General features: G+C 46.5%; 6 protein-coding genes, 1 long non-coding RNA gene and 1 other non-coding gene across 11 annotated transcripts; 4 read left to right on the top strand and 4 right to left on the bottom strand.

Annotated features, from left to right (window-relative positions):
* The first annotated feature begins 721 nt into the window (after positions 1 to 721).
* Positions 722 to 2,643, top strand: LOC117862572 (7-deoxyloganetin glucosyltransferase). The gene has a single exon (XM_034746064.2). It carries the CDS (start codon positions 836 to 838, stop codon positions 2,339 to 2,341), a length of 1,506 nt encoding a protein of 501 aa, XP_034601955.1. The 5' UTR covers positions 722 to 835; the 3' UTR covers positions 2,342 to 2,643.
* Positions 2,644 to 23,684: 21,041 nt separating this feature from the next.
* Positions 23,685 to 26,606, top strand: LOC140223442 (uncharacterized). The gene is made up of 3 exons (XM_072295284.1): positions 23,685 to 23,959; positions 24,599 to 25,393; positions 25,946 to 26,606. Exons 1-3 carry the CDS (start codon positions 23,685 to 23,687, stop codon positions 26,604 to 26,606), a joined length of 1,731 nt encoding a protein of 576 aa, XP_072151385.1.
* An 18,405-nt stretch (positions 26,607 to 45,011) lies between these two features.
* On the bottom strand, positions 45,012 to 50,956 carry LOC117864621 (ribonuclease TUDOR 2). Its single transcript, XM_034748748.2, has 16 exons — positions 50,560 to 50,956; positions 50,384 to 50,458; positions 50,161 to 50,277; positions 49,982 to 50,083; positions 49,677 to 49,883; positions 49,381 to 49,605; positions 49,174 to 49,281; positions 48,908 to 49,078; positions 47,743 to 47,943; positions 47,315 to 47,644; positions 46,993 to 47,223; positions 46,735 to 46,920; positions 46,580 to 46,657; positions 46,061 to 46,492; positions 45,533 to 45,907; positions 45,012 to 45,387 (listed from the first exon to the last, which is right to left on the bottom strand). The coding sequence occupies exons 1-16, from the start codon at positions 50,698 to 50,700 to the stop codon at positions 45,073 to 45,075; spliced, it is 3,294 nt and encodes a 1,097-aa protein (XP_034604639.2). The 5' UTR covers positions 50,701 to 50,956; the 3' UTR covers positions 45,012 to 45,072.
* Positions 45,115 to 49,239, top strand: LOC140223338 (uncharacterized). The gene is made up of 2 exons (XR_011898733.1): positions 45,115 to 45,823; positions 48,955 to 49,239. It is a non-coding gene; the product is annotated as an uncharacterized lncRNA (long non-coding RNA).
* Positions 50,957 to 72,226: 21,270 nt separating the features above from the next.
* LOC140223340 (uncharacterized) lies at positions 72,227 to 76,742 on the bottom strand. Of its 4 annotated transcripts, XR_011898735.1 has the most exons (9): positions 76,563 to 76,742; positions 76,099 to 76,355; positions 75,923 to 75,983; positions 75,758 to 75,829; positions 74,742 to 75,655; positions 73,621 to 73,668; positions 72,804 to 73,179; positions 72,519 to 72,722; positions 72,227 to 72,428 (listed from the first exon to the last, which is right to left on the bottom strand). XR_011898735.1 is itself a non-coding variant. In XM_072295016.1 (8 exons), exons 1-7 carry the CDS (start codon positions 76,562 to 76,564, stop codon positions 72,631 to 72,633), a joined length of 927 nt encoding a protein of 308 aa, XP_072151117.1. In that variant the 5' UTR covers positions 76,565 to 76,742; the 3' UTR covers positions 72,227 to 72,428; positions 72,519 to 72,630. The 4 variants fall into 4 exon arrangements, 3 of the variants coding, with proteins under 3 accessions (XP_072151117.1, XP_072151115.1, XP_072151116.1); XM_072295016.1 differs by lacking the exon at positions 74,742 to 75,655 and having other exon boundaries at positions 76,544 to 76,742; XM_072295014.1 differs by lacking the exon at positions 74,742 to 75,655 and having other exon boundaries at positions 75,758 to 75,983; positions 76,544 to 76,742.
* Positions 76,743 to 93,794: 17,052 nt separating this feature from the next.
* Positions 93,795 to 95,702, bottom strand: LOC117863104 (7-deoxyloganetin glucosyltransferase). The gene has a single exon (XM_034746697.2). It carries the CDS (start codon positions 95,488 to 95,490, stop codon positions 94,006 to 94,008), a length of 1,485 nt encoding a protein of 494 aa, XP_034602588.1. The 5' UTR covers positions 95,491 to 95,702; the 3' UTR covers positions 93,795 to 94,005.
* Positions 95,703 to 97,156: 1,454 nt separating this feature from the next.
* On the top strand, positions 97,157 to 97,298 carry LOC117866082 (small nucleolar RNA Z247). Its single transcript, XR_004642775.1, has one exon. It is a non-coding gene; the product is annotated as a small nucleolar RNA Z247 (small nucleolar RNA).
* Positions 97,299 to 114,338: 17,040 nt separating this feature from the next.
* LOC117862459 (uncharacterized) lies at positions 114,339 to 120,755 on the bottom strand. The gene is made up of 3 exons (XM_034745940.2): positions 120,106 to 120,755; positions 118,742 to 118,986; positions 114,339 to 114,908 (listed from the first exon to the last, which is right to left on the bottom strand). The coding sequence occupies exons 1-3, from the start codon at positions 120,612 to 120,614 to the stop codon at positions 114,658 to 114,660; spliced, it is 1,005 nt and encodes a 334-aa protein (XP_034601831.1). The 5' UTR covers positions 120,615 to 120,755; the 3' UTR covers positions 114,339 to 114,657.
* Between the last annotated feature and the right edge of the window lie 23,074 nt (positions 120,756 to 143,829).

Genomic DNA, 143,829 nt, shown 5'->3' with positions numbered 1-143,829 from the left:
GGAGGAGTGTTACAAAAACATTGAGATCAATGGTGATCTCATCCATCAAGCGGTTCCCACGAACCGACATCACCGGCGCTCGGGAATTGACGCACATGTCCGTTCTTGACGCTCCCTCTCTATGTATATATTGTACAAACTCCAGTTGAATAAATACAGATCTTTCCCTCTCGCTTGTCCCTCTCGCTTGTCTCTCCAGTTGAATAAATACAGATCTTTCCCTCTCGCTTGTCCCTCTCGCTTGTCTCTCAACACTACCAACTTGCGAGATTACCACTAATAACCTGTACCATGAAGTGTACTTGGCCGGCCATGATATGGGATCAAATTAAAGCGAAGAATCCCAACGCACCCTGGTTTTTGTTTTACGTGCAAATAGAAAAAGGAAGAGCAACAAGCATGGACCACACCATGCCCTGCCCAACCTTTGATTGAAGATCCCAGATGTACGAATCGATCGCGATCCCAACAAATCACACGCCGTACGCCAACAATAAAAAAATCGTCGCAGCTGCGCGGCGTGCGTGCACCACCGCACGGCCACGAATCTCTCGCGCGCCGCGTGCTCTGCTCACTGATTGATGAGATATGGTTCGTACAGTAATGCACGGATCACCATCGATCTCGCCGCGCAGACCGCATCGGCGCCACCCGATCCCCGGCGATCCACCACGCCCACCAACACCTCTCTCGCCAACACAAGATATATATACATACTCCGTGTATAGCAAACGGCGGCAGGAGCTCAAGTGCAAGTGGAACACGACCAACGTAGCCACTCCACCAGTTCCAGCAACAGCTTCCGCGCGCGCCACCGTACCGGTCCGAGCAAGCCATGGGGTCGTTGCCGCCGGCGGAGGGGGAGGGGCGCCAGCTCCAGCCGCCACACGCGGTGATGATCCCGTACCCGGCGCAGGGCCACGTGACGCCGATGCTGCAGCTGGCCAAGCTCCTCCACGCGCGGGGCTTCCACGTCACCTTCGTCAACAACGAGTTCAACCACCGCCGCCACCTGCGCGCGCGGGGTCCGGCCGCGCTCGACGGCGCGCCGGGGTTCCGCTTCGCCGCCATCGACGACGGCCTCCCGCCCTGCGACGCCGACGCCACCCAGGACGTCCCGGCGCTCTGCCACTCCACCATGACCACCTGCTTCCCGCGGTTCAAGGACCTCGTCGCCAGGCTCAACGACGAGGCCGAGCGCGACGGCCGCCCCGCCGTCACCTGCGTCGTCGCCGACAGCACCATGACGTTCGCGCTCCGCGCCGCGCGGGAGCTGGGGCTCCGCTGCGCCACGCTCTGGACCGCCAGCGCCTGCGGCTTCATCACCTACTACCACTACCGCCATCTCGTCGACCGCGGCCTCGTCCCGCTCCGGGACGAGGCCCAGCTAACCGACGGCTACCTCGACACCGTCATCGACTGGGTCCCCGCCGCGCCGGCCGACCTGCGCCTCCGCGACTTCCCAAGCTTCGTCCGCACCACCGACCCGGACGACGTCATGCTCAACTTCTTCATCCACGAGACCGCCGGCATGTCGCAGGCGTCGGCGGTGGTCATCAACACCTTCGACGAGCTCGACGCGCCGCTGCTTGACGCCATGTCAAAACTCCTCCCGCCCGTCTACACCGTGGGCCCGCTCCCGCTTGCAGCGCGGAACACCGTGCCACGGGACAGCCCCGTCGCCGCCATGGGCTCCAACCTGTGGAAGGAGCAGGACGCGCCGCTCCGGTGGCTCGACGGCCGCCCGCCGCGCTCCGTCGTGTACGTCAACTTCGGGAGCATCACGGTGATGTCCGCCGAGCAGCTGGCGGAGTTCGCGTGGGGCCTCGCCAACACCGGCTATGCCTTCCTCTGGAACGTGCGCCCGGACCTCGTCAAGGGCGGCGGCGACTCCGGCGGCGCCGGGCTGCCGGCGGGGTTCGCGGCGGCGACGGAGGGCCGGAGCATGCTGTCGACGTGGTGCCCGCAGGCGGCGGTGCTGGAGCACGAGGCGGTGGGGGTGTTCCTGACGCACTCGGGGTGGAACTCCACGCTGGAGAGCATCTGCGGCGGCGTGCCCATGGTGTGCTGGCCATTCTTCGCGGAGCAGCAGACCAACTGCCGGTTCAAGCGCACCGAGTGGGGCATCGGGATGGAGATCGGCGACGACGTCAGGCGCGGCGAGGTGGAGGCGCTCATACGGGAGGCCATGGAGGGGGAGAAGGGGAAGGAGATGCACCGCCGCGTGACGGAGCTCAGGGAGAGCGCCGTGGCCGCGGCGAGGCCGGGCGGAAGGTCCATCCGCAACCTGGACAGGCTCATCGACGAGGTGCTCGCTCCTGGCTTGAACACCCAACACTAGCTAAACGTCGCCCTGTCTTGATGGCCTCTTGTTGCTTGGCGGCTGGCGCTGGCAAGATATCAAATCTTTGTGATTTGAATTGGATATATAGCGCTTTTGATCATTACAATATGTACTGAAGACGAGATTTGTGGTGTATACATCCCTTGGATGCAGTTCGAGTGATGATGTAAAAGCACTTCAGTTAAGTTTGGGTTCTTTTGGGCTCAAAGTTACCGAGTTAATGTGCTTGTGCTGTTAATGCAAATATCTCTAGTTTATTGTATAATAATTGTATAATAAAAAGAAAGTGTTTTGCATCATATATTGGATTCATTCGTACTGATGATTTTGGGTCTGTCTATCCATCACTCGAGTAATTTGAGGGCTCTCATCGCCTGAGTGATTTGGGTAGACAAATCACCCAAATCTATGTAGAATAAAAAATCTAGGTGATTTGTTGGCTGCCTTCACACCGGTGATTTCGGCAGCCAAATCACCCACAAAATCTGGGTACTAAAATTTGAGTGAAACAAGGATTGCTCACCCAAATTTAATATAAACAGCAACAAGATTTAATACATAAAGAATTAAATACAAAAAAGTATTGACATATAAAAACAAATCAAACAAGACACATCAGATCTAGCAGAAAAATACCATATTCGGAACCCATAAAAATTACATATGCATTATGAAAAAATTACATATGCAGTTCGAAGGAGTTACATCCCACTGTTTAAAGTAAGAATACTAAGAAAGTAATGTAAAATATTCTTAGTAATGTAAAATATAAATGAGCAACTTCATATGTGCAAGATCATCAATGAAACTTTGTAGGCTAGATAGTGATGGTCAGACACAATGAAAAATTGAATAAAACACAAAGCATGATCAATGCCCTATATTAAATCAAAGAGTAAGACAAAACATAGTACAAACATATATCATATAGATAATAAACTATATTGAAGTCATTTTCTAATAACAGAATGAAATCCAGTTGCTAAATATCTGAAGAATAATGATTGTTGAAGCTACTAACAAAGAAGAAAATAGGGTAGGTATAGAGCAAACAAAACAGAGACAATTTTAACAGGAATCAGTAGAAAAAGACAATTCAACTTGCTACTGTTGCTATTTTAAACCTATCAAAGACGGTCAATACGAAAATATACAACCAGATCCATTCATGAAACAGAACAATAACAATCTACAACTGAACTGAAACAAGATATAAATGAGCAACTTCATATGTGAAAAGAATAGGATTAAGGTTAAAGAGCAAGTTTACAAGGAATCCTAAATTGATGATCCAAAACAGGACAATTAAATGATGGAGTCAAGATCTTACCTGGTCGGCCGGCCTCTTGAGGAAATAGGCTTTGGGGTAGCGTTTGTTCTTGATGACGCCGTAAAAGAATTCGGACACCCGACTGGCGACCTCCCCCTGGGTAACCTTCCGTTGTACCTACCAGCTTCGATCCAATGGACCCGAGTACTCGTACGCCGAGTGGACCCTATCCTTGATAGGTTGCGTTAACCTTCGGTAAAAATAGATGCTCATAGCCCACATGCCTTCAGGTCGGCGATCTCCTTCAGCAGCTGTTTCACCTGGACCATCTCCTTGGAGGTCGGCTGGTTCAACCCCTCCAGCCTTGTCACGAGTGTGAATTCGAGGAGGGGTGGCAGCACATGTTTCTGGTTGGTGAGGATGGACCACTCCTTGTACCACCCCTTGTTCGTATCCTTCTGTTGCATATCAAAATATTCGGTGACGCTTTTTGGTTGCAGCGAAAATCCACAGCCGCTAATTACTCTTGTTTTCCCCTTCATTGTCACCACTTTCAATTGATACAAGTAGAGCTAGAGATTGGGGGGGGGGGTTCTGAGAAATGCTTCGCAGAAATGGACAAAAATGACAATGTCCAAGATGGAGTTAGGGTTGAGATGCACTAACTCGATCTTGTAGTAGTTAAGCAACCCACGGAAGAAATCTCCAGCTGGGATCCTAAATCCCCGCTTGAAGAACGCTTTGAAGATGATAGCCTCGGTCTTACCCTCGCTGGGGAATTCCTGGCCCGCGGTCGCCTTCCAGTCCAGGAGGGCCTTGGGTCCAAGCAGGCCGCGGTTGACCAGAGCTTGGATCCACTCCTCAGTCATCACAGACTTCACCCAGTAGGTGGACACGTCTGGTGCCTGCATTCCCTGAGACGCAGATCGGATGTAGGCGGGCATCTTGGTTCGCAAAAAGCGGGAAATGGCAGCGTGGTGGCGGTGGCTACTGCCACCGGGCGAGAGGTGATGGATGCAGCTCGAGGGCACGACGGCGCAACCTAGGGTTCTCAGGCGCGGTGGCAATAGCGTTGGCGGCCGCGGCGTTTCAGGGTGAGAGGAATGGAAATGAAAAGGAAACCACGCCCCTTCGGCTTTTGAAGGTGTTGACAGCGTAAACCTAGCCATGGAATCCATGGGCCTCATGTTACGGCACACGCAGTGGACGAAATCTACGAGTTTTCCATTAAGTCTCACGGCGTGCCTCCTTGGCTCTGCCAGTCCTTGTGCTCGGGGGTTATGCACCTATTTCAGGTCGGCATGACTCCTTGGCTTTGCTAGTCCTAGTGCTTGGGGGCTGGGTGCCTATTTGAGGTCGTTGTGCCTCGTTGGCTCTATCAGTCCTCGCGCTTAGAGGCTGGGCGCTTATTTCAGGTCGGCGTGCCTCCTTGACCCTGCCAGTCCTTGCGCTCGGGCACTGGGAACCATATTTTGAAATATTACAATACAACTACTGCATAAATTTTCGATCATTGAACTGATTACTTGAATCGCTTAAATTCTTGGGGGCTACTCCATATGAAGTGCATCTTACGACACCCTCCACGTGCTTCCCTTTGATCTACAGGATGCCAGACATCCCAAAGCTCGGTAGTTGCATAGCCACGCGTATTTGATCATACGCTAGTGGACGCTTCAATATCTCTTTATTTTTTGAGCACTGCGTAGCCTCTCCATCCCTATGATGAAACCACAACTTTAGCCGAGTACATTACAAGCTTCGTTGTGCATCTGTCAGGATCCTGTTCGACTCCACATTACTCGGGGGCTTGAGAGATAAGGGTACCCACGGGTCCCTACAGGATAATGGCCGGCCTGACAACTGGGTCCTGCCCGACCATGGCGGGCGGGCAAGGTATAAAGACGTGTAGAACACAAGCTTGGAGCCGAGCAAAACAGATTCCACTCGGATATTGCGGGATACATATTGTAAACCGACTTAGATTGATTTCCTTGTAACAACCGACTAGGATTAGGTCCTATCTGTTTGTAACCCTAGGTCGTCAGTCTATATAAGGTGGCCAGGGGCATCCCCCGAGGGCACGTTAACTCTTTGCACTTGCGATCAGCAATACAATCCACCAAAATACAGGACATAGGGTATTACTCTCCGAAGGCCCGAACCTATCTAAACCTTGCGTCCCTGTGTTATCATTCGAGTTCTTGATCTTACGATCTTTGCCGCCTACAAATCTACCACTTGGGTAACCTCCTGGTGGACTGCCGGTCACTAAATCTGACACTTTCATTTATTTACACCACATGATTATATTGAGAACCTATCTGCTGTGGTGTTTATTCCAAGAACGCATACGCATGAGTTCGAAAGGCTTCGCCGCCGATCGGCTCAAGAATTTAATGTTAACCCTATCAATTTTCAAGTTAAATTGACTGGCATGCCTTGCACCACTCGCGAGCCGATTTGGAGCCTGTGGTGGAGTTAAGCAGATCTCACATATCCTCCGTGTTGTTCAACGCAGAAGTCTGAAGTTCTAATTTTACGTCAACACTTGTAAATACCAAAGTTTTCCCATGATCAGGACATTTAGGTGTCGGATGCTCTTCTTACGAAAGCGCCGGTCTTCTGGATACATGTGTTTTTCCTGGTGATATACATGGCTTGCATTTTATCGTAGTTGGGATCAAAACCTTGTGTTAATTGATATATACACAATCCTTCTCAAGTTAAGTTTCTCTAGTTTTAACCAAATATTTAAAGGAGTGCATCACTTTGTATTTATTTAGTATTGTAGATATTAATATATCTTCTCTAAACTCAGCCAAAATTTAATAAATTTGATTTAGAATGAAATTAGAACCACCTATTTTTTAAAAGAGTGCAAGTACTAGGTAGTATATGAAAACGAACTAGAGGATCTAGCGTGTCTTTGTACAATTGGTCAAAGAATCGTCCAAAGTCCAAATGCTTTTGACTGATTCCGTGGCCGTGACATGTGCGGCAACTAAAACAAATCCGCACAATTCGAGGTCTTCTTGTGCCATATGATGACTCATGAACCTTACGCCTCGGAGTCCAAGACTTTTGGGTGCTCACGCTCTCGGCATGCAGACATATCTGGTGACGCAGCAGAGATGCCAACTTTGACTGCAACCTCATCAGCCCAACAGCAACTCTCGGTAGCGATGGGTGAGCTAATAAGCTATCGGTGACACGCGATCGACTGCTATTTGTTTTTAATTTGCCAAAGTAATTAAAGGGTCTAAGACAGATTAAAAAAGGAGATACATATATGTATATTTGGGTTCGAGTTTCTTGTATATTTAAAGAATGTTTGTTGCATCGTATTTGGAATCATTCATACTGATTTTTTTAGCATTCATTGGTTAGTACTATATTTTTGCAACTGGCTTGACGACGAAACTGCATGTGGCACCTTTTTGCAGTTCATGGTACGAGGTAGTGAATTCAATTATTCAAAGGTGGAAAGAGAAATGTAACCAAATGCATATATACCCTTAGCATATACTCCCTCCATCTCCAATTACTATTGGTATTTTGGGACAGAGGAAGTACATGTCCTGAGTTCTCTCGGTGGATCGTTTAAACATCCAACCTGGTAACAATTTGCGTCCTGTGCAGTGGAAGAGCGGCAGTTGAGGAAGACATTAGCCACTTGTTCTTTGTTTGGCCGTAGCTTGCTGGCAAAAGCTTTGGATCTACTGGGCCAATGGGCATGAGCAAATTGTGTTAGCAAAGGCAAGCGGCTTCCTGACCATTCTTTATGGAGATTTTCATCATTGCAGCAAGGAAAATTTGGAATACCACGAATAACAAGATTTTTAAAGGTGTCACAACCAGGCTTTGGATTGCGAGGTTCAAGTTATCCTCCAGCTACATAGAGTTAGAGATAACTTTCGACCGGTTGTTTCTCAGTGGCTAGAGTCGATAGTTTTATTCTTTCGTCTACCTCTACCTCCGTGTAATTATTGCAAGTCTTCTGTAAATATCACTTTGTTTAATTTATAAAAGCCAAACAGTTTTTCTTGAAAAAAAGTTACTTTTGACTCAAACTTTAATTTCTCTTGGATTCATCTTTAAAAATTAAAATGAATCGCTGCGACTCACTGTAATAATATGGTTTAAAATAGAACGATGTTGGCACAACTTTGTTGGTTTCCACAAGAAAAGTTGTATTTCCACAACTCAATATTTTTTATGACGTATTCCGATCCTTCCATCCCATATTCGTTTTAATTTTTCTATGTACCTAGACATAATATATATATATATCTAAGTGCGTAGCAACAATTATGTATCTAGAAAAGTCAAAAGGACAGATGGAGTATAAACCATATTGGTTCCCATCCACAAAATGCCAATAAACACATAACTCTTTATACATTTCCAATGGCTATAAAAGTTCTTACTCCGACGAAATGTACGGGGCACCAGCACTCGTAAATAGGTGGCCAAAGTACTCTTCCAATGCACTGGGATCCACCTTTGAGATTATTGGATCTTTAATTATCAAATGTAGGGCATGTTTGGATGTGCTATTACTAAAGTTTAGCAAGTGCTAAAATTTAGCCTATTTAAAGTAGCACTTTTGTTTGGAGATATAGGTTGCCTGGCTAAGTCCCTGACCAGGCTAGTCTAATGCAGCTTGTGATTGTTTGGTTGCCTGTCTAGAGTACATAGCCAGGCCAGCGCAATGCAAAAAAGCACCTAAGCCAGGCTACACTAGTACGCCCGAATCAGGCGTACTAGCTGAGCCAGGCTAGATCTTAACCAGGCTAGATCTAAACCATGTAACCAAACACACTCTAGCTAATGGATAGAGCTAAAATTTATGAAATATAATTTTTGCCCTTTATCTCCTCGTCTCCTCCCTTTTTTCTCTCTCTCCTTTTATCTTTTCACAAGCATTAGCACCCATTAGCTTCTTCCCACCAGCTAATGCTTTTGCACCTTTTTAAGGGTGGGCTAAAGTTTAGCCCTCCATTACATAAAGGTGCTAAACTTTAGCACTTTCATCCATTAGCTATGGGATCCAAATAGACCCGAACTTGTATAAAGGAATGCTATTCTACATAGTAATACGGAAATATATATGTGTCCAAACTTTTTTTCATGGATCACGACATTTAGTTGTCGGATGCTCTACTTGCAAAAGGACCGGTCTTCTTGTCGGATGTTCTACTTGCAAAAGGACCAGTCTTCTTTATAAATTTGTTTTACCTGGTGATGTACGTGGCTTGTATTTTTTTTTTGTCACGATTGGGATTAAAACCTTGATTAATCTACACACGCCTTCCGCTTAAAATATAGGCCATTTTAATTTCGCAATAAGTTAATTTTTCTTAGCTCTTTAATCAAATTTACCCAAAAAGGCACCAACATGCATATATGCGGTCAAATCCATTGTAGAATATGTTTTCAGTAGTTTATTTATTTAGTATTCTCTATAAATTTAGTCGAGGTTATAGAAGTTATTAACTTCAAATAAAACTAAGATAGCCTTATATTTTGGAGCAGTGTAAACGAGCGAGTGGATCTAGAGTGTCGTTGTACAATTGATCATACAGAATCGTCCCAACGCTTTGGATTGTCTCCGTGCCAGTGACGTCTGCAGCAACTAATAAAACAATAACACGCGAACCTGGTTACTCCTCGGAGTCCAACTTTTGATCGCACATGCTCTGGGCATGCAGTGATGCAGACACACATCGATCTGGTGATGCATCAGATCGAGTTGCCAACTTTGACTGCAACCTCAGTCCCATGAGCTGCAAGCTACTACTCTAGCGATGTGCGATGAATGGTATCAGTGGTGACGCGATTGATGGCCATTGTTTTCGCCAAAGTTATTGAAGGGTCTAAAAATAAGGCGGGTTTAAACGAGGTAGGTTAGGTAGTGACAAACACGTGGCTTCGAACTCTCGATTATGGCAGCTGCAGTCTGCAGATAGATGGTAAGAGCCAAGCAGGCCCGGTCCTGAGGTTTTCGTGGCCCTGATCGAGATTAAAAAACGAGGCCCTTAATATGAATATACAAATAATGGTTATCAGCAACAATATACACATGAAATGCACTTATAATCTAAAAATTATAAACACTTAAAGTGGATCCAAAACTAACATCATAAACTCAGCAAGTTCGTCAGCATCGGGAAAACGAAGTTTTCCACCGTTTCGGCGCGTCGCTCGTGCGATCGGATCAGGGCATCACGCCGCGAGGAGAAGAGGAGTCCGACTCGACAAGTCGCACGCGCGCAGCTCGGGCAGAGAGGGCAAGCGAATTGGCGATTCGCTTTGCTGGTTCAGCAGGGGGACTTGCGTTACGTGGCTTGTGGCTTGCTCTGCGGCGCTCGTTCTTTAGGCCTTGCCCAAATACAATCTACATACAGTCCCCTGCCTACTGGAGTATACTACTTATTGGGATGGGCCCCTTTGTTTTGGAGGCCCAGGGCGTCCGCACAGCTCGGCCCCTTTGCTGAACCTGATCACATCTAACAGTGAACAAGTCTATCGGAAGAAAAGGGTGAGGTACCTCAATATGGTGCCCATGGAGTAGGCATTGGACTTGAATCAATGACTTGAACAATTGGTTGTCTCTCTGTCCAGTAGTCGCCGCCATGGTTCTTCACTCAAGCATTAGAATTTCCAGAAATGCAATGGCAACTGGAGCTGGCTGGAGAGGTGGAAGGCAGTATGTTCATGAGAGAATAGGTTGACATAGGAGCACAACCAGAACAACACTGACTTGCCTATGTGTTCCTTGAGTATTCCTATCACTAGTAGAGATTTGGGCTTTAGTCCCGGTTGGTAGGGTGCAAAGATCCCAAAAATCCATCCGGGATAAACCAACCGGGACAAAAAGGGGGTCTTTTATCCCGGGTCACTCAACCGGGACAAAAGGCCCCCTTTTATCACGCGAGATATGCGCGTGCGCGGTTCGTGGGATTCGAACCCACAACCTCCAGCCTCGCGCGTAGCTTCCTTGCCAACCCACCTACACACCACATCTGACTATGTAGGGGATGCTATCCTTTTGTATTAACTCGTGGGGGACCCTTTTATCCCGGTTGGAAACACCAACCGGGATAACCGGGATAAAAGACCCCCTTTTATCCCGGTTGGTGTTTCCAACCGGGATAAAAGGGTTCGAGGATTTAATCCCCTTCTAGTCACCTCCCAGTCACCTCCCAGTCACCTCGTTGGGGACCCTTTTATCCCGGTTTGAAAGACCAACCGGGATAAATGACCCCCTTTTATCCCGGTTGGTATTACAAACCGGGATAAAAGGCTCTTGACCCTTTTATCCCGGTTGGTGTTACCAACCGGGATAAAAGGGGGGGTCTTTTATCCCGGTTGGTCTTTCAAACCGGGATAAAAAGCCTCTCAGAGTCTTTTTCCCCACTAGCCTTTGCAACCGGGATAAAAGGTCCCGGTTGGTGAGTCCCCCACCAGTGACCGAGTTTTAGTCCCGGTTGGTGAACCTTTTGTCCCGGGCCAACTTTAAACCGGGATAAAAGGGGGCGCGGAACAAGAAGCCGTCGACAAAGAAGAAATTCGAGCTCCAACGACGACACTGTTGCATCCAAACTTGCCTTCAATGAACCAGTGGCCTGGCAAGGGTGGAACTGAGCGGCGAGAGAGCCTCGCTATGGAAGGGCGATGGCCGGGCGGCGGAGCGTCCTCGCCGGTGATCTTCTGATCACTGGTGCTCTCCTTCACCTCTGCTGATTCTCTCCTGCTCTCTGGTGTTCTTCTGCCTCCTCTGCCTTTGTGGCCACTCTCTGGGTGACCTTCTCCATGGATTTTTCGTCAGTGGACTTGCGTCCTGGCCTACAATTTTCATCAAAGGTACGATCACTCCTTGGATCACAAGTGTCGGTCACCTCCTCTTCAGGTTCTTTCTTTTGGCTTTTGGCAACCTTCACAAGATCAAAGATTAAGTTGACCGAGGAGAATGTTAGCTTCCTTTTGCAATCGGTCCTGGGTGGTTCTTCTTCTCTCTTTGAAGTTTCTGAGCTGGAGGATTGGATTTACAAGTTTTGTGTTTCCTCCAAGGATGTTGGCCTCTTGGTCTATCAATTGGGTGTTTATCAGTGTGGCATTTTTAAAGTGGCTTTTCACCTTTGCAACGATCGGGGGATTTCTTTTGCAAGGAATGTTCTTTCAACAGCTCAAGGTTCTTCATCAGAATGGACGACTGTGGCTCCAAAGAAATCCAGATTTCCTGGCTTTCCTCCTTTGTCTGGATCAAATTCAATCCCTATTAGCTCATCTTCGATGGCTGCTGGTTCTTCTCGATTCACTCAGCGAAGGCATCAATCAGTGTTTACTCGCCTGGAGCCTTCCTGGATCAGGGATCAACAACGTTCAGTGAAGAACACGGTTTTTTCAAATCGTTTAACGAAGAACACGGTTGTTTCAAATCCCGTCAATTCAGGCCTTGATTTGGGGCTCAATTTAGGAGCATCAATGCCAACTTCATCTCAGCGCTCAGGAGGCCCAAGTTTTCTGCCGCATCCACAGGCCACTTCATGTCCTTTGCCTTCTTTGGTGGGCCGGATGTCTTGCTCAAGGTGTTTTTCTAATCAACATTCACGGGCCCTATGCCACAGGTCTGTGAGGTGCAGCCTTTGTTTTCGCTTGGGCCATGTTGCCCACTCATGCAGATACCCGCCGCGCTTCCTTGGGCTCTCGGGTGCTATGGCTTTCTCCTCTCAAGTGCTTTCAACCGATTGGGACAAAGTTAATCCTCACAGGTGGTTTCATTCTTCCTCCACCATGACAAGTGGACCTTCGACAGGGAAGGGGCCAGTCGTTGGAAGCTTTCAACAACTGGGTAAGTCTCTGCTTGGTGCATCTGGCTTTAACCAAGATGAAACAATTTTTTGGCAACTCTCTCCCCCGAGCGTACTCTCCGGTGCTGTCGCTCCAACTTCCATGCTTCGCTCGCCGTCATCGCACCTGCCTAGTGCTTCTCCGCCACAAGAACCTGGTAGCAGCAGCGATCCGCATCACCCCTCGGTTTCTCCTCTTCCTGGCTGCTCCAAGCTTTCCGGCATCTCCCTCCCCTCGAGTGATCCGGCATTGTGCCAGGAGGAGCTGCTGAAGCATCCGCCTTTGCCTCTCATGGCGTATAGATTTGTGGATCCCACCCCCTTCCTCCCTCGGGGATGTCAGCGACAGTTGGTAGGCTTCCGCAAGCCAATGTCCAGGGTTATTCTTGGAGGGCCACGGAGGAATCAAAGTGATGTGGCGATAGCAACCATCGAGCCTCTACCTCAACAGCAGGTATCTTTTCAATCTATAAGGGAAATGCTGGATGATTTTTTGAGGAATCGCTGTCGTATGGGGGTTCATTCTATCCAACCATGTCCATATGGTCAAGCATATGTTCGTTTTCACTTTGTTCATGAAAAAGATTTTCTGATTGGAGGAGGGCCTCATGAATATGGTCATTATAGAATCTCTTTTTCGGATCATAATAAGGGTTGGAACAATCGGCTTATCACTATGAACTGTGAAGTCTGGATCATGATTCTTGGGTTTAATATTGATTACTGGACAAAAGCAGATTTAGAGAAAGCTGTGGCTGAATTTGGGAGGCTCCTGGTTTGGGAAGAGGATCCGAATAATTTAGCTAGAATTGTTGCTAAAATTCGGGTTGTTGATTTATCTGAAATTCCATGGTTTCTAGTCTGTTCAGAGGGGGAGGACTTTGAAGGGAATTCATGGACTGCTCAGTGTGAAATCTTACAGTACAGGATGTTAGGTGGGGGACCTGCGGATGAGGGACAGCCGCCAGATGATGTGGAGCCGACCTTATTTGACTTCTTCGGCTATGGTCAGCCCTCAGCTAATGCAGCTCCTAATCCTAATGTGCATATTCAGCCAGTTAATCAGGAGCAGGCTCCACAATGGGGCCTCTGGCCAGTTGGGCCAGAAGCAGAAGGGGATGGGCCTTTCATTGGTCCTCAAGAAGCCCAGGAAGTCCCAGATGTCCCTATTATTCAGGCCCTTCCTGCACCCATTCCTGTCAACAATGCACCTGATGATAATGCTCCAGGCCTCCTTAATATTGATTTGAATATGGCTATTGATGATGATTTGGGGGGCATTGAGAATAATGAGCAGCCACATGATGCTCCAGTGGAAGACCCTCAGGCAGAGGATGATATCAGGTTATTGATGGCTCAGACAACTCTGATAATGAGATAGTTCCAATTCAGCAGGTGGCTGCACAGATTGCACATGTGGAGCCTGCACAAGTAGAAGTGTTTATTCCTCAGGCTAATGGTCAACCCATACATATGGTGCAAGATGAGATAAATGAAAATGATCTCATGGACATTAATCAGGATCATGATGTTCATCAAGAGGAAGGCCACAATGATGTCATGCAGCTTGGTTATGTGGAATTTATTCAGCCTGATCAGGATCCTGTTTTTGCCCAGATGGAAGCTCTTTTACAGCCTAATCTGGGTGCTGATTTTTATAGGCAGTGGGCAAAAAATTTCTCTTCTGGATCAGATGAACCCAAGGTAGAGATACCTATATCCTGGGCATCCTTCTTTATGGCACAGTTGATGAATCCCAGTAATTTTGGGTGGGCCAAGGAGTTTTTATCTTCCCCAGCTCTGAAGTATCTTGAGTATGATCAGGTTCTACAATTCTCCATCCCACCCAAATGCCCCAACACAGAAGTGCCTGATTGCTCAGCTTCAATGACAGAGCACAAGACAAAAGATGATAAAGGAAAAGAAATTTTATTTGAAGGGGTTGAAAATTCAAATCTGCCAAGTTCTTCGGCTATTTCATTAACTTCGGTGGAAAATAATGCTGCAGTTTCTCCCAACACCACACAGTCAGCTTCACCTGCTACACCTGTCCAGGGGTTAATCAAGAAGGTGGCATCTTCTGCTGGCCCATGGTCTAAGTCTTTGTTGCAGCAGGCCAATATAATGGCCAAATTAACACAGGATGAAGCAGGTACCAATCTGTCTGATGAAGACCTGAGGAGGAGTACAAGAACAGCAAAGCACAATAATGGCTTCAAAAATTCTGGGTGCAAGGATAAGAGTTGCATTGGATGCTCTGCTCAACCCCCTTTCTTATCCCAATCAGTCATTCGCAACCTTGGAGAGTCATTCTGCCGGATTGAGCCCTCAAAGCTTTCAGTAGCAGGCCTCAATAAAAAGAAGAAGACTATAGCCCCCCCTGGTGGAAGGAAGGCTTTGAAGAAAAAATCTGACAAAAGTGCAGAAGATGATGGTGCTACAAAAGATCAGAAGAAAAAGCCTAAAAAATAGTGCTTCTCATCAGATGGCTATGTCTTTCATTTTGTTAGGAAGAAACAAACTTCATATACTATGTTATCTGTGGGGGACCCATTTGTTATTGGTCCAGTTTCACTTTTTGTGTCCTTGTACTGATGATACCTTTGCAGTACTGGGGATGTTTCTCTATCTCTATATATTTTGATGAACTTTTCTCATAACAAACGAGATTGCAAGATTTTGTGTTGGAATGTAAGGGGTATAAATTCAGATAAGAAGTGGTATTCGGTCAAAGATAAAATTTCTGACAGCAATTGTGATATCATTTGCATCCAAGAAACAAAGAGGGAATCGCTAGATTTGTTATTTATTAAGAAGTTCTATCCACGAGCCTTTGATAGTACGAGTTTTTACCGTCCCAAGGGGCCTCTGGTGGAATTGCAATTATCTGGAAATCATCGGTCTTTTATGGGGAACTTATTTTCATGAACCAATTTGCTATCTCAGTTAAGCTTTTTTCACACTTTTCTGATTGGGAATGGGTCCTTACAAACATTTATGGCCCATGTACTGGTGAAGGGAGACTAGATTTCATTCATTGGTTCAAACACATTCAAATGCCTGATGACTATGACTGGTTAGTACTGGGGGATTTTAATCTCATTCGGGATCCATCTAATAGGAATAAACCAGGTGGTAATTACAATGACATGTTCATGTTCAATGACGCCATTAACACTTTGGGGCTAGTGGAAATTCCTCTAAAATCCAAACAATACACCTGGACCAACAAGCAACAGGTACCTCTGTTAGAGCGGTTAGACTGGTTCTTTACTTCTGCCTCTTGGACTCTTACTCACCCAAACACAATGGCCTATTCCTTGGTGATGGAAACGTCAGATCATTCACCTTGTGTCATTCATGTCAGGACAGATATTCCAAAGGGTAATATTTTCAGGTTTGAGAATTATTGGCTAGAACATGATCAATTCATGGATGTTGTCTCACATGGATGGTCAGTGCCGGTTCAAGAATCTGATAAAGCTAAAGTAATCACCCAAAAATTCAAAAACCTCAGAAGGGTTCTAAGAGCATGGAATTCTCAACTGTCAAGCCTCAAGGGTCTGATCTCAAATGTGAAGCTGGCCTTATTTTTCATGGAACTGATTGAAGAATGCAGGGATTTAACTCTCATGGAATGGAATTTCAAAGTTCTTCTACAGGAACATTTGCAAGCCCTACTGAAACAGCAAAATATATACTGGAAACAGAGAGGATCCATTAAGTGGGTTAAGTTTGGGGATGAGTCTACAAAATTTTTCCATGCTAATGCAACCATCAGGCATCGAAAAAGCTATATTAGGTCCCTAGAGGACACATCTGGAATCCCACAGTACCATCATCAAGTAAAGGAGTCCATTCTATGGGAAGCTTTAAAGGAAAGATTAGGAACCTCTGAATATAGTTCCATGACCTTTGACTTGCATGAGCTCATAGAACCCTCTGCCAATTTGAGCCATCTTGAGGAACCTTTTTCTCATGACGAGATTGACTTTGTAATCAATAATCTACCAAATGACAAGGCACCTGGTCCGGATGGGTTTAATACCAATTTCATAAAGAGCTGCTGGCCCATAATAAAACAGGATTTCTATTCTCTGTGTGATGCATTTTATTCTGGCCATGTTTGTTTACGAAGCATAAATGGATCATATATCACTCTACTAGCTAAAACTGATGGAGCAGCAAAAGTCACAGATTACAGGCCAATTTCTCTCCTGAATACATCCATGAAGATTATAACAAAGCTTTTGGCTAACAGGCTACAAAAGGTTTTACAATCACTTGTTCATGCCAATCAATATGGTTTCATTAAAACAAGAACCATACAAGACTGCCTAGCCTGGGCCTTTGAGTACCTTCACCTATGCCATCAATCCAGAAGGGAGATCATCATACTTAAACTTGACTTTGAGAAGGCCTTTGACAAAATCGAACATAAAGCTATGCTCTCAATCATGCAACAGAAAAGTTTTGGAAGCAAATGGATTCACTGGATGGAGCAGATATTTGGTTCAGGCACATCTTCCATCCTACTTAATGGTGTTCCTGGCAAAAGATTCAGTTGTAAACGAGAAGTTCGTCAGGGGGATCCCTTATCTCCTCTTCTGTTTGTATTGGGAGCAGATCTTCTGCAGTCTATTCTGAATTTTTCAAAAGAGCAAGGTCACTTACAACTCCCTATCCCTTTGACATACAGTCAGGATTTCCCCATCCTCCAGTATGCTGATGATACTCTAATTGTTATGGAGGGCTGTCTCATTTAGATCCTACACTTGAAACAGCTTCTGCAAAATTTTGCAGTGTCCACTGGCCTTAAAGTAAATTTCTCTAAATCCATGATGGTGCCTATAAATGTTCCAGAAGATAGATTGCAGCTCTTATCACAAACATTTGGCTGTGCTACAGGTGGTTTGCCTTTTACTTACCTTGGGTTACCTTTGGGTCTCACTAAACCTAGGATTGAAAAATTTCTTCCAATGGTATCCAGATGTGAGAGACGATTAGTAGCCACATCCAATTTCTTATCAGATGCAGGAAGACTTCAGTTAACAAACTCGATTTTTACAGCTATGCCCATGTTTCATATGTGCACTTTCTTGTTGCATAAGACGGTGTACAAACAGGTGGATAAATATAGAAAGTGTTGTCTATGGCAAAAATCTGATATCAATAATAGGCAACCACCTAAAGCTGCCTGGGACTTGGTCTGTCGGCCAAAGAAAGTGGGTGGTCTTGGTGTTTTGAATCTGAGAACACAAAATGAAGCTCTACTTTTGAAATATCTACACAAATTCTTCAATCATGCAGATATTCCATGGGTTCATCTGATTTGGGAGAAATACTATGCTACTGGCAGGCTTCCAGGACGAATAAGAAAAGGTTCTTTTTGGTGGCGTGACATTGTCAAACTTATTGATAAATTCAAAGGTTTAGCGACAGTAACAGTGGGCAATGGGTCAACATGTTTACTTTGGCATGACCTGTGGAACAATAAGATTCCTGCACAAGAATACCCTCAACTATACTCTTTTACTAGAAAAGATGATATATCTGTCAGGCAGGCATATGTGCTAACAAATTTACAACATCTCTTCACCCTGCCCCTCACTCCACTGGCCATGAATCAATTGCTACAATTGGCTTATGATTTGGATCTTACCTCCACAAATGATGGATGGACATATATTTGGGGCAATCAGCACTTCTCCTCTTCCAAAGCATATCGGACACTAATGGGCCAACAGTATGTTCATCCAGTCTTTCAGTGGCTTTGGAAATCAAAATGCCAAAGCAAACACAAGTTCTTTTTCTGGTTACTACTTAAAGACAGATTGAGTACTCGGAATGTTCTTCGAAGGAAGCATATGGAGTTGCCTTCTTACTCCTGTGTCTTATGCATGCATGACATAGAAGAAACTTTATTTCACCTTATCTTGGAATGTCCCTTTGCGCAAGAATGTTGGATTAATATTAGTCTGTTTACAGATTTGTCACAAGAGCCCTATAGTATCCTAAATAGCTTCAGAATTCAACTGCAAGTAAAATTCTTCATGGAGGTCATTATTCTCATGTGCTGGTGTATTTGGATGGAAAGGAATGATTACATTTTTCAGGGCATCAATCCATCGGTTCATAGTGCTATGTCAAGATTCAAAGTTGTGTTTACGCAGGTTATGCTCCGCGTAAAAGAGGATTGGAAGCAATTGATGATAGAATGGCTAGACCGTACTCTGTAATCTATATGATCTTTTTTCTTTCTTTCTTTGTTTCTTGAACCGATTGTCACCTTTCTTGCTTGTTCTTTTTAATATATAATATATAACCAGCAGGGGTCACTCCTCTCCTGTTTCATCAAAAAAAATAAATAAATAAAAGGGGGCGCATGGAAAGCCAATTCTCTACTAGTGTATGAGTATTAAAAGTGTACAAGAACAATGCCAGCAAACAACGAGAGCTATGCATCTCATCACTACGGGAAAGCTACAAATTGCCGAGTGTATTTTTTTTGCCGAGTGTTTTTTTTCGAGCACTCGGCAAACAAGCTCTTCGCCGAGTGCCAAGCTAAAAACACTCGGCAAAAAAAATACACTCGGCAAATCGGGGCTTTGCCGAGTGTCAAACAAAAAACACTCGGCAAACTACCCTCTTTGCCGAGTGTCAAAAAAGACACCCGGCAAAGAGGGTAGTTTGCCGAGTGTTTTTTTGACACTCGGCAAAAAAATAATTTTTTTTCCTCTTTTCACCTTGAAATTTTTTCTACTCCCCATATACAACACGTGGTACTCCATGTTAAAATTTGGTATATTTTTGGATTTATTTGCTATATTTATTTAATTAATTGCATTTCAAGGAAATTTTTTGTATAAGTCAAATTTGAACTGCAAGTGATTCAAATTATGGAAAAAAATGAGTAGAAAAATGATATTCATGTTATTTGGCTCAATTTGAGACCTGACCCATGAAATGAAAAGAAATTTCGAACATCTTGTTCAGGAAACATGACAATGAACGTGTGGCGGTAGTATTTTTAAATTGTAAAAAAAACAAGCAAAGTCTGAAAATCATGAGATTTGTAGTTATGTGATGATATAATACGTGGAAGCTGTGGAAAAAAATTGGGAAGGATTTGCACATTTCATCATGTACGATGATTACAAACCGAAGCATATCAGAAGAAGAATAGTAACTTTGAGAAGGATTCGATAAAATTTAGAGTCGAAGTGACGGTCGAGTTCGGTTTGACTACAAAATTTTTTGTATAGTCAGTAGAGAACATATCTTATTTCGTGTGAAAATTTGGTATTTTTTTAAAACGGTTGGATATTTTTAAATTTTTTTTTAAAAAACTTTGCCGAGTGTCCTACGGTGGACACTCGGCAAAGAAAAACTTTACCGAGTGCCCACCTAGGACACTCGGCGAACCTTTCCGGCCCGGCCCACAAACACCACCCACCCGGCCACGCCCCCCGCCCCCCCCCCCCCCCCCGCGCTTCTTCCTCACGCCGCCCCCGCCCCTCCACCCGTGCCCCCCTCCTCCCCCTGGCCTCCCCTCACGCCGCCCCCTCCTCCTCCCCTAGCTCCCTCCCCCGGCGGCCCTCCCTCCCCCGGCGCACATCCTCCACTCCTCCTCCCCTTCCCTTCCCTCCCCTCCCCTCCCCTCCCCTCTCCCTCCCCCGGCTGGATCTGGCGCCCCTAGCTCCCCTTTCTTCCGCGGCCAGATCCGGTGCCCTCTCGGCGGCGGGTCGTGGCGACCGGGGCGGCGGCGCGGCGTGGCGACCGAGGCGGCGGCTTTGGATCTGGCCGCGGGGCGGCGGCGGCGGCGGCGTCCGTCACGGGCCACCTCATCCACGCCTGCCTCTTCCACGTCCCCAGGTAAGCCGCAGCAGATCTGGCGCTCTCCTTTCTTCCCCGGCTGCTGGGCGGCGGCGGTGGCAGCGGCGGGTCGAGGCGGCGGCGGCGGCGGGTCGAGGCGGCGGCGGCGGGTTGAGGCGGCGGGTCAAGGCGGCGTCGCCGGGTCGAGGTGGTGGCGGCGGCGGGTCGAGGCGGCGGCGGCGGGTTGAGGCGGCGGGTCAAGGCGGCGGCGGCGGCGGGTCGAGGCGGCGGCGGTGCGTAGCGGCCGGCCGGTGGTGGTGGCTGGCCGGAGGTTATTTTTTTTTTAATTTTTCGCAAAAAATGTTGCCGAGTGTTTTGTGGCCACTCGGCAAAGTCTTTGCCGAGTGCGCGACACAAAACACTCGGCAAATCGGTGTTTGCCGACTCAGAATTTGCCGTGTGCCGTTTGTCGAGTGTTACACTCGGCAAACGGTTCACCGAGTGTTTTTAGCCCTTCGCCGAGTGCCCCTGGCACTCGGCCATGTTTCTGTTTCCCGTAGTGCATCTTCTTGTTAGATTCCTCATCTTGGGGCCGTCATTGTCGTTTACAGTGGCACAACCTTTGTAAGATAGTTCTATGAAACATGTTACAATTTATACATTATCTATGAGCTCGCAAACTTGTATATTATGAGGCAATAAACTTTTGCACCTTGCTCTACTTGTACTGCATTTTTGCTCAAACACTGAAAAAAAATGAAAACTGAGTTTATATTCAAGTTTACTCAAAATTTAAAAAGTTAATATTAATTCTAACATATAGCAGCACACAGTCTCGACAACGCATAATATGAGCTTTGCATGTTGTGCGAGTTCATTGTTTTTCTGAGTCCACTCTCTGTTCACATGGGTTACAATATATCTCAATAAATGTTGTGCCACTTCCTAGAATTCAATGATGAGAAAGTCACTAGTCAGTTGGCTTCCATGCATATGTAATATCGATCACACTATAGTTCTTGTCAAATAACTAGTGCTCTCATATGACCATAGCTAAACTACATACACAATCATTTTTATGTAGCAATGTAAATGTCTTTTATGTATAAAATCTTTGTCTAGAAACATATTTGAAACTAAAGTTTTATATGATATCTATATTATCTTCTAGGAATTGTATATCTATTTGATTCAGTAACATTCTAGAAGTTCTCTTTGAGTTAAAGATATTTAGAGATGTTAATCGGCAATCGGCGTGCTATGTTAAGGTAGTACATTGATATCAATTTTTTGGAGCTGTTTGGTTTCCAATCCTTAAAGCCTTACCGTTCATTTGACAACCATTTTGGAAGGGGTATGAGAATTAGCAATGGAAGTTGAGGGACTTAAGGTAGTGGAATTTTGGTTCCTTAGGATGGAAGAGGCATGAGAATCGTCATGGCCGGAACCTATAGCTACCACAACGGAGCCCTCACCGATCTTGGTGGCAGTGGTATACATAGTGGTCAAGGATCCAAGCGGGATCCTGCTGTCGATCCACCGGTAGGCTGCCATGTCGGTGTTGTCGCCAGCAGCCGCCCCTCCACAGCCGTCATCGCCGACAACAACGCATCGGTTGACTTCGTACCTCCTCTATGCATCCGAATAAGGTCTTCATGATGGGATCAATTGTTGTTGATTGCTTCCCGTGGGTTCCTTAGGCCAACGCAGATCCAGTTTGCGTAATAGGAACTAGGAAATCTCGTGCCCATATGATCATTTGGTAAGCCAGGCACGGAATGTCGCGACCGGGTTCCTGTGTACGTGGTGGGTAAGCAGGTTGGTGTGGTGATGATTACAAAACAAAAACAGCGGAATGCCGATGGATGTTTTTTGCTCTAATCTTTCCTGCTTTCACACCCTCTAATCTACGCAATAATGGGCCAGGTGCAGGTGGTTATCTCTTGCATTGGTGGAAAACATTATCTAAGACACTCATGCTTTTATAGTATGTAATAATATGTTATAGAAAACTCATGCTCTATTGTATATATAGATAATACTTGTCATGCGGCAATGTTATATAAATTAAAATGGGCCGAGTTTAGTTCTTAGCTCTGACTAAGAGTATTGATGAAATAAAAGGATGGAGATATCGGTTTCAAGAAAAAAGATGTAATAGAATGTTGATCTATTATATTGGAACCATTATCTATATGACCTGATTTTTAGCCATAAAGTTCAATTTAGTTACGATAGCTTTTGCCATAAGACAATGCGGTGCAAGATTCTAGCTCTGCCACTGGAAAGAAATGTGCACTCAGGGAGGGACTCGAATACCTTCTATAAGGATAAAGCTAGCAGGCACGTGAATTTCATCCATTGGGAATAAAGAGGGAAAGGGCTCGTGATAATCAAGAATCAAGGTATCATGCTTTGGCGGAAAGGCCAAAACCCAGCGGCAAGGGAAAACCATATTCTTAGGTCCATCTCACAGTTCTTCTCTACTTTGGTTTAGTACGAATACCTACTAGTCCCAGATAGGAGTGCTCCTTCAGAAGTTTCAGGTTCGAGTCTTCGAGATCTGCTTTGATCTCGGTTGCTCTTAGCTCCTTGTTGGTCGACATTTATCAACCTGGTATGTAGCACTACTTACTAGAAAAAAACAATATTGCTTGCTTACAGCAATACAGGCTACAGCGTTGTCGCCCCCTTCTGTTATTTTGTTCTCTGCAGAAAAAAAAGATTGCTGTGCACTGTTGATTGTCTTAATGTGGTTGTTGTGCTACTATATATGCTCATAGGTGGTGGCGAAACTGATCATGGGTTAGGCCAGTTAATTTGCTGCTGCTTTCTTGCTTGGTCTTGTGCGTACAGAGAATATATATTGGTCACCATGAGGCCGCGGCCATGGGTACTATTCTTTCACATTTTACTTCTTTCTTTCAGACTATTCTTTTCATACTTCACTATTGAAAGCTGTAGCATACAGGGCATATATATAAACACATATTGTGCAATTTAAGTTTCACCAGTTAAACAATAATAGGAATTGAAACAACATTTGTATTCGAACATCCGTATCCGATTGACAAATGGACGCAGATATATCTTAATTCATTTTCATAAAACAAGCTGCGACAAAACGAGACGACCTCCATTCATTTGCTTACTATATATACTAATTCTTCTACTTTAGGTAACGCTCGAGTCTGAAGCAAGGGGCGACCTACTTTCTAAAATTTGTAGAAATTCAAGTATAAAAGTCATTTATTTTCATGGCTGGGATGGATTCGGGACGGCACCAGTCCTTCGATCTGTTGCCCAGAATGTCCTTGATGGTCTGAAGGCTCCTCCTGAAGAAACATGGTTTGACCGAATAGTTCATTTGGATTGCTCAGCATGGAATGGTAGAAGAGCCATGCAGAGAGACATTGCTGAGGAGATAAAACTTGGCAATGAAACAATGGCATTGCTGGATAAGCAGGACGAGGAGGATGACTTTGATGGAGTGGACCAAAGATCTAGGGATGTGGTACGAGGTGTTGCTACAATGATTTATGAAACCCTGAAGGATAGCAAATTCTTGATCCTTTTTCTTAATGGTAGTGATGAGGAGATTGACGTGGCCACCATGGGTGTTCCTCCATTTTCAGAATTCCGAAACCATGCAATGATATGGACCTTTAGGAGAAGGTCTCTGACCATAAACTCTAGGAGGAGCATGTCTATGAGAGACAAATTTAGATACACCCAACATTTCTACGGTTGCAGGCACGGACTCTGGCAAATGTTTAACAGTGTGCTGGATGGTGAGGTTGCTGCCATAGTAGCTCGTTACCCATTTCTGCGAAGCATCAACGCAGCAAATACAATGGTCAAAGATTGCTGCCTCTACGAATTCTTCCTACACTACAATTTTCATAGAATCACCAAATACGATTGGGTTGCTCAAGCTTCAAACTATTGGATATGCGATGGAATCATAAAAGAGGACACTGCAAAGGAAATCAGTGACTCATTGCGTCGTGAGATAACATGGGAGTGTGATGATGCTTTGCTTGATGAGGTGCTACCAAGGGTCATGTTGGGAAGTAGACCGCCATTTTTGCGGGCTGTGAAAGAGGGCGGTTGGGGCTATGAGGAGGGACCCTACCGCTGGATTTCAGTCACCTCAAGGAATCTAGAAGCACACGGTGTGCGAGAAATACCTGCAGTGACATCATCCTTCTTCCTGGCATTTGAAACACCAAATTCCCCAACAAATTTACCAGCTAGCTTGTTCACGAATGCCAGATACCTTGGTGTGCTTGTTCTCTGTCATTGTGCCTTCAGTTTTGCATCACCTCCTTTCTTTGTGTGCCAAGCCCTAAGGTTCCTCGGATTGGATCACTGCACAGATGATACCACCAGTCATAGCAGTGAGGAATGGGCGACTTTATGTGGTCTATATGTGTTGGATCTACGTTACACAGTCTGGAATGAGATATTCTCTCAAGAGAAGTTGGAGCTCATGATTAACCTTAGGGAGCTACATGTAGAAGGAAGCAGATGCTGGCCGGACAATACTCACCTGCAGGGACGGTTACTGAACCTTGAGAAGCTCAGAATAATCAAATCACAAGGTGAGACATTAACAGATATTAGCACGTCCTTTATGGACAAGACAAAGTTGGAAATACTTGACTTGTCTGGAAGTCTTTGGGTGACAGTTCTACCAGCCAGTCTATCAAAGGCTTGTAGTCTTAAGGTGCTTGTTCTTGATGGTTGTGAAGAATTGGAAACTGTTGTTATCCCTGATGCTCTTCCTTCCTCTCTCATATCTTTCAGCTTTGATAGTTATGGGCCAGCATCCAGGAAATGGATACCATGTGTTGAGTTACCCCCCAGCAATTTGCGTCCATCTTCTGCAGATGAGAAGCAAGCCAAAACCTCCAAGATCTCCTTGGAAGGCTGCACCCTACTAGAAAATTTGTTCTTGCGTGGCCTTCCCAACCTTGTGGAACTGGACCTCTCTGGAACTGCAATCAAGATGCTCAACTTTGAAACTATGGTGGTGCAGGTCCCAGGGCTCAAGCGACTGTTTCTACTAGGTTGTGAGAATCTTCGTGCAATAATATGGAACAAGAGGTGTTTTAACTTAGAGTTGCTGTGCATTGATACACGAGCTGGAATCCGACATCCTTGGCCATCCCTTGGCCTTGACCAGAAGAAATCCTTTAGACTGCATGCTGTTCTAGTGGATGCAAGGCTTGTCCGTTCCCTTTACTTCCCAATAGAAAACCGAATGACAGCCCCGAGTGAGGATTTTCAGTTTAGCATCCATTTTACCTCTTCATCCATCAACAGTGGTGGTGCCCTACAATTTGAAGGACCCTGTAAGGAGAAGATCAAACCCAGCCACCACTTGAGGCCTCAGGTAGTCCCAACAATCCCATACGTGGATGTCCCTGATGTGGGGGGAGACGTCCCAATGCAAGATTTCCCGCAGCTTCTCCCTCCAGCATCAGCAGTGAATCGCTACATTGAGGTCGCTCAAGGGAGCCACAGTCTGGAGAGTGAACTAGCAGTAGCACAAAAGAAACTTCATGATATTATGGCATCCCATGCTGAGTTCCTTCATGTCCATGATGTCTCCATGAGTGCTAGTTTGCATTTTATTTTCTATTATTCCCGCGTTAGGTGGTGCCGTGTAGAACGGTGCAGTAACATGGAAACCATCTTCTCTGCGGACTCGACCAGTTTCAGTCAAATGGAGACTTTCTGGGCATCGGATCTGCCCAAGGCCCGCTACATCTGGTGCAAGAGCAGTAAGCCTGACTGGATGGATAGAGGTGACTATCGCTCCTTTGTTAATCTTCGGCACTTGCACCTGCGCTCCTGCCCCAGACTAGAGTTCGTGCTACATGCTGATGGAACCTACTCCTTCCCGAGCTTGGAGACCCTGAACATCATCCACTGCAGCGAGTTGAGGCACGTCTTCGTACTGAAGATGACATATAGCAGACGGAGGAGGGACATAGCCACCTACGGTGCAACGTTCCCGAAGCTTACCACCATCCGCCTGCATGACCTACCGCTGCTGCAGCAGATATGTGTGGTCAAGATGGTGACGCCCATGCTGCACACCGTCAAGGTCAGCGGTTGCTGGGCCATGCACCGGCTATCAACCGTCATCGCCACTGGTGGCCAAGAGAAGAAGCCGACCGTGGAGATGGAGAAGGAGGTGTGGGATGCGCTGGAGTGGGATGGCCCGGAGGCAGGCCACCACCACTCCCTCTTCGAGGTGCGCCACTCTCATTACTACAAGAAGAAACTGGTCAGGGGCGCACTTCTTAGGTAAGTGCTGTATTCTGCGCCGCGAATCGCTTGCTGCGCTATCCATTAATTTTGCTTTATCGCTGCTGACCCATCCATGGCTCGGTCATGTCTGTCTCGTTGTTGAATGCACAGGTGAGTTGCCGAGGCTCGCTTATTTTCCGGCATTTGGGTTGGACTGCTGCTACTCCCTCGCCATCGATCTTGGTGTTCTCCTTTAATTTGCTATCTCTTTGTGTTGTCGGCCATCGATCTTGGTGGAGTTGGCAAAAATTGATCAGTAAGTGTAATTATTTGCTAAGAAGTTAAAAGAAGAAGCCTCCTGGCTAATGGCTGTTCTATTTACGACAGCATTTGTTAAGTATCTCAAATAATTATCTCAGACATTGAATTTGGGTGTATGTTGGAGCTGACTGTATGTGTGATTCAGTTACAACGGGGGATAAACTTCCAGCTTGCTATGTAATTTGACTATATGTGGGACCATGTGTTTGCAGCTAAAAGAAGTTTGCTATCGTTGCCGCTGCTCCCATGCTCCTGAAATGTTTTTTTAGTCTAGTATATGTTTTATTTGAAAGTACCTATCTTGAAATTCTGTTTTGAGGTTATCTAGTCCGTTCACTTAATTAGGCCTTTGATTTTTACTCATTTACGTGGCTTGTGTCAATTGGGTGCTCTTGTGTTCTTTGATTTAATTATGTTTTGCAGCTAAATTATGTTTTATGAAAAAGTTTTATTGGGTGCCTCAGGTTCTACCTTACCCTTTTTTTTTAACGAGAGTAATGTGAGAACACAGGTTGATATGTGTTCTTGTGTCAATTGTGATGAGCGATCCACACATGTGTTGGTTTGGAGCTTTAGTTGCGTAAGCATGCTACGCATGATTGTGCTAGCTTATGGCTAACTGAAGATCGCTACATGAATTGAACACTAATGATCTAATAGTGACAGGTAGCATTATAAGCTGCCTCTTATATATGGTGCCTTTGGGTCGGGACCTGACAAAGGCTATAGTCAGTAATGACAGCTAAATCGTGTCATGTGATTATATTAGGTTGTACCAAGTTTGATAGTCTATCAAAATGTTCTATGTGTTCTTGACAGATTATTTAGAGCATTTCATATCCCCAATATTGATCACAATGCTAAAAGGAATTCTTATTATGTCACCATTTAAAAGACTACCATTATAGCCCCCAGTACATAATGGAAAAGTAGGACACAAGAATTAACTTTAGAAACAATAACCTTGGCGTGTGCACGGGGGCAAGCAACTGCATCTCTAAGCCTTGAACTTCGCAACCATAGCCTATTACGTTAGAATGCTTTATGGGAAGACGCAGCTCAATTCACATAGGAGATGCGAGTTTTTCACGTGTCCAAATTTGCATCTCTGATATGAAACATGTTGGAGATGTGTTTTAGCAAATCTGCGTCTCCTATGAGGGTTATTGCAGATGCAGATTTGAGAACCCACGTCTTCAATAACCTCATAGAAGATGCGGATTGGAAAAACGCGTCTCCAATGACTTTCTCACCAGAGACACGTTTTGCAAACCCGCGTCTCCAATCATGAATTAAAAAAAATATCATGGTCTAGAGACCCAGATCTAGGGACATCTTTGATTTGCATTGCCTGCAACCAATTCATATAAACGAGATACATCGGATCATCAATATAGTACTCACATGCGTGTGCATCTGTACAAGAAGAACTGAAAGTAGAAGTAATTGTGATAGTACTACGTCCATCTTTTTCTCGTTAGAACGATCCTGGCACTTTCGGTAAGAAAAAGCAATTGAGACCTGCTAGCTATACGAACGAGTACTGCACTACGGGTCTATATCAATATATATGTCCAGAGATCTGTTCAACCAAGGTTACTAGCACACGAAGGACATATAGAACTTAGATCTTACTAGGAGCAAATACTTCTAGGTTTTAGAACTTAGAACTGAAGCTGTACACTCAATATAAGAAAGAACACTATAACGGGTAGATTATACTGGTCGACCAAGGTAATGGCCTCTCGTGTCTGGGCATCCATTTAGCAATCAAGTTCTTGTTTAATTGTACATGATTAGATAGAGCAACTAGGAAAATATAATAAACAGTACTATCATGCTGTCAAATTACAGCCAACTGCAACTACCTCCTCAATAATCCTAAGACAACAGCCAAACAACATTCAACAGTAATTGCAATGGATTACAGTTCCAAGTACTGGTAATTGTATTCAGAATGGTGCAATGGATCTTACCCCAAAAGAACTTAGCCAATCCAGATCAAAGTGAACACGCAATGGAAGGGTAATTTATTCTGAAGTATTTTTGGCAACCAAGTAAAAGAAAGCAATATGAAATATAACAGTGCATATTTACAGGCATATGCGTGTTGAGTAGAAACATTAAGGTGGAATATAAGGGTAGCAGATGGAAAACACAAGAATAGTTCATGTTATTTTTTTAGACAATGGAAATACAAGATACTTGCCTTGTGAAAGTTGTCTTCTTCCATATTTCTTCAAGATCAATACTGCGATGGATATCGGAAATTCTTAGCATGCCTTCTTTTTCCTTGGCAGAACTGAGGAGTTTCAGTACAGAGATTCTGCTTCAAACAAGCACGTACTTAGAAATTATGTTAAATCATGGACTGTGCCTGCGGCTCACCGATCCACTTGAAAGGCTTGGAAGAGAGGGCAACCATCTGGGGTGTGTGTGCTCTTGTGGTACCAGTCGCTGAGCAGCGGTTGCAGGTTCAGCTCGCTGTCGTACTTTCCAGTCGTACCCTGCCTGTATCACAAACGTGCATTAGATATAAAAAATTCTACTGCCTAGTAAGACTGAGTTAAATCAGTAATGGCAAAAGTGATGAGACAATTTCAGTCAAGTAACAACATGCTGCATCAGACAATAGCATGGTGTTATTAGGTAAAATTCAGGAACCGGTGTTTACATATATGAATATATATACAGGAGTAGCAATAACGTCTTCAAAAGGCATCAATGGCAGAAGCAGAAATTTCCCCAATTGCATAATCAATCATGAAAGTTCTGCAGAAAACGTAGAGGGGATCAAAGAAGTGAAACAAATTAACTTGTGCCAGTTAATTTGTTCTCTTTCTATCACAGTACAATGAAAATAGTTCTATTTCTATCACAATAAAAAAAATAGCTATTGCTGATCAGAACAAGACTAGCAGCTACCTACAGATAAATGCCAGTAGAGTCTTGACGATCAAGAAGAACAAAAGCCCGATTACCACGGCTTGAAAAAATTCCAAAGCAGCGATCCATGACTTAAGCATCATGGTTCGTAGATGCGGATGAGGAAGAGAAAGGGAGACAGCAGAGAGAGGACGCGAATTCCGGTTTCAACCAGATTTGAGAAAAAAAACGGGTCCGGACACTACTCCCATATGTGAGACGTGGGTTAAGACGCAGGTGAAGACGCATCAGCGATGGAAGACCTGGAATTATCGGTGACACGTTTCGTGGAACCGCGTTATCTATGTACGAACATTGGAGATGCGTTTTTCTAAAAACAAATATATTGGAGACGCGTTCAGTATACACGCGTCTCTTATATATTATTGGAGACGCGTTTTAATTCCGTACCTCCGATGATGATGTGATCTTTGTGACTTTCTTACATAGTAGCTGCTCCTACACCCTTTATTCCTAGATAAGAAGTGGATCTGTGCTCACACGCTACCTGGCGCAGGGGGCAAGCGTCGGCAGCCGGTAAGGCGGCGCAAGCGAGATTGTTCCCAGCCACGACTGGGGTGGGGATCAATTCTTTTTTTCCCATGCGGTTTGATGGGGTTTGGACGAGATCCACAACCTTCCAAATGCATTTGCGACGCACCTCCACCCTGTTCCACAGCTTGCCAAAGAATGTGGGACGGGAACCGAGATATACGGGTTGAACAAATATGGACGGGAGTACAACAAAAATAACCGGGAATCAGGAACTTAAGCCTTGTCACACTATACAAAGTCTGACTCAAAACAATGACGCATCAACATGCTAAGATGCTAAGAGACCATCAGTGAACTGAAGGGAGGATCGGAACACAAGGGCATTATCCTCTTTCTCTTTTTTTTTAAAGAAATTACATCTTGCTTCACGCTACAATGCTATTGCTAAGCTAGCTATTGTATGTCTGCACCTGCAGTCATGCGTGCATGATGCCACATTCCAAAGCCGAGCCGCCCGCAACCATGCAAAAAAGCAGTGCAGCACTACAACTAGAACAGGTGACATGATGATTTCTACAGCAGCCACCGCCCAGCACCGCTAGAAAGCTAGCAAAGTATAGCAACGCTAAGCGACAAGCGAGTAGTGATAGTGGCAGCAAGGTGCAAGCGAGCCTGCTCCAGTGCGCGGTCGACTCCTCTAAGGCTCTAACGCACGCTGCTCAGGCCTGCTGCCTCGTGGGCCGGGAAGTTAGGAGGTGTTTGGGAGCACTCCACTCCATAAAAAATTGCTCCACTCCACCAACTCCAAAAATTTCGCAGCCAAACGCGTCTAGCTCCAGCAACTCCGGCTCCAAGAAAAAGGTGGAGCAGGGGGGTAGATCCACGTTTTCTGTGGAGTACCTCAAGAGGTGCTCCAAAAACCCCCTGTACAGATCTCCTCGTGGAGTTGGTGGGTATTTACCCGCCATTGCCACTCGTTACACAGTACCGGTTCGCGAAACATAAAACTCTCGTTGCCCGTTCCACCCGCGCGCCGGCGGCTGCCCGTTCCACCCGCGCGCCGGCCGCCGCCCGCCGCGCCCCGACGCGCCGCCCGCCGCCCGACGCACCGCCCCGTCCTACCCGCGCGCCGGCCGGCCGCCGCCCGCCAGGCCGCCCGCGCGCCGGCCGCCGCCCCGTCCCGCCCGGCGCGCCGCCTGACCGCCGCCCACCGCCCGACGCGCCGCCCCGTCCCACCCGCGCGCCAGCCGCCGGCCGCCGTGCCGCCCGCGCGCCGACCACCGCCTGCCGCCCGACGCGTTGCCTGCCCGACGCCCGACGCGCCGCCGTCGCCCGCCCGCCGCGCCGCCCGGGGCGAGCTCCCGTGTCCATGTCCATGTCCATGTCCATCTTCTTCTGGTAGGTGCCCATAGAAGAGAAGAGGAGAGGAGAGTGAGGAAGAAGAGAGGAGAAAACACAAGAGTATGACATGTGGGTCCGTTAACAAAGGGTAAAATAGACCATTCACAACAAGTGTTCACGTTTTTGGAGCTGGAGCACTGCCATCAGCCAAACACGTGCAGGAGCTCCATGTTTTTTTTGAAGTCGGTGGAGTGGAGCTAGGAAAGTGTGGAGCTGGTGGAGTGGAGCTGGTTTTTCTGAAGTGGAGTGCTCCCAAACAGGCCCTTAGTATACTTGGATCCATCCCGGATAAATCCAAAACGGGATCATCCCGGTTCTTTTTCCGTGTCGTTACCGATCTATACCGCCTCGTTTTTATATAGCTCAAAATATAGGGTAAATATGGGAAAACGGGTGGCGGGAACGGGATATTTTCTGTCCGCTTTCATTCTTACCCACGGTAGCTTAGATCCTGTTTGGTAGGACTGTGGCTATGGTTGAAACGGGACGGCTGCGGCGGCTCCGGTGAAGTAGCTTCTCTGGTGAAGCTGAAGTTTGGCAAAACAGTCTCTCCTGTGTCTTTAGGAATGGCTGTGATAAATCAAATGTTGTCCTTTACTATAGGGATTGTTTGAATAGATGAATGGCATACTTAACATTTGTTTATAAATTTGAGTTTATTAGAAATTTAAAAAATAAAAGGATTATTATTTAAGAAATAATAAAAGGATTATTTTTACTCTTTAATTTTTCTTTTTCCTTAATCCGGTCCACATCCTTCCATTCATTTTTCTCCCTCTCCCGGTCTCCCTTTTTCCCTTTTCTTTCTTCCTCTCTTTCTTCTTCCTTCTCCTTTCTTCTTCTTCTTTCCTCCCTGGTGCACGCCTGCTGCCTCCTAGCCCCTGCGCGCCTAACTCCCAGCGCCACCGGCCCTTGGCTCCCCTGGCGCCTGACCCCCTGCCCCCCAGCACCACTCCCGGCGCCCCGAGCCCCCTCCCTGGCCGCTCCTTAGCACCGTTCAGCACCACGACCCGGACACCCCGCGCGCGCCTCTGCCCAGGCCCCTGCACGCCGCTGTCCGCCCGTTCGCCACCACCTCGCCACCGCGCCCGGCCCCCCTGCGCCGTGCCGCTCGCCGACCACCCACTGCGCGCCTGCTTGCCACCCCGACCCCCTCCGGTGCCGTGACACCGCGTCTAGGCCCCGGTCGTGCCGCACACCACCGGCCACTGTCCGCCCCCGCGGTTGCTGCGGCTCCAGGCGCACCGGGGAGTCCGGACCATGCGCCCGCCACCACGCCGGGAGGCACTATCGTGGCGGCCAGGAGGGCATCCTAGCCACAGGAACGGGGCGCCGCCAGCCCCTCCGCCGGACACAAACAGCGCACTGCTGGCCCTCCGCTGGCTGCATCCTGAAGCCCACCACCGAATCTGCCTCTTTCAGCCGCCGGAGCCCATTTTCTAGCCACTGGAGCCGCATCCCCCTCATCCATTCCGCCGCCACCGCCGCCGCCACGAGAGCGTGAGATCCTAAGACTGAACGAGAGAGAGGAGCGGTTCGGGAAGGAGTGGTGGCAATTTGGCTGTTATTTTGGCGAAGTTCAGGGGTAGTTTCGTAACATGGGGGGCGCGGATGGAGGGGAAGCCGTGGGGAGCTGGTTTTTCTGGCTTCTACTCCCCAATACAAATTGGAAAACAGCTTCACGGGTTCTTCACGAGAAAAGCCATTTTTTGGAAGGGCGTTTGGTACGGCTTCTCCAGAAGCCGTTCGAGAAGCCGTCCAATAAGCCCTACCAAACAGGCCCTAAGATCAGAAGAGGCACATATGCGTAAGAGGGTGATAACTACCATGGAGAAAAACTATGGGTTAGTCATGACGATGTTTAGCCGGATAGTAGAATATGGAGAACAAATGTGTAATCAGAAGATAGAAAAGAAGAGTTACAGAGCTAAGACGCGATTACAATCTAGAAAGCCATGAGCTTCAGTCCAAAATTTGGGACACAACAACGACAACATGCCAACATGGCGGTGCTGTCGTGTCATAGCCACACAATTCGATCCTAGCCCAGCCACCATGTTTAAGTATCCCCCTAATGCGGCCACAGAGGCATAGTGATTAACACTAGCGACAATGAGAATTAGAGAGATGGTGATTTCTTGCTGTGTAGCATTGTGATCAGTGGACCACCGAGAATAGAAAAATGTAGGAGAGAAGAAAGGATAGATGGTACAGTAACGTGGAGTTCCGACATGATCCAGACCAAAGCAATTTGAAAATTGATGCAATTTGGAAATCGATGTTTGACGTGCATGTCCGTCCTTAGCAAGTTGTAGGTAGTATTCAACAATCGGAAATGACCCGCACCGTCAAGGGTGTGTCTTCAATGACCACGGTATGGTGAAGAAAACTCCATGGGAGCAGAACCAGGAGAGAGAGGGGATGAGCATAAGGGTCTATTTGGCAGAACTCCAGCTCGGAAAAAATAGCTCCAAATCCATAGATCCAGCTAGCTCCACCATAGAGCTGCTCCACCGTGGATCTGAGATCTCAGGAAACGTTTGGTATAGCTCCACTCTTGTCTTTGTCTTACTGTCAATTTGGGCCCATGCATTAGAATAAAAAAAGAAAAAAAATATCTTCTTCCTCACGTGGCGAGTGCGACCTCACGCACGCTGGCGAGGCAGGGCGAGGCCACAATGGTGGGGCAGGGTGGCGCTCCGGCGGGTGGGGCCTCGCCGCGCGCTAGCGACGCGTGCGAGACGGCGATGTAGCCCACGCCACACGTCAACTGCCTCCACCTCCGCGGGAAGCTCCTGCTCCTCTTCCTCTGCTACCACCACGCCGGTGCTCATGGCGCGGCAGTTGGCCCGGCACCAGGCGGCGGCGCGCTGGTGGCAACGCCGGCAGGTAGGAGGCGGCGGCGGAGGCGTAGATGGCTGCTCCTGCTGCTGCACCACGGGCTCGTCGCGGTCGGAGTCCAAGCTCCACATCATCGCGCCGGCGGCTGCTCTCTCTCTCTCTCTCTAATCCGTGAGCATCTCCTCGTCGTCGTAGAGGCACTGCGTCGTAGAGGATCTCCGGCACTTCGGCGGCAGGTGCGAGCGGGGCTCCGGCGGGCAGAGCGAGCGGGGCGGGCGGGGCGAGCAGGGCTCCCGCGGGCGGAGCGAGCGGAGCGGGCGGGGCGAGCGGGGGCGGGCGAGGCTCCGGCGGGCGGGGCGGGCGGGGCTCCGGTGGGCAGGGCGAGCGGGGCTCCAGGGGGCAGGGGCGAGCAGGGGCGGGCGGCACTCTGGCGGGGCAGAGAAGAACGATGGCATAGCAGAGGAAGAGAAGGATGGCAGCGTTTCGCACGAAGAAGAAGAAAGAAGAAATAGAACGAACCAGTCATTTTCCACTAATGAGTGGTAGTGGTGGGTAATTTTCTCCAACTCCACCACATTTGATTTCGTTGAGCCACCCCTGAGGTGCTCCACCAAATCCATGGATCTGGGGGTAGATCCACCATCTTCGTGGAGCAGATCTGTGGTGGAGTTGCTAGATCTAAAACCTTTTGGCTGAAAAAATCTAGAGCGGAGCTGTTTTTGAGGATTTGGAGCTACGTGAAGCTCTGCCAAACAGGCTCTAAATGAGAAGGTTTGGCCTTGTGAGCTGCAGAGGAGAGGCATAGATATCACATTGTTGAATTCTGGCAGATGATGCCCACAAAAAAGACTCTGGGATCTAGTAATTCCAGATTTGAGAACCCTGAACATGTGTATTTTACTATTTTAGCTTCGTGGATCCACATATATCACCTCCATAAAAATGTCCTTTGGGATCTAATTGTTCAGAAAAAATATAGAAATGAACATCCCAACTTCTTTTGCTGCCCTATGCGAAATGTCTCTCCTTTTTTGGAAAGGAGTCATGTTGGTAGCATAGGCAGCCTCTATAGGTTAGCAGTGGAAAATCGGGAGCAGGGTTAGATTCTGGGAGGACCATTGGTTTGGGAATTCCAATCTTGCTGTCCAATATTGGCACCTCTATGTTATTGTGAATGAGAAAGGAGAAACTATTAACCAAATTTGGGCTAGTGTCGATTTAAAGCTGACCTTTAGAGCATCTCCAACAGATCCCTTTCCTCTTTCCTCCTTTTAGCCATAAAAGATATTTAAGGGAGAAAAACCAGCTCCAGCAGATCCCCTTTCTCTTTTGTTTTTTTCTCCATCTCCTTCCCCCCTCCCTCTCCCCTTTACAAAGACGAATTCACACGTCCCCCTTTCCTTCTCCTCGCTCACTTCTCCTTTCTAACCGCATGATCTACAGGCGCGCGAGGAACGTTGGCCGCCTGACCTGCCTGCTGGTCGCCTCGTCATTTGCACGCGCCCCTGTCGTTCATTGCCAGCCACCTCACCATCCCCCGTCCGCGCTGGCCACCTCTTCGTCCACTGTCCACACGCGCCCCCGCCGTCCACAGCCCCGTCTGCCATCCGTGCACTGCTAGCCACCCTCGACGTCCGCCACCGCCAGCCACCTAGTCGTCCGCTAGCCACCACCAACCGCAGTGGCATCCGCATGCCATCCGTGCCCAGCTAGTTGCTACCGTTGTCCTAGGCGTCCTCGTGCCATGCGCACTACCGGCCTACCCTGCCGCGGAAGGGCTGGCCTCCTCCATCCTGGCTGCGCCGCCCTTTGCCCTATCCTCTGCACCCGTTTGGCCCTTCATGCTGCCCCGCAAGTGCCGCCGGCCTACCTTATGCAGACGGGCTAGCTTGCTCCATGCTGCCTACCGCTGCTCCACCCCGACCATGGCCGGATTGTAGGCCGTCGCTGGCGTTCATCACCTAGGGGTAGGGCCCAAGCTGCCATAGGAAGGAGATGAGAGGATGGGTGAGGAAAAAATCAATTAGCCCCCTGACAGGCAGGCCCCACGTGTAAGGAGATGGAAAGGGGAAAGCGAGAAGGGAATCTGCTGTAGCAACTCCAACAGATTGAGAAAACTAATCCCCTTTCCTTGTAAACTATAAATAGCCATAAAGAGGATTGAGGTAGAAAAAACCTTCTCCAACAGATTGAGAAAACAATCCCCTTTTCCTATATTTTTTTTTTCAATTAAGGAAAACCATCTCCTAATCCCCTTTAGAAAGGTGAATCAATACCCTCTCCCCTTTCCTCCTTTTCTCCCTGCTACGTCATTTCTTGCCCGCGCGCCACTGCTCGTCCCCAGCGAATCCTCTTCTCGCGCTGCTGAAGCCACCCCCACGCCTCTGCTAAGCCACCCCTGCACCGTCGCTGGTAGCCATGCGTGCCTGCCCTGTCGCTAGGCCACCCCCGCGCCACCTGCGCGGTGAAGCCAGTGGCGCTGCACTGCCCGTGGCGTGCTCCGTCCTCCCTTGTCCCTTCTGCTGGTCGTATGGTAGTGCATCCTGCGGGCGACGTGGTTGCTATTTCTGCAGAAAGAAATTTGGTGGTGGTGTTGTTCTTCTTGGGGCTATTGGGCTTTGTGGTAGTGTCAATCTTTAGAGAAAAGGAGCAGGAGTTCTATGGTCATATGATGGGGAAGCAGAGATGCAACCATGCCGGTTGCTTGCAAGTGGAGATTATTGATTGCTGTAAATGAGTAAGATAGTTCATGGAGATTATTGCTTGCTCGTTCACGGGAGAAGAAGCGATTTTTTTTTATTTTTAACCTTTTTTAAATTTATTTTTAAAAATAACCTCAGCCGAAGTTTATTTGCGGCAGGTAACAGTTTTGCTCACGCTTGACCGCCAGGCGTGGCAGGAAGCCTCTGCCGCGCCACATGCATTGGCGCGGCGGACCACTACCACGCGGGCGCGGCACCGGGCCAGACAGGCGCTGACGTGGGCGGGCGCTTGACGCGCCAGCCCGCCTGGCGCGGCAGCGCCCCACCTAGACATGCGTGCTGGCTCCTTCTTCCTCCCTCCCTCCTTCCTTCTTCCTCCAAAACACCCATGCCCGAGCTCCTTGCCACCGCCGCCCGCCACCCCACCCCCAAATTCACCCAAAATCTGGCGATTTCGGTGGGGGAAAGTTGAGGAAATCGATCCCTGCTTCATGTGGAAGGTATCCCTCTACTTTTTCTCGTGTTTTACCATTGCATTTGGTAGATCGGAGGATGTTTAGGTGACTTAGGGTTAGGTTGATAATTTCAATTTTGAATGAAATGCAATGGTATTTTGTGTTAGATGATGCGTAGTTCAGACGCAATTGAGTCTCTGCCCGCGATATTGACGTGTAGAACTTGTTGAATGTTTTGATTTAGGTATATATTCATCCAATTGTGTAGTGTACATGATATGTATATTTTTTGTTTGCAATTTGTCCAATATGTGGAATGTGTCGAGTTGATATGTCGAATATGTGCAATGTGTAGTGTATATGACATGGTGAAATGTTTGTATTTTGTAGATGGATCATTTAGTTCAATTTTTTGATGGTGGTATTGTGAAACAAAATGGGGAGTTAGAGAATATGAATGAGTCAATTGAATTCTTCGAGGGTCCTCCAAGTTTTACTAATTTAGTTGATTGTGCAATGAGAAAGTATGGATGTAGAGTGGATGAGATGAGTTTGAGAGGTCGTTTTAATTGTGGGAAAGCTAGAGCTCATTATGTTCTCATGAACTTGGCATCCAATTCAAATTGGAAGCATTATAAGGATGTAGTTCACGAAGCAAATGTTGCATGTTTGGAGGTTATAGTTGAAATTGTTCGTATGCCTGGCCCAAATGTTATCTTGAGGAAGGAAGTGGTGGTAGTGAATCGTAATGGTACCTAGGAGTCAGAAATGTTGCATCACATGTTAGGTGAAATAGAATGTGCTTTTGACTTGGCTATTGCCAATGATGATTTTCCCAATAACATTTTTAAGAGGGATGAAGCAAATATAGATGATGATAATGTCTCTATGGGTTCCATGGTAGTGAATTCGAGGAAGATGGGGTAGTAGGTATCGAGGCAGAGGAGGAGTCACTATCTCAGAGTGGTGGGCATGAAAATGAGGACGAGGAGATAGAATATGAAGAGGATGGACCGCAGTTCGACACCGCAACCGTGCATGATGTAGAAGGAATTGGTCGTATGGACGAATGTTTCTCTTACACCCAGAACGAGTTGCGGTTGTTAAAAGAACGTTATGTCGAACTGCCACCCGTTCCCAATGATAAGGACATCAGTATGGTCCACAAAGCCATATGTGAATCTAGTATGGTGAATTTCGAAGGATGCTCTTTAGTGAGAGTCCAGTGATTAAGAAGGGAATGAAGTTCAATAGTCTTGAGGAGCTGAAGTTTTTCTTGGCTGACTACGCAGTGAGGTTATATAGACCTTTTAGCGTAGTTCACTCTAACAAGAACTTAAGGTACAATGTGATGTGCAAGCAAGGATGCCATTGGCGTGTATGTTCTCGGCTAATATCAAGCACCGGACAATGGAGAATTTTAAATGTTGTGCAACCACATACTTGTCATTCGTCACAGCCGAAGCGAGTGCACGTCCAGTGCACAGCAAAGTACCTTGGGTGGCGTATCTTAGGCAGTATCCGTAAAGACAACGAGACTTCGGTGCCATCCCTCATGGAGTCCATCTTCGCCTTTAGTGGGTACCGTGTCAAGTATTCAAAGGCTTGGCGGGCGAAGCAACACGCCATTGCCCTGCTTTGGGGGGACCGGAAGGAGTCTTATGGCATGGTTCCTAGGGTACTCACAGTTATAGCCTACTACAATCCTGAGGTTAAATGGTTCGTTGACTCATGTGGCATGATGCATCCTGACAATGGAGTTTTGAAGCATATACTCCAAAGGTAATTTTGGTGCTTCCCTCAATGTAGTGAGGCATTTCAACATTGTCATCCTGTGATACTTGTGGACGGTACATTCTTGACTACAAAGTATAAGGGTACACTAATGATGGTAGTTGGTGTAGATCCAGAACAGCAACTTGTGCCTCTTTCTTTTGCCTTGGCCGAGAGTGAGAATAATGAGAGTTGGTCATGGTTTATGAAACTTGTTCGGTGACATGTACTTGGACCTTCATGGAAAGTGTGTATGATATCAGATAGGCACCATGGGCTCCTAAATTGTGCGAAGGACCACATGGATGGTTTTCCACTGCTTGTGCATAGGTGGTGCACGAGGTACTTTGCTGCCAACATGTCGCGTCGGCAGAAGAGCGACCGCGTGATTGAAAAATTGAAGACTTTATGCAAGGTTCATGCGGAGAGAGAATTTAGTGAGAAGTTAGAAGATCTAGTGAAGGACTTGAACGATGACGCAAAAGAATGGTTGAAGGGTGAAATAGAGGATAAGGATAAATGGGCGCAGGCTTTCAAAAGTTGGCCTGATTTGGCGCGGCAGCAAGCTCCTGCCGCGCCAGACGGAGTGGCGCGGCAACACCCAACCCCACGAAACCTACTGAAAGTTCTACGCAGTTGGCGTGGCACCTCACCCCTGCCGCGCCACTGCGCCTGGCGCGGCAGGAGTGATCTGCTGCGCCGCTACACCTGGCGCGGCCGCCCCCCCACAAGCCGAAAACCTACTGAAAGTGCTATGTAGTTGGCTTGGCAGCTCACCCCTGCCGCGTCACTGCTTTTGGCGCAGCAGGAGTGATCTGTCGCGTCGCTACTCCTGGCGTGGCAGCCCCCACCCACACGCCGGAAACCTACTGAAAGTGCTATGCAGTTGGCGCGGCAGATCACCCCTGCCGCGCCAGGCGGCTGACGCACGATAGTCCCTTCCACCCGTTGAAACCTACCGGAAGTTATGTGCAGTTGGCGCGAACGCTAACTACTGCCGCGCCAGGCGGAGTGGCGCGGCAGCCCCCATCCACATGCCCAAAACCTACTGAAAGTTTTATACCGTTGGCGTGGCAGCTAACTACTCACGCGCCAGGCGGAGTGGCGCCGCAGCCCTCCCACCACCACTCTCCCAATTAACTCTTTTTTTGTATGGTCGATCTTTTAGGGAAAGCTATATGTTGCTCCGGTGTTTTAGGAGCACCCAACACCCGATTTTGTGGGCGTTAGATGGTCTATTGATTTCGTTTCTATCAGTTGGATATGGCTTGGTTAGTCCCTGTTGTTTTCTCTCGACTTTTCTAGGGGACCTAGCTATCTGTGTCCAGGTATTCAATTTTTGGGAACGCGCCCATTATTATATTTGAATCTCGGTTGGGTAGGCAAGGTTTGGTTCATTTCATCTTCAGTTCGTAGTGTGCAGGCGAGGGGATTCGACTTAGCATTTACAGTTTGAATTTCATTAATTTGCAGTAATTTAGTGCATGTAATTTGTTTAATCTTATCATGTAAATGAGTTGCAATTTTTTAATTTTGAAATCTTATTTGTATGTTTGCATTTGAGTAGTTTCTCACATTTAGAACATGGTGATAGAAATATTTGCAGCACCTGCATTTGAGGGATTTTTTAAATTTTTAATTTTCAGGTGACAGAAATATTTGCAGCACCTAAATTTTCTCTCTCCACAAAACAGGGTGTTCTCCACGTTCAAATTACCTAGTTGATTGTGGACACAGTAATACCCGGGTTAGCAGTAGACACTCCCATCTTTTATTCCCAATTGACGGGAGGGGTCGGATCATTCACATTTGATTTGTAACCCATTACGAAATTGGAAATTTTGAATTTAATCCATTTTCTAATCTATTGTATTCTTTTTCGAGAATGCCGCCCCTCGGACTCCAACCGAGAATAGCGAGTCTTGTAATAGTATATCCAAGTAACATACTATCAAAATGCAAACATTGACCGCAACCATGCACGCACACTCAATGCAAATAACATAGTACATGTTTTGTTAACAAATAATCATAATTGTCACAATAAACATAGTTCTCTCACAAATGAAAATAATTTTTCACAAGTAATCGTAGTTCTCACAATAAACATAAATATAGTTGTCTCATAAATGAACATAGTTTTGACAACTAAAGAGAAACATGATCCAGTTAAATCAGCACGTTCATCTACTCCGAGTCACCTTCATATAGTAACTCATCATCATCATCATCATCCCCGGCAATAACAACTCCCTTCCCTTTCTTATCGACATTAACCTTACCAACAGGTAAATCGGCAACAAGAGCCTTTATCGTCTCCATCTGTGTCCCTTCCGCTTTTCTTGTAACTCTTCCATTTCAATCCTTCTCTTCCTTGCCCTAACCTACTGCAAATATTCTTCCCATGAACCCTTAGAGTATTTCGCATTCGGATCAACCACATAACCTAAGCGATCTCTCTCCTCCCTCAACGTTTGTTTCTCCAACTCTCTCTCCTCCTGCAACTTCCTCCTATTTTCTCTCTTCTCATTTTCAGTTAGAGGTGGATACTTGGTTCTGTTCTGCCTCTAATACTTAATAATAGTTTTCCTCGCATAAAGTCCTTCAGGCTCCACTCCAGTCTCATGAATCAGATTTTTGGTATATTTCCCCCCAAAGCAAGTCGCCGTCAGGGATAGGCACATCATACTCCTTCCTATTCTTTTCTATCAGTTCTTGTTGTTTTCTTGACTTCCATGGTTCCGATGTATTACCCAACTTTAATAACAAATCACAACGACCAGAAAATTTTTCCCAATCACATATCCTTCCCTCCTGCAATAACAATTTCATATTCTTACAAATTTGAAACAAGTTTCAACCTCAATAACACAAAAGAGACAAGTAGTTACTCACCCAGTAATCGCCATGTGCATTTCCAAAAAAAAACATATCCAAGTTCAGAAGGCACCACACCTTCTGTTGCCAATATACCACACTTGCATTTACAACTAGGAGAGGACACACATGGCCATGGTGACTTTCCACTCTCGAACTTCCGCACTTGCTCCTCCATTGGCCACATCGTCTTTGGACCATATATATACTCATTGAAAGCACACAACGACCACCCATCCTGCAAAAAACCGGTGACGACATATATCAATTAAAAGTGACCATATATCAATTAAACTATCACTGCTAGCTACATGTCATACTAACATTCTCATAATAAACTTACGTGAGTCTTTAGCGAGCATCGAAAGAATGGAGTGAACTTAGATGGAACCCCTAAGTTAGGATGCATAAGCTTAGCACGACCACACTTGCACATGGGAGGATCCCTCACACACCTACAAGCAGCCTCCTGCTTCTCCTCCTCGGTCATGCTAGGTGGGTTTGGTAGAGGAGGAGCCCAACGCCTAAACTGATGGTATGGTTTAAACTCTGTGCTATGATATGGGAATAGGCGAATCCTAGGATCATATTTGTCGGGTCCATTGATCCACTAAAAGAAATCACAAGGTGCGGCAGACATTGGATCAAAAGTCCACTTGCACACATAGAAGGCTCTTCCGGCTATCTTTGGATGCCTTGATTGTTTCACCTCTGCTTCCACGCCACATCTACAAAGAGGTACCGGAAGGGCAGGAGGTACGGGACCAGCAGCATTGGACTCGCCCACGTAACGCACATACCACCTACGCCGCTTGTATTCACAACCAAACAACGTCATATCACCTATACATCAAGTGCCAATAAATTAATACACAAATAAACTTTACGCACGTAAAAAATATAAACACTCCATCTACAAAATACAAACACTTAACCATATCAACTATAGCAACTATATTAAGGAATAAAAACATGAGATAAATTAATTGAACATATTGCAATAAAATGTCATGTACACCATGTCATTCACTACACAATTGCATACCAACAAAATACAATCCCACCATCAAACATACAAATTAAACAATCCATCTGCAAAATACAAACACTTCACCATATAAACTATATTGTAAACTAAACGTATTGGACATATTTATTGGACATATTGCAAACAAAAAATACACATGTCATTTACACTACACAATTGGATGAACATATGCCTAAATCGAAGCATTCAACAAGTTCTACACGTCAATATCGCGGGCAGAGACTCAATTGCGTCTGAACTACGCATCATCTAATACATAACAACATTGCATTTCATTCAAAAATTGAAACCATCAACCTAACCCTAAGTCACCTAAACATCCTCCGATTTACCAAATGCAACCCTAAACCAAGGGAAAAAGTAGGGGATACCTTCCACACAAAGCGATCACCAATTCTCAACTTTCCCCCACCGAAATCGTCGGATTTTGGGTGGATTTGGGGTGGGGTGGCAGGCGGCGGCGGCGGCAAGGAGCGCGGGCACGGGTGTTTTGGAGGAAGAAGGAAGGAGGGAGGGAGGAAGGAGTCGGCGCGCGTGTCTAGGCGCGGCAGCCCTGCCGCGCCAGGTGGGCTGGCGCGTCAAGCGCCGCCCACGTCAGCGCCCGCCTGGCTCGGCGCCGCGCCGCGCCAGCGTGGCAGGGGTTCGCCACTCCAGTGCATGTGGCGTGGTGGAGGCTTCCTGCTGCGCCTCACGGTCTGGCGCGGGTAAAAGGGTTACCCGCCGCAAATAAACCTCGATGAGATTATTTTTAAAATTAAATTTAGAAAAGTTAAAAATAAAAAAAAATCCCTTCTCTTGGCCTCTCCTCCCTCCCGCCGCCCTCTCCTCCCTCGTTCTCTCTCTCCCTCTCCCGCCGCCCTGTCCTCCCTCTCTCTCGCTGCCCTCTCCTCTCCCCTTCGCTCGCCCCTCACTGGAATAGATCCGCTGGTGAGGGGCGACGGCGGGGCGGGGAGCGGCGGCTGTGGCCAGCAGGGCTAGGAGGCGCGATGCCCCACGAGGCACGGGGAGCAACGGCGCGTCGGCGTCCGGCGAAGGGGAGCGGCGGCGAGTGGCGACACGGGCGCGCGGGGATCTGGCGGTGCGCGGCGAGGTAAGCCTCGGTCCTCCTCTCCCCTTCCCTCTTCATCTCCTTCCTCTCCCTTCCGGACGAGGCGCGGCCTGCAGGATGCCGCCGGAATTTTTTTATTTTTTTAATAGGCGTCACCGCCGTTCTTAGTCCGGCGGTGATGCCGGATTTGAGGCCGGCGGTGATGAGGGATCGTGTAGTAGTGTGTCGATCCGGCCTCTTTGCAGGCCTAGATAGTGTCGCCAGCGAGTGGCAATCTCTGGCTAGTGTCGCTCCGATCGGATGTCATTCCGGCCCCTCTACACAAACAGCAGTGAAATCGGCCGGATGTTGCTTCAGATGGCCTGATGGCTGTTCTCCTAAGCAATCGGTCCAGGCGTGTTCAGATTGATCAAGTCTTCAGCTCTAGCTGGCTCATGACCAGTCTCTCGTTGCCGATAGTTTGCTTCTAGTTCTAGGAACATTTATTCATCATATATCGTTCTAGCATTGCATTGAGCAAAAGTATATTGACAATTTATACATGTATCTTAAAACGTTGAAAGCTCCATATTAATAAGCGAGCATAAATAAGAAAAGCCACGCATAAAACCATTACAAATCTCATTGTACATTGTCGTACATTAAGGCAATGAATCGCCCATGACGTGTTCCCTACTAGGTTTCGGAGTTCCGGTGGACTTGGAAGCAATGAGATCGATGAGGTCAAAGCCCCTGCTAGGAGGCTGAGCTCGAGCTGGCGCTAGCAGATCCTCATCATCATTGATGTCACATGCATTGCTGTCTTTTGCAGATTTATCTGGCACACCCACACCCTCAAGACGCCAAATGCCACGACGCTCCTTCTTTGCATGCTCCTGGAACTCTTCTAGATTTTTCACAGCAGCCCTACGCTCCCGTGAGATCAATCTATGTGTCTCGATTTGAGCCAAGCCATTCTGTAGATAAGCAAATAGGTAACGGTTAGTATTAGTAAAGAATTACATAGTAGGCTAGTATATTGTAAATTCATTATATATGCAGAGATAGCTAATAGTTGGAGGTGATATGTTGTTCCGACCATTGTGGTAGTTAAATGCATACCTCCAGCATTGCAGCATTGATGCTGCTCTCAGCATCCTCATCAAACAAAGTCACAACAAGTACTTCTCCAGTACCTTGTCCTTCTTGCTTAGATTCCACAGTGGCACGCTCTTCAATTGTTGCTTTGAACTCTTTCCCATTATCAAGCAAAACCATGCTTAGATACCTTGCAGCTTGTTCACCAAGGTTATCTTTTAGGTTAGGAACTGCGATGAATGCAAGACGGAATAACTTCGCAAGTGGTGGAATCAAGGAAGTAGATTGATTTGCATGTGCAGGTCTCAAGCGACTGTAAGTAACTATTTCTTGGTTTCCATAGTCTATATAAAATACTAGAAACTCCCTCTCCATGGGTCCTTGATGTTCACTCACAATCTACAAAAACAAGAATACATGAGTATGATTATTAGGGGGAAATAAAAATAACAGATATTTTGTTAATGTTTTGCTATTCGTGTAAAACAAAAGGATATAAGAATTATTTTTTTCTATTCTTATAAATGTAAAAAAAGATTGATTTCACCATACCATAGCTCTATTCCATGAATTGTCGAGAGTGAATTGGGCTAGTACCACATCTCCCTTGGTTGGATTAAATGGAACAGCATCAGATGGACCATTAGATGACAAATCTTCAGCTTTCGAAGTATCTAATGGAACTTCATCTTTCAAAGTATCTACTTTGTCTTTAAACAAACTAGACCACCTAGAAGGAAGAGGAACCACATGATTCTTTGGCTCAGCTTGAACTTCTGATGTGTTCGATGGACAATGCCTTGGTCGATCTTGAACTTCCAAGGTATTTGATAAAGTATCTGGGAAATCTTTAGCAACCATCAAAGTTTCTGGTATATCATTAAATTTCATAGAAGCAAGCTGTTGTTGAATGCTGTCCAAGCGACGATCACCAACTATATGGGCATAGAACTTTCCACCACCAATGACTTCAGTTACGACAATCTTAAAAAGTGAACAAAATTAATTACAACATTTTGTATTGTGTGTGCCTCAAAGTTTAACAACAGACATTTTCTAGAGTAGACAAACCTTGAAAGATTCTTTTCCATTTTGTCCCATCAACGATCCATGGGGAATCACTTTTGCTTCATTGTAGTTCTCCCACACCTAGAAAATAGAAATAGAATTGTTATAATTATCTTAACATTTTCCTTATTTTCTACTATAAAGAAAAAATAAATCACCTTCAATTTCTTCTGTTGTGCGGATTTTTCTGCCCTTATGAGGGTTTGAGCATCTGAGATTCTATCAAGTCCAAATGAACTAAGCTTGGCTAGGCCGGCTTCAAGAAGAACATAAGCCATATTGTTTTTGGACTCCCATAAGGAACCTAAGAATGTCCCGGTCCTATCCACAGCTTCAATCTCAATCTACATAAACATTAATCTTTTAGAAAAATGTAAAGAGCTTAAAATTGAAAAAATGAATAGAAAACAGCAAACCTCAACATCATGTTGGAGTATCGTTCTCCTCATTAGAGCAATGGCATCATCCGAGTAGGGCTCATTTTTACCAGGGCACCGAACACAGGAGAATGAAAAGGTAATGGTGCTTGTCTCATTAGGTATTGTTAGTTTGAAGCGATGCCCACTAAAAATGTACTCAACAACAGCGGAATGCCTTTTGTTTCGTTGTAACAAGTGGAAAAAATCTCTAGCCTTCTTTGCAGGAACCTAAAAGTATGATAAGTTGAAATAAAAAATTAAATAGGGGAAAGAAAGAATGGCTACACAAATGACTTCTTGAGTGAAAATAAATTCTTACTGTTGTCAAATCATTCATATGAGTCGCAGGATAATACTTTTTAGCATGATATCCTTTCTTTGCTTTTTCAGCACGCGAATATGCTGCCAATAGTGCATCATAGTGGTGTGACCTCTCCTCATAGTCTCGATGTCTTGTGATATCAGCAAATCCTCGTGAAAGCAAGAGCTCAGCGACATTGGCTCCAAATAGGTTGCCGGGGCTACCACTCTGGGAGGGTAGAAAAACGGATCCATAATCCAAAACTCTGGTGTCAACTATGTTGGTTTTATCTGCAGCATGTCCATTTGAAATATTGATTCTCCTAGAATACTCCATTGAGACATGAACCTGAACATTGTAAAAAATCAAATGCTAAGATCAATTGAATTTCTATGTTCTTTATCAATTTATGAACAGAAACTATAGTATAATAATTCACTAAGAACCTGTTTGCCAATTAGCCGTGTACGCAAGAATTCCTTAGCTGCACGAGCAAAATGTTCAATAGTTTTGCTTTCTCCAGAAGAATCAACCAACTTAGGAGGTCTGATGCTCGAAATATTTACACGGCGCTCTGCCAAAGGACTTCCAACAAGCACCATATCATCAGCAATAACTATACAGTAACCATTCACCACCTCTATGACCTGAAATGATATCAATTAGTTAAAACCATGTGTATAGATGATATGCATAGTTGTATTGCATGGCTAACTAAACAGATGCTATCTGCAATTAAACATGTATAACAACTAACATGAGTCTTAGAAAAAGATTATATAATCTGTTAACCACAATTGTTGATAATAGAGACAAATTAAATCTTCGATTCATTTGTACCACCAGAAGTTAAAATGCCAATAAAAACTCACTGTTTTGGTTACACATTACACCCCGTACTGTTACAAATTGATGCACTAGACCAAGGTTACAGCAGTCAGTCAGTAGGATCAATTTTCCACACATGCAACATAACATAAATGACACGGCTGACACTGCTAGCTTCTCAGTGCTCAATTAGTAAAATTACCCAGCACTAAATCGATCTATTAACATACAAATCTTGGTGCCCAAATTGTTGTGCAGTCATCATCAGTGACTTCTCAACAGCTTTCACAAGCATCATCCAGTCACCTAGACCATGATAATATGTGATAGAAGGCCAAAGATTGGAATTTGCTTCTTTATGCATACATGAAATCTTTCAGAGATATTAAACTAGAAAAAACACTCCTTTACTCCCTTCATGTGTATTTTCACAAAAGAAAAGTCTTGATGAGTATATTTTGACCTTTAATTTCTCTTACGATATAGTCAATTGTTACAAAATATTAAAATATTCAGACTGCAGATCTATTAATGAAATGTCTCACACTAAAAACATATAGAATTTTGACTTATTGTTTGTCAAACTTATAATGTCGAGTATATTGTATCAAAGTACGCTTTATATTATTGGATGGTATTCTTGTTTCTAAGTGCATAAACCTTGTATGGAACCAATGTTCCAATTCTGATGGAAATATGTTAATGCTACCTTTAATTTAAAAATACAAAAAGAACTGAATACTCCAGTGCTACTTTTTATAAAACATGGCAAACGGAACTAACTTTTCCTGTGAATTTCTGATTGTGTATTGGTGTTGTATTTGTAACAGGTGGCTGAAATCCCGTCCATATCCTTAGCTGTTCCTTCTTAGCCTGAAGTTCGGCATTCTTAAGCTTTCTTTTGGTTTCAGCTCCAAGCATGTTTGCGCTCCATTCCATATACTTTGCCAACCCCTATAAGAAAGATGACAATAACTGCTCATGAGTAAAAATTCAGAAATATTGCTGTAATTTAATTGTTCAAAGGACATGTTATCTGTATTCTGTACATTTTCTACAAGCTCAAGCGCCAAGTCCTTGGCAGTATTTCCATCAGAATAATACACTGAAGCAAACATGTTATCAAAACTGTCTGTTCCCTCCAGTATAACCCGCACCTACAAAAATTATAATAGAAAATTATTATTAGAAAAATATTACTAAACTCTGGAAATCGTATCGTATGTAATAACTCAATGTAAACAGGCCAAACTTACTTCTCTATTTAGAACTTTTGTCTCAGTGAAGTGCTTGGCCTCCTTACCAAACCTATCTGGTGGAATTTCAGAATAAGTAACTGCAGATGCTACAGCCTTCTGTAATGTACCCAGTAGTGGTGCTTGAGCTTCTTCAGATGCTTTACCGTTCACATCAACATTGTTAGTTACTTCTGTTTGAGCAACTGCACTTGGAATAGATGTTCGTCTTCCCATGGATGGAGCCTATGATTTGAGTCGAATCAATATTTTGTCGTACAAAAAAGGCACAAAGGGAAGGGGTATATATATGTTACCTGAACACCAGCAACGTAAACCTGAAAAAAATGAAAGCTAGGGATCAAGCAGACACGGATAGTGCTACCATCACGCACTTGCTCAACAATGGCCTCCAAAGCTTTCCCTTTCATCTCAGAAATAAAACCCTTCACATCAGAAGGGCCGGCTTCTCCCATGGTCGATGATGGAAGAATTCTTACTGAAGCCTCCGCAGCGCCATGTTCCTAAATGGATAAAAAATAAGAGATACATTTTGAACACAACAACAAGTATTTTCTAATCACGCAACTATAATTTGGAAACCATGGAGATTAATACTAACCTTACTCCAACGACCTAAACCTTGGTCTTTAGCAACCTCCTCCAATCTTAGCAAATCAGTGACATATGGACTCACATGACCCTTATGACCTTGTTCTTTTACCTGATCAACGACCAAAGAAATTTAGAATTAATATGACACATGAAACAAAATATGGCAACCTCACCAAAGTAACAGACCTTGGCGAACCCCTGGGCAACTACCAGGCCTGCGATATTTTTGTCACCACCAAGATAGACCGTGCCAAATTCACGGCTTGATCCAGGAAGTACATAGTCGATCTTAAATTTAATTTCCTGCTTCCAATTTGAACTCATATTAGTTGTTAAAAATGTTGGATGCTGTAGGGAAACCCATGAGAGTATGTATGTACTATTCACTAATAAAATAACGTAAGGGGACCTGTCCAATGCAAAGCTTTCTCAGAAATTCTCTACTTTCCCAGGCAAACGGCTCGTCCGTTCCATGACGCCGTGCCTATATGTACAAAGAAAGCATCTCATCAAATCAATGTAATAACTAGTAAGGGCAAACATGCATGAAATCTGACTATGGGACGTACAGGCCGGAGATCTTACCAGCCTCGGAGCGATGATGCATGACAAGGTGATCGACTTTTCCAGTGGGATCGTATCAGCCTTTGCGATCGACATGATTACCAGGGTGTCGCCGGAGGGCACGGCCTTAACCTTCCCCCTCAGCCAGCCCGACGCTGCCATGGCTGAAGCAGCAGGTCACTGCAAAACCATTATTTGAGACACAAAAATACCATTAGCTTCCAAACAGACACCATAGTCCAATTCAAGACCGAGCTCTCCCTCACTGCACGAGGGAACCTACAGTCGCTTCCTTTTTCCCAACAAGAAAACGAAAAAGAGAAAGCATGCATGCGGTACATGCAACGTGTCCACGTTGTGATGTGCTCTATCAGATCATTAGAGAGTTCAGTTGTCTACGACTTGCACGAGTGCATAGATCAAGACATAGAAACCATCTGCTAGCTCCCGTGTCAAAATTTCTGGTTGAACTTTGCCATATTTTTTTTCTCTTTCTCTTTTTATACTGACCAAATAAATCCGACCGTGCCATGACCGGATATAAAACCTAACACATACTGCACATGAGAATCGAAGTCCTAACGAACTTGTCCTGAAACCTGTTCTCATAGGGACGACGCAAACCCCAGCATCGTGCAGCTGGAGAAAAGGAAAAACACGTGTGCACTGTACCGAATCTAAGAAGAAGTAAATCCAGCGAGTCGATAAAAAGAACACTAAGTTGCAGAGCGAGTATTATTCCACGTCAAAATCTACGGATCTAACACCCAGGAACCTAACGATCCAACCGGAGAAACAATATCTGTGTCTTGATCGCGAGGCAGATTCATCCGAGAAACGATCGAACCGGAGTAACAGCATCCGCGCCCTGATCGCAAGGCAGATTCATCCGGGAAACGATCGATCCGGAGAAACAGCACCCGCGTCCTGATCGCGAGGCAGATTCATCTGGGAAGAAGCTAATTACCTAGCTTGGCGCGAGAAACACCTTGGAGAACGAACCTGCTGTGAGGACTCGCCAGCTGGGGCGGACGACGAAACGGACGGGCTAGAGCCGAGAGAAGTTTTGGGGGACGGAGGTGGCCAGCTAAAACCCGAGCGGAGGTAGCGAAAGAGAGAGACCGGGGCAGGAGCAATAGCTGTATTGGTCTATTTGTAGGGCGGGCGGGTTCAAGTGTTCGTTAGGATTGCGGCCAGGTCGTTTATTTTCGGGATACTTCGTTTCCCTTTCCTTCAAGGAGAAGGACTGTAGTTCAATCTGCTGGTGCCTAATTAAAGATTGTACGTTAGTACGTATCACTACGGGATTCAGGAACTTTACCGAGCGGCCCTGGCACATTGCGACTTTGCCTAGTCGGCAAACATTTTTTGGGAAAAAATAAAAAAACACCGCCGACGCCCACCACCACGCCACCACCGGCCGCCGCCACCCTTGCCTCCCGCCGACGCTTGCTCGACGCTCTGGTCCTCGGCGGCTTCGGCGGCCGCGGTCGTCTCGGCGACGACGTTGGTGGCGTCGATGGAGCTGTCCTCCTCCTTGGCGTCGGTTTTGACGGCGGCCTTCATGCCCGAGCTTTGCCGAAATGGCCCCCGGAACGGTCTCCGGCGAGGACGCCGCCGCCGCCACCCTTGCCTCCCGCCGACGCCACCACCACCGCCGCCGCCACCACCACCGCCGCCGCCACCACCACCAGCCCGCCGACGCCACCACGCCCGACGCCACCAACAGCCCGCCGCCGCCGGATCCGGGGAGGGGGCGGCGGCGGAGAGGGAGGGGAGGTGGGCGGCGCCGCCGGTGAGGGAGGGGAGGGGTGGGGCGCCGCCGGTGAGGGAGGGAGGGGAGGGGGCCGGGGCGGCTCTGGCGTGAGGGTGGGGGGTGCGGATCGTTGGAGGCCTGAGGGCGTGAGGGAGGGGAAGGGGGGCGGCTCTGCATGAGCTGAGGCCTGGGGCCGTCCGTGTAGATATTTAGTAAAATACCTTTGTGTCTAATATGGAATACTCGGCAAATCAAACTTTACCTAGGAGGCTCGGCAAAGCAACAGTTTGCTGAAGACAGACACTCAGCAAATTTATTTTGCCGAGTGTAATTATTTTACCGAGTGTATTTTTGATAGAATTCGACAACAAGGTTCCTTACCGAGTGCTCAAGGTAAAACACTCAGCAAATATAAAAATACACGGCAAAGTGCCGGGTAGTGTATAACACGCAAGAAATACTATTCCCGGATAAGAAAAAGGCTACATTCGGTATCTTTCAATTCACATAGCTAAGACGTAGAACATGCGTTAGTAATATTAAGTGTAAAGTGCACCGCCGATTCACAAAATTGGCATGGAGAGCCATCCAGCTCCCAAACTCCCAAATACACATTATTGGATCCCCAAACTTGCAAATAGGCTCACATGAGATTCAAATCATTGTTACTCGCATTAAAGACTGTGCGTACGTCAGGTCCACCTATCTTCTTCGTGCCTCCTCTCTCTTACATCCACCCAAGCAGCTGAGCGCCATTGAGCCACACCGCGCCCCAAGCCTAGCGCCGCCCACCTCTACCACACTGTCATTGCTCCCACAAGCCCGTTAGGGGCACCAAGGTTGTTGATGTCTTGGCTAGCGGACTTGAGCCTGTCAGAGGTGGAGGACACCCCAACTTCTATCGCACCAAGGATCACCGAGGTGTGGCGCGTGGTAGTGTCTTGCAACGTGTCTTTAGTCTAAGCTCAAACCCAAGGTCCCAAGACACCACCAGCACCCCAAACCCTCTCCCACCTCATCTATCAGCCATTCAGCCTCACCACCACATCATTCTTGGCTCCCTGCTCACGCTTGCCCTCTTCTATTAGGCATCAATCTCCCCTGCCGAAGATCCACCCGCCGCTAGAGCAAGCCTCATCATTAGTCACAAAAGATCCACGTGGCCTAACCTAGCACTGCCCGAGGTTGCGTCAGCTAAGCCTCCCCGCCTAACGCCTCCTCTGCTTGAAGCCTCCTTACTCGAGACCTTCGTGTTGACACCGGATTTTAGCCGATAAAATCCCACAAAACCTAGAATAAAGAAAGTGCATGCAGAAGGTGTGCGCAGTGTAATTGATGACGATGTCACCATGAGGCAACCGGAATGCGAGAACGGCACCAAGATAACGACAGCACTGTAGGCTGCCAGGGTTTGCATTGGAGCCTATATATTGAGGAAGATGGGGCTTTACGCGGGCACGGCACGACGAGATTGTCTTCATGGCCAACGGCAAGGGCGAAACCATGGTGCTACTGGGGACGGCTAGACGGCGCTCCCGTCGCCGCCGATACTACGATGCTCCCGGAACACCGCAGGCTGCCAAGGTGATGGTGATGTCGTGGGGTGGGCGGCCATGGTGCTAGAATGAAGGGTCAGTATGTGCATGCAAGGTGATTAAAATAAAGAAGATTACTAAGATTATCATGCATGCGGATCAGTCTCTTTGCGGATGAGTCAGATAAGGAAGCTTCATCAGCGAGGATTCCACGTAAGGGAGAATAGAGTCCATGTATCTTAATATTTCCATTGTTTAGTTAAGATTTTTATAGTTAGCTAGTCAAGTTTGGTTCGAACTCTGTTAGTTTCAGAGTATAAATATGTACCTATAGAGCTTGTAAAGGATTATGTCTTGATCAATACACAAACACACTTATCCTTTTCAGCCTAGCGCCACCCTTAGGAGGAGTAATGTAGCTTCTTGACGAGTTTCTTCTAGCAAGTGGGGCAACATCGACTTCGATCTCTGGCAAGCTCTAAGATCCGTCTCTACCGGTGACTTCTTCAACAAACATGGTTGCATCGCATCGATCTCCAGTTCGCTTGCAAGCATCACCATTGTTGACGGTTGTACGGGAGGACACGAGGATTTAGCCCTACGTCCAGTGTGGGTGGCTGCTCGTGTTACTCGTACCGAGTTTGCAGTAGGGGCTACAAACAGGCGAGAGAGGGAAGCTGGTTCCCAGGTCTCTTTGAGTGTTTGCCGATGCTCAAAGTGTCTTGAGCGCTAGGATTCTACGAGAGTTGTTGTGTGCGTTTGATGTTTTTCCATCGTTCGGCCCCCTTCCCTCGGGCCCCCTGGTCCCCCTGTTATAGTGTAAGGAGGACACAGGGGTTACAAAATGAGCCGGGGGTGGGCCCTGGCCCTTACGACCGTTGATTAGGGAGCGTAAGGAGGTCATTAATATTTCTCCCTGACAGTAGCCCCCGAGCCTCTGGTGGAGCGAGGTGCTCCTCCAGAGGCTGTGATTGGCTTTGGGCAGAGTGTTTCTTTGGAGTCTTTGTCTAACCCGTAGCTAGGTTTGGTCAGGGAAAATGTTTCGCTGTTGGCCTGATCGGGGAGTTTCAGGCAGATTCCCATCGTTCCGCTTATCACTCCTGCCTGATGACCGAACGTGACCACATGCATGGCCGTTTCTTTGCTATTCCAGCCCCTGAGCCCCCGCGCGCTGCAGAAGACTGATCGAGAGGTCGGATCGTCTTTTAATTGTTGCCCCTCAAGTGTCTGTTCGGTTGGACGGAGGGGTTGAGCCGTGCCATGTTATCCTCGTCGGACGAACCATGGTGCTCGGTGAGCTGCTAACGGGTCAGTTCGAGTGGAGCCCCGGTCCCCGTTATGGGGGGATCCGACCTGGGCCAAGCTAGTGGCGTACTTCTGGTTCCGGACAACCAGTTCATATAGTTCCCGGGTCCGTTCGACTGGATCCGGGGGCTCGTTGCCTTTCTTCGGGGAAAAACCATGAACTTAATTGCCAGTCGGGACTCGAACGTGAGGTTGGGACGCCCTTGGCTTTCGTTCACCAGGGTAGAGGCTGCTAGCGGACCCGTCCCGTCTTACCCCTTACTCGGGAAGTGTCCTGGGGCGGCTGTCGAACCCTTGGGAGGGCCAGCCTTCGAACCCCTGGACCGTAATGGGCCGTAAGAGCATTTTCAGCTATGTATCCCTTTTTTACCTGAAGCGGGCCTTGTGCCGCTTGTGGGCGACGTTTGTGCGCATGACCTCCATGATGCGAAGCAGCAGATAATGCCGGGCGCGTGGGGTGAGGAGGCACGGCGTTCCCTACGGTTAGAACGGGATCGTGCGCACGGTTTTTGAAAAAATATGGGGGTGATGGGATGTACTCGACGTCGCAATAAATGCAATCGGTTCGTCTCTCGTCCGTTGCGCGCCCCTTATAAAGCGAAAGAGCTTTCCTTGCTGGTTTCACCTCGCGCTTGCCTTTAGCTTTCTCGCTTCCTTGCCTACTCTGTCTCCTTTCGAGCCGAAGCAGTTGTTCTTTCACCGCCGCCGATGAAACTTCCCCATTCTCGGCGATGGATTTGTGGTCTCCGTCAAGCTTCAACACCGTGCGCGCGACCAGCCTCGTGAAGAAGGGTCTTCTTTGGGATAGGACTGCCACGAATGAGTGGCGGTTTCCCAGGAATGAGGCCGAGCTGCACCCGGCGGACGGGTACGTGGTCTCCTTCGCGCACTTCCATGAGAGGGGGTTTGCGATTCCCCCAAGCCGCTTCTTTCGATGGCTGCTGCACTACTACGACATGGAGCTGCAGCACCTCAACCCCAACAGCGTCCAGCACATCACGGCGTTTGTCGCGATGTGCGAGGGATATTTGGGGATCGAGCCCAACTTCTCCCTCTGGGTCCCATAGATGATTCGGCGGTTGGCTACTGTAGCCGAGCACGCGAGTCGCATATGGCGGCTGACCACTGTAGCCGTGCAAGTTGGTGGTGACGACCGGTCACTGTAGCCGTGTAAGTGGCAGGAGGCGACCGACCACTGTAGCCATATGTTCTGACAGGGCGGTACGGTTGATGGGCACTTCTTGCCAGGCTGCGCAGGAAACCAGACGGTTTGCCCTCCTTTGGTAGACGGCATAGGCGATGAGTGCCCTATGACAGGTGTCGCAAAGGGATAAGGCGGTGCAGTCGTAGTCCTGTGCTGTCGTGGTAGCAATGTGCAGCCCATCATTCCGACAGGTCACATCGAAGAATGCGATGCCTCTCCATGTGTTAGAACCGTATCTTGGAGCGTGCGCGTCCCATCGGTTATGTTTTGGCGAGATCATGGGGACCCACAGGACCTGTGCCTCCGTTTGATGCCCGCACATGCCTTTGGGCGAGGTGGAAACTTGCTTTGAGGGGTCGGGCGTGTCCGACCCCTTGCGCCCGGGGTCGGGCGAGGTGGAATCTTGCTTTGAGGGGTCCGGCGCGTCCAACCCCTTGCCCTTGGGGTCGGGCAAGACGGAGCGAGGTACCTCTGGGGTGTGTTTTTGTCAGTGGAGATTACGGGTGCTGGGGGTGGGCCCATGACCTTACGACCGTTGATTAGGGAGCGTAAGGAGGTCATTAATATTTCTCCCCGTAGTAGCAGAAGAAGAAGCCGCCAGGTTGTCAGCCTGCTGCTTGAGTTCTTTAACCCTTTGACGACCGGTTTCAAGTTGGAGCATAGCTTGTTGATTAGCCTGCCTGTCGGCTATGCGCTTCTGAGCTGCATGAACTTTGAGGAAGTTTGACTCAATAAAAGCTGCTGGGGTTAGCACTGCTGCTAAGTCTGGGGCCAGATGGTTTCTAATTTGCCTATACAGCTTCTAAATCGGCTTTGAGTGTTCCAACAAAACTGAAGCATCTTGTGTATAGCCGATAGTTGGTTCTGGACATCCGACGACAATTGGGTGTTCTTTTGGCTTGAACTAACCTCTTCATCGTCAACATACTCATCAATGCTGGAGGAAAAGAGGGCTGATGTTGATAGCTTGTCAACTTGGCAGATTGATCAGGATGAGTAGCTGTTTGTTGAAAAAGTGTTGCTGTTAAGGGCAAAAAATTCATACCTAGGTAGGGATTTGTTACTGCAAGAGGACATTGGCTTGAGATTTTTTTTCATCGGGCTGCAAACCTTGGGGAGTTGGGAGGATTCCTAGGTGATATCGAAGCCAACGGAATGGCCTCTAGATGGCTGGTAGATTCTTGGTGGTCTGTCTCTTCCCGCAAAAAAGGTTATGAATTGACATAAGATAAAATGGTGAATGTTGATTATTTCAATATGGATTTTTACATGAATTGGTTCCTCTTGGACTGGATCGTGTTGTCCCTTCAAGATTTCATCTTCTACGGGGGAGGCCGATGCTGGGTCCATAAGTTTCTAGAGCAAAAGAAGATTTAGCAAGAATGACATTTAAAGGAATAAGGAGAATATAAAGGACATACCCCTGATGCTGATCCAATGGGCAGACTCTTCTTCCTTTAATCTCTATCCTTGGGGCAATTTGTGTTTGCTGAAAGAAGAGGTGCCTTTGAGGAGAGTAGACACAGGTGGGGCATCGGCTCCCAGGATCGGCGTACGAGTCGGCGGACCAAAATCAATTGGACGGCCGGTATTACTCACAATTGGGATTTCATCATCAGTTTCTTCCTGGGCAGCATAATGGGTTAAAAAAGTGAGGAGGAAAAATTAAGTGATTGAATTTACTTGAGAAGAAGCTTGAAGAGGAACATTAGCTATGAAAGAGCAGCAATAGAAAAGTCTTGGTATCAAGTCCATGGAGCGATAAAACAGATTTTATCGGCCAAAAGATTCAAGATGTTGGACTTACAAAGTTTGAAGCATGAACGTTCATACTCCAAACTAGGGGGACCTATGCTGACACCAGATTTTAGCTGATAAAATCCCATAAAACCTAGAATAAAGAAAGTGCATGCAGAAGGTGTACGCAGTGTAACTGATGACGACATCACCATGAGGCCGCCGGAATGCGAGAACGGCACCAAGAGAACAACGACACCATAGGCTGCTAGGGTTTGAGTTGGAGCCGATATATTGAGGAAGATGGGGCTTTGCGCGGGCATGACACGACGAGATTGTCTTCATGGCTAACGGCAAGGGCGAAATCGTGGTGTTGTTGAGGATGGCAAGACGGCGCTCCCGTCGCCGCTGATACTATGATACTTCCGGAACACCGCAGGCTGCCAAGGTGATGGTGATGTCGTGGGTTGGCTGGCCACGGTGCTAGAATGAAGGGTCAGTACATGCATGCAAGGTGATTAAAATAAATAAGATTACTAAGATTATCATGCATGTGGATCAGTCTCTTTGCGGATGAGTCGGATAAGGAAGCTTCATCAGCGAGGATTCTACGTAAGCGAATAGAGTGCATGTATCTGAATATTTCCTTTGTTTAGTTAAGATTTCTATAGTTAGCTAGTCATGTTTGGTTCTGACTCTGTTAGTTTCACGGTATAAATATGTATCTGTAGACCTTGTAAAGTGTTATCTCTCGATCAATACACAAATACACTTATCCTTTTCGGCCTAGCGCCACCTTTAGGAGTAGGAGTAATGTAGCTTCTCGATAAATTTCTTCTAGCAAGCGGGGCTGCATCGACTTTGATCTCCAGCAAGCTCTAAGATCCATTTCTACCGGTGACTTCTTCGACAAACATGGTTGCATTGCATTGATCTACGGTTCGCTTGCAAGCATAACCATTGTTGACGGTTGTTTGCATGATAATTTGTGAACCGCAAGCGTACGGATCAGTTGTAGCTGTTCCCTCAGAGTATTCCCCCAAGGTTTATCAATCCGTGGAACTTATAGCACAAGATCTATTTCAACTAGCATTGTTAGTTTTAACTTGGTGTTTATGAAAGATTCAGATCCAATCTACTAAGCATGTACAGATAGATAATAGATAGAGCAAAGGTAACCAATCTATAACAACCTAGACTATGCATATGTTGTAATTCTGAGCATGGATAGTAATGCAACATAGATACGATCTTAGTAAAAAGCGTCTTTGAATCTACATCTCCGGTCCGGATCCTGAAACCCTCCACCTTACACAAGAAAGATCCTATCAGGATCACCTCTATTAGCGCAAGCAGGCTAAGGGCATGATCATAAGAACATGTCGTACTCATCGGTAGATCAGGCATGCAAATCTGGTTACCACGACCACAAGAACACCCTAGGCAATCTATCATCGATTCATAGATTAAAAAGCAAGCAAACCCGATAAAGCATAAAACCATCAAATGAGATACTTAGATCGCTAAGAACATGAACACATCTATTACTTCACCATGAATGATTGTACATCACAAGATCACCACCAGGATCCTACTTTGATCTTGATGACTTCTAGCTCTAGAACTCCAGCGTGACCTTCCTCGCAGGGTAATCATGCAGGCAGAGGTTCGCCTACGCTAACCCCCGATAACTCCTCGGCCCTCGGCTCTCCAGAGAGGTGTCCTTCAAGCTCCTTCTGCTTCTCTGCTGCTTCACGTCGAGTACGTCATTTGTCATATGGGACTTGGTAGGTTTTTCAGGGTATTTATAGTCTAGAGAGCGCGTGGCAAAAATTGGAAGGCGAGGGGGCGAAGGAAACCCCCAGGCTAATTGGCCTAGGAGGGTCCAGCCGATCGGCTTGGGCCTTCCTTTTTGCCCCTCGCGTCCTGCTTCGTCTCCAAGTATCCTCTAGTGCTCTGGAATCTTCTTTTCACTTGCATGTGGGCCTAGCACGTCAATAGTTTCGGGATGAGATTGATCTTCAATGAATTTTCAAATCTTCGCTTGATCTTCTTCGGTTTCTCTTTGATTCTGAGCTGGCCTTTGTCATATCTTCATAAACTTAGTCCCTAAGTAACTTCGGAGGATTGCTTGCCAAAGGTGGGCACCAGGGGCGCAAGAGGGTGCAAGGCCGATCGGCCTGGGCTCCTCTAGGTCGATTAGCCTAGCCCCTTCCAGGGCTCTTTGACCTTCGTCTTCTTCTGGTTCAATGCTCGTTCAGAGCTTTATCCAAAAATATGCTTTTAAACCTACTTTCCTGCAAAAATATAACATTCTCCAAAATACGTTGAATATGTGAAAATAACTAGTTTATTAGATGTAATTAATAATTTAGGTATTAAATTCATGTCATTATTGATGATAAACAGGGGTAAAAGTGTGTCAATAGTGAGTGTCAATAACTATTACTAGGTGTTCTAGGCTTTAATTACCGTGCGCATCACTGTGATTTCATCTAGATTCACCTACCAGTTATCGATTCTCATCATGTCTTGTAAGGACCTCTTGCTAGATGTGGTAGAATCAAAGTTATCTTGACTTGATTAAGATCTCTGTTACATTGCTTTAATTGCCATATTATTAAGTGATTAACATAGCATGCTTCAATAGAGCTTTTGCAGTCGATTAAGAAACTATACTCCTTTATAATCTACCATCATGGGTTCGGATCTCCTTTCTCTTTATTTTTCTCTGACTCTTTTATTCTCCTCTCTCCTTGAAAGAATGGGAAACCCTCTCCGCTTTCCTCCTTTTCTCATTGTCAACGATACATGAACTGCCACATGGCAAGTCCTCGTGACTTGGCACTAGACCTGAGCATTTTAAACCCGACCTAGCCTGGTCGTGGCCCACCCACGCCGTCTACCAGGCCGGACATGATCAGAGAAAATCAAACCTGAAAAAATCAGGCCGGCTCGAGCCCACCCAAACAATTAATTTTATTTATTTTTCCAACTAAAAAAGAACGGGTGGCCCGAGCTCGATCCGAGCCTGGTCCAAAAACTCAGCCCGACAACACCCATGGGTAGTTAGTCAGCACAAATTTTCGGTCTGAAATGAACCGGGCTTTTTTGCCAACCCAGCCCGACCCGCAAAATGCTCATGTCTACTTGGCACCATGTTAGCAAGCCTTCGGTCCTCAGGGAATCACACATGGTGTTCGACTATGAGAAACAGGTGTAAATCCCCCAACAACTCGTGTTAAGGGGCCATGCTCCCGTACACTAATCCCTAGCCCCGTGTGGTACAAGCGAACCCCTCATGGGCCAAGGATTTTAGCTGCTTCGTCCCGAGCCCTCCTTTTTGCACTTCAGAGAAGGGGCTTATGGGCAAGTACAGGCCACTGTTGGTGCATTCAATGCGTCTGCATCGACTGCGTGCACACTCCACTATGCTTCAATGCCCCTCCACAGCAGGCAGCGTGGCCCTATCGGCCACAGTCTGTGGCAGGGCAAGTACACCTCATCTCGCGCTAGGCTAGCCTCAGCACTTGGATTGCACCAGCGCCATTATCTACAATCTCGTGCTATGGAGCAGAGGCGAGAGAAATAAGAAAGAGTGGGAGGAAAAGTAGAAGTAAAAACAGATTGACCCACCTACATATTGGTCTCACAAGTTCGGAGAGATAAAAAGGGAAAATGGGCAAAGAGGACCTGCTATAGGACACATCCCAATATCCTAAAACTATGAAAAGAGATACATGTTGTCAGTGCGGAATCTGACCGATAAGTAAATATTAGTAGTTTTGCCATACGTTAGATCGGATATGGCCTAGCACACAATAACATAGGATTTATACTAGTTCAGGCAACGTGCTTTACGTCTAGTTCGAGGTCGATCGGTCGACTGTATTCCTAAGCCAGGGTACTCGAAGTTTGCATTGGGGGTACAAACGAGTAAGGGATGAGAAGAGGGTGTCCGAGACCCGGTCGTGCTCTGGTCCAAGTAGAGAAGAGTGATGGGGGCTTGAACGTGTGCTAAGTGTTAGAGAGAGTGTTTGAGTGCGTATGAGCGTCAGAGTGTCTCGAGAGAGCCAGAGAGTCTCCCATCCCCCGAGGGAGAGAGAACGCGCCCCCTTTATAGTTCAAGGGGGCGGCCTTACAAGTCATAGAGAGGGAGAGAAAAGGTGCATGGGTGCTGCCTAGTCTTATCATTGCCAATGTCGCCGGGTACGGTATGACCATCGCCCTCACAGGCAGGTAGCACAGTGTCTACCTGACATCGCACGACAGCACTGTGCGGTGCGTGCCCAGGGCATGGCGAGGTACGGTCTTCTATACGGTAGTTGACCTAAGTGTGTTTTCTTATCCGTTTCACCTACTCCCCGGGCCCATACCGAGCGGGCGTCCCCAGTCGGTCGTCCTGGTCGATCCCGACCGTGTCGGTCGGGGGAGCGGTGTGAGTCAGTCCGGCATATCCCCGGGGGAGCTCGGTCGGAGTCGGACTGTGGTCCCGACCCCGACCAGGCCTCCTGGTCGGAGGCGTTGGTCGGTGGCTGGATCATGGTCTCGACCTGGCGTTGCATATCTGGGCTGGCTCAGGCGTGCATTATCACTGCACCTCTCGTTGGGTAAGGTATTTGTCGAAAAGTGAGCCCATTGGGGACCCCGGGTCTATGAACCCGTCACATGTATAACCAGATAAAGGTAAAAGAGGGATTTGCTTGTGGTGCCCTGCTACATCTGAGTTCAAATGAGATTACATTAAGAGTAAAGTCCACCGCATGTCCTTGAACCTATAATGTTGTGTTTCCGTGTTTCTAAACTCACAAAATACATAATAGTCTCCAAATTTATTGTACCATATCTATACCTAATATTAAAGCAAGTAATGGTTCTGCCATTTTTTTGCATCTGCCGTAGTTATTTTGCAAAAAAGTCCCTCAACTTTTATAGAATCAACCCGCAGTCCATATTCTAAAGAGGAGGGGCTCGGGTGGAAAAAGGAGAAGGGAGGGGGTTAAACGGGAAAAAGCTTCTCCTTTCCTTCGTTTCTCTCCCACCCGTCCGCCGCCTGCGCTCCCTCATCCGCGCCCCCGGACCCTACCCCAAGCCTCAACGGAGAGGCTGGTCGATCCCCTCTGCTCCCCGCGCCGCACCTTCCTCCTACCCTGGGCGCGTCGCCTCTGCTGCCACCGCCGCCCCCCGTGCCCCTGCCCCTGTTGCCGCTGTGGAGAGGGGGAGAAGGGAGAGTGTGAAGGGAGGTCCTCTCCCCTCCTCACCTCAGTGAAGGAGGCGCTGGAGGTGGGGCGCTGGCGGAAGGCGAGGCAGGGGCAGCGTCGAGCAGCAGCCGGCGGCGATTGGAGGGAGGGAGTCCCCTGACGGTGTGGCCAGTGCCTAAAGCCGGCGGGGGTGAGCTCCCCAGGCCGGCAGGGGTGATGTCTTGAGCGGTGCGGCTGGGACCTGCGGCCAGTGGAGGCGAGGTCCCCGGACGGTGTACCCCGCCACTGGAGGCGGCAGGCCCTCTTGGCGGCCATAGCACCTAGAGCACGGGGCGGGCGGGGCCAGCGGCAACGCGGCCGCGCAGCGCCTCAACCACAGACGCACTCTCGCCGCCGACGGCGGTAGCAGCCTCTGCAGCTCTCCCTTCTGTCCGTGCATATGGCCGTTGCACCCTCTGACGAGCTTGTCTCTACTGCACACAAGTTGTTGATAGAAATGCCTAATAACAAGAACGGAAGAAGGAGCCTGTAATATTGTACATGATTATGCCCTCGGGCAGGTATTAATCTATCCACAATATATATTCATTTGAATTCAATATCCACCAATTTCCTACCAGCAGGTGGACATAACCAAAACAGCAATTACTAGCATTACTCACTGAGAAATGACTAGAAGTCTAGAACTATTCTTCTGTGCTGTATAAATTACCATTTATATTAATTATTTCTCAAGGAATTGTGCTTCTTTTGTGGTACTCAGTTTGTTGAAATGATTATTGCTCAAATTCGTGTCAAATGGTAACATTCAATTCAACTGGGTTGCATGGCGACTTAGCTGAAGGAAACATGTCTCTCTAATTAGGAAAAGCATATGGCTGCCTGTACAAGTCGGAGATAACTACTTGCTGTTAATAAACATAATTAATTATACTTATCCTTAGTCTCGCCGGATACAAAGCAACCATATAATAATGTTGTCTTAATCTCATGTAGAATATGGGCCTAAAATTTCTAAACTAGCTCTCACTCACATGATGTCACTCATAAGCTTTATTTCACCTTTGATAAGATCTGAGTGCTCGTACACAAAACAAGGTGGAACAGTAAGGTAATGTCTTTGCTACATTCTTGATGTCATTTTACATAACCCTTTTATTTAAAAAAATCATAAACCTGAAACCAAAACTCATATAATAAGATTCCACCTCCGTTGACAAGTGCATCAGTTAAGCTTGAAAAGACAAGTTATGGCAGTACTTTTTATTGTGACGGCAACATCTCCACGAGCACTGTTGTAGAAAAAAATTGCCATACAGACATAGTAGACCAAGAATCAATGCACGTAAAAAGTTCATACGTTTAGACAGGGTCTAGATATTATTTATAGATAATATTTCAAGATCTTTAGCTGTAGACCCGTAGCAACGTACGGGCATGTTTGCTAGGGAGTTCTAAATCTTCATAACTTGAGTTAAGATGCCTGCGTGGTATGCTGATAGTGATATGACATAGACTTGACATCTAGGGCTCATAGGCCCTATCTCTCATCTCGCTCCCTCATGCACTTTCTCTTCCCTCTCCCTCTCTCTCAACCACTTCCCCATCAAATTGTGCGTCGCGGCATTAGAACGTGGGTGGTGGCAACGGCGGTCGTATCCTTATGCCGTCGCCTTCCACGCCAGTGTTGACCAACCCGCTCACCGCCTTCTGTTTCTTGCTCATCCCCTGGTGGTGCGAGCAGACACCATCGAAGAAACATCCGCACCACTCCGCCGCGTGTGCCTTGATCTCCACCTCCGCTGCCATGGTGTCAGAAAGTGACAACAGCCGGTGCTGGCATGGGCTTCATCATTTCACCTAGAGCCCACAACATTGGGGTGGCGAGCAACAGAGTGGTGAAGTCCAGGCTCTGGCGCACGCTCTTATATGGAGAAGCTATCCCCTTGTCCCTCTTCTTGCAAGACAAAGCCCGACGGCCCAGGAATGCCATCATGCGTAGAGGCAAAGCTGGGTTCATGCTGTACCATTGATGTCGCAACTGAGACCCACCAACTTCACTGCCTCCAGTCCCTCCCTTTCTCATTCGACCTTGCATTGATCTATGCCTCAACCCCCTACACCCTCGTGCCTCGACTCGTTCTCTCCTAGCACCGTCATGCTCCGCATTGTGTAGGTAGGGTGTTTGCTCGTGCCATGTCGTGGCCTCGTTGCCATGGTGGGTCAAACAGAAAAACCATTGGTGTCACTCGGTAAAATCATGTTGTCATTTCTGTAATTCACACTAACAATCATTCATTTTTTATAGTGCTTTGCAAATTCTTTTGGTATCCTATGACAAAACCAAATACCTCTAGCGCCGCCCCGCTTTTCGTTAGCCAACCTCCCATGCGAGCTTACCTATAGTGGCCCTGGGTAAGTTCACCCTAGCCTTTGGAGGGCTGTACATGTCCCTTTTGTGCATGAGGCCACCTGGGCTAGCTGCTATGTGTTCCTACTTATCGTGCTAATGTCTTGAGCCCAGCCACTGACGAAACCTACTGAAAGTTCTACGCAGTTGGCGTGGCACCTCACCCCTGCCGCGCCACTGCGCGTGGCACGGCAGGAGTGATCTGCCACGCCGCTACGCCTGGCGCGGCCGCCCCCCACAAGCCGAAAACCTACTGAAAGTGCTATGCAGTTGGCGCGGCAGCTCACCCCTGCTGCATCACTGCCTCTGGCGCAGCAGGAGTGATCTACCACGCCGCTACTCCTGGCGTGGCAGCCCCCACCCACACGCCAGAAACCTACTAAAAGTGCTATGCAGTTGGCGCGGCAGAGCACCCCTGCCGCGCCATGCGACGTGGCGCGGCAGTCCCTCCCACCCGTTGAAACCTACTGGAAGTTATGTGCAGTTGGCGCGACAGCTAAATACTGCCGCGCCAGGCGGAGTGGCGCGGCAGCCCCCGCCCACACGCCCAAAACCTACTGAAAGTTCTATACAGTTGGCGCGACAGCTAACTATTGACGCGCCAGGCAGAGTGGCGCGGCAGCCCCCCACCACCACTCTCCCAATTAACTCTTTTTTTCGTATGGTCAATCTTTTAGGGGAAAGCTATATGTTGCTCGGGTGTTTTAGGAGCACCCAGCACCCGATTTTGTGGGCGTTACATGGCCTGTTGATTTCGTTTCTATCAGTTGGATATGGCTTGGTTGGTCCCCATTATTTTCTCTCGACTTTTCTAGGGGACCTAGCTATCTGTGTCCAGGTATTCAATTTTTGGGGAACATGCCCATTATTATATTCGGATCTCGGTTGGGTAGGCAAGGCTTGGTTCATTTCATCTTCAGTTCCTAGTATGCAGGCGAGGGGATTCGACTTAGCATTTACAGTTTGAATTTATTAATTTACAGTACTTTAGTGCATGTAATTTGTTTAATCTTATCATGTAAATGAGTTGCAATTTTTTAATTTTGAAATTTGATTTGTATGTTTGCATTTGAGGGGTTTCTCACATTTAGAACAGGGTGACAGAAATATTTGCAGCACCTGCATTTGAGGGATTTTTTAATTTTTTAATTTTCGGGTGACAGAAATATTTGCTTGGATTTTCTCTCTCCACAAAACAGGGTGTTCTCCACCTTCAAATTACCCAATTGATTGTGGACACAGTAATACCCGGGTTAGCAGTAGACACTCCCATCTTTTATTCCTAATTAACTCTTTTTTTCGTATGGTCGATCTCTTAGCTCCTTATCAACGTGGAGGAAAATTCGGACTATTTGGGGGAGAACCTAAAGGAAAAGGACTCATGACTTCCACCACGTCTATATCTCGATATATATAAAAGAAAATCTCTCAGGTGCGAACTCGTGACTTCCACCACGTCAAGGTGACCACGATTGATCCTGAATGCAAAAAATAGCATGTCGTAATAAAATTGACGGGAGGAGGCCGGGTCATTCACATTTGATTTGATGGTCAGAGGCGAATTAACCCATTACAAAATTAGAAATTTTGAATTTAATCCATTTTCTAATCTATTGTATTCTTTTTCGAGAATGCTGCCCCTCGGACTCCAATCGAGAATAGCGAGTCTTGTAATAGTATATGCAAGTAACATACTATCAAAATGCAAACATTGACTGCAACCATGCACGCACACTCAATGCAAATAACATAGTACATGTTTTGTTAACAAATAATCATAATTGTCACAATAAACATAGTTCTCTCACAAATGAAAATAGTTTTTCACAAGTAATCGTAGTTCTCACAATAAACATAAACATAGTTGTCTCATGAATGAACATAGTTTTGACAACTAAAGAGAAACATGATCCAGCTAAATCAACACGTTCATCTAGTCCGAGTCACCTTCGTATAGTAACTCATCATGATCATCATCATCCCCGGCAATAACAACTCCCTTCCCTTTCTTATCGACATTAACCTTACCAACAGGTAAATCGGCAACAAGAGCCTTTATCGTCTCTATTTGTGCCTCTTCCGCTTTTTCTTGTAACTCTTCCATTTCAATCCTTCTCTTCCTTACCCTAACTTGCTGCAAATATTCTTCCTATGAACCCTTAGGGTATTTCGCATTCGGATCAACCACATAACCTAAGTGATCTCTCTCCTCCCTCAACCTTTGTTTCTCCAACTCTCTCTCCTCCTGCAGCTTCCTCCTATTTTCTCTCTTCTCATTTTCAGTTAGAGATCATGGATACTTGGTTCTGTTCTGCCTCCAATACTTAATAATAGTTTCCCTCGCATAAAGTCCTTCAGGCTCCACTCTAGTCTCATGAACCATATCTTGGTATATTTTCCCCCAAAGCAAGTCGCCGTCAGGGATAGGCACATCATACTCCTTCCTAGTTTTCTTGACTTCCATGGTTCTGATGTATTACCCAACTTTAATAACAAATCACAATAACCAGAAAAATCTTCCCAATCACATGTCCTTCCCTCCAGCAACAACAATTTCATATTCTTACAAATTTGAAACAAGTTCCAACCTCAATAACACAAAAGAGACGAGTAGTTACTCACCCAATAATCGCCATGTGCATTGCCAAAAAAACCATATCCAAGCTAAGAAGGCACGACACCTTCTGTTACCAATATACCACACTTGCATTTACAACTAGGAGAGGACATACATGGCCATGGTGCCTTTCCACTCTCGAACTCTCGCACTTGCTCCTATGTTGGCCACATCACCTTTGGGCCATATATATACTCATTGAAATCACACAAGGGCCACCCATCCTGCAAAAAACCGGTGACGACGTTAAAAGTGACCATATATCAATTAAACTATCACTGCTAGCTACACGTCATACTAACATTCTCATAATAAACTTACATGAGTCTTTAGCGAGCATTGAAAGAATGGAGTGAACTTAGGTGGAAGCCCTAAGTTAGAATGCATAATCTTAGCACGAACACCATACTTGCACATGGGAGGATCCCTCACACGCCTATAAGCAGCCTCCTGCTTCTCCTCCTCGGTCATCCTAGGTGAGTTTGGTGGAGGAGGAACCCAACGCCTAAACTGATGGTATGGTTTAAACTCTGTGCTATGATATGAGAATAGGCGGGTCCTAGGATCATATTTGTCGGGTCCATCGATCCACTGAAAGAAATCACAAGGTGCGGCAGGCATTGGATCAAAAGTCCACTTGCACACATAGAAGGCTCTTCCGGCTATCTATGGATGCCTTGATTGTTTCACCTCTGCTTCCACGCCACATCTACAAAGAGGTACCGGAAGGGTAGGAGGTACGGGACCAGCAGCACTGGACTCACCCACGTAACGCAAATACCACCTACGCCGCTTGTATTCACAACCAAACGACGTCATCTCACCTATACATCAATGCCTAAACTGATGGTATGGTTTAAACTCTGTGGTATGATATGGGAATAGGCGGATCCTAGGATCATATTTGTTGGGTCCATCGATCCACTGAAAGAAATCACAAGGTGCGGCAGCCATTGGATCAAAAGTCCACTTGCACACATAAAAGGCTCTTTCGGCTGTCTTTGGATGCCTTGATTGTTTCACCTCTGCTTCCACGCCACATCTACAAAGAGGTACCGGAAGGGCAGGAGGTACGGGACCAGCAGCACTGGACTCGCCCACGTAACGCACATACCACCTACGCCGCTTGTATTCACAACCAAACGACGTCATCTCACCTATACATCAAGTGCAAGTAAATTAATACACAAATAAACTTTACATACTAAAAAATACAAACACTCTATCTACAAAATACAAACACTTAACCATATCAACTATAGCAACTATATTAAGGAACAAAAATATGAGACAAATTAATTGAACATGTTGCAAAAAAAAAACATCAGGTACACCATGTCATGTTCACTACACAATTGCATACCAAAAAATACAATCCCACCATCAAATATACAAATTAAACAATCCATCTGCAAAATACAAACACTTCACCATATAAACTATATTGTAAACTAAACATATAGGACATATTGCAAATAAAAAAATACACATGTCATTTACACTACACAATTGGATGAACATATGCCTAAATCGAAGCATTCAACAAGTTCTACATGTCAATATCGCGGGCAGAGATTCAATTGCGTCTGAACTACGCATCATCTAACACATAACAACTTTGCATTTCATTCAAAATTGAAATTATAAACCTAACCCTAAGTACGAACCATTTAGTTTCGTTCCTACCACAGTACGAACCATTGGAGACGCACTACACTATAGTAGCGGAGCAGATGACGATACTGAGTGTTCCGCAAAGAGAAGAAGAAAAAAAAAGAAAAGCAAAAGATCACGTACGTGATGATTTCATTATTATTCGCCGGAGGATCTATCGATTGGTGACTATGCATAGAAGCAACAAATTTAAACGAATGAAGATCACTAGTACATTTTGACCATTTTCCATTCACCAGGATTGTGGTTCTTCCATCTCGATCTTCTCGTCCACCACCTCTTGCTGCTAGCTGGGGAAGACATCAAGGGGACAAGGGGTATCTGGAGCTGCGTAATTTTCCATCTGGTGCCTCGATCGAGAACATCTTGACTGTGATAGTACTTGGGCCTGCGAGCCCTTTGTGTTGCGCTGGATAAGCCCATGTACGCTGGCCCACGTGGAGCACTACTTGTACCTCTCTCTATGAAACTAGCGATGGTGCTTGGATCCTTTGCCCCACCTTACTTTGCCTAGCTGGGCAAGAAAACTAGTGTTGGGTTTCCCGTCAAGCTTCCCACGAAGTTTGTGCCGGTAAGCTTTCAGCTTGCTTATGAGGGAGAGGATTTCCACTCGCCTAGGCTAGCAAGGCGAGGCGAGCCAACACTTGCCCAGGAACTGAGCGCACCCTTAATACTTGAAAAAGAGATATATGTACTCTACTGCTCCCGAAGGTGCAACAGTATAATGTTTCCCTAGAATAGATAACACATCAGGAAAAACAACATCATAATCATCAGATGAGAGGAAGTTAGGCCTCACATGACCTTGGCATCATGCACGCACAACGTCCTCGGGGCAGATCGATATCCACTCTGCCGTTGCAAGGCGTTTGCATGCATGGAAATAGCTCACTACTGTCCTCCTTAGTGGCGTTGGGCGTGTCCACGATCAGAGGCCCGGTGGACATGCAAATAATCAACTGAGGAGAGTACGTAATGCATGATTTCATTATTCACTGGATGGATATATGGAGCATATAACGCAAAGGACCATCATCAAGATTGCTTGCACGCACAAACAAAATGACATCACTTTCCTTGTAGGCGTGATCCTCCAGCTGCGTCCTTGCTTACCCTACTTTCCTAGTAATCCGCGCGGGCGCCAGCAGCAGCGCTGCTTGATGACGGTCCTGCTGCATCTGCATGGTTCCCTGTTCCTATTCCTGTTCCTGCCCAAGACGACGGTGTCGGCCCTCTGCCCACGACGATATGCACCCATGCACTCGTCCACCTGACATGAATTCATGCAAAATATCAAATATGCAGCCAAGAATCAACCAACACATTATTTCGATTTCTTCATTGCGATCAGCTTTTCTGTATGAACTTACTTTTTCCCATTATATGATGTGTGTCCCAGCCGACAAACAATATGCCAAAATACATGGAGCCCATAGCAAAGACAAAGTGGAAAAACTAACCCGTAACCATATGGTGCGTCGTCTTCCGACTCTGCTACCACTACGGGAACCAGAAGCTTTGCCGAGTGCCACAGGCACTCAGCGAAACCCCAAAAACACTCGGCAAAGGCTTTACCAAGTGTAACACTCGGCAAACAGCACACGGCAAATTTGGTGTCGGCGAAGACTAGTTTGCCGAGTGTCAAAACGCGAGCACTCGGCAAACATTTTGCCGACAGCAAAAAAACACTCGGCGAAAAGATGTACTCGGCGAAATACGCGCTGACGGCGTCGGGCGTAACGGCGGGTTTGCCGAGTGCCAGAGGGGAGGCACTCGGCAAAGACCCGGTGTTTGCCGAGTGCTAACACTCGGCAAAGCCGGCTTGTTTGCCGAGTGTCCTTGCCCCTGGCACTCGGCAAACATGGTGTCTTCGCCGAGTGTCAGGGGGGCACTCGGCAAACAACCCTGCCCGTGCAGCTGGGAATTAGGGCCTTTGCCGAGTGCCTCCCGCCTGGCACTCGGCAAAGCCCCCTTGTTTGCCGAGTGCCAGGCGGGAGGCACTCGGCAAACAGGGGGTGTTTGCCGAGTGCCTTGTCCCTGGCACTCGGCAAACAACCTGTCCTACACCTGGGAAATGCACCTTTGCCGAGTGTTAAAGCCAAAACACTCGGCAAAGGCCCCTCTTTGCCGAGTGTTACACTCGGCAAAGTGCCCAGAACCCCCCCTTTTTTTCCCGTTTTGTCACGTATAACGGACCCCTCTCAATTCACAATACACATCATCACAGGCATTTGTAATAAACAATCACATGCATAATTCACAACCACCATTAGAAACATTATTCATAAACACTACAGGCATAATTCAACATAAGCATGTAACAATCCATAAATCCAAGTTCAAGTCACAATGTAGTTTCAACCAAGTTCACAACCAAGTCTAGTTCCGTGGAGGCCAAGGAGACCACTGCGACAAATCTTGATCTTCATTATTCGAAGCCGCCGATTGATTCTGCACATAGGATAGGACATTCTGAGCTAACATATAAAGTTGTCAAAATTAAAGTATTGAATGTAAAGCACAATGTGTCAAGTGACTCACATGAGTAGTCGTGGGTGGCTGAGGTGGAGGGAACATCATCGGCGGTGGCGGAGGCAAAGACTGACCCATGCTCGAAGCAAAATTCTGCATGTACTGGAACATCTGCTCCATCCTAATCCGATTTTCTTCCTCCATCCTCCGCCGCATGTCCTCCATCTGCGCCGGCATCTCCTCTTGTTTCTTCCTTGCTTCTTCCACCTGGGCCTACAATATTTCATTGACATGTTATAATGCAAAGCTAAAGTATAACAACAAACGAACGATGATGAATGGAAGAGAAAGAACCTGCAGAGCCTCCATCCAGAACTGTGCAGTGGTGGGTCGTGGCCGTATCGCCGGGCTCGAGTCCCACCCCGGCATCATCATCAAATTCCTCGATGCGTTGTCTCAAGACCTCCTCTCTCCCACGGTCAGATTCACCATGGTAGATCCACCTGGTATAGTCTGACGTAAATCCGTTCTTCACCAAATGTTTGCCCATGTCTAGCTTGGTTTGCCGACGCATGTTTCCACATTTGCTACACGGACACCAAGTCGATCGAGCTCCATTGACACTTGCAAACGCCCGTTCCAAGAAAGCATCCGTCTTGTCAAGCCATTCATTGGTCAACGTATTCTGACTAGTGCGACCCGTGTACATCCACTGACGATCCTCCATCCTCTACCATTTAAGTGAGTAATACAAAATTCACATTGCATATACACGTTCCTATATTGTCTACTAGGTAAAGATAGGTCCTAATCCCACCCGAGGATGTGTAGGTGGGTTTAGTATCCATGGTCTACTCCGACCCGAGATAAAATTTCGGCAGCACCTCCCCGCTGTTCTCCAAATACATGTCCTTGATAGGAGATTGTGTATCTGGAGAACAATAGGGAGGTGCAGCCGAAACTCTATCTCGGACCGAAATAGATCATGGATACTAAACCCACCTACACATCCTCGGGCTGTCCAAAAAACGTGAATAATTCGAAACAAATACGGTTATAGATATGCAAAAATCTGCATATTTCCAACCGTATCTATTTCGAACGGGAGACGCCTAACTAGGTTACGTGATATACGAACATTATACGGAAAGAAAGATGTCGGATGCCTCACCTTGCTATCCTGCAAAGTGACGACTGGAGGACGGTAACGTACGCTCTCCTGAAAAAAAAATACTCCTGTCAAGTTAAAATTTCAACAGCACCTCCCCTGCACGGGGAGGTTTCCTACACCTGCATCAAATAAAACGGCTCAATGGCCGACAATCGCATCTACAACATCACAACGGCACGATGGCCGACTCTACAACAAGCATGATAATATTGCATCAATTCACCTAGTGCTGGGACCGGGGGCGGTGTGTCGGGGCCGGTCGGGGGTCGGGATTGATCCGGGACGGCCGGGGGCTAGCCGGGGGTCAGGGCAGGCCGGGGCGGCGTGGGGCGGGCTGGCGGCAGGACGCCCGGAGCCGGCGTCGGGCGGCCGGGGCGGCGTCGGGCGGCGCGGGGCGGGCCGCGCGGGGCGGCGAGCGGGGCGGGGCGGCGCGCGGCGGCGGTCCGAGGCGGGCGGCGCGGGCGGCCGGGGGTGGTCCATGCGGTGCGTGTGCGTGTGCCTGTGCATGTGTGGTTGTGTGCGTGTGGGGACTTAGCCGGATGATATTCAAAACCTTTGCCGAGTGCCCCTGATCTAGCACTCGGCAAAGGCATTTTCACCCTTTGCCGAGTGCTAGATCAGGGGCACTCGGCAAAGGGTATTTTTTTCCCTCGGATTGCTTACTGACGCTGGCACGTGGACCCGCGGTGCTCTTTGCCGAGTGCCCGGGGTGACACTCGGCAAACAATTGATTTGCCGAGTGCCCGGGGGTGACACTTGGCAAACAGTTTATTTGCCGAGTGCCCTCCCGCGACACTCGGCAAAAAGGTACCTATATTGCATGTGCAACAACACTTTTAGTAATTAAATGTATGTAAACTTTGTGTAAACCTAGTCAAGATCACTAAACATTGTGTATTCCATTTTTTCAGTAATATTGTTCCATTATTTCATGGATTTATAGCTCATATTGAATTTATATCTATTAAATTCATATACTTACAATTAATAAATAAAAATTATCAAACGGATCCGAAAAATCCCCAAAATTTGACATGAACCAATCTATGTTCTCTATGGCCTATAAAAATAAATTGGGACTCAATGACAAATTCAAGTATCGATTCGTCTCAAAATCTTACCGGATCCTTCCAACTTCTACGAATCCTCTCCGGAGATGCTTCGAATTCTAAATATCATATGTCAAAACTTGTGCGAAACCTTGTCAATTTTTTACCACAGCCTTTGCATATGAAATCATAGCATCTTGCAAAATCTCGTGATTTTCAAACTTCGTTTGTATTTTTGAGAATTAAAAAATCATTTGGCCACAAGTTCGTAGTCGTGTTTCCTTAACAAAATGTTCGAAATTTCTTTTCATCTTCTGGGTAAGACCTCAATTTGGACTCACTAACATGAATATGATTTTTCCACTCATATTATTCCATTATTCCAAACACCTGCAGTTCAAATTTGACTTAAATCAACAAATTACTCTAAATGAAATTAATTGATTAAATATAGCAAATAGGTCAATAAGAAGTCCACCTTGTACCATGCAGTGCTAAATCTCATACATGTGGAGCATAAAAAGTTTGGAGGGGGGAGGAGGAATTTTTTTTTTCCGAGTGTGCCAAAAAACACTCGGCAACCCCTCAGGTTTGCCGAGTGCTTCACAGGGACACTCGGCAAACTAGCGTCTTTGCCGAGTGCCCCATCGAGACACTCGGCAAACATGGAGTTTGCCGAGTGCCCCATCGAGACACTCGGCAAACCCTAACATCCATCACGGCGACGGCACAGCGCGGCACGTGGAAGTCACGTGCTCAAGTATTTGCCGAGTGGATTTTGTTTGCCGAGTGCCCCGTGGGAGTTTGCCGAGTGTTTTTTTGGTGGCACTCGGCAAATCGTGTTTTCGCCGAGTGTATTATTTTTGCCGAGTGTTTCTAGGATTGCACTCGGCAAACCGGTCCTTCGCCGAGTGCCCGCAATAATACACTCGGCGAAGGAATTACACTCGGCGACTTTGAGGTTTCCCGTAGTGTACGTTCCTGAGCTGCAAATGTTTGAAGAATTCTTTTATTTAAGTGCTACGAGTCATTATTTCTAAGTTTTACTGATTTGACAATTTGCTCAGTTGGAATGAACAACTTCATACCAGTATACATTTGTAGTCACTGCCTGTTGAAAAAGCAGATGCAGCAGTGCTGGTGAGCTCAAACACAAAACTCTGCCAATGTTGAAATATCAATGAAATTATTTGATAAAATATCACTGTATGTATTGTAGATAGGAACCATGGCAGCATAAAGAGTGCACTTACTATCATGGTTTTCCAATTTACAACGGCTTTTCCTTTCTTGTAGCAGTCTATCTCTGGCTCACTGTTGAGGCGAAATTTCAAATACAAAGGGAAACAAACAGGAGTTGACCTAGATTATTGCTAGCGGCTAGCCACATCAATCATATATAATTCAGTTTGAATATTTTAATTTTTACCTTGTAATTGCTGCAAAGCATAGGAACACACTGTACGCCCCCACTAGCCGTGGCTCCATGTAGGAACACGCTGCTGCAAGGCAATCATGGTCGCCGTGACAGCCGCTACGGCGCTGTCCCTCAAAGAGGATATTGGCAAGGAGGAAGAGCACCGCGTAGACGTAACGAACTGTCATAGGGCTCGGGTGCTGATAGAAGCGATGGCCATTGCCGCCATCACCACCCGTCTGAGCCCGCATCCTGGCCGCGTCAACAATCTAAGAGCAAAGCACATGTGAGGAGGATGAAGAGCAGAGTGGTTTTGCTAGTGCACAATGAACTGCAAATATTTTAGATTTTATTCCACACTGAAAATATAAGTGCATCATTGAACCATTAATTTCGCTGCTACAGTTCATTACTATTTTGAATATTCAGGACCGAGTTATAAGAACAAAGGGGAGACCAGGATCGGAGAGAGAGACATGGATTCGTGCTGGCTTCGTAGTCTCTAGGTCGTCGTAGAACTGACCTCTACCTCACTAGGATGGTTTTGGATCAGACGATCAGTGGTGGGCGCAGCGCGGCGTTGGCTCGTTCGTTCTGAAGCAGTGAACGAAGGAAGCTATATCTAGCTTGCTGTGAATGAAGTGAGAAGCTGTGATGGACACACCCACTGCAGTGCACGCTCTCTTATATAGGAGAGGATCATAGGAAGACGAAGAAGAAGCAAGGCCATCCCCAGTGACCGGCCGATCGACGTGGAGCCGACGAGCGCATGAATCGAATCAATCCCACGCTGGATAGGAGAAGGCGACTGCATCCAAGTGTACGTCGCCGTTTAACTTTCTGTTACATGACGCGACTCAGACAAGGCCACGCTACGTTCATGTTCATCTCGGGCTGCTTGCTGATGTACTGTGTCGATCGTGCGTTCGTGGTAGCAAGCTGCTCGTCCGGCTGGCCAGCAATTTCATTGCCCGTGCAGGAGGAGGAGATCAACTTGTACAAGTAGCAGAGACGAATCAAGAAACGACGACAGCAGAAACAGAATCGCACGCACACGAAGATGAAGCAGAGACGCAGCAAACCGTACCCCGCATTCACGCGCTCGCCGTGGCCGACGGCCGCAGTTGATAGGCGTCGGCCATTCGTGCGGTGAGAAAAGCGTGAGAGACGACATGGTCGCCACCGGCACGTACTTATTATTGCATTGCAGTAGCTCATAGTTGGACGACGGCCGGTGCACTATGATTGCCCCCACCAATTCAACCTTCAACGTGCAGCCTCTCCGTGTCGATCGAGGCTATAATGCTTCACAAACATATATATCCTTTTCCTCAATATATCACATATTATTGTATCGGTGAATTATGAAATAAATTGTAAGAGTTTAGATTATTCAAGTTTGGGATCGGAGTTGTGCTTAAAGTTCTCATGGCAGCATGTCAGTCATATCATCAATCACATTTTTTTAATCCATACTTGAGGTTCACAGATCAATCAAATAACAACGAGGTTTTCCAAATTTTTGAAAAGTCGTGCAGGGTTATTGGCGGGGTGCTTTCTTATGTCTGTAGCTAAGTATGATTTTCCTTTCCATCTCATAGTGACCTCATCTTCGTCTGCCAGGAGCCCATGACAGCATTCTCCTTTGAAACTTTTTGCTGCACTGAACCATTGATATATATCCAGCAGCGAGTCAAAGCTCCAGAAAAAATGTGTTGCCACTAGTTTACAATCTTGGCGTACCTTTTCTTAATCCTCCATACATCCTCCTATATCTTCATCCAATTTCAATATTTATTCACAATTAACAATTATAGAATTATTAGTTCCAAGGCCACACATGTATTTTCTGAATTGAAAAAAATTGAACAAATATATTCAAATAACCACCTTCATATCCAGCAGAGAGACAAAGCTCCAGAACAAATGTGTTGCTACAAACACATTTGTGTAGGATAAAAAATCAACTGTCCCAAAAACAAATTTTGTGTAGCATTTCATCAAGAAGCATGCCAGTTCGTTCTTCTTCTTTGCTCAAAATAGGAACATAAATTTAACCTTTGTGTTTAAGATTAATCACTTGCATAACATGAGCATTAGCATCTCACATGTGCATTTGACTTTTAATATAATGATTGTTGGTAGCAATTGAACACTTATTATATGCCTTTGTCATTTAAATGCATTTTATGGAGTGTTTATGCTATTTGTGCATTTAAAAGATCTTAGAAAGTATAAATATGAGAAATATGAAACTTATGCTCAAGTATAGTTGGAAATGTCATATGAATCTATTTGAAACCCGGAACATGATTGAATGCTAAATCAAATTCGAAATTCCACATTTCGACCTCTTTGGTTGAAAACTCTTAGAGTTGGTAAATCCTGTTTTAGCCCTGTTTGACTAACAGTTCAAATTTATTTTCGCTAATTACTCGACCTTTGACCAACATTAAAGTTGCTGTACAAAGTTCAAAGTTTCACCTAGGTATGTTGTGGTCGAGTGAAAACCAATATTAATTGCTCAAAAACCTTGTCAAGCTCAGATCGAATCCCTGTTTTCAGCTTCAAGAAATTGTCAAGTCTTGGAAAGAAGCTCAATGTTGACACCAAGACACCAAGTTTTCTATCTAAACTTTTTAAACTTCCTTCTACAACTTGTAGCACTATGTTCAAAAGTGACATGTACATCGAGTTTGAACCTTGTAATCAACATTTAGGCCCTCAAATTGAAGATCAAAATCGGCCAAAACCCATCTTTCCAACCTCTGAAAAGTTCAGTTAATTCAAGTTTTTCCCAAACTTCGACCCTGTGTAGCTATCATACCTTAGACTTTTGGACCTGACTCCCTTAATGTAAGTTGCAGAGTAATGTTTGTTCTATGACTTTAGTATAAAGTTGAAGTACGGGTTATGCATAGGATTTTAGAGTTTTCGTCGCTCAAATTTGGCTAGTTGGAGCTGAGTCGCGAGCTTAACTGAATCAGCTCCGGCATCGGTCATGGCCGACCGATGTCAGGCCAAGGCCGACATGCGGGGGCCGTTCTTCTGCACCGGCGCCACGATCACGGCCAGAGCTCGCCCACTTCTCTCCTTCCTTCTCCTAGGGCAGCCACAATGGGGAGTAAAATAGTTGTTATAAAGTTATATGGCTTGACTCACCGTTGTGCAAGCAGTCTACGTAGCAATTCATGCTTACAGGTACCCATAAGCATATAGCCTGCCCATAATAATAAAATAATATAATCTCTCTCCTTCTTCCCTCCCTCCGTGGTGATGCTGATGTTGCTCGCACCACCAGCTGGAGCTCGATGAAGAGATGTGCTCCACCACGCTGTGCCGTGCCGCGCCGAGCACGAACACCAGCGGGCCATCAAGGAGCAGCCACTGAAGCTGTCCATGACCACCCTGTCGAGCTAAGGGGGAGACCCTGTTAGAATTAATCTTGTTGCTTTTACATTTGTGTGAGTTAGTGGTGTCTAGGATTAGTTTATGCTAGTTGTGTACGTGCTCATCATGCTGCATGGCGTAGTGGCCAGGAGTGGCAGCCATGATGGGAGTGAAGGTATGTGCTGCGAGGAGACCAGTCAAATTGCATGGGCGCATGCATCGTTGGTGGACTGGATCAGTGCGCTTGCTGTTGGGAGAGTTGTTAGCGTGCTGGTTAGTGGTGCCCAGCATGCAGGTAGTTGTGGCTTGCATGTAGGGGGGTGGATTAGTGGTGAAGCTATGCACGGAGTGATCGCCCGAGTTGTGCAGCCGGGCGTGGTGCATGCGTGTGTTTATTTAAAGACTTGTAATCAACGTTTGTTCATAAGGGGAATATAAGTGCAAGTGCAAGTGCTGGTGTGCAGCGCCGAATAGCTACTTTGTGTGCTAGAGTTCTTCTTCCCGAATACACAACCTGAGGTGCTCGAATCTAGGCTGGACCCCTCGCCAGGGGCGGATCCAGAACGGCGCCCCGGGCTGAGCCGTTGAATCACACCTAAAATAGTCTAATTTTGTCTCCTAAGCCTCATTTTGTTAGGCTAAACAGCACATAGGTTAAAGGGACTCCATAATCTCGCCCCGGGCTGCAGCCCGGGCAGCCCGGGCCCTGGATCCGCCCCTGCCCCTCGCCGCCGCGAGAAATCGCCGGTCAAGGCCGGCAGGGTCGGCTTTGACCCGGCCATGACCTGGCGTGGTTCAAGTTGACCGTGGGTCGTCCGCCTCTCTGTGCTTGTTTGAGATCTGGGTAGAGCACGCCTGACTAAGAAAAGTATTGGGCGGAGTTTTAGATCTTGCGAAATTAGTCATAATAGTATATCTCGGCTGAAACTTGGAAAGACCATCTCTCGAGCAGAGACAATGAAGTGCAAGTCCCAGCGTCCTCCACACCACTATGTTGAATGTGAGGACCGCGCACAGCTTCAGCTTCAGTTTACAGTACAGGGCCTGCAAACTAATTAATAAACTGATGCCAAAAAATTATTGAGACAATGACTTCATTTTATGAGGAGGAAGAAAAATCCATGCGTGCACTCTTGTTTACGTGATATGCTGGTTGTACTCCTGTATGGCTTTACCAGTTGAGCCTTGGCGCTTGCCAATTTGTCAGGGTCAAAAGAGATGACATACTCTTTTGTTGATTACTGACCGGGTTCATCAGTTTGTACTAAAAACTCTAAGAACCATGGTAAAGTGCAAGTATAGCATCGGCTGAAGAAGGCATTACACAAGTGACCGTAGGTCAATTTTTGTCAATGGCACAAGTCACCATAGGTGCCTGACACAAAAAATGGGTACTGTATAGTATTTGGATCTATCAGGCTGGGCGTTTAGCATTTTTTGGATTTTGTAGGAGCAAGGTATGACACTCCGTGGAATTGAATAGCTAACCCAGTAAATTTCATTAGGTCCAAAATAACTGGAAGGCATGGATCGGAAGGCCATGATTTTCGTTAGCCACACTACCGAAAACATCATGATTTTTGTTAACAGAAAAGTCATGGTTTATATGGAGTGAGATGACATTTTTCTAGTTGGTTTTTATAATTTGTAATACTTCTTGCATCTAACTAAAAACTCATGATTTTCAAATATTGTGGCCTCCTAGGTTATAACATCCAAATACGCCCAGTTTTCTCTGGTGTTGACCAAAAACATGAAAATCCTATATTAATTTGTTTACTTAGTAGAAAAATGATTTTTGATGCATAAAACCGTATGTTACCCTTCTTGCTTGCTATCCCATGCATGGAAGAAAAATCCAAGAGTTAAGAGATCTGCTTGTTGGAACCGAAATGTAGAAACTAGTACACTTTGAGAAACAAATCAGTTTTATTTGTGAAATTTATCTCAGTGAGAAATATACTTCTTTTTACCCCTGCACTGCTGTACATATATATACTGGTGTGTACACACTAACTACATGCGAACCAAGGAAGGCTGACATGTTAAAGTAGCAACTAATTTCAGCTGGAGGCACCAAGGACCAGATGTAGTTCCAAGTATAATATTCAACGAATCACTTAAACTATAATTTACGTAATAAGCTGTCAATCATGTTGCGGTGCATGGTGCCAAAGGGGATAAAGAGACTCGAGCATGGCAGCAAGTCACTTCTACTCGAATGGTGTACTGTACTGCAGTGATCGATCAGTCCACGGAATCACACAGCATGACATTTTAGACACTGGTGATGTACTGCACAGGTAGTCTTTGTTTTCTGATCACACACAGGAAGTCTTTGTTTCTCTTCGATTCTTCGTTTGCAAACGACGGATCGCCACCCTCAAACTTAAACTTGGCTTCTTGATGCCTTCCTTTCCTACTTAGACGATTATGATGCCAAAGGAAGCTCAACACACCCAAACAATTTTTCACTGTATACTCCCCCATTCTTAAAGTATTAAGGATTATTGGAAGTGGTGTTTTAGGTTCCTGTGCCCTTGGCTTCAAACAGATGGCGGCAAATATATATGGAGGCTTGGTGGTGTTGAAAATTGGCAAATAACTCACATCGCAATTATTATAGTCAACTACCATACGAATTTATAGTTCACAGTACATTTTGTTTTTTAATGGAACAGCACATACAGTTCTAAAGTTTTATGGTTTGGAGGGGCTTCTAGCACTAGTAGAGAATTGACTTTCGATGCGCCCCCTTTTGTCCCGGTTTAAAGTTGGTCCGGGACAAAAGGTTCACCAACCAGGACTAAAGCTCGGTGGGGGGCTCACCAACCAGGACCTTTTTATCCCGGTTGCAAAGGCTAGTGTGAAAAAAGATCCTGAGAGGCATTTTATCCCGGTTTGAAACACCAACCGGGATAAAAGACCCCCCCTTTTATCCCGGTTGGTATTTCAAACCGGGATAAAAGGGTCCCCAACGAGGTCACTGGAACAGGAGTAAATCCCTCGAACCCTTTTATCCTGGTTTGTAATACCAACCGGGATAAAAGGGGGTCTTTTATCCCGGTTGGTATTTCCAACCGGGATAAAAGGGTCCCCCACGAGTTAATACAAAAGGATAGTATCCCCTACATAGTCAGGTGTGGTGTGTAGGTGGGATGGCAAAGAAGCTACATGCGAGGCTGGAGGTTGTAGGTTCGAATCCCACGCAGCGCGCACGCGCATATTTCGCGTGAAAAATCGCGTGACTTTTGTCCCGGTTGAGTGACCCGGGATAAAAGACCCCCCTGCAGTATCAGTAGTATATATGGGGTGTCGTGCTGATCTTGAAATCTGGCAAACAACTCACAACAAAATTTCTGGTCAACTACAATACAATTTGGGACTTAAAGTGTGTTGGTGAAACATTTCTCCTGGCATCCAGAGTCTATTAGATTGGGGGTTTAGCATTGTTTGGTTTTTGCAGGAGCAATACAAATAGGATTAGCCAGAAGGTGAGATTCCAGGAAGTGGATGACATTGATTCACTACAAGAAATGTGTTGATCTATGACGAAAATTTTATGACACATTTGTTCTCGTCATAGATCTATGATGTTTCTGACTGAAAACGTTATGAAATTTTACATCCAAGCAAATTTAGTGACAAAATTATCGAACGTCATAAAAGTTGCCACTAAAACCAAAAAGAAAATGTCACTCACTGTTACATGGTGGTTTTGTGACGGTATAAGGTCCGCAAAAACATCATAAACTATTAATGGCAAATATAGAAAAATGCATATTTTCCAACTAGAACAAGACAAGGTGGTGAGATCCGGTGACAATGAGCTTAAAAAGTGCATTACAAAATACTATAAAAGTCCTTTTGGGCCTCCAGATTCAAACCATATGTCTTTGGATGAATCACTTATAAGTGATATCCTCCAGGTAACTGAGGAGGAAGATGTTGTTTTAACTCGGGAATTTGCAGAGGCTGAAGTACAAGAGACGATCTTTCAGATGGAATATAATAAAGTACTAGGACCTGATGGATTCCCTCCTAAGTTTTATCAAGTCTTTTGGAATTTAATCAAGAAAGACTTGATGGCTTTGTTTGAGGAATTCCATAGGGGATCCTTACCTTTGCTGAAGCGTCCCCACATAAGTAGAGACTAAATGTGATCCAATTATCAGTCCCAGGAGGCTGATAACACATTTATTCAACAGTTAGTTCAGAAACCGTACAACTCCCGAAGGAGCGGGCGGGCAAGCCACACCCAAAGCAAGACTAAAGCGATAACAATACAAATCCAAGTTGCAGTCCAGTCGGACTCCGGGCTGCAATCGGAACTAAGCGTCAGCGGAAGCATCCTGCAAAAGGGCCAACACCGCAGGCAGCGTTGGGTGCAGACGCAACCTCCTACTTGAAGTCCTCGGCGACGAAGTCCGGATCCTCCTCTGAAGTAACAACACAAGGGTGAGTACAAGAGTACTCAGCAAGTCCAACCCCATCCACGGAGGGGGATACATCAAGAATATGCATATGAATAATCAAGGATAAAGCTGTGGTTTATTTGCGGTAAAGCTGAATTTTAGACACATGCAGGGTTTCATTTCAAAGGAATTTCATGAAAACATTTTAGTAAGTGATATATCAAGTGGGGTTGATCCTACACAAAGGATTCAAGTTTTATCGCTACCGGACTCCCCGTCCGCCGTAGCGCACGGCACACCTGCCGGACACTTCCAAAATTCCACACACCCACACACGCAGTAGAATACCAATCAACCCCAAAAGCTAGTTGTGTGACCGAGCCGTAACTCGTCCAATGCCGTGGACACGGCTACCCGGATAGGTTTTAACTCTGCAGAGGTTGTACACTTTTCCCACAAGTAGGGTACCGTATCGCGATCAGCTTAGTGACGGTACGGATCCTAACAAAGCCATTACCCACCTTAGCCAACACTGACTAGTCAACACGGGAGCACCCAAGGGGTTAGCAACCCATCCACGGGGACGAAACCGGGACCTAAGTCACCAAGAGCTTAGTCCTTTTCCAAGGGCTCCCGTTGCTCACCAGCACGCCTGAAGCCTAGCAGTTTAGCTAGTGGGGTTTATGCTAAGCCGTTGCCCATACAACGGTCGAGTGGTTGCACGACGATGGAATTAGGCAGGATGACACATCAACTCGGTCCTTAGCCATGACAAGATGGATATCTCCCACTCTGCTCAACCACTAAGGTACGAGCCCAACAATCCGGCATTCCACACAAGAAACGCCCATCCATCTCATCCACCCCCTCTCTTTACACCCGAAAACCCAACTCCTCAGTTAAACATACTCACACATTTATTTTCCAAATAAACAGATGTAGTCATGTTCGAATTTGAATAATGAGAACCTAAGCATTCTAGCGGTATTTATCATCTAAACAGAGCAACTCATATTTAGAGATAATTATGGGACAACAAGGAATAATCATAACAATCAAGGGGTGGCTATCCAACCATGTCTTGCGATAAAACGATATGCATTTTATAAAACAGGCCAACAGGTTGTGTCTGAAAAACTGGGTATTAAATATGCATCAAAGGGTGAGATTGGACTTGCCGTTCTCAAAGCCTTCCGGGAGCTCCTGCTCGCGGTACTGGTCCTCAGGCTCGGGCTCGCGGTCGAACTCCTCCTCGCGCTCGTCCTCGGGTATTCCGCGATCTACGGCACACACAAACGAGCACACAATAAATAAAAAGGAAAAAGATTTTACCCGTTGAGCTCCGAACAGGAAATATGAACGGAAAATAGGTAGGACGGGTATTTTCATGAACTTTTGATATGCCTCGGCGGAAATATATGAGAGGAGGCCGTGGTCGAATTTGGGATGGATTGGAGGAAATTTGGCGCATGAAATGACGGGTTAAAGGAGTATTAGGGGCTTTAAAACGAGGTTTAGGACTGAACCGCGAGAGTAGGGGCCTATCTGTAATTATTTTTGGAATGGTGGGAGGACTTGTTCGCGAATCAGGGAAACTGGTGGGTTGGATCGCGAGGAGAGGGATTTACCCCTTCTTCTTCCTGGAGACAACAAGAGGTGGAGGAAGGGATGGCCGTCGGTGTTCTGGTGGTGGAAGTGGAGGAAGGCAAGGTGCTCGTGGTGAGGGTGTGGAGGTGCAAGGCTCGGCTCCCCCTTTTTATAGGCGGCGCACGGGCGGGCGAGGGCCGAGGCAATGATGGCGGCCGGACCTTTGGCCAGTGGCGTGCCGGGGTGGTGAAGCTCGTGGACGGCGTGGCGGCGTGGTCGATGAGGCCACAGGAGCGGTGATCGGTGACCGGCGACACGACGCGACGCACCGAGCCAAGCGCTAGACGCCAAGGTGCGAGCGGGCGTGGCACGGACGACGTGAAGCGGCGCGGCCGCGGCGCGGGCACGACGCGGGCACGGCGCGGCGCGACGCAGCGCGGCGCGGCGCGGCGGGCGCGGAGCGGCGCGGCGGGCGCGGCGCGGCGCAGGCGGAGCGGGGCGGCGCGGCTCAGGCGGCGCGGCGCGGGCGCGCGCACGGGCGCGTGCACGGGCGCGTGCGCGCGGCCCGACGCAGCGCGGCCCAGCGCGCGTGCCGGCGTGGGAGGGGGCGCCAGAGCCAGGCGCAAGTGGGTGGCAGGGAGAAATAAAGGAGAGAGAGAGAAGAAAGAGGAAGGGAGAGGAGGAAGAAAGAGAAGGAAAAAGGAGAAGGGAAAGAAAGAGGAGGAAAAAGAAAGAAGGAAGAGAAAGGGAGGAAAGGGAGGGGAAAAAGATGGCGAAAATTGCGGGATTCGACTGCGCGCGGTGATGGACTTGACGGGCCCGCGGTGAAAATTGCGGGGAGCGGAAAAAGAGAGTTGGCAAGCCGGGGCCAGGACGGCGGGTCCGATGGAAGGGAAAGGATTTGACGGAGCTCGGCGGTTGGAAAAATTTTTTGGAAAGCATTTTTAACGAGTGATTTAACTGGGTGTATTTTACGGGCGTTACATTTGCACAGCCTAAATTTTGAAACAATTATTTTACTAGTAAAGCGAAGCAAATTCATCAGTACAGATCAATCTGTTTACTGAATTTTAGCTTTAAAATTTTCATAAAAGTGGCCACTAATAGAATATCAAAAGTAGCCCAAAGGATAATTGGGCCCTCACAAACAACCTTTTTGCCTGGGAGAAATATCATGGAGGGTGCAGTAATATTACATGAAACCCTGCATGAATTACACACAAAGAAACAAAATAGAGTTGTGTTTAAAATAGACTTTGAGAAAGCCTATAATAAAGTGAAATGAGACTTCCTTTAGCAGACTCTTAGAATGAAGGGTTCTCATCAATATGGTGTGAATGGATAAGAGCTTTCACCAAAGGTGGAAATGTGGGTATTAAAGTTAATGACCAGATGGGTCCTTTTTTCCAAACAAAGAAGGGACTTAGGCAAGGTGATCCATTGTCTCCTATACTATTTAATATAGTGGTAGACATGCTAGCAATCATCATTGCTAGGGCTAAGAATGAAGGATAATTAAAAGGGGTGGTTCCTCATTTAGTAGAAGATGGCCTCTCGATTCTGCAATATGCGGATGATACTGTAATTTTTTTGGACCATGATATTGAACAAGGAAACAATATGAAGCTTTTATTGTGTATGTTTGAACAATTATTTGGTCTTAAAATTAATTTTCGTAAGAGCGAAATCTTCTGCTTTGGGCAAGCTAAAGAGCATGAGTCTACATGCTCACTTTTATTTGGTTGTAAACTCGGCTCCTACCTTTTTAATATCTAGGTGTTCCTATGGACTTTAAAAAACTGAGTAATAAGGATTGGAGGGATATTGATAAAAGAACTGAAAAAAGGTTGATTTGGTGGAAAGGTAAAATGTTATCAGTTGGGGGAAGACTAGTATTAATTAACTTAGTGCTTTCCAGCTTACCGATGTTCATGCTTTCATTTTTTGAGGTCCCGAGGGGAGTCCTCAAAAAGATTGAACATTTTAGATCAAGATTTTTCTGGCAATATGATCAGCAGAAGAGAAAATATAGACTAGTAAAATGGACAGTTCTATGCCAGCCCATGGACCAAGGAGGATTGGGGATTATAAACTTGGTTTTGCAGAACAAATGTTTATGGCTATTTAAACTTTGCAATGAAGATGGGATTTGGCAGGAATTGCTACGGAATAAATATCTTAAGAATAAGTTGTTGGGTCAAGTCTATAAGAAATCAGGTGATTCACATTTTTTGATGGGTGTGAAAGAGGAATTTCTGAAATTTTGGAGATTGTGGTGCACTCGGGTCAACAAATTAGATTATGGGAAGATATATTGTTTGGAAACCGTACATTAAAGTCTCAGTATCCAAACTTGTTGCACAACATAGTTCAAAAGAAGCATGCCACTGTGGCTGAAGTTTTTAGTACATCACCACTTAATATATTTTTTTAGAAGATCTTTAGTAGGGGCTAAGCTTTTCGAGTGGTATAATCTAGTGACTAGAATTGTAGATGTAAATCTTCATGAAGGAAGAGATACGTTTGTGTGGTCTCATCACAAGAATGGTGTATTTTCTGTTAAATCTATGTATAATCATCTCCTCAGCACTGGTACTAAAGTTACACAAGAAATTTGGCAGTTGAGACTACCATTAATTAAAGATTGAGATCATGTGGTACTTGAAAAAAGGAGTAATCTTAACAAAAGATAATCTTGTTAGAAGAAATTGGATTGGTGATAAATATTGCAGCTTCTGTAGATCTGCAGAATCCATTAACCATCTTTTCTTCGGATGCATCTTGCCAAATTTCCATGGCGTGCTGTTTATATAGTATTTGGTATGTCCCCACCTTCTAATATATATGTGTGATTTGTTTTACGGTTGGGCTAGGAAAGGAGGGTACAAACCAAATTATACTTACCGATGGGGCTGCAACTTTTTGTTGGGCAATTTGGATGCCCAGAAATGAGGTGGTTTTTGACAAGTGCTGTCCAAAACCTTTTTTGCAGGTACTACTCAAGGGAGAGTACTGGCTCCGATATTAGGCTAGGTTGCAGCGAAGTGAAAGTGACAAGGACTTCTTCATTTCAGCATGTCGGTCCTTGGAGATAGTAGCACTTCGTTTTTTTATTCAAATGGATGGTCTTTAAATTTGAGGATTCATTTCTAGGTCGGTTTGATTAGTGAAACCATAGTGTGGACGTAGCAACAAGCTATGTTTTGTAATAAGTGCGAACTGATCCGTCTCGAAAGAGGAGGGTGAAGCTGGATATTTATCCATTATCAAAAAAAATCTTCCGGAGTTTTCCCCCTTCATGCACGGTTTTCTTTCACCAACTGATGAACATATATTCAGGTATGGTCCGAAAGTGTGTAGAGTAGAATGAAAGCATCAAACTTACCTGGCATAGCGCACTGACAAACGGGAGTTGCTAGCTACTCATCAGTGAGTTAGCACCCATGCATAATATACCTCGTTTACATATTTGTAACGAAGTGTGCTACTGATCAATTAGATATGTGAGGCAAGATATAATGCTGGAGCAAACCATTCGTAACATATATAACAAGTAGCCACGCTCGTGACACACCGGTGACTAATAATTATTTTAAGTAACCAACTAACCATAGCGACTAAACCCATAAAGCCATGGCTCCGATGGCTCTTGACACGCTCCATTATTTTAGCACTGCACACCACAAGCTTCAGAATCAGCCAACCACACAACATCGAAAAAGTAACGAACGGATCGATCGGAGCAGATCGACAGAGATCAGATCGGAGCAGGGGCGGATCCAGGACCCATGCTGGGTGTGCTGCAGCTCAGAGTCCAACCCCTACATATATAGAGCCCCCCATGCCTAATCATGTGGAGGCCATAAACTCTGTGATGTTTACTCAAGAAAAATAGTCTCGAAACGTCAAGTCTGCTGGCTCGTTGCCTTCACGATTTGATCTTTCTGCCCAGACACCGATAGCATAAACTAGCTAGTTGACCCCAGGCTATGGCCGATTTCTGGATCTGCCCCTGGATCGGAGCCGCAGCTGACCACCACATGCCTCAAGGCATGGACGTGTTACAGAAGAATATAAACGATGGTATTGGTTTCAGGGAAATTCGAGTCAAACCAATGAGCAACTAAAAACATGTCGAGTTTTTATAGGAAAACATGGTCGATCTGTGCAGTTACCATCTCAATATGAGAGTTAACCTTTACTCACAGTACTGCAGTACTGCTATAGAAGCAAAATCATATTGATTTAATAGTCTACTTTGAGTAGTAGTCTAGTGGTGCTACATTAGTAACAATAATACTTTAATACGATGTATTGCCATACTAGCGATATATTCGTTGAAAAACTAACTACTGCAGAATTTGCCATCCCAACCATCCTATCACACCGGTTTTGGATGTACCGACAGTGATAAAGTATCACCACCAATTTTTAAATGGATGGACGTTGTAGATGTTGGAACCGGTGGTGGGCTCATGTAACAAATCGTCGGTGATGGAGGGGGACCGGACCCAAAATTTGTATCAACTGGAATCTGGCGCCTCCCCTCACGTCCGCCCCCTCCCCTTCACCTCTATCTCTCCACTCGCACGCCCAGCTCGCCTACCCCCATCCACCTCTCTCTGTCGCCCCCCCCCCTCCGCCTCCTCCCCCAGTGGCCCTCTCCTTCCCTCTTTTCCCTGGCTCCCTCCCCCAACCGCCTCCCCTCTGCCTCCCTCCCCCGACCACATCTCCTCCTCCCTCTGCCACCCCTCCCCTCCCCCCTCTGCATGCCCCTCACTTGCCGGTGGCAGTGGGGAGCGGCGGTGGGGTAAGGACCAGGTGCGACGGCTTGAGCATGGTGTGGATCTCCTCTCCTTTGGTACGCCGCCCCCCTCCCTCCCCCCTCCCTCCGGGGCTGACGGCGGCGGCGACCGGATCCGATGCCACCACGCCCCTTTCCCTCTCCCACCCCTCCCCTCCCTAGCGAGCCCCTCCCCATCCTCCACGGCGGCAGCGCTCGAGGGAAGGCCATCGGGTTGTGGGGGAGGCGCGACGATGGGATACGTTGGGTCGGCGGGTCATATTTTTTTACCAGCCAATTCTAGGTCCGGCAGTGATGGGGTTCCCCATCACCGTCGATCTTTATCTAATGAACCAAAACTAGCGGTGATGAGGAGTTTGGGGCTGGTGGTGATGAGGAACTTTGAAGGCACAAGAAAGGCCTTGTTGTACTGGTTTGTACCATCCTCGTATATGAAATAGCTAGATAAGAAAAAATGAAATGGTCGGCTAGCATTATTTCTTCGCTACGACAATTAAAAATATTTTGCTAATCCTCAACGACAATAAAGAACCTCAACTAAGGGGGTGTTTGGGAGCACTCCACTTCACGAAAAACTGCTCCACTCCACCAACTCCGAAAATTTCGCAGCCAAACGCGTCTAGCTCCAGCAACTCCGGCTCCAGAAAAAAGGTGGAGCAGGGGTAGATCCACGTTTTTTGTGGAGTACCTCAAGAGGTGCTCCAAAAACCCACTTTACAGACCTCCTCGTGGAGTTGGTGGGTATTTACCCACCATTGCCCCTCGTTACACAGGTTACCGGTTCGGCAAACAAAAAAAAGGCTCCCGTCCGACCTGCTGCCGCGCCGCCCGCCCGGCCGCCGCCGCGCCGCCCGCCCGCTCGGCCGCCGCCGCGCTGCCCGCCCGCCCGCCGCGCCCGCCCAATCAAGCATCCGGTGCCCCGGCGGCCGCAGCCGCAGCCGCAGCCGCGGCAAGCATCGCCACCAGCGGACGCCGTCCAGGGTCCGTGACGCGCCGGCGGTCGGCGGCGTCCAGCTGCAGCAAGGCCAGGAGGAGGAGCCGTCCTTCTTCGTGTACGCCATGCCGAACCAGGGCGGCTTCGGCAGCGGCGGCGGCGAGCACAAGAAGAAGAAGAAGCACAGGAAGCCGCGCATGCCGTCCTTCGGCTCGTGCTTCCGCAGGAAGAAGAAGGAGCGGAAGCAGGCCAGGGCCACGGCCACTGCGGGCGTCCCGCGCCCGGCGCTCACGCCGGCGTCGTCTTTGCTGACGCATCCGCCAGGCTCCCCCTCGCCGGAGAAGACGCAAGCTCCGACGACACCGTTGATGACGCAGCCACCTTCTCCCGCCCCTACCGAGAACGGCAGCACCATCAACTCGCCGGCGCCGCCTGGCCGGCAGCAGGCCACGCCGAGGCCGGGCAAGCAGTCGCCGGATTCTTGATTGCTATTTGAATTAATGGATCTGGTAGAGAGAGCATTACTCTCCCAGTTGGTTATGTCTAATTTTTGAGTGCATTGCTACTGTACATTAAGCAGATGATTCGGTAGGTATAATATTTCACGATTGGAACTGGACCTAGAGCAGTCTGGGCTTCTGTTTGGGAGATGCAATATGGATTTCTATTCATTTTCCCTTTTCAATTATTAGGCTCCGTTTAGCTGACGCAGTTGCTGCTTGTGCATCTTCTGAAGAGAAAATTGCATATCTGTCACTTCCTTGAACCCAATCTAGGATTTGCTATTTTAAAAACATGAACTACAAACTTTACCCAAGCCTCTTTGAACTATGAAATACTGGTTTTCTTAAGCAGTTCTTTTCAGTTTGTAATAGGTGGTGGCAGTAACATGTCTGACTTTACCTATGTGGAAAATGTGGCCCATGCCAATATTTGTGCTGAGCAAGCCTTGTGTTCAAATGCAGCTTCTGTTGCTGGGAAGGTACATTTTTACAGATAAAAGTGCTATGTTTGGGCTCCCAATCTCACACATGGCATTTGAATTTTATTTATTTCGGGGATTGAGGTCCAGTAGGTGTATTATCTCTAGCATATTCATAAGCCATCTTTTCTTTTTCTGACAGTTACATGATTAGATTGAGTTGTCTTGAATAAATTTTAATATATATGCACTTTTACTATTCTAGATGTTTCTGCAGTTTGTCTTAAAAAAGATATCTGTGAAGTCATGTTAAGTGATTTAAGCCTTCGGTTAGCTTGATATGCTTTTGGCTTCTATTCAGCCAGAAATAATATATATATATATATATATGGGGGTAAACTGCCTTCCTGTATCTAAAATACACTGTTTCTTTCATCATGTTTAGTTGATGTTTGTGAACTACTCAGTTTATTAGTTGTTAGAAGCAACCATTCGTTCTATATCTCAATCAGTTAATAACTCACCCTGTCTAAATAATCCTTCTTGATTAATGGTGTTTAGAAGGATCAATAAAATAGCGACAGGTTTTCCTCAACAAAAAGATAGGCTTTATTGAAGAAAGTCACTGCAAATCAATACTACATGATAGGGAGAACGTAGCTGTTTTGTTGTAGGGATGGTACAATTATGAAAAAAGGTTCCTGTGTTAATGATCCATGGTTTCTTCGCTATATTGCAGGTATTTGCATTTTTGTACAGCATCAAGCTATTGTCGAACTTTCAATTCATATTTCTGATGGGTCTTGGTAAGGGATTATATTTTGCCACTAAGTTGTGCTCAACTGCTCATTTACTGTTGCAGAACAAATTTATCATCGGATTCTCTTCTCCTGTATGCAGTATTGGCATCCTTGTTCATTGTCTTCATAGTCTATGAACAATGCGAGGAAGAAATTGACGGCTTGGTGTCAAATGCTTCTTTCAAAATCAAGTGGCTAATGGACAGAGTAGTCGAACGCATGCCGGCGTCTTTGAAGGCATATATATCCTAGAGCAGACATCCATGAACATGACCTAGTTATGCTTTGTTGCTATAACACATTTCACATACTTCAAGGTGTTGTTACCATTGCGCTTCTGTCTGTAAATTGGCCTTAGTTCCTTTATGCTAACATGCTTTGTACGCTATTTTACTGTAGCAGCGAAAAAAAACTCAAAACAGCACGAACGGTACTGACGGTCCGGTTACTGTAGCACGCCCGGTACTGTAGCACGCACGGTTACTGTAGCAGCGGGAAAAAAAAATGTAAACAATGCTAAACTCAACCGATCCAACCACCAAGGGTAAAATAGAACATTCCCACCAAAAACTCATATTCCTGGAGCTGGAGCACAACAATATGCCAAACACGTTCTAAGTATCTGAACAAGTTGCTAATACTTAAAAATATGCACAACATATATCGAAGCACAATAAACAACCTCAACTAAGCATATGCACAACATATTTATTAGAAAAGTCAAGTTCATTTATTTCGGATGTTCATGAAAGAAAAAAATCATGTTCCACAATTGAAGAAGTTGTGCAAGCACTGTACATCATTACTCGTACCGAAGACTTCCGCCAGGACTGGAACGAAGTTTAAAACCTTTGAGTCCAAAATTTATCGAGATTGAATATTTGAATAGGCCACATATGACATATATGACAGATAAAATGGAGACAGAAAAGCATAATGAAATAGGCCACATGCATGTTACAGAGACAAGGACGGCGCGATGTTTCCAACCCGCAACCAAGATCTGCCAACAATGAACAATAACGCCTCGACAGTATCCTCATCATATAAAAATAAAATAAAAACAATCACGCGTCGACTGAAGTTTTTCCCTTCTTCTTGGAGAGCAGCACCTCGTCGATGACCCTGTTCAGGTTTGTTTCCGCTGGCCCACCCGGCAGCGTTACCTTCACGGCCTTCTCCTTCCATTCCTCCGCTCGCCGGCGCATCTCCTTCCCCTTCTCCCCTTCCATGGCCTCCTTTATGATCACCGCCACCTCGTCGCGCTGCACCTCGCCACCGATCTCCATCCCGACGCCCCACTCGGTGCGCTTGTACCGGCAGTTGGTCTGCTGCTCGGCGAAGAAAGGCCAGCTCAGCATGGGCACGCCGGCGCAGAGGCTCTCCAGTGTCGAGTTCCACCCGGAGTGGGTCAGGAACACTCCCACCGCCTCGTGCTGAAGCACCGCCTCCTGCGAGCACCAGGTAGTTAGCAGCGCACGGCCCTCGACGGCAGCGCCGAACTCTGGAGGCAGCACGGCGGCGTCGCCCTTCACCAGGTCCGGCCGGATGTTCCACAAGAACGGGTAGCCGCTGGCGGCGAGCCCCCACGCGAACTCCAGCAGCTGCGAGTTAGTCATCACTGTGATGCTGCCGAAGTTCACGTACACAATGGAGCACGACGGCCGGCCGGCGAGCCACTCGAGGAGCCCATCCTGCTCCTTCCAGAGATTGGAACCCAGGCCGGCGAGCGGGGTACCGGCAGGTATCTCGATGCGCTCGCGGAGGACGAGCGGTCCGACGGGGTACACCGGCGGGAGGATGGCGCGCATGGCGTCCAGCGTGGCGCCCTCGAGGTCCTCGAAGGTGTTGACCATGACTGCGTCGGGGAGGGAGAGCCGCTCGGACTCGCGCATCAGGAAATTGAGCAAGATGTCCTCTCGGTCGACAGTGCGGATGAAGGTAGGGAAGTCGCGGAGCTGCACGCCGCCGCACATGCCGCGGGCATCGTCGACCACGGTGGCGAGGAGGCCGCCGGGGACGTCAGCGAGGTCGGCAGCGTCCCTGAACGGAACGAGGCCACGGTCGACGAGGCCGCGGTAGTTCCGGTAGCCCATGAAGCCGCAGGCACTGGCTGTCCAGAGCGCGGCTATGGGCACACCGATCTCCCGGGCGGCGTCGTAGCCAAACGACATGACGGCGTCGACGACGAGGCAGGTGACCGGCGGCGACGTCCCGGCGTTGAGGGTGGCGAGGAGGGAGCGGAAGTGCGGGAGGCAGGTGGTCATGGTGGAGTAGCAGAGCGCGGGGATGTCCTGGGTGGCGTCGGGGTCGGACGGCGGGAGGCCGTCGGGGATGGCGGCGAAGCGGAACCCGGGGACGCTGGCGAGCGAGGCGGCGCCCCGCGAGCGGAGCAGGCGGGCGTGGTTGAACTCGGTGTTGACGAAGGTGACGTGGAAGCCCCGCGCGTGGAGGAGCTTGGCGAGCTTGAGCATGGGCGTGACGTGGCCCTGCGCCGGGTACGGCATGCACACCGCGTGCGGCGGCTGCTCCTCCGCCGCCACCGAACCCATGGCCGGCCGGCTGATCGACGTGGTCGCTGGTTTCTTTCGATCGGGTGCAGCAGAGAGTGGCAACTTGAGTCCCTCACTGCCTGCTCAGTTGTTCAGTGTCGTCCTTTATAGCCGCAGTGCAGGTCAGAGACTAGTCTGGAGACTTCCTCTGCGTCTTGGAGGAGCAACGGAAACGGACAAGCTGCCGGCACCTTGTGGAGGGCGTGAAGAATTGTTAATGGTGAGGCCACAGTGTTGTGGCAGATATACAATTCTACCTCGCCGACGCGCGAATCAGCGTTCGGCGCCGATCATGTGATGGAGCCAATCAGATTCCGATGCGATGCGATCGGATCGTCCGGCGACTCAGGTCGTCCGCGTGTGTTCGGATCTTTTTAGCCCTTGTCACATTCATCGCATCGGATCGTCCGGCTACTCCGGGCGTGGGCGTACGTGTTTGGATCTTTTTACCTTGTCACGATGGAAAAACTAAATATCATATTTAATTATAAAATTAATTGCAAAAATCCTAGGCTAATTCGCAAGATGAATCTATTAAACCTAATTAATTCATCATTAGCAAATGGTTACTGTAGCATCATATTGTCAAATCATGGATTAATTAGGCTTTATAGATTCGTCTCACGAGTTATCCTCCATTTGTACAATTAATTTTGTAATTAGCTTATATTTAATATTTCTAATTAGTATCCAAACATTCGATAAGAAAAGCGTTAAAATTTAGCCCCTAGGAAACAAATACCTCTCAGTTCCGTCCAAGTTCCGTCCAACAGCAAGTTGCGAAGACTATCAGCTGGGGGAATCCCTCAGCTGATCTCGGTGTTTGCGTCATATGCATGGCAATTATATACGCCAAGTCTTGTCGCAACGTGGAATATAATCTTTGATGTTTCTAACAATGAAATGTTGACAAACCTGTTAGAATTAGAGATATCGTCATATGCAATTTGGATTATGAATCCTAGAGATATAGGTGCTGAGACTTTGGTTCGGTTGTTAGAGATAAGAATCTTGTTGTAATCATATCTAACCGAACCGAATATTTGCAACGCCTTATGATGTAATATGTTGGAATTCTCCCTATATATTAACGTGCAACCGTGACGAGCCAAGATAGGCAACCACGTTCTATCATTTTACATGGTAATCAGAGCCCCCTTCTTCCACAACACATCTACCCGATACCACCTCCATGGCGTCATCTTCAAGCTCGCCGGTGGCGCCTCTCGAAGCTCCCGTAGCTGAAAAGCTCACACGGGAAAATTACATCTTGTGGAAAGCTCAGTTTCTCCCAGCTATGCGTGGCGCGCAGCTGATGGGGATCCTACATGGATCCATCAAGGAACCGGCCAAGATCATGGAACTGGTGAAAGCCGACGACAAGAAAGAAGTTGCTAACCCGGAATATGATTCATGGGTAGCTAAAGATCAGCAATTGTTGAGTTATCTGCTGAACTCCATCACCAAAGAAGTGCTTGCACAAGTGGCAGCGGAGACAACTTCGGCAAGAGCATGGAAGGCGCTGCAAATAATGTTTGTGGTGCAATTGAGAGCACGCGTAACAAATCTGCGCATGCGGCTGTCTACTCTCAAGAAGGGTAGCATGATTTCGTCAACATACTTCACCAAGATGGTGGTGATGAAGAATGAACTTGCGGTAGTAGGCATACTGATTGATGATGGTGAGATGGCGTCTCATATTCTCAACGGTCTTGATTTTGAGTACAATCCGTTTGTTTCTTCAATGCTTGGTCGAGCGGATCCTATCTCACTTTTCGAGTTGTATTCTCATCTAATGTCCTATGAGATGCACCTTGAGGCTTACAATGAAGGTGGACAGTACTCGTCCTCTGCAAATTCAGCAAGTCGTGGAGCTTTTAGAGGATGCGGCGGTCGATCTCATGGCTGAAACAGTGGTGGCCGTGGCTTCTAAGGCAGAGGCGGCACCAATGGCTCACACCAGCCCAAGCAAGGTGGCCCAAGTGGCAAAGTTGTTTGTCAGATCTGTAAAAAGGTATAGATATGAAGAAGATGATCAGCAGAACATCAAGACCGCGGCAGGAGCTATAACTACTCATTATGGCTTCGAGCCAAATTGGTATGCGGACAGAGGAGCTATTGATCACATTACTAGTGAGCTTGATAAGTTAACAGTCAAAGATAAGTATAATGGTTGAGAACAAGTTCAAGTGGCTAATGGTTCAGGTATGATAATTAGTAATATTGGTCATTCATATTTTCATACCCTTGTTCAGAAATTACATCTGAATAATATTCTTCATGTTCCTAGTGCACACAAAAATCTTGTCTCTGTCCATAAACTAGCTTCCGACAATAATACCTTCCTTGAATTTCATCCTAAATTCTTTTTTATTAAGAATCAGGAAACGAAGAGAATTCTCCATCAAGGTAGATCGAGAGGAGGTCTATATCCCTTAGAGCTCATATCGGACAGAGGAGTGAGAAAAGAAGTCTATGGAGTCAATAAACTATCTACCTCTCGTTGGCATAGTCGTCTTGGTCATTCTACCTTTCCTATTGTTTCTCGTGTGCTAGGAGATAATAAACTCCCTTGTGATAATGTTTCTAGTTCTGAGTCGGTTTGTGATTCATGTCAAATGGCTAAAAGCCATCAGCTACCATATTCTAGTTCAATAAATTCATCGAAATCCCCTCTTGATCTTATTCGTTAAGATGTTTGGGGCCTTGCGCCTATATCTGTTGGTCGCCACTCCTACTATGTGAGTTTCATTGATGATTATAGTAGATATACCTGGATCTACCTTATGAAAAATAAGTCATATGTCTTCCAAGTTTTCCAAAACTTCTAGTGTCTTGTTGAGCACCAGCATAATAAGAAAATTGTCTTTATGCAAACCGACTGGGGAGGTGAATATGAGAAATTAAACTCCTTCTTCCAAAAGATTGGCATAGCACACTGTGTTTCTTGTCCACATGCACACCAACAAAATGGTTTAGTTGAGCGAAAACATTGACATATCGTTGAAGTGGGTCTTGCTCTTCTTGCTAATGCATCTATGCCTCTGAAATTCTGGCATCAAGCTTTCTTGACTGCCACTTATCTTATAAATATCCTGCCTAGCAAAGTCATAAATTTTAAAACCCCTGTCGAGCATCTTCTCCATGAGAAACCCAATTGCAGCTCGCTCCATGTGTTTGGGTGTGCTTGTTGGCCGAATTTACGTCCCTTCAATTCTTGTAAGCTTGCTTTTCGGTCTATTATGTGCACCTTCCTTGGTTATAGCTCCATGCATAAAGGCTTCAAGTGTGTCGACCATGCCACTGGTAGAATCTATATATCTTGTGATATCATCTTCTATGAATCCTATTTTCCCTTTGCGCACCTCCATCCAAATGCAGGAGCTCTCCTCCGAAAAGAAATCCTCCTTCTACCCAGCCACCTTCGGAATTAGGGGGATGAAATTTTTTTTGACGATATTACTACTAACCCTGTTGGCTTGGATGATAGCACTACACAAGAAAATTTACAAACAGAAGCTCGGAGCACCTGGATCTCGCGTAGTGCAGGAAATCCCGGCGCTGGATCCCAGACTGATTCGCTGCAAATCCCGGGAGCATCCGGCATAGGTCTCGCGAGTGATCTATTTGCTGTCCAGGCCATACCCGCCCGCGCCTCTCCCGGCTTGTCGCGTGGGGGGGGGGGGGGCTACACTGCGCGTGGACGCACTCCCGACCGCTCCGACCGTGACCGTAGCGCACGCAAACGCGCTCCCAACCGCTCCGACCGTGACCGTAGCACGCGCGGACACGCCAGCGACTACTCCGACCGTGCCTGCGCTAGAGTCCAGCGCGCCAAGATCCTCTGCGGCGCCAGGATCAGCTGCGTTGGGTTCTGTTTCTTCTCTTGTGCTTGTGGCGCCTCGACGACATACGAGACTTCAAAGTGGGATTACTAAACCAAAACAATTCATGGATTGGATCAGGTATGGCCTGTTTTCAGCAAATGGCGAGTCGCATAATTTTCAGCAAGCATTAACTGATCTTAGATAGAAAGAAGCTATGCAAGATGAATATAATGCACTTATCAGGAATTAGACCTAGCATTTGGTTCCAAAAAAGAAAGACAAAAATATTATTGATTGTAAATGGTGTTTAAAATCAAAAGAAAATCTGATGGCACTATAGACAGATACAAGGCGAGGCTTGTTGCAAAAGACCTTTGACAACGTATGAGATTGATTATGAAGACACATTCAGCCTAGTGGTTAAAATTACAACTGTAAGGCTTGTTCTTTCTATTGCTGTCTCAAAAGGATGGTGTCTCAGACAATTAGATGTGCAGAATGCGTTTCTTCATGGCGTTCTGGAAGAAGAGGTATATATGAGGCAACCCCCAGGATTTGAAAATAAAGAAGCTTCACATCTTGTGTGCAGATTGGATAAAGCTATTTATGGTTTGAAACAAGCTCCACGGGCTTGGTATGCTCGGTTAAGCTCTAAACTCATTGCTCTTGGCTTCTCGGCTTCCAAGTCTGATACATCATTATTTATCTATCAAAGATCAAATGTGACAATTTATATATTAGTGTATGTTGATTGACATCATTGTCACAAGTTCATCTAGTGAGGCTATTGCATCTTTACTTGCTGATCTCAAGAAGGATTTTGCTCTAAAAGATTTGGGGCACCTCTGGAAAATAGAAGTTCAAAGAAAAAAGGAGCATCTGCTGTTGACTCAAGAAAAGTATGCAAAGGAGATTTTGGCTGGAGTACGTATGACCAACTGCAAGCCATCCACTACTCCTTTGTCTACTAGTGAGAAGCTCTTGAAATATGAAGGAGATCCACTGAATTCAGATGATAGTAAAAGATATAGAAGCGTTGTAGGAGCTTTGCAATATCTGACACTTACTAGGCCTAATCTAGCCTTCGTAGTCAACAAGATATGTCAATTTTTACATGCTCCTACAACTATTTATTGGATAGCAGTGAAGAGGATATTTCGGTATATAAAAAGTACCTTAAATGTTGGTTTGAGCTTTCGGACGTCTACTTCTACTTTAATCAGTGTATTTTCTGATGCTGATTGGGCAGGCAGTATTGAAGATAGAAGGTCTACAGGTGGCTTTGCTATTTATATTGGGCCGAATTTAATTTCGTGGAGTGCTAGAAAGCAAGCAACAGTTTCAAGGTCAAGTACAGAGGCGGAATATAAATCTATGGCTAATGCTACTGCTGAAATAATATGGCTGGAGGCTTTACTGCGAGAGCTTGGTGTGTTTTCGGTTCAAACACCATGTTTGTGGTGTGATAATTTGGGTGCTACATATTTGTCAGCCAATCCTGTTTTTCTTGCAAGAGCTAAGCATATAGAGATTGATTTTCATTTTGTTAGAGAGGGTGTTGTTAACAAGCAGCTGCAAGTACGCTTGGTGGCGTCAAGGGATCAACTAGCAGATGGGTTTGGCATTACCAAGTGGTTTGTTTGAGCAGTTCAAAGCCAATCTAAATCTCACGGCTAAAAGAGGTTTAGATTGAGAGGGGCGGTTGGAATTTGGATTATGTAATCCTAGAGATATAGGTGTTGAGACTTTGGTTCGGTTGTTAGAGATTGGAATTTTGTTGTAATCATATCCAACCGAACTGAATATCTGCAACGTCTTAGCATGTAATTTGTTAGAACTCTCCCTATATATTAACGTGCAACTGTGGCAAGTCAAGATAGAGAACCACATTGTATCATTTTACAAAACCAGCAACTGGCAAGCTGCGCTATCAGATCAGATGCTCCAATGCAAACTGCACCTCTCTCTATCATTTGTCCGAATATACCAACCAACTCAACAGGAAGGTCTAGCAGTATGCCAGTATCATCGATCAGTACCGTGCGCATATACTGCATGATGGATTTAGTTTGTTAGGTGACATTATTGTACCTGCAGCCTATTAATAACTTATTAACAATGGTAGTTACCCGCCAGATGCTTTAGCAATTGAAGCTTTTGTACCCTGCTACACAGAGATCGGGAGTATTTTCAAGATGTTGTATCATCTCGATGTAATAACCTTAAAAATTAATAAAGCTTCTTTTATCTGAAAAAAATGCTGCTACACACGCGGCACTCGTTCAACAGCGTGCGTGCAGCCAGCTCCTGCAGGTCACAACTGATCCAGCCCGGCTTCAGATACAACTACTTAGACCCGACTAAAGGCGAGAAAGCAGCGGTTCATCAACAACACCTTTCGAACTAAACAATATCAGATCGTTGTGAACGAGGAAATAGGCACTTTGGATCTCCAAAAGTGCTGGAAGAATGGAAACCCGAAGAGCTACCCTTGCAGACTCGAGGACGTACATGGACTATATATATTCACGGTACATATATTCTCGGGCGTAGGAGGGACGAGGGTTGGATTTAGGTCCATGTGTGGTCCAAACTGAAAAATTCTAAAGCATGCACTTTAGTCCCATATTGCTACTTCAAGGAGAGGTTGCCTTGCTTAAATATGGAAGTCTCCTCTTTATGCAAATAGGTGCGTATGAGAGAGAAGGAGACCGTTTTACACACACGCAGCTCGTGCATATTTTCGTGTGAAAAATTGCATGACTTGTGGCTATTATTTATGTGGTTTCTATTTTTTTTATGCTGGGCCTAATGGCGTTTCAATGTGATTGAAACTGCTGTTTTAAACAGTAATAAGGTGCGTCAGTTTCTGCTATTTGATTGCAGCAGTTTCTGTCATTCAAATGGCGCAGTTTCTACTGCTTGATGAGGGAAATTTGATGTGCTATGAGCCCGAGACGTCCTGATTGTAAGGCACGCTGTCAAACGCTCACCTCCCCACTTGCGCACTCCATTTTAGCTGTGCTAAACCTATTGCTGTTGCGCCTCGTCGACCTTTGAATTCGGCATGCACCGGATTTGAAGGAAAGCGGGATCTCCGAAACCACTGCCGTGAGACTCCAGCACAGGGCGGCAATTAGATTTTTGGGCAGCGTCTACACACGACCGCTTGTTGATTCTACAACATCTACTTCAACACGTTCGACTTCGTTCTGCGTGGGATCATTAAGTAATTTCCTTGCGCAATCCTGTTCTAGTCAGTATGTTGCTTGTTTACATATGTTATATGCTTCCATCATTTTTTACCTATATATTTTTCTTCCAAATAAAATCTGGACTGTATTTTATTTTAGGCACATATTTCCAACAGTGAGTCCAAGAAGAGATCATGGATGCGATACTTGTGCATGCGCTTGAGATCGGCATAATTGCGCTGCCGACCAGAACAGGAAGAACATGGTATCCCAAATTTCCAAATGCCTCATGTTCCAACTGCGCTCATCATTTTGGATAGAAGTAGCAAGATGACACTATTTGTAAATGAGTTCTTTGAAGTATGCTAATAAAGTCCCAACATTAATAAGTATTTCGTAAAGTGTATGCATACCACTTCTCCTGTTTCATGTACTGAAAATATTTCATATAGCTAATGTACCCAATGTTGGAGCACAAGCTAGTAATCATTGCTGGCCACACCGCGTGTGATATTATGAAATAGTTCCTCAACAGAATTGGAGCACAATCTAGTAATCGTTCGCTAGTTACATCACCACCACGTTGGTTATATGACAGACCGGAGCAAGCATCTAAAGCTTAGCTTAAACACAAGTTCCCAACGCCTTCCTTTCCTAGTGTATTTTTATCAATTTTTTCCCACTCGTGAAAAATGGTGCCCTATGTGTGTTCATGTCAGGTCATTCAGCTTGGTTTGTGAGCAATAGGTTTTGTCCTCATGTTCCTTTTACTTGATTAATCCATGCCTCTATAACAAGACAAGTGACATAAGAGATTGCCGGTAGTGTATGGCTCTGATGACAAAATTTACCTCATTACCTGATCCTACTTCTTTTAACAACTGCCATCACTCTGAAGACAAGAGTTTACGAAGGTAATGCAAGATGATCTTGGGATCAAGATGAAGCAAGTAGAAGATTTGGAAGGTTATCAACAACCAATCTTATCCCGAGGATATTGATGAGCCAGGCCCACACACGAGTGAAAAAGAAGACTTCAAAAGATCATAGAAGACTTGGAGACGAAGGACAACGCGAGAGGACAAAAGAAAGAGCTAGGTCGATCGGCCTAGACCCACCTGACCTGATCGGTACAGGCCATTCCTTTGCCCTCTCGACTTCCCATTTTAGCCACAGTCTCCTCGGAGAACTGGCAGTGGAGCTGCACCTTGATCTGGCGAAGCTCATGGCAGTCTCCTCTTGCCCCAATGGGCGGCAGGCACTACAAATCGGAGACAGGCGGACGGCAGCTGCTGGGGATGCGCCTTAGGAGACCTAAGTCTAGGGACCCTCTTGTGTATAAAAGAGGTCTGAAATAGGGGTACGAGGGCTTGTTTGTGAGGCTTAGGGACTTAGTTGTAATATTCAAGGATCTCTTTGTAAATTCTAGGACCTGTCTGGAATATTTGATCCCACCAATGGAATTAATATAAACAGCCACCTCCTCCTCCCTATAAATAGAGCCCTAAGGCTTGGAGGAGAGGACTTTTGGCCAGTTGTTCATTTGGCTCACTTGATGGTTTTCTCCCTTTCTCCCTCTCTATTATCTGTTTCGATTCCTAATCCCAATAGCGGTCGGCCCGGTCTCACATGCGAGTGGTGCTCCGGTGATTGAGGGGCGTCGAGGACCGGTGGCGGACCTTCATCTTGGCGAGGAGATGCTCCGAGCGGGCACGGTTTGCTTGGCCCAAAAGGTTAGGATAGGTTTCATCAGAAATATTTCCCGTGTAAAGATAAATCTGGAAAAATCTAAATAATTCATTTAAGCCACGAAAAATGCTCCAAAAATCCCAAAAATTCAAGGAAAATTTCTAGAGATATTTTGAGCCACTAGGAGTTCAAATAAAATACTTGGAGCTCGTGCAAAAGATTCTAAAGCCTTCTAATAAATAGATTTGGCTCTAGTAGATTGAGAATAATTTCTAAAAAAATCTAGAAAATTCTCAGAAAAGCCTAATTGATATATAAACGCGTTTTAAAACCTTTGCACTCATGATACCCCAAGACGCTAAATAATTTCTAGAAAAATATGGAAAATTATCAAAACAACTTTATTTAATTTAGAAAAATAACCAATTATTTTTCCTATACTAAATTTCTTGTCAAGAAAAATAAATGTTGGAAAAATTTTAAAATTATGAGAAAATTATTGTTTAATGTTCTTTCTAATCACATCCTGAAATCTAATAGGGTGTGACACATTGATAGGACTTGTGGCCTTCTTGATGACATTCAAAGCAAGCCACGGTTGCTCCCTTCTCAAGCTTCTTCACCATATGATCACGGTTATCTTGAGAAGGTTGGACATTGTTGTTCTTATCTTGGTGGGTTTTTGCTAGCTATTGCTCTCCTTATCCTTGTCCTTCAACCTTGTTAATTGCTCCATGAGCCATTGCACTTCTTACTTGAGCTCATCATTCTCCTTGGCAATAAGGTCATCACATGTTTCTACAATAATATTATCAAGGCATTTCTCATTGCAAGAGAATGAGCTAGATTAATCAATTAAATCAATGCAAGAAGTTGAATCATCTACCTTAGAGATTGGAATTGCATAAATGACAGATGGTTCATTTTGTTTCAAAGAGTCCTTAGTTTCATTCTTAATGCTGTCAAGTTTAGATTTGAGCTCTTCATGCTCCTTGTTAAGCAAGTTGAATTTGCACAATAAATTATCATAATTTGTAGCAAGGGTAACATTTATATCATTGAGAGCATCAAGTTGTTTAAGTTCTTTAGGTTGTTTCTTAGGGACTCCTTTTTGCTCATGGATTAGATCAAGAAGATCATCAATGGAAGGGGACTCGGATTCATCATCACTTACATCATTTTTCATACCTTGAGCCATTAGGAAAAAGTGTGATGATGAGGAGGAAGAGCCTTGCTTGTTGAAGTGGGTGGTGAAGTTCTTGCTTGATTCATCACTTGAGCTACAAGAGCTTGATGCCCCACCGCTTATCCACTCATGGACAATGGCAAGTGCTTCATGATTGGGCTCCTCTCCTTGTCCTTCTTCTTCTTCTTCTTCTTCTTGTACTTGATCTTCTCAACCTTCATTTGTTGGTGATGACGCCCATCCCTTAGGGAAACCATGTACCACATCTTGTTGATCTTATCCAAGCATTTGATTATTGTCTTGACTTGCTTGACAAGCTTGGGGCTCATCTCTTCATCACTTGAGGAGCTTTCATTATCATTGTCTTCCTCTTCATCACTTGAGCTTCCACGAATTAACATCTTTCTCAACTTCTTCTCTTGCTTGCTTGCTAGGGCAATGCTTCGAGTCGGAGAAGATGGTTCCTTGGGTTATTATTTGGGCTTGGGCTTGACCTCTTAATGAAGCTCATAGGCTGTTATCTGGTTGAGAACTTGATTTGGAGTGAGGTTAGTGAGCTTCTTCTCATAAATGATGGATTTTGCCAAATCATAGTCCGGCCTCTGAAGGCTATGAAGAATCTTGCGAATGAGTTCCGCATCCTCAATTTTCTTCACACCTAAGGAATTTATCTAATTCACAAGAACATTCAAACATGAGTACATAGCTTTCGCATCCTCATGATCAAGTTTCTTAAAGTTATTAAGCTTCTCAATGAGGATATCGTATCTTTCATTTGACACATTATCTGTGCCCTCATGATTCTCATTGATAGTCTTCCATAGCCCATGAGCATTTTTGCAAGCAAATACATGATTGAAAATATTTTCACTAAGTGAGGACAACATAGTTCTCTTAGCAATAAAATCATATTGCTTCTCTTGTTCCTTGTCATTTTTCACGCCCTCACTACTGACTCTCCAAACATTAAGGCTCTTTGCTTGGAGAAAAGCTTCCATGTGAACTTTCCAATGTTGGTAACCTATGCCATCGAAACGTGCAGCCAAACCTATGTGATCCATCCCTTCCCTATCGAGCTAACTCACTAGAAGCCTAACCGCTTCCAATAGGCTGGTTTCACAATTTGCCAATGAAATTGGTGATTCTTTGTGAAAAATGAGAGCCCCGGCTGTGATACCACTTGTGAGGAATCGGTGCTCATAGCATAAGAGGAGGAGGGGGTGAATTAGGTAACTTAAAATTCTTAGCCTAAGGCTTCCACTATTTTCTTCAAAACATAAACTAGATTATGCTATCTAGATCCGCAACTATGGTTAATCTAGTAAAACTTTCCACCCACAAAGAGTTTTGTAACCTAGAGTCAATCCTAACAAGATACTACTCTAGAAAGTAAAGACACTCAAGTTGCAAGTATGAAATGCGAAAACGTAAGGGAGTGAGTTAGGAAGGATGCAAACTCGCACGATGATTTTATCCCATAGTATCGGTAGGCAAGTGCCACCCTTAGTCCACGTTGGAGCTCCACCAAGGATATTCTCCTGATCACCAACAAGGCCTTGGACTCGCCACAAAAGCTCTCGCTCATCAAGTCACATGAGAATCTTGCCACAAAGGCAAGGCTCACCACTCCATCTCTTCCGGTCAGCTGGACACCGTCTCCACTACAGAGCTTCTCCACAAAGGAAGGGATCTCCTCATCACCCGCACATGATCGTCGTCGCCGCTCCACATCAATCCGGAGGGTCGAAGACTTGCTGACGATCCACCAAGGACCCAAGATGCCGGCACACCAAGCTTACAATGGTGGTTCACTCCTTGAACTAATCACAAGGTAGTAACACCTTGCACTCACTCTCTCTAGGCCTATCCTAGCACTTATCACTATATAAGCAGGTGCTAAGCCTTGGATCAATAACTTTTGCACTTTTGGTGGCATGGATGTGTTCTTGATTAGTCTTGATCTTGAATGCACTTCTGGACACTCCAACAACTCCAAATGGACGAGTGGTGGAGGTATAAATAGTCATAGGACCTCAAAGAACCGTTGCTCCAATGGCTAGTAAAAGAAGTGAGCATCGGATGATCCGATGGTCACATTTGGTAGGCATCGAATCATCCGGTGCCCCCTACTAACACAAGTAGCTGTTGGACTCCCTGCCCAAATTCATCTGACGCTTCTTCCGACGCTTCATCTGATGCACCATCATAACATCCAGTGCTGAAGAGCTCCCGGCCAAAACCTCTCTAGAACTTCGCAAAGTAAATATGCTTCGTCTGACGCTTCAATCTTCTAGGCATCGGAACATCCGGTGTTATAGGATTTTCTCTGCCTTTGAGAATTGCTCTGACGCTTGTAAAATGACCCTCGTCGGATCATCCGGTGCTCTTGAAGATTTTTCCTATTTTTCCCATTGTACCAATTGCTCTGATGGTTAGTCCAACGGTTGCTCTGGTGGACCGTCGGAACATCCGGTGGTACTAATTTTTCTGTGTTGAATACCGCCACTTGCACACCAAACATACCATTTCTGAATTTTCTCTATCATTTGGACACTTGGATACCATAGAATAATTATAGATACCATGGCTTGGTCACTAGAACACCATAGCTTATTTGGATATCAAGAATACCATCATTTGGACCTTGCTATGGTTTGGTTTGCATTATTGGGACTTATAAAACCAATAAGGTAAATGCTAGAAAAGCTATTAGTCCCAATAACTATGTTGTCACTTAATCACCAAAATCACAAACAATGGCCTAATGGGGCATGTTCCTTCCACATTGTGCATAGGGAAAAAAATCAAAATCAAAATGGTAGATGTATATGTTTGCAGACTATAAAAATATCTCAAAATTGCTGAGCGATCGAGAAGCACATATTTCTGTGCAATTCACAAATGCACATATTTCTTGTGCATGAAAGAAAACACAGAAAAATGTTAGTCGATGCACATTTTTCATAAAACCACGAGATAGATTAACAAAATTGAAGGTACAAGACTGCATATACTTTTGTGCAAACAGATTTCACCGAAATATTCAGACGATGCACAGTCTTCTTCATAAACCATAGAAGAAACTAAGTAGAAGTCGTACAAAAGTCTGTGCATATTTTGTGCAAAATAAAACATCACAAAATTTGTTCATCCCAAGGATGCACCTGTTTTTGCAAAAACAATCAATCTAACAAATTATTTGTTCCAGAGAGGTAGATCTTTTTGTCTGCAATAAAGAACACACAAACACAGGAATCATAAATGAGATTCGCAGATCCAGCATCTACCAAATGTTTCTCACAAAGAAAGAAACGGCATCTACCATATGTTTCTCACAATGATAAAAACGGAGTGCACCTCTCCTGTAGGTGGTGGAGGAACTGTTCCTCTTGGCCGGCGGCATTGTGTCGTGAAGCCCAACGTTGCCCTCGACCTGTTGCTGCTCGTTTAGGCAGGGCCAAGGAAGGAGCGATGCTTCATGAAGGAAGCGCTGCAGCGGTCACAAGATTCAGCTGAACTCCATACGGCAATTTGATCGGTGAGAAATTCCAATCCAGCCGCAGCCGCCTTGCCACGGAATTTATGTCGACAGTAACCGACTAAAGAAAACATGGGACGAAGATGTCCATAATAGGAAGAGAGTTACATTGTTAGTAACCGGAATTTATTTTGAGTACAGTGAACAGCTAGTCCTTACACTCCTTTCCTTCGGTAATGTCACTTAAGTCTCTATACTCTCAAAATGTATATCTAGCTTGATGTCATTTGATCGGTGTGAAACTCCAATCCAGCTGCAGCCGCCTCACCACGGAATTTATGTCGATAGTAACCGACTGAAGAAAACATGGGACGAAGATGTCCATAATAAAAAGAGAGTTATGTTGTTAGTAATCGGAATTTATTTTGAGTAAAGTGAACGGCTAGTCCTTACACTCCTTCGGTAATGTCACTTAAGTATCTGTACTCTCAAAATATATATCTAGCTTGATGACATTTAGATCATCGTACACTCAACATATGACACCTTCATTTTTTTAGCGTCCCTGACAAGCAGTCGTTTTTTAGGGATCAACCGGCCATCCTACTGAAAAGTGCGACACTTCCATTTTTCTAATAAGAAATTGACTAGCACGCCTATGAAGACAGGACACTACTACACAACTTTGCTATCACCATTTGTTTCATGTGAACCTGCGATGGTATGGTATCACCACAGGCTTTAAAATAGTTGGCACGATATATGTTGTCACCGCCAGTTCATACCACGAATCGATGTTGAGAACTATCACCGCAAGCTCATAATGCTTATTTTTAGATCAAAGGAATTTATTATTCCGACCTCTGCATGAGTTGTGCACTCAACCATCCATTATTACAACTCTCAACAATATACTAAAAAGTTGAAAAAAAATAGAAAACATAAAACAAACTTGTGATGCCTAGACTAATTTTGAAGAGCCCTCTCTTTCCCTCTGGAATCCCTCTCTCTCAGCCCTCCTTCTCCCCCCTCAATCCCCCTCTCCTCTCTCTCCCCCCGCAATCCCTCTCTACCGGCCTCTGTTGCTCCATGCCACTCTCTCTCCCAGCCTCTATCACCCCCACCCGAATCTCTTCCCTCCCAGCCCGGCCCCTTCTCTTGACCTCTCCTTTTCCACGCTTTACCTCCTCCGCACCTCTCTCTCTCTGAGCTTCTCCCCCGCTCAAATCTCCTCCCTCCCCACCCGGATCTCCTCCTTCTCAACCCCCTAGCTGCCTCCCCCCTCCCTTCCCTCCTCCGTGTGCCTCTCACTCACACATAGCCACTCGCAATGGCAATAAGGAGGAGACACTGGTGGAAAATACGGCTTTAGTCCTGGTTAGATAGGGTCATAGATCTCGAAAATTCAACCGAGACTAAATTTTCAAGACAAAGGGAGGGTCCTTTGGTCCCGGGTCATCCACCCGGGACTACAGACCCCTTTAGTCCCGGTTGGTATTACCAACCGGGACTAAAATGTTAAAAAAATAGAAAAAAATGGGCCTCCGCCTACTGCCACCTGCCTCGGTTCCACCACCACCCGCCTCTGTCCACCTCCGCCCGCCTCTGCCCTCCTCTGCTCCACCCTCGCCCGCCGCCTCCCACCGCCCGGCCGTGCTAGCTCACAGGGCTGCCTCCAGCTAGCCGGCACTGCTCCCGCGTGCCACTCCTCTGCCCTCGCTCCACTGTCGCTCCTCACTGCCAGTGAGGGGCGAGCAGAAGGGGGAGGGGAGGGGCAGCAGAGGGGGGGTGGCGGCGGCGTAGAGAGGAGGAGAGGGAGAGAAGAGAGGGAGGGGAGGGGGTGGCAGCGGCGCAGAGAGGATAAGGAGTGGAGAGGCACCGGTGGATAAGGAGTGGAGAGGAGTGCTATGCCGGTGGAAGGGTGTGAGGAGAAAAATAACATGGAGAGAGAGGGGGGCCGCGTGGGAAGGACTTTTTATCCCGATTGGAGCCACCAATCGGAACTTAAGGCCATTCCTTTTATCCTGGTTGGTCTATCCAACCGGGATAAAAGATTTAGTCCTGGTTGGAATTACCAACCGGGACAAAGGGGTAGCTTTTGTCCCGGTTGGAATTTTCAAAGAGCAGCAGCGAGCAGCCCTCTCTCTCCTCCCCAGCGCATGGTGGCCTGGGAGACGTGCAACTGCGGCGTGGCAAGACGAGGTGCGGCAACTGCTGGTGTGGGGCAAGACAAGGTGCAGCAGCTGCCATAATTTATTTAGCTCATATTTGAAAAGTACTAAACTATGAAATTATTTCTCTAACCTCATCAATTTCTTTGACTAATACGAAACATAGCATCCAAAAAATTGTAACTTATTCTAAAAATCACAAATATGAGCTCTAAATAACACATGCATATAAATGAAAATTTTCTCCATTGTACCTAATTCTAAAAATCACAACTTAATCTACCTCTAAATCATAAAACTTAGTATACTAACCATGTATCAAGGGAGGATGAAGTTTCTAACCTTTACAACAATTGAATGAGTGAAATCCCCATGAAATGATCTTCAATTCGGCAGCACCTACCTATGGCGCCATGGATAGGATGAAGCCCGAGCTATGGTGAATAGCTCGGGGTGGAGGAAGAAGAAGTTAGATTTATATAAGGGAAGTTAGTATCGGGTGGAGGCTGCATCCGGTACTAAAGGTTGCATATTAGTACCGGGTGGAGCCTCCACCCGGTACTAAATGCCTAGTGGCACATTAGTACCGGATGAGCCTCTAATCAGTACTAATGTGCAACCTTTAGTACCGGTTGAAACCTCTAACCGGTACTAAAGGAGGTCATGGGAGGCTCCTAGAGAACTAGTCGTTAGACCCGATAGTAATGGGTCTGTTCGCTTCAGCTTATAAGCCGGCTGAAAAGCTGAAACGGCTGATTTGTTATGAGAGGAAAACACTGTTTGATGGTTGATAAGCCGACTGAATAAGCTGAAGCGAACAGACCTAATACTTACATCGGTACCGGATCTAGTTTCAACGGGCACTAATGCGGCGAACGAAAGATCGATTCTCCCGATCCAGTTCCAACACGGGCACTAATGCGTTGAACGAAAGATCGATTCTCCCGTAGTGGGTGGATCTGGATCCGGCGATTTCCTGGTGTGGCTCTCTCGCTCTCCTTCCCGGTGATGCGTTAGCGTGGGGACACGACGGCGTGTGTGGGGTGCCAACGGCGACAGCGACGGACAGCGTTGGGGTCATTTTTTTTTTTTGATTCTTGGCAGGAGGAGCATCACTGCCGGACGGTGGTTCGGCCGACCCAAATCCGGTGGTGCCCAAAACTGTCGGTGTTATGGGTTTTGACGCCGGCAGCGATTAACCCTTGTACAGCAGTGGGATAAATATCTCAGCTCAGAAAGATCCGTGAGCATCAGCACCGTGCATACGTCACAAATACTTTGACATATTCAGCCGACGAATTTTTTTTTCCTTTTATTAGACTCGATTGCTTTGTACTTGTAGCGCGAGCCAGTAGCCAGCTAGGGGTACTGGTTTCAATTTGAAAATAGCTGTTCACGGGGATTCCAAGCAGAATTTTACACCAAATGCTGCTATTGAGTTGTTTATTTGTGCTGTTACCTAAGACCCATGGATTTCTAGTGTACAAATAGGCATATTGGCGCGCGATGCCGCGACTGTTCAAGAAGGATGTCAGTAGTTTTTACCTTATATCTATTTGCTAATATAATTGTATATTTTTGTGACAACTTCAACTTTTTTATTCATAATTTTCAACTCTTGCTCTTAGGCCTTCTCCAACGATTATAGTCAACTACTAGCTCATGCACATAAGAGATAGTGTAAGAGATGGATCTTCCAACAATTAGAGTCAAACATCTTATGTTTACATAACCCCACGCATTAGGGCAGTCCCAACCCAAGACGCTAGTCGTGGTTTTCATAAGCTCCACATCATCAACAAAATAGTACTGGACACTACTCTTCCAATGCAAACACCACTATTCTATACTTGAATTTAATACTACTTGTCTCTCATTATATCTTGGATGGTGTGTAGAAACTAGATCTAATGCAAGATTTGGTTTCCTTCTCTTTCTTCATTTACTCTCTTGTCACATTATCTTTTATCCTAGGTGGCAGCTCATTTAATTCTATGGACACCATCCTAGTCATTGGGTTGGGATTGCTCTTATTCCCACATGATTTTTAGGAATTTGTGCATGTGACTATCTCTTGAATAAGAGATAGCTCTTCGTTCTCTTTTTCTACATGGGCAAAAATCTGACGTGGCATACTTATGAGCTAACTGAGTTGCTGTTATTAGAGGAGGCTTTCGCCCTGTTCGCTTCAGCTTATTCAGCCGGCTTATCAGCCACCGAACAGTATTTTCCTTTTACAACAAATCAGCCGTTTCAGCTTTTCAGCCGGCTTATAAGCTGAAGCGAACAGGCCCTTTAGCTGCAGCAAGCGGGATGAAGAGCGGGAAAAAAGTGGTAACAGTACAGTGGCATCCAGGCAATCATTTTGTGGGGCCCTCATGGGCCTAGATGAACTGTGTTGGGTATAAAATAGTATTACTCATGCATCGAAAACTATTCCTAACAGACAGGAGCCCTTTTCTATGTTGGCTGCCTTTAGAGCAAGTATAATAAGGGGCTGTAAGCTGGCTGAATGCTGACGTGGAGGAGAGAGAAGAGGTGAGAGAGGAGAAGCGGGCTATAAGCTTATAGCCGATTTAGGCACAGGAACCAAGAAACTTTGTGAGAATGACTTGTGGACCATGTATTAATGGTGAAGAGCTAACCATTGTACGAGTGGGCTAGGAAAAGGCTGAGAGAAACCTTGCAGCCCGCTTGCTAGCTGCGTTATTAAACTTGCTCTTAGTGGTTTACGGGCGCTGCGTTGAGATCGCGAGCATAGTGTAATCCGGTAGCCACATGGTAACTTTGTTGTACCCGTTAACCTTTCTATGAGGCCGGGTCATCGTGGCCTTCTCCTTCTGATATGCTTAACAGGATGTTGACAAATGAGGCCTTCTCCTTCTGATATGCTTAACAGGATGTTGACAAATGACAAGAGCAATCAATATGTATATATTGCATTATTGCGGTTGCGGCTGCTTAGTTTTGCGTTGCGACGGAGAACTGAGCAGGAGCGGCACCAGATACAACTCATACGCGTCACGTCAACTATTGGCTGAGCGAGCTTGAAGTTATTGTACCCAAAACTTATCGTTCGCCAGTCACTTCCAATTGATTGCCTTTTGTAGCAGACACCTGTAGACGGGTCAGCACACCTTGCTGCTAGAGCTAAGGATTTATGTCCTATTGCTGTACCAGCTCAAAATAATCTTGGAAGACCAGCGCTTTCGAATCAGACGCACTTGTAAACATCAACAATCTTGCAGCACCATCCTAACCATGACCCCAATACAACGATCGCGGATAAACATATGGATCAAATAAATCAACAACAAAAAGGAGTGATTCTGCAATTCGCAAAAACGCACTGAATAGAGTTCATAACAAAGAGGTGTAGTATGTTATAGTGATCAACACCCTCGGGCAGATGAAACAACCGCATTTAACTGTAGGTTTGTTACCCTTCCTGACCGACAGCACCCCATCACAAACAGCATTGATTTACCGGATCTCGCAGACAAACAGCACCTCACCAATGCATGCATTTTACTGCTGTGCTGTTAAGGATGGGTAATTTCCCATCAAGTTGTCATCACCTCAGGATTCAGTTAGGGTAATTTCCTATCAACTTGTCATCACCTCAGGATTCAGTTTGGTCATCGGACACGCGAAGCCTTGCAAATGTCAAGTAGCCAGTGTGCCCTTTAGCAGTGCTACAAGGCCTAACCAGAATGGAGTTGTTCTTCTGTGCGTGGTCTGCATTTTCTCCTGATGCTGTGGACCTTTTTCTTTTCTGCGGAGGCCCCACGTTAGACTCATCGGCAGTACCACTTTTCAGAGCACCATCTCTTACTTCATATGTGCGAAGAAGAATTTCAAAGGTTCTAATATCTGCAGAACAAAATATAATTCAGTCAGCTGTAACTTTGGCAATGCATACAGCAGGTGAAAAGTGCTATACATATTTCTGTTTGATACTTGCAACCTAAAACTGTAACAGAGTATAATTTATAAGCAAATATCATCCAACCCAATCAACACATAGGAGTATGAAAACACATTCAGATACAAGCAAATTCTTATTTTACCCAATGCTCGTGAAGCAAAATCATGTGCCATTGCACATCTCTTTGCATCACATGAACAGTGCTAGCACATCTAACACGTGCAATTTTTTATTTCTTGTTTGCATCCAGATTATGGGAGCACATACATACGCAACAATGACACAAATCTATATCCAGGAAATATAATCTACTTTTTATTATAGGAGTATAATGGAGAAATAAAATTAACTCAATTTCCAGTGCTTTAGGCCTGTTTGATTGCCCCATTGGTAGGCCAAAGCTAAAACTAGGTCATGACCAAAATTTTGTAAAAGAGTTTGTCTGGATTGTTACCACACCAAAATCCATAAACATTGCTAAATAACTAACATGGGAGTATGACACCTAGGCCCCACATTTTATAAAATATGCTGACACCCAAACATAGTCAATATAGGTCTCATTTTGTATATTTAATCAAGCTCAGATTAGTAATTAAAGTTACGGTTTCAGAGTAATTGGCATTTAAAACTGTTCACCACCCTTTAATGCGTGTTACATAGCCCTAGTGTGCCGTCACATAGCCTTCGCATGGACTTTGACTGCCAACGACACTGAGGGGAGCGAATTCAGCAGCTGAAAGATGCTGTGGTTCTGTGAAAGAATCATCTAAACTAAGCATGCCCCTAGTGTGCAAAATTGGTACCCAAAAGATAGGATAGTTTCAGTGTCCAAATAAATGTACGGTTATGCTTCGCGTCTTGCGTCCGATGCGAGCGCGAGTCATCGGACAATTCACCACGAGGCCCACCTGCCCACGACCTGCTATGAGTGACGTGGGTCCTTTCCATCCACAAAAGTATCCAAAGGTGTGCATCCTTATCCATTCAAGCTCCTCCCTATCTTCTTCGCAAGCATCACCATGGAGTCATGGAGATCACAGTAGCGCTGCTCCCTTCCGTTCTCCTCCTCGATCCGCCATGAAGCCAAGGACTAGCAACTCCGCAACCTCTCCACGGCGGCTGACCGCCCCCATTGCCTCCGTCCTCGTCTTCTCCATCCCCTTTCCCTCCATTGCTCCTCTCCACTCCCTAGCTAGTTGGTGCCCGGCCTCGGCGACCCGTGCAATGGCTACACCGCCCGCGTGTGCTTGCAGGCACGATCGGTGAAGGAAAGTCGCCGACCATCCCCCTTCCATTTTTGCTTGCCTCTTTGTTTGGGATTTGTAATGTTTCAATATTGAATTTCAGATGTTGCAATGGTTGACTTGAGATGTTGCCGTGAGGATTGTGATTCTAGAAGTATGTTTTCTTAGCATTTTTTTTCAATTTTGCTGCAGCAGATCATTTGGAATGTTGAGATTGTATCATTTTCATGTTGCAATGACAAAATATCAATGCAACATTCTGATTTCACATGTGCAACAGACAATAACAGTATCTGCAACATCAAGTTTTCTTAATCTTGTTGCTGTAACATGCTGTTGAAGAATATTTCTGATGTTGCATACTTGCATACGGTCTTTGTAGATGTTGCAATAGATTTTAGTGTTCCATGAAAAAAAATTGAATGTTGCATGCAATATGGTAAGTATGTTGTGGTGGGATTTTTTCACATTGGAGCGACTGCCCGATGCTAGGCCCGGACGTCAGACATCCGGGTGCTAGCAAGTCCCATAAATGTAACATATAGACATTGAACAAAGGCATGAAGGATAGCACTAAACAGCCCAGAGCTAATAGTAGTTCAATTATCAGGTCATGGCCCAATCAGAGAATATAAGTTATCAAAACTCTGTGTGTACAGTGTGCTTGCGTCAATAGCTGTTAGCCTTTGTATGTCCGTATGACTTCATGTGGGCAATCTGGGTGCACGTGTCCGGACCCCTGCTACTGCTTAGCCCTGCTGCAGGGAAGTAGAATACTAGCATGTTGCAGCAATGCTACCCGCAAGGTAGTATCCATATGCTAAGGGTGAACATGACCAACAGAGAAGAATATAGTATGAGATTAGGCACCAACAGAACTAGAATTCTAATCTTGGGTAGAAATTGGCTACTGAGATGGTGTTGTTAGCGTATCAGGGGCTAGAAAGTGGTAACCATGGTTTTTAAAGCGGTAAGGCGAGGTGAGGCGACACACCACCGCTCAGACGCCTAGGCACTTAAGGCGTGAGGCAAGGTGACACCTTACACACCCATATACACATACATCTACCTGCAAAAGAAAAAGAAAAACAGAGGACCAGTGGACCTAAAGATGGAAAGAAGGCCCATCGAATCAGCCAAACCCAAGTCAGCCCAACTCCCCCACCTTATCCCTAGGCTCCTAGCCTCCCACCACCGTATCCACTCCTCCCGGTCCCCTCGACTCCGCCGCCGCTGACGCCTGCCCGCCTCTGCCTCCTCCTCCACCACCGCAGGCCGTCCGCGCCGCGGCCACGGGCTCTCTCCGTCTGGTCGAGGACTGCCACAGGCCGCCTCAATCATGCACCGCACGATGCAAGACTGGAGGAGGAAGAGGAAGGACAGGAGGTGGCGGTGCGGCTCCGTCCCCCGGCGGCGCAGCACTGAATTCGGCGGCCAAGGCAATGGATCGTTAAGCGATGCCGGCGCCAGATTTTTTTACTGCCTGGATGCCTAGGCGACACCTTAAAAACCATGGTGGTAACGTATGTGCCTTTGTGGAATCCCTGAGGCCTCTGAAGGACTGTTTGCCCGGTTGCAGAGTAAGTGCTATCCATGATGGCTAAAGGAGTTAAGAGAAGAATTCTTACTCACTACAGCAAGATAACCATGTCCAAGCGTAGGCAGACATTAAAAAACACATATCTTCTTCCTTAACCCAAACTGGCAAGGAACCCTCAGATTTTCATACAATGGACAAGAACGAAACCCTGAAGGCTGCGACTATGCAGCTCATGCTGATAAAAATTGAAGTTAAAGCTCAAGGAATGAACTCAGTTGGTTCAAGCACCCCTGATGAAGCAAGGACATTTTGTTTATCAGCAGACCTAAAGGGTCGTGAAGGAGGACAAAAGCCTGCTCATGCTTGCTGTCTTGCCCCTTGATTGGACAGGAAGTGAACCGTCAATTGTTGGAGATGCCATTGCACAAGAAAATATAAGAAACAAAACACTATCCCGCAAAGGAATGGAGCACAATTTTTGGCGAGAAAACAGTGGCTTGCCCCCTCCATAAGGACACTTTGGTGTTTGCAAATCAATTTGTAGAGGCATGTATTCATTTTCTTCCTCACTCACTTTTGCTTCTCTTTATCAACTTGATCATCAAGCTTTAGCCTCCTGTGCTCAGTCTCAATAGTGTAGGTTCCAATTAGAGTGAGCCAATTTCCGGTCTCATGTCAGTTTTGATGTGTTACATAATTTTTTGGGACTTCTCAAATTTGATCCATATCCTAGAGATTCATATATTATCATTCCTGGGTTTAAGTGGGCACTATCAATGTTTATGGAGGTAACAGACTTAATGATAACGACCAATAATGTTTTTCCAACTCTATACACAATCAACTTAACAGCTGGCATGCCCATTATGTGAAAATTCCTACATTTTCAGATCAAAATGTAGACTGTTATGGAGCTTTAACTCTGAATCACATGAAATTTAAAAAATGGTTTGTTTTGAAAGAAGCACTTAAGTAAGAGAAAGTGCCAAACCTGTGAAACATGATCTCATAGCTTCGCAAGCACGTTGTACTTGCTCAATGCAAGGTGAAAAGGAGCACAGAATGCCATCTTGCTTTAGCATTGAACCAACAGAAGGTATTGCAAGCCAAGGCTGGGGCAAGTCCAGGAAGACAGCATCAGTGGCAGCACGATGCTCCTCTGGGAATCCTTCCCCTTGTATATCCCTCACATTGACTGTGATCAGGCTGCTAAGGCCATTTCTCTCGAAGTCTTCCCTATTTATAAGAAGAACTGAAATTATAATAGCACAGACATATAACTGAAAATTCATCCATGATATTCCCTGGTAAAACTATTCTTTCTACAACAGAATATTTCTTGAAAATTTGAAATTAACATGGATATCTAAGACCTCAAAGAAATATTGAAGACTAAAACTGATGTGACATTCTTAGGATCAATTTTTGTCATTGCACAATCCACACTTCACATCGGACTGCCCTAAAATGCTCCTGAGGAAACATTATTCTTGTATCCTTTATTTTTCCTCCAAACATGTCTGTGAAGAGTAATATCACTAGTCCTATATGTGCTGCAAGGGCAGAGTTCAGAAACTCTTGTTCAGCCTAACCAGGGGCTAAGGCACTTCACATATAACTGTCCAAGTTGTACACATGCAAGCAATTTGGAGACATTTAATGGACAATGGTATTCAAGAGTGTACTGGAGATATTCCAATATTAATGTATAGATTTTTGCTATCCCAACCATAAATACGCTCATTTGCTTCCACCTCAGCAATCAACAGATTGAGCCCTCAAAGCTTAAGGAGTATCCGTAGTTCCAGTTACAAAATCATATGTTCTTATAGATTTTGAAGAAGTTATCTCTTGCTCTCTTAGGATTGGGAGACATGGAAGTCTACTGTGTATATCCCAAAAAAATTTCTAGCGCCATTGCTATTATCAGCTGAGCAGCTCCACTGATGGAATATCAATGGTTGCTATTTTGTCACCTGAAGTGACAATTACCTTAAACATAAGACAAAATTCTTTACTCTGAGCCTCGTTGTAGCTAGGGAGCAAAACACCAGGCAGAGATTGGCCGCTAATTACATTCGCTCTTGAGTGAATTTTCGTTCTCATATGCTATATCATTAACAATGATATTATCCCTGAAATGCCATTTAGGAAAATTATCTCTTAGGTTTTATGGAGGTGGATCAGTTGAATCCGGCAATTATACTTATGCTGATGTGACACGGGTTGCGAAAATCTCATTTCGTATATCCTAATTAAAGGCGAGATGTTGCATAGAAAGCCTTGACCACACAGATCAAGTAAGCAGCTCACTCAGACAACACAAAGTAAAACAGAGTGCTTCTAGTAGGTTACCTTGCTGAGGCAGCCCTCTGCTCGTGGAAATCAAATGTGTGGACACGGCCGTGCGGCGCGACAGCACGCGCCAGCGAGGTGGTGAGCGAGCCGCTGCCCGTGCCGGACTCGAGAACGACGCACCCGGGGACGAGCTCGAGGTAGGCGACGACGAGGCTGATGTCGGCGATGTAGAGGATCTGGGTCCGGTGGCTGAGCACCAGCGTCCATAGCTCCGGGGTCGGCGCAAGGAGGTGCACGAACCCACCACCGGCCTTGCCGCCGCCGCCCCCCTTGCCCCCTCCGCCCCTGCCTCCGCCGCCGCCGGAGGCGCTGAAGACCTTGGATCCGAAGGGAAGGCCGATCCAGTCGTCGTGGCGGAAGACTCCGAACCGATTCTGGAGGACGCCGCCGGCGCGGACCGCGACAGCGCGCATCGCGTCGTGGCGCTCGTACACCACCACCGTGTCGCCCTCCGCGATGCGGCGCTGCAAGGTGAGCTTGTTCGCGGGGTCGAGTGGGACCATCATGCTTGTGTACGGAGGGGCCGCAAGCAGGGGTGGCGCCCGGCGGTGAGAGGTCACGGAGGGCGGCGGCGGCGGCGGATGGGGTTTTGGGTTGGGGTTTATTGCTCGATTTGCTGGCGCCGTCCGGACCCTCGGATTGGGGATTTGAGCAGGGGTATTTCGGTCAATTGGACGATACGCGTGTTAATATTGTATCCGCTACCAAATAAGCTCGGGCCACTACGATTTTGGGAAGTATTTGTACAGCACGCGGAGGAGTTCCATGCAGCTCCTGTGCACGGACCGATTTGATAGTCTGGCGCACCTTGTGTCGTTCTAAAATGCCGTAGAGATGAACAAAGAACAACAAGATAGGTTGGAAAAGCTAAGGCAAAGAGAAAAGGATAAAAATTAATATGTTGATATGTTTTGATCGATTGCATTCTTTTCAATCAGTCATGACCCTTTATATTTATAGGGAGGGGCTTGCCCATTAGAAGTTAAAACCTGTGTTTGGATGTAGATATTTAGGCTTGAAATTCGAAATTGGTATTGGCAGCCTCGAATGCTAGCTGTTTGGATGTCCTGAAATTCGAAATTGGAAATTAAGTCCAATACCAACCGGTATTCATTCCACCCTCATCCACTCACCCTCGATGCCGAGCTGGACCCCTCTGTATTCGCTGGTATTGTCTCTTCCCGTCCCTCACGTCTCTCTCTCACCTTTTCCTCCTGTGTGTGCTGTCGGCCATACATCTATTGGCCCCACTGGGAGGCTTGGCAGTCTTACATACGGGACTGTACACCAAGACGTGTCAGACATGAAGACTACAGTGTAGCATGGTGTGGTCTACGTGGAGCATAAGGACTAGTCAAGAAACTACTCATAGCAATTACAGTATGACTCTCTGGTCAAATCCAACTAGTACTCTTGTAAACAACCGACCTGTAACCCTACCCCCAGCAATATAAGGCGAGGCAGGGACCCCCTCCAAACAATCATCAATCAATACAATCTAACCAACACACAGGACGTAGGGTATTACGCGACATAAGCGGCCTGAACTTGTCTAAATCGTGTGTTCGAGTTCACCTTCGAGTTCCTGATCTTCGGCGAGCCACACGCATAAAACACTCCTTTGGGTACCCCTTGGTAGGTTGCCGGGTCTAAACACTAACAACTGGCACGTCAGGTAGGGAATCTCGCCAAAGATCCACTAGCGAACTCGATGGCTCTAGTCATCATGAAACCTACCGTCGCGTTTGAAGAAAGCACAATGTTCGTCTTCGGCTCCTGGGTCTGCGTCGCGAACGGCGCTGGAAACTTCCACCGCCACATCGCGCCGGCTTCGGAGGAGAAGCACTACGATATCAACCTCCATCGCCAAGCTTTGGAGGATTTCATTGAAAAATTCAGCGAAATTTTCAATCTCTTCCAAGGCCCATTGGACGAGTCCGAGTACAACTCGACTTCTCCCACCAATTGGACTGGTTCTCACGAGCTGGCGCTTGAGCTATCGTGCGAATCGGTCTATGATACAAGTTAGTTCCCGTTCGGACTCCGAAATACGGGCACCATCTACCAAGCTTCCCTGTCCACATCACAATCCGACTTGGATTCGATCGAGGACCTCGACTACTACTCGGATCTGGACGAGGAGATTCCTTTATCAGGTCCACAGCAAGGCCTAACAATCACATCTACTCCACAAGGCAGATTCGTCTACTGGCCCGGCATGAAACCATCTGCCCTCACCAAGGATGACAAGTCACGCATTGTCGTATAGCTCGAAAACCTTCCATACCAAGAGGGAACACCTCTGTCTCCTATCTACGAAGAAGACGGACCCATAGAGATCATCACGTCAAGCTCGAGTAGTTTCTCCCCTGAGCGAGAACTACTCACTATCGTCGCTGCACAAGACAGCGACAGAGCAAAACAACCCAAAAGAAATCCATGACGCGAACGCCATCCAGACAATATGTCGGCGGACGAACTCTCTGCCAATGTGCAAGGAGAAGAGACCGAGAGTTAAAGGAATCATTGGCATACAAGAAACGCAGCATGAGTAAAACGTCATCGCTGCCTTACATCTGACTTACCCATCATGAACTTAGATCACGCGTTCGAAATAGTTCAAATGCGTCACCATCACACTCCTCTCGCCACCATTACCTCCATTGACCTGCTCACCCGCACGATGGCGCAAGACAAGTACACCAAGCAACAGGCTCTACTGGCGGAACACGCATACGAACAACTCGATCAGGAGAGACCAATTAGCTCATTCCGACGCACCTCCTCCCAACATGGCAGCAACAGCAGGCATCCAAGTCGCCTCAAAGATGCCAGAAATGAGGTTCCCAGAATCGAGAACCCTAGAGCAAGTCAGCACAGGGCAGAAGGTAGTTGGACGGGACCCTCGGGAGGCTGTGGCTACCATGGGCCCCGCTAAGAGCTTGAGCAATCTTGTGACCTCCGTCAGCGTCTTCATCAAAGGATGCCACCGCGAACGCGAGTAGGAAGAAGACTACTCAAGAGAAGACACCGATGGGTTCCCTCCTTCTCAAGACAAGTACGCAAGACGGTTCTACCCCATAAATTTAAACTTCCAGGTATTAACAAGTACGACGGCAAGCAAGACCCAGTCCAATGGCTGAGGTGCTACTCGCTAGTAGTCCAAGCGGCGGGAGGAAACAATGACACTAAGGTCATCTATTTCCCTATTTGCATGGAGGCAGGGCCACTCATGTGGCTCGAGTCTCTAGAAAGGAACTCCATCGACATGTGGAGTCAACTGAAGGCAGCGTTCATAAATAACTTTGTTGGGGCAATGAAACATCCTGGTAACAGGATTAACTTGTCACAAGTTAAACAGCAATAAGGCGAAACTCTACGTATTTATCTACGCCATTTCTTCAACAAGAAGGCCACTGTCGTGAACATCATGGAGAAGGATGCTATAGAGTGCTTCCAAAATGGTCTCTATGACCGCCGAATGTTCCAAGACTTTGACAGAAGACGCTTGAAGCATATCAAGCTCTTAAGACCATGATACAAGCCTGGGTAGATGAAGAAGATAAGGAGATCGAGCGTCTTGAATCTAGTTGTAACAGAGGCCAGAACAACAACAACTAGAGCAACGACCAAAGTAACGGTAAGAATCGCAACGATCATCTCAACGACAACTGAGGCAACTACTCGGGTGGTCAAAATCGCAAGAGGAAGCCAGACATTACTATCACGGCGATGTCCGAGTCCTCCAAGAAAAGCGGTGGAAATCAAGAAAGGACACCATTCAAGGAGTTCCTGAAGAAACAGTGCCCATGATACCCACACTCCGAACACTCTGCGAGGGATTGCTATAGCCTTCACAGAGTCATGAAAGATTTGCCGAAACCCTCTGGAGCAAAGGATAAGGGAAAGGCCAAAGAAGACGAAGACGAGGTCAACAATGGAAAATTTCAGAACCCGTCCAACACCATCAACGTGATCTTCGACGGCACACTAGGTACTGCCACAAAACGGTCCCAAAAACTAGCCCTCCAGAAGATCATGTGCATTGAACTAGCAACGCCTACGTTCCTCAAGTGGTCCGAGGTGCCAATCACCTTCTCCAGGAAGGATCAGTGGACTAATTTGTTAGGCCTGAGGTGCTACCCTCTCGTCCTGGATCCAGTAGCCACAGGCTCTCGACTCACAAAAGTACTCATCGACGACGGCAACGGCCTCAATGTGCTCTTCGCCAAGACTCTGAGGAAGATGGGCCTCAATGTTACGGATATGCTCACCCTGACAAACTCTCCATTCTATGGGATTGTCCCGGGTAACATGGCTGTACCCCTTGGTCAGGTGGTTTTGCTAGTTATTTTCGGGACCAAGGATCACTACCGGATCGAGTACATCCGGTTTGAGGTGGCTGACTTTGAAACATCGTATCACGCCATCCTCGGAAGACCAGCACTGGCCAAGTTCATGGCCATCCTGCATTACATGTACCTAGTACTCAAGATGCTAGGACCCAAGGAAGTACTCTCCCTACACGGAGACTTGAAGATATCATACGGTTGCGACACAAAAGCCGTGGAGCTGCCAACGACTACTCGGGTGCCAAACTCCACGATGCAAGTCTTCGCTGTCTCCAAGAAACTGTCCCTGACAGAACTCAAAATCCTAGAGAAGAAGTCGGGGGCAACCAAGGTCAAGCTGGCAGGAGAGGTTGATATCAAAGCTATTGACCTTGAGACTGGTGATAGCTCTAAGACAGCCATGATTGGCTCAGGGCTAGATCTAAAATAGGAAGATGTGTTTGTCAGCTTCCTCCAGGCCAACCGAGACATCTTCGCATGGAAGCCATCTGATATGCCAGAAGTGCCTAGGGAGTTGATCAAGCACTCGCTGAATGTGGATCCCAAAGCTACGCCCAAGCAACAACGACTACGTCAGTTTGCCCAAGACAGAAGAGAAGCTATCAAAAACGAGTTGGCCAAACTACTCGTGGCTGGCTTCATAAAAGAAGTCTATCATCCAGAGTGGCTGTCCAACCCTGTCCTAGTGCGAAAGAAGTAGAACAACGAGTCGAGGATGTATGTAGATTACACGGACCTCAACAAGTACTGTCCAAAGGATCCCTTCGGGCTCCCAACGATCGATCAAGTCATCAACTCAACGGCTGGGTGCGCTCTACTCTGTTTCCTTGACTGCTACTCAGGGTATCACTAGATAGCACTCAAGGAAGAAGACCAGATTAAGACCACGTTCATAACCCCGTACGGAGCTTTCTGCTACACTACAATGCCCTTTGGGTTGAAGCACGCAGGCGCTACATATCAACGAGCCATCCAAGAATGCTTCAAAGATCAACTACACCACAACGTAGAGGCGTACGTGGATGACGTGGTCATAAAGATCAAAAATCCCGATGACTTCATTGCGGATTTGGAAGAAACCTTTGCATGCCTACGAGCATACTGATGGAAACTAAACCCAACAAAATGCATGTTCGGTGTACCCTCCGGAAAACTACTCGGGTTCATCATCAATCATCGAGGAATCAAGGCTAATCCCAAGAAGATCACTGCCATCACCAACTTGCACGCTCCATCATGCATCAAGGACGTCCAGAAGCAAATTGGATGCATGGCGGCCCTCAACAGATTCATCTCAAGACTTGGAGAAAGGGATTACCCTTCTTCAAACTACTCAAGCGGCAAGAAAAGTTCCTATGGACCGAGGAGGCGAAACAAGCCCATTAACAGCTAAAGGACTTCCTATCAAAGCGACCGGTCCTCACGGTGCCTACTCCCAATGAAGACTTGCTGCTCTACATCGCCGCGACTACTAATGTCGTCAGCACGGCGATCGTGGTCGAAATACCAGAACCAGGCTATGTATATAATGTATAGAGGCCTGTGTACTTCGTTAGCGAGGTGTTGTCAGACTCCAAAACCAGGTACTCACCAGTACAAAAGTTGCTATACGCAATACTACTCACCTCGTGGAAGCTACAATACTACTTCTAGGAACACAACATCTCCGTAATTATAGACTTCCCCTTAGGAGATATCCTCCACAACAGAGATGCAATAGGAAGGATCTCCAAGTGGGAAATAGAACTCAGAGCCTTGTCCCTGGAATTCAAACCAAGGACTGCGATCAAGTCGCAAGCACTAGTGATTTCATGGCAGAGTGGCGGGAAAATCAAGTACCCGCACCGGCAGAACGACTAGAGCATTGGGTCATGTAATTCGATGGATCACTCAAGCTTGAGGGTGCCGGTGCAGGAGTATTCTTAATCTCTCCCAAGGGCAAACAACTCAAATATGTGTTGTAAATCTTCTGGGAGGTCTCCAACAACGAAGCTGAATAGAAAGCGCTACTGCATAGGCTCTGCTTGGCAATCTCGCTGGGAATCAAACGGTAGTTGGTCTACGACAATTCACTAGTAGTCATCAACCAAGTCAACGATAAGTGGGATCGCCACAAAGACAACATGGATGCATATTGCCTTGAAGTGCGCAAGCTGGAGAATAAGTTCTCTGGTCTGGAGTTCCATCACGTGGCTCGTGACAACAACGCAGCCGCAGATGTCTTGTCCAAGATCGGATCTACTCGTGCTCAAGTTCCAGCTGGGGGTCTTCGTCCATGAGCTACACAAGCCATCCATAGTGGAGCCATCACCTTAAAAAACCATCGATCGATGCAATAATGAACCAAATCGGGAGGTTATGATGATCGACGTAGACTGGCGAGTACCCTTCATCGACTACATTAACGACCACAAGTTGCCTCCCGACAACACAGAAGCAGAGCAAGTCTCCTACGCGGCAAGAGCTATATTCTAGTTGGGGACAAACTCTACAAATGAGGCACATCATCAGGAGTACTCATGAAGTACGTTTCACAGCAAGATGGCAAGGACATACTGGAGGAGATTCACAAAGGCATCTACGACAACCACGCATCTTCAAGAACGATCATAGGCAAAGCTTTCAGAGCGGAATTCTATTGGCCTACAGCTCTCAAAGACGCCAAAGAACTAGTTCATCAGTGCCAAGGTTGTCAATTCTTCACCAAGCAGTAGTATGTCCCTGCCTACAAGCTGATCACTATACCACCCTCCTGGCCCTTCGCATGCTGGGGGCTAGACATAATTGATTTTCTGCCTATGGTGCCCGGGCGCTTGAACCGAGTACTCGTGGTGATCGACAAGTTCACCAAGTGGATCGTGGTGAAACCAGTAACCTGCCCCAAGGCAGATAGGTTACTTGACTTCCTCGACGAGATCGTCCATCGCTACAGCTTCCCCAATTGCATCATCACATACCTAGGCTCGAATTTCAACAATCACGAGTTCTAGGAGTACTGCGAATACACCGGGATCGACGTTCGATACATCTCTGTCGCTCATCCGCGGGCCAACAGCTAGATTAAGTGTGCCAACGGAATGGTACTAGAAGCTCTCAAGAAGAGACTACACGACATCGGTAACACCAAAGAAGGCAAGTGGCTCAAGGAGCTACCCAATGTCTTTTGGGGCTTCGCACACAGCTGTGCAAGCCTATAGGGTACTCACCCTACTTCCTGGTCCACAGATCAGAAGTCGTCCTACCTGCTAACATCATGTGGAAATCTCTAGTAGTCGAGCAGTACAAGGAAGATGCGGCTGAAGAAACAAGGCATCTAGACTTAGATAGCCTCGAAGAAGCTCGCTATGCAGCACTCATGTAGTTAGCAAGATACCTTGAAGGAATCCACCATTATCATGATCGCAATGTCAAGAAACGTTTATTCAATATAGACGATATGGTCCTCAAGCGTATTCAAGACACCAAGGGGCTGCACAAGCTAAACTCGCCCTGGGAAGGTCCTTACATCGTCTCCAAGGTCACTGGACCTTGATCGTATAGGCTCCAAACTCTCACCGATGAAAAAGTCAACAACTTGTGGAACATTGAACACTTGTATCGATTCTACCCATAGTCTACATACCCATGTAAATTGGCCATCAACCACAGTTTTATAGATACAATTTAATAAAGTAGAGTTATTTTTTGTCACAAAAGACTAGTCTTTGCCCACTCGCAACTTGTATTCACAAGTCTGCACACATATCTTTCGAGTTATTTAACTTGTCAGATAACAACAACTTGCAGAAAAGCAAGACCGCGCACACAATCATGAGCTTATCAAAGCCGTCAGTTAGCTTGGGAGTTGTCTACACTACCCGAGTTCTTATCTAAACAAGTCTGTCTAGTCGCAACTTGTAAAAACAAGTCTACAGTTAAGGCCTTTGGAGCACAACACCCGGACAACCCATAGAGGTTGCGAAGGTAGGCTCCAGATGATGAAGTCCTTCAGAGTCTACTTGCCCGAAGAGTTTGACTATCCAGATCCACGAGTACTAACACTCCACAAAAAGGAGTTACATCCTAAAGGTACTCTACATATTGTATCTGAAGAGGCTCACAAGAGTAGCCTTGTGCGAGGACACTCATGACTACCGCATGAGCAATTTTCAGAGTAGTTCGCGAGATGCACCAAATCGAAAGATTCAAACAAGTCGACAAGCAAACAAAAATTGCGACAAGACTTCAAGTAATTTATAATTCATACACATAACTTGTTTATATTACAAATAATTATTTTTTTGCAGATTACTCAAGGTCTATTTGATTGGCTACTTCTTGAGCAATAGGAGCCATCTCCTCCAAGTAATGCTAGAACTGCTTGTCAGAGCAGTCCTCGACAATGCCTTCTGCCATAGGAGCCAAGTTGGCTTGTGGGTAGAATGACTTCACCATTGCTAGTAAGTTCTTGGAGATAGACTCTGCCGCCTTCTTGACGTAGCCGATGATCTTATTGGGTACTTCCTTGAGTACTTCCACCAAGGGATGAGGCTCCACGCCTTCCTCCAGGGGCTCCACCATATCAGCAATGGGCTGAGCGGCTTCTGTTAGCTCCTTGAGACCAAGATCTTTGGCCGCCAACTCAGCCTGCTGCGCTTGGAGTTTCTCCATCAGATCTACAAGTTGGACCTCCCCGTCTTTGCGCAACTTCTTGTCCTTCTCAAATCTATGCTCCAGAGTCTCATACTTCGTGGTCACCTTATCAACTTCATCAGTGACTCAGTAGTATGAGTTCTGCGAGTCCATGGCACGACCCTGGAGATCCTTATTCTCCTTGGTGAGCTTTGCAACAACAAAGGCAAAGAATAAGTCAGTAACACCAAGGCCAAACAAGTACTCAAAGACAATGGAGGACAACAACCTACCTTCATTTCGATTCCTCAGGCCTCTGTTGACTTTCCGGAACCAGTCATTTTCTTCATCAGCTTTCAACACAAGGTTCCGGTACTCGGTGGCCTAACCATCATACTTCATAAGATGCTGGTAGGGGTACTACCTCTGCTCGGCTAGCTTCTGTTCCAGTGCCCCTGCCCGCTGGATGGTGTCCCCATATCCTTCGAGATACTTCGAATTCTCGCATGTGTGACGGAACCACCCAAATTAACCTGGCTAAAGTGTACTTACTTCACCTGACATGCAAACTTACACTTTAATCAAGCTAACTCAATAGTCTGTCGGGTTAAACCTGAAAAACCACTTAACTCGGATCGATCACAAAGCAAGCTCACATGAAGGTGAGTGGTTATTCCCAGAGATTACAACCATCCGACCATATTAACATAGTGCAATAATTTATAACATCAGAGTTCGAAATTCAACCAAGTTTGCAAGGTGTTCAACAGCGGAAGCTAAACATTGATACAATATATCATGGCGAAGCCAACCATGACATCAAACACCACGATCCTCGCCGACTGAGGACGGGTCCCAAACAAGTCAACACTGGCAACCACACCTGAAAAAAATGGCCACAAGTAAGGATGAGTATACTAATACTCAACAATGCTTACCCGTCAAGTGGTAACTACTCCACCGACTCCTAGACATGCAGGCTTTTTGGTTGTGGGTTTGTTTTTGCGAAAAGCGACTAAAGTTGGTCCTTACTTTCAAGTTTTAGCCTCAGGTTCTACTTTCATTAACCAGTCTAAGTAAGCACCTAATCTAGTCAAGCAAGGTGATCAAACAATTAAGTTCAAGCATCAAGATTATCATCATTCTGTTCCACTTCTTACTTAGTGCAGCATAGCGATCAAGTAGTCCCAAACTGTGAGAGTCCCAAACTTCTTGATGGAGGGTCTAGTTCCCAAGCGCAGTGCCTTGATGGTAGGTGACAACTTCTTTGGTGCGGCTCACCAGATCACAGTTGGATCCCTACTAGCCTTAGCCGCTGTCTCTTCTCGTTGAGTACTCGGCGCCGGGACTTCTTCTATAGTTGGTAGCCTCTGCTGCACGACTACTATAGTCGGTTCTTCCACCTGTGTCTCCACCTCGACTACCTGCACATCAGCTATGTCAGAGTCAAATTTTGGTGATAAAGCAAAGCAATGTACAGGTACTCGATCCTCAGGATCTTGTTACTTGAGGTGGGACTTCATCGACCGAAGACTTCTTGGCCACCTGTTTGGTGGCGGTAGTAAGTGCCTTCTTCGGGGGTGGTACCGCTTTGACTTCTGGAACGTCCATTGTTACACGCTTGGACGTCCCAGACGATGACCCCACCTTATTGGAAAGATGGGGCTTGACAACATATTGTTCAGCAGCCTCCGATTTAGAGCTGCTGAAGGAGGACCAGTCTAGTGAATCCTTCCTCTCCTTCTCCTCTTCTTCCTCCTCCTCCTTGAGCTCCCTCTACATAGCCACAAGGGACTGCATACGGGGCATGACGTCAGCAGCAGGCGGAGGAGGGTTATACAAGTTCAATTCATTCTGCAAACAAAAGACTAGTTAGCAAATGACAGAAATCAACACTAGTACTCGGGGGCTGTAGACCACGGGTACTTACAGGATTTGATGGGTTACCGGCGCAGTGCTTTTGCAAGATTGCCGGAATACCCTTGACACATTTGAAGCAGCTCTTCAGACGCGCCATCACTTCGTCAGGGGACAACTCCTTCGATGTCATCCGCAATAGGTCATTGGGACCCAAGTAGTCCTACCCTGCCATGCAACACAGCTACAGGGGGTGTACACACGTCCTCATGAAGCTGAAGGCTACACCGACGCTAGTTAGGCCATCCTTCTTGAGGCTGGCAATCTTTGCAATCAACTTCGGCAGCTGAAAGCTGTCGGTAGTACTTGGCTTGTCCAGCCAATGATTGTTCCACACTGGACGGTGGCCGGTGACCTTGGGAAGACGGGGCTTGTGATTTCTAATGTAGAACCATCGTTGCTTCCAACCAGAATGGGAGTCTATGAGTTCGTACTCGATGTACTGACTCTTGAACTACTCTCAAAGCTGGATCCCCGCCCCTCCAACTACTTCTGTGTGGTCCATCCGGGGTTGGGGCTTCACTCTAAAGAACTTCCTAATCAATTGGAAGTGGGGTTGCATGCCTAGGAAGGCCTCACAGAGGTGCACGAAGATATCAACGTGCAAGATAAAATTGGGGTTGATGTGGACAAGCTCTAGATTGTAGTACCTTAGAAGCCCCCGGAAGAAGTCGGACGACGGTAGAGCCAACCTTCGCTCAACAAAATGCGCGAAGATGACTGTCTCGTTGGGTGGCTCTCCAAAGGCCACGCATTGCCGGCTACTTCTTTCCAATCAGCAAACTCCTTCTCCTAGAGAAGATTTGCATTCACCAGTACCTGGATGTCTACCTCTTTCAAGATGGATGTCTTCCAGGCACAGGCTTGAGTTGGCGGCGTCGTCTGGTCGGTCTTCCCATACTTGGGTACCGGTAGTTGGATCTCCTTCTCCTTCTTGGCAGCCTTGCACTTCCTTGTCTCCGCCGCCTTGCTTGAGGATGCTTTCTTGGGTGCCATTGCTCCGATGGTCTTATGGCGCATGAACTAGAGGGCTCAACAACGGGGGGTGGGGGTGTTGGCAATGCTAGGGAGTGCTCGGGGATGGCAAGCAGTGACACTAGGGCAATAGTGAGAAGATGAACAGGCGCACTAGCTTGGGTAAATGGAAGGGATAAGATTCCTCCGATATTTACAAACCGTAGCACAGGTAACCGAGTGGCGAAAATTACGAGGAATATTCCACTTTTAAGCCATCAGTTATCGCCGGAATGGTTACCAATTTTTTCGGAAAAGATATGATTTCTGAAGGCAAACGGTCACATGGACTAGTGGTTGACCCTTATACCCAAACTAGTCGTGTAACGGCTTGGGGGCTGTGCACGATGTGCCCGTTAGACAAAAAAAATGCTCCAGGTTTTAAGGGGAAAAAGATGTGAAATTACAAGATTGACCCTCAACCTAATTCTTTGATTCAACCTAAGGCTCGGGGGCTACTCCATATGGAGATCAATTTTCATCACACTTCCATGTAAAATGCAAGGTTGAAGATTCTAGAATAAGTTAAATGAGGCTTGAGCACCTTTTAGCCACGTGGCAGTACTCGTGCACATTCGAAGACTCAATCCGATAGATTACTAAAAGGTGCACCACAAACTAGTCGGAGATGTCTACAGAAGTACTCGAGACTGCTGCATTTGACTAAAAAGTACTTGGGGGCTTGTCGGCCATACATCTATGGGTCCACCGGGAGGCTTGGATAGTCATACATATGGTGCTGTACACCAAGATGTGTCAGACATGGAGACTACGGTGCAGGACGACGTGGTCTACGTGGAGGATAAGGACTAGTTGAGGATTAGGAAACTATTTGTAGCAATTAGAGTAGGCCTCTCTAGTCGAATCTGACTAGTACTCTTATAAACAACCGACTTGTAACCCTGCCCTCGGCAATATAATGTGAGGCAGGGATCCCCTCCAAAAAATCATAAATCAATACAATCTAACCAATACATAGGACGTAGGGTATTACGTGACATAGTGGCCTGAACCTGTCTAAATCGTGTGTTCGAGTTCACCTTTGAGTTCCTGGTCTTCGACGGGCCCCACGCATAAAACACTTCATCTGTTGGTTGCCGGGTCTAAACACCGACACTAGTCATCTCCTTTGCCTCATGTTCGGCCCGGACTAAGTGAAAAAGTACTTCAAGCTCTTGTGGTCAGTGTAGATCTCACACTTGTTGCTGATCAGATAGTGCCTCCAAATCTTGAGAGCATGCACTACGACTACTAATTCTAGATCATGTGTTAGGTAGTTCTCCTCATGCTTCTTTAGCTACCTAGATGCATAGGCCATGACCTTTCCTTCCTGCATCAACACACATCCCAAACCTTGCTTGGAAGCATCATAGTACACCACAAAGTCTTTCTTGATATCCGATAAGGTGAGCACTGGGTGGTGGTAAGTCTCGACTTACGCTCCTAAAAGCTCTTCTTGCAAGCTTCAGACCACAGAAACATCACATTGTTCTTTAGCAGCTTGGTGATGGGCTTGGCAATCTTGGAAAAGTACTCAATAAACCTCTGGTAGTATCCTGCCAATCCAAGGAAGCTCCTGATCTCTATAACATTGCATGGCTGCTCCCACTCTGTGACTGCTTCAATCTTAGCGGGGGCAACAACTACTCCCTTTGCTGACAACACGTGCCCTAGGAAGGCCAGTTCCTCCATCTAGAACCCACACTTGCTGAACTTAGCGTAAAGTTGGTGTTGTCGTAACCTCTATAGCACGATCCGAAGGTGCTCCTCGTGCTCTTTTGCTATCTCGGAGTAGATCAGAATGTCATCAATGAACACTACCACAAACCTGTCCAACTTCTCCATAAAGATCTTGTTCATCATGTTCATGAAATACGTTGGTGTGTTGGTCAAGCTGAAGGAAACCACTGTGTACTCAAACAATCCGTACCGGGTGGTGAAGGCGGTCTTGGATATGTCACTCTCATAAATTTTCATCTAGTGGTATCCTGACCTCAAGTCGATCTTGGAGAAGTACTTATCTTTTTTGATCCAGTCAAGCAGATTGTCAATCCCTGGCAATGGGTACTTGTTCTTGATGGTCATGGAGTTGAGCGTTCGGTAATCCACACACATCCTCATCGAGCCATCCTTCTTTCTCACAAATAGAATGGGTGAACCCCAGGGTGAAGCACTTGGTCAAATGAACCCTTGCTCTAGCAACTTCTTCAACTGCTTCTTTAGTTCATCTTGCTCGTCGGCTGACATCCAGTACAACCTCTGTGCTACCGGTCCTACACCGAGTATAAGATCAATCACAAATTCCAATCCCGACCTAGAGGTAGTTCTGTCAACTCTTCTGTCAACTCTTCTGGAAACTCACACACCACGGGTACCTCTTCTATGGTCTTAGGGTTCAACTTGCATAGCATAGGGGCTGTCTTGGGATATAGCAGCTCAAACTGTACTTGAACTCCACTTTGATGTTCCAACCTGACAAAACGGGGGTTACACGAAACTAGTCCCTTGTGCTTGGCCAATCATTCCATTCCCAAAATCACATCAATGCCTGAGGACTTCAGTACGTCAGATCTGCTTGGAACTACTACTTCTCGATCGCCAGTAGAACTACCTTGCACTCTAGGGTGCTCCTTACTTCTCCTAGGAGGATAGGCCTTGGTCGAGGCATAGTGGGGAGAGACCATTCTTCCACAAACTTGGTTGAAATATAAGAAAACTTGGCACAAGTATCGAACAAAACTGTAGCTTTGACTAAATCAACAAGGAACTCACCAAGAGCGACGTCTGGATTGTTGTAGCGTCCTCGGCGGTAAGGTGGTTCAGGCGTCCTCGGGTAGGCGGCGGTGTGGTCCTTGCCGGTTCCTCTGCTAGGGTCCTTGTGGTTCTGGTATCTTGGCTGTTGTCTGGTACTGGTTTGTGCGGTTCTGTCCTCCTGCCTGAGTCTTCTGCGGACACTCGAATGACTTGTGCCCAGGCTAGCTTCCAAGTACCAGAACTTCCACTTCCTCCATCGGTGTTCCTGTACTGCTGCGGCTGTGAAGGGTAGCTATAGGGCTTCTGCTGCTGGAACTGTGAGGGTCCTGTCCTCGGCCTCTGAGATGGCACTGAGCGTCCAAACTGATCCTGTCGCTTCCTTTTGTGCCCTCGAACCTCCTCATACTCCAGTCTTGACTTTTCCACTTGGAGTGCCTTGCTCACTAGAGTGTGCAGAGTAGGACAGTCGTGAGCAGACAAGTGCATCTCCATGCCCCGGTGAAGCCCTTTGCGAAACTAGTACATCTTCTTCTTTTTTCTGTTGGAGTCGTCTGGTGCATACCTCATCAATTCCTGAAACTTGTTGGCATACTCCTGAACTTTCATGTTTCCCATCTTCAAGTTGCGGAACAAATCTGCCTTACAATCCTTGACTGCCTCAAGAATATGGTGGTCGTGAAACGCTGTAGCAAACTCATCCTAAGTGATATGTGCTAGGTCTGCGTGAGAGTCACATAAACTGTCCCACCAAGCACGTGCTGCCCCAATTAGCTGGTGGGTAGCCAGCGCCACACACTCTTCCTACATATGGGGTTGTTTGAGTTGTCAAACGTGGGTGGACGAAGCTTGGTGAATCATTCAACTTTCGTCTGCAGAGACTCTACTAGAGGGTTCCTACGGTGTCCTCCCTGCTGGTTGTACTAGAGCAAAGCGTCAGCCATGCTCTGCATCAGTTGTGTCTGAATTGCCATCACCTCTGCTAGGTTAGGTTGCGGCGGTGCCTGCTGGTCCCCCGCACCTCTAGCGTTCTTGTTCTACTCCTGCTCCTCCTGACCCTCCTGGCGATTTTCTCCTTCAGCGCTAGCTGCGTCTCCCTGTACCTCCATCTCTGGGACACGGCCACCACGTCCTCCATGGATACCTCCATGAAGTTCACCTCAGGGAGCGCGACCTCCACGGTGACCACGACCTCTGCTGGGGTTAGGCCCATCTTCGTTGGCCGCTTCCTCGAAACGGTGCAGCAACCATCCCAACATCCTCAAACCCGACATCTGTTCCAAATGAGATCATGATCAACAGTTACTTCTTAAGGAATTAGATAGGGGTTAATTAAATTATTGAAAAAATAAAGCGAGAACGCATAAACAATTTAACACAGATGATAAGAAGCATTACAAACCATAAAATCACTCATGCAAAGGCACCATACAAAAGAGGTGTATCTCAAGGCCCACAATAGAAACCATCCAGAAAAACATTGCCAAAGAAGACAACAGACAGAGGAAAAATATTTTATTTTTGGATGAGCCATCGTATCCTAGGAAGAATAAAGGAGATAAAAATTACTGATATGGAAATTAATTGGCTCTATTGTGCAGTAGTGGAAGGCAAGTCATAGCGGCGAGGCGCATTATGCCGCAGTGAAGCAGGTGCTGGATTTCGGAGGTGGCAACAACGGCGGCATGATCGGCATGGGCACGGGAGCGACGATCGGGATGAGCAGTGGGGTACGAGCGCCGCCGGTGGCCCGATTTTTTTTTATTATTCAAAAATCTCTGTGCTGGAGGGTGGGTATGACACCCGCCAGCACAGTGGTGTCTGTGTTGGCGGTCGGCTTCATTTGTACCGGCTCAAAGTTAGTGGCGGGCGCTCCACTCGCCAGCGCGGTGGTGTTTTACCCGTCACTACAAATCATTTCTGGCGTAGTGAGTAGCGAAGCCATATTCATCTACATGGTGCAATGGAACTAGGGTAAAAAATGCCAACAACCTGCATTGAATCCACCATTTATCTCTACAAAACTTTACGTGTGTTCTTAAGGGATGCACCATGTTCAATTTTCGGCTAACTTGCCCCTAGGTAAAGATGAAGCTAGTAAAAACCCTTCCAAACGGGCCCTTCTATTTGTATTCGGGGCTTCATGGACCCAAGCTAAAAGTGTGGAGAGCATTAGACCTTAGTAGATGCTACAATGTTTCAGTGTACCTTTGGTACCAAGGGCGGGAAGGTAAACATAGAGGCCACGGGTCTCCCTCTTGGAGTCTTGGACTGTAAATAATTGGCCCCAAGAGCATTATAAGATCCTATTTGTTTGAGCTGGAGCTTTCCTGAAAGCTAGCTCTGGCTTTTGCTCCTAGAAGGGTGGCTTTCGCAAAGCTGGCTTTTCCCAAAGCTAAGGTCATTTGGCAACCCAGTTTCTCTAAGGATGTATATGCTGGGGAGGTGTACAACAACCTGTATTACCTATGTCTCTATGTATCATTTGTAATTTTGTTCTAAACTATTAATAGAGATTTTTTAGTACAATTCTAATAAATTGCATAGGTCATTATCCATTAATTTTGAAGTACACATGAAGTCATAAAATAAAATTAGGACACATATTACGCTAGTCTCTCATGGCAATCAAAGCATCGGCAATACTATCACGAAAAGAATTCATGTCACTCTTTGCTTGTGGCTGAGAGGATGATGATTGACCAACACTTGGAACCATGTCTTCATTTCGATCACACATGTCAAAGAGCTCATCACTCAAAGCACTCCCTAATAAAGTTGTGTAGCGCCGTACATGCAATTATAATCCTTGTTTGCTTTTCCATTGGATAACTAGGCAACTTCAGTATTATTCTCCACTTCATTTTCAGAACACCAAATGACCACTCGATCACATTCCGTATAGTGATGAGTGCAAGTGATCGAACACTTCTTTTTTACCTCTTGGTCCAGGACCTTGTCGAAACTCGAGGGGCGCGGGGCTCCATGGTGACGGAGTGGAGGGGGCGGGCGAGAAGGAAGTGGGGAGCCGAGTGTATAGGGTTGGTTGCGGGGGAGGGGGGCATCGAGTGGAACAAAAGAAAAATAATGGTTCGGATAAACAACATGAAGTTTGCATTGGAAAGCTAGCGGAAGCTTGTTTTACCTTGCTTTCGAGCTTTCCATGATACGCGAGCTTCCGTGGGCTTTTGACATTCCAAAAGCTATGCTAAGGAGCTTGCTCTTTGTTTGGGCTTCCGGCTTCTATGGTCCAGAAGCTAGCTGGAAGCCAAACAAACAGGGCCTAAGAGGATCGGTTCTGAATAAATATATTAGACACTTTGAGCCACATTCGGGTCCCCTATAGCCCTTAGAGTTGCCTACCAACTCTAGGGCTCGTAAATAGTTTGGGTGCATATGAGAATGTGACTTTGTTTCTAAACCCGCGCCACTTTCCCATACGAGGAGCAAAGGGCTCCATAGGCCAAGGTGGAAGCTATTGCCCTCCAAGAGGGAATCACATTCGCTGCCACGTGAGTCGAACAAAGACTTCAGATGCGCTATGAAGAGTGAACAAACTCCAAGCTAAGATGGAGTCAATGCCACGGAGAGTGAACAAACCATAGGCTGAATTGTTGGTATGCACCCAAATTAACATGAGCAATGAAGCCAACGAGTCCTCCTCAATGCTTGATGTCAGGAGCCTGGCTAACGCTGACCTCCTGAACCACTTTTTCTTTAACTGGAGATCATATCTCTTATGCTAGACTAGAGTGAATACCACACTTATATAGAAGGGAGTGCATGGGCTGGACCCAGGCTGCAGCCCACCCAGCCCGGATGCTAGATCCGCCCGGCCCAGACCAGCGAAACAAGGGGTGAGACCCCTTACGACGCATCACATCGCTGACCCCTGCTGCTTGATGTGTGAGCATGCAAAATAATTTTCCATGACAAGGGCCGAAACTCCACTTCACTCGTGCATTCCTTTTACTGGCAGGTGGGACCTACTAGCAGTACTTGCTAAACCCCCTGGCTTGCTCGTCCTCTTCTGGGGTGGTACGAGCAAGAGGACCAAGCGGAGGCCGGCCGGCCGGCCGCAGGAGAGCCAGGAAGGCAGCCCCAGACCCCCAGTGCCAACCTCCGCACCTGGAGCGCGCCACCGGCGCAAGCTGGCCGGCGTTCTCCCGCTCACCCACCACGCGCCGGTCCGCGGCCACAGGCAGGGTCAAGCCGGTCCCCGGCATCCACCTCGCCGTCCAAAGCTGCCGGAGAGCCAAGCGAGCGGCCGCTTCTACCTCCGCTCCGTACGTGCGCACCAGCGGCGGTCCGGCGGCAGCCCACCGGTGTTCCTCCAGCCACCTCGCGCCGGTCCGCGGCCAAAGGTAGGGTCAAGCCGGAAGCACCCGTCCCCAGTACTGTCGGCCTCCTCCTCCAAAGCTGCAGCAGAGAGCGACCGCTTCCTACCTCCGCCCCGTGCGTGCGCATCACCGGCGTGCCCCGTTCGCCCACTTTCCGCGGCCGCAGGAACGCTTGCAGCCGGCAGATTCGGCGTCCGCTGCCGCCTCTAAAGAATCTGAGTACTTCAAAAACTCAGCCTTTACAATAAAGAAAGAAAGATCCTACCTTTTCCTACAATGCAAGAACTACTAGTTGGGTTATCGCTGCATTTAAGAGCCATGTGTGTCGATTCCATGTGCTTTCGTATTTTTTTGCTGAAATTTTTACTACTCAAGAGCGTCCCATGAGTTATCATCAGTAATCCTGAAACTTTAAAACCAGAGGATCTTATCATTGCGGACAAGATCTCCTTGATTAGCAAACCAAAATCCAATTTTGATGTCTGTTCTTCTCTTTGAATTCTTTTGGAAGAGCTTGTGTTCCACATAATCGATTTCTCCACCCTCAAAAGCTGTCACTGATATGATTTTTATTTGATTACCTTGTCTCAGAAGCTCACAGCTGAAGCCTGAAGCTAGAGTTGTCATGGCAAGCCGCCAACTGGGCAAGAAAGACAAGGAGCCGGCTGAATCGTCGGGGTCAGTGTTCTCTGCTCCTGAGCATTCTTTTGTTCATTGGGTCTGAACTGAACCTGTCGCTTCTAAAGAAACACTGTGATAACATATTTGCAGTTTGCTGTATGATATAATGATTGATTTCTCATTCTCTCATACTATGTTTCATGTGATATGTCTCAATATGAATGGGTGTGCACGAAACATTTCCTTTCTAGTTTGAGCATCAAAAATCTGCAAATGAAGGTTGAATCAGTCTTTTAAATTTGAAAGATAAAACCCCAAATATGCTAGGAGAAACAGAAAAAGGAATGCAATGTGAATTAGTTTAGACCCTTTTCTTTTCAAACATATGAAACTATGCTTGTTTCAGCACTACCACAGCACCAACATTCATAATACCGAATCTATAACAAACATTATATTTTTCGTTCATCTACTTGATTCATTTTTTTCTTAGCAGTTAGCACTTGATTATTTAGGGAACAAATATAACATGAGTTATCTTTCGGCCTCATGGTCCCTGGAAATTTTGGCATTATAAAATCTTTATGTACTGCATGAGAAATACATTTTCAGAATGGACTCCAAAAATTCTCAAAATATTATTGGAGTTAGGGGAGGACAATGAACCGTACGATCATATTTCAATGGTTAGATCAACAGTTAGATATGGTTAAGACTCCTAGAGAGGTACACATGCATATATACCGTAATGTTGTCTTCCTGACCTGCATCCCTGTAAAGTATTGTTAAGACTCCTAAAAAGATATACATGCATATATGTATATACGGAAATCGTTCCTCCCTGCCGTGCATCCCCTTCTCCATCCATTGTCTTTGCGAGGGTCGAAGTCGCGACTCAGACAGAACTCTATGATGTGCCCCGCCGGCCTCCGACGACGCTTGGACCCATCAGCAGGGGCGGACCCACTGTTGTGCCTGGGTATTCCCGGGCATACCCAACATATCTTGGAAATTTTTTAGTAATTTTCATAGGTATATATATGTATAATATAGTTTAGGTGTTAAAATTGATATTCACAGCTATTTTGGACTCCAATTCGCGTCCAAACCAAACCGGCCTGCAGGTCACCCCCGGCCAGCCAGCCCATCGGCCCATCTAGCCACTGATCCCCCCACCACCGCACTCAACCGGTCACCCCATGTCCCGAGCTCCTGTCTCCAGACCTACCGCTACTGCCGCCAGGCACAGCCGCACGACGGGGCACGGCGCACGCCCGCCTGGCTAGACGCCGCTCCACCCCCGCGGGCTGCGGCTCCCCGCTCCCGTGCTCCGGCGCGGCATCGCCCCGTCCGCCGCGCCGTGGCGCCGCCCCACGCCCCGCGGCAAGATCCCGGCCACCCGCCGCCTCCAGACCCCTCGTCCGTCCACGGCTCCACCCGGGCGGCGCGCCGGTGCCGGCGCACGGACCGCCACGGCGACGCCCCACCAGGCGCTCGCCCCCCCTCGGCCCCTCCCCGGCTCCCCCCTCCCCACCAGGACTGCCTGCTGCCCCCGGCCGGCCGCCCCCCACCGCGACTCCGCGAGGTAATCAAAATCGACTGCTCATTGCTCAATCTGACAATCTGTGTACATTGACTGCTCAATGTATCGAAATTGCTAGTGGATGCATTTCAATCTCACACAGTTGACATGAAGAAGTCAAAAATGACATTTGGATTAGACAAATAAGCACAACAAACATGATCTTGTGTACAGACTTCTCAAATTTGTGCTAGTGTTACCTGTAGCAACTGCTACCGTAGAGAGAGTGTTTTCAATAATGAATCATGTGAAGAACAAGCACTACCGGAAACATGAAGGTTGCCGAGGCCGAAAAACTCTCGGCAAAGAGTTCGCCGAGTGTAACACTCGGCGAACGGCACTCGGCGAACTTTCCTACGGCAAACGTGGAGTTGCCGAGTGTCAAACCTCGAGTACTCGGCAAATGTTTTGTCGAGTGTCAAAAAGCACTCGGCAAACATTTTCGAAAAAAATAAAAAAAAAGAAACGCCGCGGCCACGGCCACGGCCACGGCCATCACGCCGCCACCGGCCGCCACGCCCGCTGCCGCCCGCCACCACGCCGCTGCCGCCCGCCCCCACACCGCTGCCGCCCGCCGCCACGCCCGCTGCCGCCCACCACCACGCGCCAGATCCGGAGGGGAGAGAGGTGGGGGCCGCCGGATCCGCGCCGGAGGGGAAGAAGGGGGCGCGGATCCGACCGGAGGGGAGGGAGCCGGGAAGGAGAGGCCGGATCCGGAGGGGAAGAAGGGGGCGACGGCGGGGGTGGGCGCCGGGCGGCGGCGGGGCCGGGGGTCGGGCGCTGGGCGCCGGGCGGCGGGGTTGGGGGTGCCGGGCGGCGGGGTTGGGGACGCCGGCCGGCGGGGTTGGGGGCGGCGGGCGCCGGGGCCGGGGGCGGGGGGGAGAGAGGAAGAGATGAGGGAGTGGTACTGGTGGAGGAGATCGAGGGGATAAGGCCGGCCGGTTGGGATAAGACCTTGCGCGCGGTTGGAAAAAAAAAGTTCACCGAGTATCCTAGGGTGACACTCGGTAAACGGTTGTTTGCCGAGTGTCTAACCTAGGACACTCGGCAAAGATATTTTAAAAAAAAATATAAAATATCTAACAGTTTTAAAAAATATCAAAAATTTACATGAAATAATATATATTCTCTATTGACTATACAAAAAGTTTTGTAGTCAAATCAAAACTCGACCATCATTTTGACTCCAAATCTTATGCAATCCTTCTCAACGTTACTATTCTTCTTCTGAAATGCTTCGGTTTGTAAACATCGTACGTGACGAAATGTGCAAAACATTCTCAATTTTTTTCCACAGCCTCCACTTATGATATCATCACATCATGACAAATCTCATGATTTTCAGACTTTGCTTGTTTTTTTTATAATTTAAAAATACCACTGCCACACGTTCGTGGTCGTGTTTCCTGAACAAGATGATCGAAATTTCTTGTCATTTCATGGGTCAGGTCTCAAATTGGGCCGAATAACATGAATATCATTTTTCTACTCATTTTGTTCCATAATTTGAATCACTTGCAGTTCAAATTTGACTTATACCAAAAATTTCCTTGAAATGCAATTAATTAAATAAATATAGCAAATAAATCCAAAAATATACCAAATTTTAACATGGAGTACCACATGTTGTATGTGGGGAGTAGAAAAAATTTCATGGTGAAAAGAGAAAAAAAATTATTTTTTTGCCGAGTGTCAAATAAAACACACTCGGCAAAGCCCCCTCTTTGCCGAGTGTCAAAAAAACACTCGGCAAAGAGGGGGCTTTGCCGAGTGTGTTTTATTTGACACTCGGCAAAGCCCCAATTTGCCAAGTGTATTTTTTTTGCCGAGTGTTTTTGGCTTGGCACTCGGCAAAGAGCTTGTTTGCCGAGTGCTCGTAAAAAAACACTCGGCAAAAAAAATACACTCGGCAATTTTTAGATTTCCCGTAGTGAAGTTGAGAAATAGGATGGGAGATCAGTACTTGAATGATTGTTTGGTAACCTTTATTGAGCGTCAGTTCTTTTTGCAAGTCAAAGATAATGACATCATCAATGGTATCAAGCAATGAGGGATCGGAAAGTTAAAATTAAATTGTAATTTTCTTCTAATGTTTTATAATCACAATTTGTTATGGAATACATTTAGTTTGAACTATATGTATGTTTTATTTATTCCCTGTGAACTTTTTATGTCGTTCGTCTAAATATTTTCTTGCAATGGGCATACCCTACTCTGAAATCATGGGTCCGCCACTGCCCATCAGCACATCATTCTTCCCCCACGCACCCTATTCCATTGAATTGCCGTCCTTGAGATCATGCTCTGGTGGCGAGGGCATGCCCCTTAGAGTATCTGCTGCACTGTAGATCCACTTCTGTTGCTCCCATCGTCCAATGACCACATAGACATTCTGTCCGCCGGTCATATTCCCCCGTTCTGCAATCAAGCAAGATGAGTTCTCTGGGTCATCAATTGATTTTTTTATTTTTCGTGCACTACTCCCTTTTTCCCTATTAGTTCTTTCATTCTTTTGGAGCTGTGTTTGTTCTGC

This window comes from Setaria viridis, chromosome 7 (genome assembly GCF_005286985.2).
Source record: "Setaria viridis chromosome 7, Setaria_viridis_v4.0, whole genome shotgun sequence".
Classification (NCBI taxonomy): Eukaryota; Viridiplantae; Streptophyta; class Magnoliopsida; order Poales; family Poaceae; genus Setaria; species Setaria viridis.
This window is presented reverse-complemented; position numbering and strand designations above follow the sequence as displayed.

Bases quoted from the DNA above. Each gene is read 5' to 3' on its own strand.
- LOC117862572 (XM_034746064.2), top strand. From the start codon at position 836: ATGGGGTCGTTGCCGCCGGCGGAGGGGGAGGGGCGCCAGCTCCAGCCG.
- LOC140223442 (XM_072295284.1), top strand. From the start codon at position 23,685: ATGCAGAGAGACATTGCTGAGGAGATAAAACTTGGCAATGAAACAATG. The intron at 23,960-24,598 runs GTCTCTGACCAT...TTGTGCCTTCAG, and splicing joins ATATGGACCTTTAGGAGAAG to TTTTGCATCACCTCCTTTCT. The intron at 25,394-25,945 runs GTGTTTTAACTT...TTCCCGCGTTAG, and splicing joins GCAATAATATGGAACAAGAG to GTGGTGCCGTGTAGAACGGT.
- LOC117864621 (XM_034748748.2), bottom strand. From the start codon at position 50,700: ATGGCAGCGTCGGGCTGGCTGAGGGGGAAGGTTAAGGCCGTGCCCTCC. The intron at 47,944-48,907 runs GTTAGTTCCGTT...ATATCATTTCAG, and splicing joins ATCAGAAATTCACAGGAAAA to GTCATAGAGGTGGTGAATGG. The intron at 46,921-46,992 runs GTTTGCTGTTTT...ATGTTTATGTAG, and splicing joins TACTCCAACATGATGTTGAG to ATTGAGATTGAAGCTGTGGA.
- LOC140223340 (XM_072295014.1), bottom strand. From the start codon at position 76,564: ATGTCTCTCTCTCCGATCCTG. The intron at 76,356-76,543 runs GTCTCCCCTTTG...CTTTGCTCTTAG, and splicing joins TGTCTCTCTCTCCGATCCTG to ATTGTTGACGCGGCCAGGAT. The intron at 73,180-73,620 runs GTGAGGCATCCG...CTTAAATGGTAG, and splicing joins TCACTTTGCAGGATAGCAAG to AGGATGGAGGATCGTCAGTG.
- LOC117863104 (XM_034746697.2), bottom strand. From the start codon at position 95,490: ATGGGTTCGGTGGCGGCGGAGGAGCAGCCGCCGCACGCGGTGTGCATG.
- LOC117862459 (XM_034745940.2), bottom strand. From the start codon at position 120,614: ATGATGGTCCCACTCGACCCCGCGAACAAGCTCACCTTGCAGCGCCGC. The intron at 118,987-120,105 runs GTAACCTACTAG...TCTTATAAATAG, and splicing joins CAGAGGGCTGCCTCAGCAAG to GGAAGACTTCGAGAGAAATG. The intron at 114,909-118,741 runs GTTTGGCACTTT...TTTGTTCTGCAG, and splicing joins TATGAGATCATGTTTCACAG to ATATTAGAACCTTTGAAATT.